The following is a 117473-nucleotide window of genomic DNA, read 5'->3' as shown; positions in this document are numbered from 1 at the left end:
GATCAGATATATGAGAAGCCGGAGTGGTTGCTTTTCCATAGTATTTTGTATTTGTTGGCCCCCAATATATCGAAGACGATGTGTTCGGACCCCGATACTGTCCAGGGGTTGGTATTTGCAGGGTGATTTTTGGCTTATCAATCTTTTTAGGGGGTGGAGGTGGCGGATGATTGGGTGGTACATCTAATGTATCCATACTTAAATTATTAGATTCTTTAAACTTCAAAAGGCTGTGAGTTTTAGAGTAAATATTATCACAAACGCGATTTTTTTTTACTTTGGACACACTATATAATTATGTTCTCTTTAGACGTCCGCGAGTGCTCGACGTGGCTGGACACTGTGTATAAATAAACTGGGTTTAGCGAGCTTCCCGTGTCATCTATCTATCGTTTACGCCTAAATCTCAATTATTATATCATTATTATAAGTAATTATAATGAGAGCAGCATTTCCCGGAAAAAAGCTTTCCTCGTAAGCTGTGTGATAAAATTGTTATAGGTTATTTAGAACTGCTGACTCCAATATACTGGGCACTGATTTCAACGTTTAACCGAACTTTTTAATGTATATAACTAAAAACTTAATATTGAATTAATTTATGTAATTTCTATATTACGATTAACTTGTAAATACTGTGTGATATTGTAATAAAATGAAAATTTTCTTTATATATTTAACAATTCAAACATAAATAAGAAAATTTAACCAAATATGTAATTTAACCGTAAGTCAAAGGAATAAACCAATAAGCTTAATTTGACATTAACTTGATAAATTTGAAATTATTAAATTCAGAAAATGCATTGTTTTTTGATAAAATTATGAGAAACCAAAATTTTGTTGGACTTTTAAATATATTTTTTAGGCAAAAAAGTTACTTAAAATACTAAGCGGGACCACTGTTTCTTAATCACTAAAATAACAGAAATCTATAAAAACAAACTAACCGAATACCCTTTTATTATACCTTATTTTAGCTTACTGTACTGTATAAATAATTATATATTTGTACGGTTGTAGGTTCCATCTCAATACGCAATATCTCAAAAATTGAGCGAAAAATGGAGAACGGAGTGTTTTAACACTAGGTTCCGTACCTACCCTGCTATTTGAGGGACATATAAAGTGTAAAAAAAAATAAAAACCGTACAAAAAGCTCCACACAACCTTTTTACTCTCAAATAAAAGCTTATTGTCATAAATACGGTCATAATTCTGATTTTCTTGACGTTTCTTATAATATATATTTTTACGTCGAGTTCATCATCCCGCCGTAGCACTGCGAAGTCATCTACGTCATATACTTCGTGACTCACAACTCGTGTTAAATTATATGTGACAATATTTTATTCTTGCAATAAAATTAGGTAAATCGTATGTCTGTCTGTTGAAAATGTTTCATGTTTTTTTGCGCATTTTTACGAGTAACATTTTACTGGGTAGGTCTTAAGTGACTCAGTTCTTCATACTCGCTTATTTTTTTTTGGAGATTTTTGGGAGGCTTAGCTTATCGTTTGTCTGTCAAATTAAGAAAAAATCGTATATTAATATATTTTTTTCCATATTAACACTTGAAAAGCTAGATCGCTTTTCATTACATTTTCAGATGTGTCTTAGTATATACTGATAACTATTGTGTTTTTCTATTATAAGTAGATCATTACCATTTATATAGCGGTAAAAAAAATTATAACTTTTGTAAATTCTATAAAAATTAAACCGGTTAGGTGCAACTCGCACTTCCTCAAATATGGAGAGAACTAAAAACTAAGGAGTACTATATATAGTGAAATTCACGTGATATGTTATGAAAATATTCATCGTTTTCAAAGTATTGAAGTATTTTGTCAAATATATTAAATTATCATATTTCATCACGATTTTCTTTTAAATGTTTAAAATAATCTTAAGCATTATTGGCACATCTCTTGGAAATATCGCGGCGTCACGATGTCAACGCGGCGCCTGCCTGAGTCAGGATCGTAATATAGAGACGTTATATATTAATCTATTAGTGTTAAAGTGGTATAACTCATATTTTTAAGATATTTCAGATATTCAAACGTAGCAATAAATTAAAATTAAATCTTAGAATTATACAATTTGCATTTATCCAATTGAATATTAAAGGTACAGTATGTATGGTCTACGAGCCGTGGGCGCGCTGAAATTAGACTTCTATGACTTTTGTGCATGGTTCAGGAAGAAAATAATCAAATTAAATTTATTTTTTTAAATTTTGACTATTATTTTTATTTGATTTTGGAAAATTACATCAGCCTAGCTATCTATGGCGAACTAATTGCCTTCGTTTATTCAGTTCTTTAGTAATAGCTTTCTGAATAAGGACTTAATCCCTTTTTTTCTTCATTTTTAAAACATTATTCTATCCTAAGGAAAGAAAAACACTTACAACCTTTCTGTAATTTTTTTCTCATTTTCAAAAATATATATATTTAAGTCGCTCAGCGAGCGAAGGAGAGAGCTATGCTTGGGGTCTCTCTACGAGACAGAATTCGAAATGATGAAATCCATAGACGAACACAGGTTACCGACATAGCTCTCAAAATCTGCAAGCTAAAGTGGCAATGGGCAGGCCATATTGTCAGGAGGACCGACAACCAATGGGGAAGAAAGGTCCTCGAATGGCGACCACGTCTCGGCAAAAGAAGTACAGGCCGCCTTCCAACCAGGTGGACCGACGACCTCAAGAAGACAGCGGGAACCCGCTGGATTCAAAGGGCGCAGGACCGGACGAAGTGACGAGCATTGGAGGAGGCCCATGTCCAGCAGAGGACCTTAAAAGGCTGATGGATGGATGGATATTTAGGGTTAGGCCAGTTTTGTTTATGATTTGAAATGCGATATAATATTATATAATAAATAATATATACAAATTCCTAATCGCTATTTCAAGTTTATGTTAACATGTGAATCATGTATGTACCTACCATATATATTTTTTAATATTTATATGTAAAAAAAATTTACTCCTTTTTTTTCACAGTTGGAATATACTAATGAAAAAAAAATTGTGAAATTCGGAACCGCAGTGGTTCCGAATTTCACAAAATTTTTTTTTTCACCGTTTTCCACTTATATTACTTTTTTACGTTTAGAAGGACTCTCAATTCTAATATCTCAAATCTAAAAAAAAATGTTTCCACGTGCAAACTTTTCATCTGGAACAAACGCCGTGTGCTAAAAATAAATCATTTGAGAGCTTACTTACATACTTTAAAAGATTTTTTTTCTACGTAGATTATGATTAGTTGCTAAGTTCCTATACACAGTACTCTAACTATGGTTAGACAGTTTGTTTTTTCTATTATTGATTAATTTCTTGGTACCTATATGGCGTTTCGAGCGGTATTTATTGGTTTAAGATTTAATATAAAAGTAGTTTTTTCTCGTTTCCCTAAAAATTACTAAAAATCCTCACTCAGTTCTGCAGTCAAAACAACCTACATACCAAATTTCTAGTAGTTTCACCTGTCACTAAAAAAAATAGGTATTATTTTCATCTCCCCATAAAATAGTTGCTTATATTCTTCGTTTATGTCGTGGTGACAAGTTGATAGTCATAAATGAAATATGACAAAAAGTAGAAAGAGAAAAATATCTACTAAATAAATTATATTATATTTGGTGACAAGCATTTTATGTTTCTAATGGCTAGGTAAAAGCTGAACTTCTGAGGCATGGCATGTTTTGGATTATTTCTCCCAGTAATAGTTCAGAGAGAGACTATGATAGACATTATCTGTTAGACGTTGGAAATCGAACAGAATATACATAAGAATAGTATTTCAATTCAAAATTTAATTTTTCGCTCTGGTAGACAATGCGCGGCGTTAAGTTACGCATTGTCTGGAAAAGAGGTCACTTTTGGGTAAGCAGAGTGTCTTAATTCTAGATTGAAAGTTCTCTATGCCAACCCTGAAATGCGAGAGAAGACGTGAAGCTGCTATAATATTCTACTGGTAGACACGTCTCAACGGTGCCTGATTTCGATTATTTAATAAATCAACAGAAGCCTTAAAGAAAATAAATATTGAAACGAATCAAATTAAATTATACTAAATTAAAATCGTAGTTTAGTACTTATTTACTGTAATCATGAACTCAATTTAATTTTAAGGTAAAAACTTTTTGTGTACTTTCGTAATTAACACCAGTCTAACGTTAGATAAGCCAAAATTTTAGAGAAAAAATTTAAAGTAGCTAATCTTTATATTTCAGCTAATAATAGGAAACTCAGCTAATTTTAAGTTATTAATACAATACAAAATTATATATTTAGTAAGTATAATTATAACAACGACAGAAACAAAAGTAATATAATTATATTTTAAATATAAAATGGAAACCAAAAAGATAAAGCAAATAGTTTAAAATATATAAGAATATGAGAATCGAATAGATTATGATAATAGAAATGAGAACGTGTGAGAAACGTGTCTTAACGTTTCCACGGCTGTAGTTTGAAATATGAAACAATACAAGGGAATATTTATTTAAATTAGAATAGAAACGCTATCGTCATAGTCAAAAGAATTTGATTAAATATACTTTATGGTCAAGAGTTCAATTTACACTTGGAAAACACGGTGTTTTTATTTCATAATTTTTAATTTTCGCCTTATGATGAAAACTACGGTGCTAGGTTCCGCCATGGACTTTGATTCATAGAATAGACAGAAAATGGCGAAAACAACGACATATAGGTATATTTTAATCTTTTTTTATATTCTAAAGTACGAAAATAGTGTGAAAATAAAAAAAATCACGTTAAAGTTATTTCAGATGCAGATCGCCACTGCCGACAGATACCTTAACAATCTTTCAACAGCACTTTAAATACACTACAAAGATTACGCAACGAACTCATTTTGCATAGTTTATTTTAAATTGAAATTGTTTACGATCTATGAGAAAATATTTAAAATGGAAAACTATTTTTACTTGATTTTAGGTAAGAAACGAAGTATCCTTAAGGAAATAGCATATCTTTATTATAGATACAAAAAAAATTAAACTTAAGAGTTGTTATATTCGTGAGTGCAAAGTACCTAGTTAAAAATGCGTGAATCTTTCTTCTTGTCTAGATTTGGGGCCGTCGTGGCGCAGCGGCACAAGGCTGTGGCTGTAACGCGACGGTTGTGGCTTCGATCCCCACTCGAGGAAGTGAAATATTTATTTACATTTCCATTTCTTCGCTGGTGTCGAGGCAAGCGCGGCGTTGAGTTCTACCACTCGACACGAAAGAAATAAAGTGGGGAACGGAGTGTATTATCACTAGGTTTCCTCTGCCTACCCTGCCGTGAGCGGGATACAGCGTGAAGCTGATATGATTAAGTCGATAGGCAAAAATCAGACATACAAATACACATATACATATATCGAACGTAGGTACATATATTTTTTTTCGTGGAAAGCAATATCAATTTTCATCATATATAAACTGTCACATATATTTTAGTTCAAAACAAAATGGAGTCGTACATTCGTGAAACGAAATTTAATAAAAACAATGTTCGAGATTTTTTGACTTAGCGAGGCTATCGGAGTGTAATGAGCGCGACGGTTGTGAATTCATTTCCCGCTCAGTTATATTGGTAAAGGAAACGAATACTACAACATCTATCATGTCTGCACTTTGGGTAGAACGTAGAGAACAGTGTCCTAACACTAGGCTGGCCTTGTTTAATCAGCTATGCATGAAAAGTCCAAAATATTTTCTTTTTTCCGTATTATTTTACGTTTATCATGTGTTAATTTTAAATTACTTTAAACTTGTCTAACCAATTTAATTTAAGATATTACGAATTCGACACTTGTAGTGTGACCGAGGACGAAAGTAGACCTTAGCAAATGCCTTCAGACAGTAGGTAAGTGAATTTAGCTTAACTCTGTTAGATCTGCCCAATTTGAACTTAAGGCACTAGTTTAATAACTAAAAAATCTAATATCAGCTTTACGCTATATCCCGCATACAGCAGGGTAGGCAGAGAGAAGATAGTGTTAAGACACTCTGTTTTCCACTTTCCACCAACCAATTTTTTTTCGATGCATTGCCTATTAAGTGGCGGCACTCAAGGCTGTGCTCTCTCCTTCGTGCCAGAGCGAAGAAATGACAAATTTAAGAAATAATAACCCACATTCGTCGCGTTACCGTCATACTCCTGCGTCACGACGGTCTCTAGTTTAGTTTATAACTTTAAAAGTTAAATTTGCAAAATTTCCTATACTTCCTCAGACACTTACAAATGATCTTTGTATGAAGAAAGACAAAGTAAATTTAACTTCGTCACTTTAGCTCTTGTATGTACCTACTCGTAAGTTTGAGTATGCATTCTAGAAGTACGGGAGAAACAGAGGAGCGCGTCTTTGTGAATGGCACTATATATGAAGTGAAAACTATTTTAAGAAACGTTTATATAAAAATATTTATGATTTAGGTATATTAAACCTTTTTGTCGTGCATCGATAAAAATATGTAGGTTATACGAATACGGGTACAAACGTTATCACCAAATTCATTTATTTTCAATTGAATTTCAAAAGCTTTTATTTCATATTTAACCCAAATTAAAGAAACTGCCCAAAGTAAAAAAATATATAAATTGAAAAGAATTTTTAATACACTTATTTTTCATAATTTTTACAAGCTATCCAGAATTTATTACATAATAAATTAACACATGAACACCGACACTGTATAGGAGTATAGTGTAGAAGTAGATCATTTAAATTATGTGATCGACGTAAACTAAAGTTTACAGCAACATCAGAGAGGACAGATTTAACGACGGCCATCTGTCGTGTATTGAAATGCATGTACGAGTAGATAACCTCTTTACGAGCCAATAATATGACTGTTCGATTACTAGGTAGTCGATTTCTGTAATTTACTGGGAAATTTGTCTCGTTAACATGAAAATGGCTTGTATAGCTTATTTTTAAATGTTTATAATTCTTTGAGTTTTTTTCCCCTAAAAGATCCAGATTTCGTAGATTTGTGAAGAATTACAACTATAAGAAGTAGTAATTATAGTATTAATTACTGTAAAACTTTTTCCCTCCCTCCGAGTGGAAATCGGACCCACATCTGTCGCGGTTATAGTCAGATGCTGTACGAATGTGCTACTTATATTTTTTATTTATTTCGATGGCCTCTATAATTTTTGGTTTAAAGTTGAAAAGAAATATAATTTAAAATCATAAATTTTCTTTTTTTTTTACAATTGTGCAATGTACTAAGTACTTTATATTATAAAATTTGGGAAATATTTTTTGATATAGAATAAAAGTTACATAATCAGATATACGTAATAGACATAATACCAATAATAATTGACATTTACACAGATAACATATTCCCTAATTAATGAGGTGTTATATAAATTAGGATTATGGTACAATTGTGACAAACACAATCAATTGGTGATAATACCTCAAAGAGCTACGTTTTCCTGTGATCCCTTTGATTACAAATAAAGCCCACGATTCTGTTTATAATATAGTCTATAGATTACAAGTACTTGCCTATTGTTTAAAAAATATTAAAATCATTTAATTTTAGAATTAATATTTAGATTTTATTGGAGACTTTGTTACTAGATTTTTTTAAGTTAAATTCAAGTAAAATACTGCATTTAAGTATTTTGTCAGCTTCATGTCGTATCCAGCACACAGCTAGATAGGCAAAGGAGACCTAGTGTTAAGACACTTCGTTGCCCACATTCCGCCGAATTCAAAGCGCGCACTCCAGAGCAAAAATGAAAATATAAATTTCAATGAATATTTCATTTCCTCGAGTGGGACCGAATCCACAACCAGTCGTGTTTACAGTCACACTTTGTGTCACTGCGCCACAACTGGCCTCATGAAGTATTGTTGTTGAATATTACGGTATCACTTTGAACAATTCACTGCAATGAAATAACATTTTATTTAAAAAACATGCAGTCAAAAATAAATAGTACTTGAGACATTGGGTCTCAAGTATTTTTTGTTTTCTTTCAAAGAAATAAAAAAATATGTTCTTTAAAAGAAATCAATAGAATATAAAAAGATTTCTGAACGTTACCAGACTGACAATCTTAAAAAGATGTTGCCAGCTTACAAGTATTATCCAACAATGTATACAATTATCTTTTCCTTTCTCATTTTGAGTATTACTGACAATTTATGATACTCTTCAATTCTTCCCCCTTTGAAGTTATATGGTATAAATTGCGATAATTTTGTGAATCATTTTAAATATTCAACGAGAAAATACATTGATGGTGTATTCTAGTCGGCAGTGAAGAACCGAGTCACTTGACACAAGGTTTTATGTCATGGGTTGAATACCAATATTATTATTTATCAGCTTCACGCAGTATCCTGCACACAATATACCATCAAATTTTGGAGGAATTGTGTGTTGAGTGGCAGAACGCCGCCTTTTACCGCGATACCAGAGCGCAGAAATGAAAATATAAATTTAAATAAATATTTTATTTCCTCAAGTGGGGATCGAACCCACTAGCAGTCGCGTTTTACAGTTACTCTTAGAGTCTCTGCGTTACTGCTGGTCTCGAATAAATATATATATGTACATGATAAGGATTATATAAGTATTTCTTTAGTAAATAACGGGTTATTCCTAACTGCAATAGTGAAACACTGATTTTTGCCTCCCTGACAATTGACAACTGTCACTTATTTATGACATTGACTTAAACACTAGCATGTAGAAAATGCGACATTGACAAAAATTTTTGCGTCTACTAATGCAAAATCTAGCCATTCAGGAAAAGAATTATAAGCACTTACTTATATAAAGGTCATTAAATATAATAATGAAACGAGTCTTTATATATAGAAATAATTCAGATAATGATGGTAAACTTATGGCCGTGGAAGACACGATTAAAGACTTTAAAAGTGCGATTGCTTCCCAATTTCAAATAGAAGTAGAGAACTTGAAATTATATTCAGTGAATGGGTGTGAAATAAATGACGTGAGAGTAATAAGAGACGACGAAAAAATATACTTATCTTCTGAATGTGATAAATCTAGTAATACCTGTGATATGTTAACAAATTCGGTGAAGAACTTGCATGTTTCTAATGACAAAGACAGGACAGTTTCTGACTGGATAAGACTTAATGTAGGAGGAAAACATTTTGTAACCTCTCGTTCTACCCTTCTCGCAAAGGAACCATTGTCTATGCTTGCAAGAATGTTTGCTGATGATAATAATATGTACTTAATGAATCCTAGTGCTACTGATGAGACTGGAGCTTATTTAATAGACCGTAGCCCTGAATATTTTGAACCAATTTTAAACTATTTAAGACATGGAAATGTAATTTTAGATAAGAATATTAATCCTAAAGGTGTTTTAGAAGAAGCTATATTCTATGGTAAGAGAGCAGAGAGGATTTATTTATTCATTTGGGTAATATACACTAAACTAATATTATGCTGGTGTTTAGTACTTGTGACTCACACATGCAGCCCAACTGAGTGTGATGATACAAGGCAGTGCATGTAAGGAAATTAATTATTTAATTGAATACTTTTGATAATTTCCTTGCTCTTGTAACACAATACAAATCATAGTGTTGAGTTCCACCACTCCACATGCAATGTCTTGAAAATTCAGCTAAAAGGGGAAGATGCAGTGTCTTGACACTATGTTCCTCTTGCTGACCTTAATTTAAAAATATCAAAAATTGTTTAGTGCACACATACAATTGAGTATATTCAATGTACTTTGTTGATGTTACAGGCTTAGATTCAATGATACCACAGTTGAATCAACTTATTGAGGAATCCTTAAGCCTGAGTGGCAGTAATAAATCGCTTACCAGAATGGATGTTATCAAATTAATTATAATGACACCAACTCAATCTGAACTACGGTTTCAGGGTGTAAACTTGGCTGGGGCAGATTTAAATAGATTAGATTTGAGGTATATTAACTTTAAGGTAAAAATTGTATTTGTTTTATAATATTGTTGCTGTTCAATTAAAGAAAGAATTGAGGTCATTATAGTGGAGTAGCATTGTATGATTGTAAACACAATACTTGTGGGTTCAATTTATGTTTATAGAGTGGTCTAGAAAATATAATATTTTTATTTCTTTGTTTTGGTAATAAGACATGGTGTAAGTTTGCTAGTTTGCTTTGTAATATAACCTATACTTATATACACTCAGGTTACAGCATTAAGCTAAAAAAAAATTAATTATATTACATGATAGTTTCACATTTTTATCTCACATCTATGCTATATGGTAGGTAGTAAGAATTTAGTTTTAAGATTAGAACTACAATATACTTAGGAGTAGTAGAATTACTTCACTGTGTCTTAACATTTTTCCAGTGAAAGTGAAAATAATTATTTATTTATATAACCATTGTGTACAATGGCCTCAAATGACAATATTTATTTATATTTTTAGTCAGCAAATTTAATATAGTATAATCTAGCAATCCAAATGTGGATTAATTGTACAATTTTTTTAAGTATATTAAGTAGGATAAATATGTTTCAATTTTGAAATAATAAATATACTTGAATTTTGTATAAGATTGCATATGTGGAGACTTTAATAAAGGGACTGTTGCATTTTTCTTAGGTTATTAATATTTTTTGTTCATGTAAGATAACTATTATTTTCTTTTACATATAATATTTACAGTATGCCTGCTTATCGAAGTGTAATCTTAGTTGGGCTAATCTATCACATTGTTGTTTGGAGAGGGCAGATCTTTCTCATGCTAATTTAGAAGGAGCTCAGTTACTAGGTGTTAAAGCATCCTGTGCTAATATGGAAGGTAGGTTTAATATTATATTTACGTATTTTTTTTAACTTCATGTTGTATCCCACACTTAGCAGGGAAAGCAGAGGGAACCTGGGAATCTAGTGTTAAGGAACTCTGTTCCCATTAAGACACTGTATCGGAACTTAACGCAGCGCTTTGCCTCATTACCAGAGTGAGGAAATGATAATATTTAATATTTTATGTGCTCAAATGGGAATCAAACCCACAACCTTTTGCCTGCGACAACTAGCTTATTTATATGTATGTCATATACTATAATATATTAAAAAAATAGATACTCTCTATTTCTTACCCGCGTCTTCCCACCATTGTTAAATAGACATAATATAAACATAACAAAAAACTAATAATTCATCAGAAGTATTTTTGATTTGCCGATTAAATTAATTATTTGCGTGTTCTTACAGAAAGCTACAATCAGTTATAACATTAATTCTGTAGTTTACAATATAAATGATAGTAATAGATAATGATAAGTATAGAAAACTAAAAAAATAATTTTGTTTCCAGGTGCTGTTTTAAGGGGATGTAATATGGAAGATCCAGCAGGATCTAAGGCTGTGATGGAAGGTGTCAATTTAAAAGGTATACGTAATATAATAAGTTAATAATATAAAATTAAATTTAAATTCTGTTGACATAAATTAAATATGCTTAAACTAGCAAAAAAATATTTTACTTTTATTTATGTAAGCAATCTTTTTACTTATTTCATATTACAGGAGCAAATTTAGAAGGTAGTGACATGGGAGGGGTAAATTTACGTGTCGCAACATTAAAGAATGCCAACCTTCAAAATTGTGATCTCAGAGCTGCAGTATTGGCTGGCGCTGACTTAGAGGTTTCCTATTTTATTATTATGACTGTTGGGATAATACATTAAAAATTGACCATTGAGATGCAGTCGCTGCAAATGTGACGGTTCAGGGTTCGATTCCTACTGTTCAATATTTTCAATTCCTCGATCATGTAGAAAGACAGAGCACATGCATAGAGTTTTGTGATTCAACATGCAATGCCTCCAGAAATCGGCGGAAAATGGGAACAGAATGTTTTAAGACTAGTTTCCCTTTGCCTACCCTACCGTGTGTGGGATAAAAACTTTTTTTATTTATACTGTAATATAATTTAAATTACACTAAAATATTATTTTAGATGACATAAAAATTTTAACATAGCAGCATAAATTTCTGTATATTGTCTAAGAACTATTTACTACTTTAGAAATTTTATGTAAAAATAAATAATAACATATTTTTATCAACTTTACAGTGTTGCGATTTGTCTGGAAGTGATCTACAAGAGGCAAATTTAAGAGGAGCAAATTTAAAAGATGCTGCGTTCGAACTCATGTTGACTCCGCTACACATGTCTCAGACTGTTCGATAAATTATTTTATTATTTAAAAATGTATATTGAAGTTATTTATAATAATTATGTTTATACTAATAAATATTTTTTTGTTTATATTTATTTTTCCATTTGAATTATTTTACCTGTACTTAAGTTAAAGTAGCTATATTAAAATTGATATTAAAAGTTGTAACATTGTGGGAAGACGTCTAGAACTGTGCGCCGTTGAATTTCGCCACTCAACACGCAATGTCTTGATAATTGGAAGAAACGTGTTCCTAAAGAATCTTAGCACTAGGTTGCCTCTGTCTATCCTGTTATGCGGATGTTATGTCCTGCTAAGCTGCTATACAAAAAATCAGCCTTGCTTCTATGACAGCTTAAAAAGTTATTCGATTTCGATTCTCGATAAAAATATCCATTGCATTAATGCAGCTAGCAGTCAGTATTGTTTTTCGTACTGCTCTAATATATTTATACAACAAGAATTTGTCGAGAAAACATACGATGTATTGGACAAAAATAGGTAGTTAAGTAGGTACCTACTGTAAAATTGTAAATCTAATCTCAAAAGATTACCGTGCATAACATTGTAAATAAATGTGTAAAAATACTCTTGGAATAAATTATTTATCATTCTTATTTATAAAAGTTATTATATAGTAAAAGTTATTATATTAATTATATAGTGCCCAATGACCTAAACAATAAATTTATGTGATTAAGATATAAATATTTCACTTTGTAGTGTAGGTATACGCATTTGTGTAAATTATAAAGAAATAGAGGATTTGGTAAAAAAATATCTTCTAAAATATATTCGACGATTTAATTAAAGTTAACATTTTTTACAGACATGCTATGCAATCGTTAGGTGATTTTTATTTTAAAAAAAATCTCAATGACGTTCCGTGTAAAGGAACGTATAATATTATTAGGTTTGCATCACTGCTCATTGCGTTCCGCGCTGCGAAGTTGGTTGCATTTGTTTTTTATTCGCGTTCTATTTTTGTGTGTGACGGTCCTGTCATCCAAAAATCATAATTTACAAAAATTAATGATATTCGGGTAGATTATCATTTATTCGACTATTTCCTCCCGATTGCGATACTACAATAATGCAGAACGGAGAAGAAACGCCGGCGGCAGTGGAATCTGGTGAGTTTATTATTTGTTGTCGTAGTCTAACAACAATGGTTTGTATTGTTTTCATTTTCCATTTTCCGATTAATAAAGATAAAATACTGCTTATTAACGCCTCGAAATGCTATAAAAATTGTAAAAAAGAACATTATTTTAGTAATACCCTCATTTAGAATTATAAATATCGGTTTCCATGTGCCGCTATAAATTGTAAGTATCGCATTGTAATTACGCGGTTATATTATATTTTCACTTGTCTACGTTTCGTGTGTATTTACCACTATTTGGGTGTTTCTTCGCTTGTAATTATTTCTACTGCTGGTAGCTTAATTGGAGTGTGAAACATTACTCACATTCCTTCGCTGCCCACTTATTGTAAAAATGTATCTGATTTATTAACCTGTTGCATTATGACCGACAGTTACGTTATCGTTGCGAATCTTCTAAATCATATCGGGAAAAGTTCTGATCGATTTACGCTGGGTTAATTAGTTAATACAATTTTAATATTATAATAAATTTACGGGAGGTAGTTGAACATTTTTCTCTAGTATTAGAAACATTTATTTCTACAATTAAAATTGTTTAAAGCAGTCATTTTTTTAACCCATCTTACTGTTGAGGCCATCTAGCGCAGGGGCATAAGCGTGCGAATATAAACGCGACGGTTGTCGGTTGAATTCCCACTTGGGGGGAGGAACGAAATATTTAAGATGTTCATATCCTTGCTCTCTCTCGAGAATTCGGCGGAAAGTAGGGAAGGTCGGGGAAGTATAGTATAAGTAAATGTGAATCTTACATGTGAGATACAATGTGAAGCAAAAAATGTTACTGCTATTTAGGGTAGTCAAAGAAAAAAAAATTTAATATATTTTTTTATATTTCTTTTATTTTATATGAAATAATTATAATAATCATATAAACCATAAAATAAATTAAAAATTACGATAATAATTTATTAGATATTTTTGTCAATCCATTGTGAAATTATCAAACTACAAAAGTGCATTAACACAAGATATAATCAACATGCATTGTTGTTTTTCTGTTTAATTCTATCTATGATAAAAATGAATTTGCAGTCATATCACTTTGGTATTAAAATGTTTTTTTTTATATTATTCTAGAGATATATTTTATAAATTTAATTTTTAACTGTTATAATTTATTTTTTAACATTTGTCACTCACTGATAGTACAATGCTCATAAGTATGAATATTATCAGAAAAAAAAGGTGGCTGGGAGGTAGTTTGAGAAATTAATAGTAAAATGGTAGCAAATATACAAAGTAATGTTATGAAGGTAGGTCATACATTAAACGTTTTATTTAACTGATGTCTTTAGATTTTTGCGATATTTCAATTATTTATTTTGTATATTATAATATTTCTGCTTATCATTTTACTTCAATGCTCTTAAAGTACATTGTTATATTAAATTGTAGCAAGTATTTTAGTTATGACATATTACATAGCTGGGACATATTCTCATATCCGTGTATATACAAATTTTAAAATTTTACTGTTAATAATTACTTCATTGTACTAATTACAAACTTTATGTGTTATATAGTTGTGTTTTTTATTGTATTGTAACTTGTCTTCTGTTTAGGTTTTTATTTGCTGTTGTATAATTTTTGGATTTCCTTTTATATATTTTATAATTAGATTATTTTCTCCATTTTTTGTACGATGATTCATTTCTTCTCTTAAATTTAACATGATCTGCCTTTGCTTTGGAGTCCGGTCCGAATAAGTTTTGATGTTTGAACCTTTCAGTTTTGATTTATTTTTAAGTATAAATTTTGATGTTTTCGAGGATGAGAAGCATACTTTAAGCGGAAGTGTCTTATTTCCATCGTATTTCCCTAGACGTAATATTTTTAAAGGTTCTTGACAATTAGGATTAATGATAAGTGATTGTTTCTTGACTTCTGATCTATCCAATTCTCTTCTCTTCTCTTTCTTCTGTTCTGTATTTTAAAGAAATTTTATCACAATTCCTGGATTATAAATTTAATTATTCATGTGCTCAAACCACATGGTGAGAGATTTGAAAGATATATTTAAAGAGTGAGCGGTAACAGTAGTAGGGGGAGATCTCAATTGACCTTTGAAAATACAATGTTGATACTAAAGGAAGGACACTTAATAGAACAAAAGATATTTTATGAAAATGAAAATTATAATTTACATTTTAATATTAATTTCTTATAGCATTTCATATGTTTATTCAAGTGTTTAATGTTGACATAGCCTAAGCTTCAGTGGTTATTGATAGTTCAAATGTAAACAAAATTATGTTAAAAATATGAAATTTAGGTGTTGACAATATTTTAAAATATGATCATTATCATGGCGGTGTAGCCAAAAGCGTGCTACTTTAAATGCAACGGTTGTAGGTTCAATTCCCCCAATGGGCTGGAAAATTAATAAATATATTAATAAATAATTAGCATAAATAGGGTCTTAATACTTTACAATATTAAAAAAAAATAGCAATTTTTTTTTAGAATAATTTAAATTTTTTGATCCACCTTATAATTGGGTTTTAAATTACAATGATAAACGAAAATAGTATTAGTAATTAATTGTCTATTATACAATAAGTTGGTAAATATGGTTTTTATCATGATTGTGATTTAAATATTAATATTTCCTAGGCATATCCCCAGAACATAATAATATCGGATCGGTATTTGATGTTTTGCCTATAGACTGGGATCCGGCCGTTGAATCCTGCATAAACGAGTTTTCTTAATTAAACCTATATTAATGAATAATACATGATTAGTAGAACAGATTACACCTGGGTTGCCTGGAAGAATCCTGCCGCAATCACCTTTAATTACATTTTTTCGTGACTCGTTTTTGGAGAAAATTGCACCCATACGTTTTTTATATGAATCGCACATCATTTGAAAGATAATCGCATAAGGAATTGGAAAATTAAGGGTTGCCAGCTCTCAGTCTGCCGCAAGTCTAGGGTTGCCTGGTTTAAACATGTCACTAAATGTTAATAATTTGCACTCATGTGTTTTTTTAATGAATTATATATCAAATTAAAGCTTATTTTTTTCTGAACACTATAAAACAGGGTTGCCTGGAAAATTCCTGCCGCAAACAGGGGTTGCCAGCGTTTGAAATATTTTATTCCGGTTCCGTTTGACTATGAGAATAGACGATGAAATGCGCGGTCTGCCTTATGTTTTAAAGTAAAATATTATATAATAGAAGGTCAATCTTAAAATCAATGTTTATTCTAATTGTTTACCTGTTAAATGATGATTTTAATCATATTAAGTACACGCAGAAAACTATTTAAAGATCATAGGGCAGAAGAAATCATCCTTATTTTTCAAGTAAAATAATGAATCTATAATATTGAGTCTTTGCAAAATCTATTTTCTAAATACTAATATTTATTTATTAATTTAAATTACCATTTTGAAACAATTAAATTATCTAATTAAATAAATGTTTACAAATATCGATCTTCTATAAACTATTAATATACATACATATACATCATGTTCCCTTAATATAAAGAAGGGTGACCATTATTGCGGATATTTTTTTTATTAATTATATTGAAAAATACATTTCAATGAACTCTCTCTCTCTCTCTCTCGTCCTCTACTTGTTTGATTTGATTTGATTTGATTTTTTCTCACGCAATTTTTAATAATTTGCATAGGAAAGAAATATATATAATAGAATTATAATAAACAAAACTAAGTTAGCAAAATAAATTCGAAGAAAATCCGACAGTAATGCCGACTAATAAACGCTATTTACGGTTTATGACCAAGAGTCGGCAAATATCAATTAGTTGGCTATTTTTTACTATAGATAAACATTTTGCGGCGTGATACAAAGCAAACCAAATGCAATAAAATTATTTTCGAAGATGTATTGTTTCTAAATGCAATAAAAGTGCAGATGGCCAAATGAGTTGTTTTTGAGCATATTACTTAGTTACTTACCTTTCGTTTTGGAGTAAAGACGTTTTTACTTGACAAAAATGAAGATGTGAAAATGTGATAGAATTTAACAAGGAATCTTTCCAAAAGTGTAAAATTATGTTATTGTTTCGCCAAAAAATGAATTTTAAATACAGTGACATTTTTTTAAATAGTGACACAATGCACGGTTATCATTTACAGTGTTACAAAAAGTTCATTGTTTTAAAACAAAAATATAAAGAAGTATTTTTTAATTATTTTCTAATGCAAAACGAAAGTATACTATAATCTTTAATATTATATAGTTTAATAAAATGTGACAATTGTGGTCGTAGGAATTGCCTCAGTTTTGATTACACTAAGTTAGGGACGTGAGTGAGTGATTACGCTTTATTATAATTATAAGAACAATTCTTTCAGACCTAAATGCCTTAAAAACTATCAGCATAGACGGACAAGTTCTTGCTAGCGACATTTTTTTATCTATATTTTTTAATAGTTTTTATTAGTTGAATAGTTTTCATTTACTTTGCAAAAACGTAAATATTCGTACCAAAAAGATGGGCGCCATAGTTCTTTCTACGGATACGGACGGCTTTGTCAAATCAAACAAGCAGAGGGCGAAGAGAGAGAGAGATTGTTTATTGAAATGTAATTTTCCATATTTTCTTAATTAATAAAAAAATATCCGCAATAATTGTCACCTCTCATTATATTAAGGAAACATGTTGTAATTAATACCTTATAGTAGATCGATATTTGTAAACATTTACTTAATTAGATAATTTAGTTGTTTTGAAAGGGTTATTTAAATTAATAAATAAATATTAGTATTAGAAAATAGATTTTGCAAAGACTCAATATTATAGATTCATTATTTTACTTGAAAAATAAGGATGATTTCTTCTGCCCTATGATCTTTAAATAGTTTTCTGCGTGTACTTAATATGATTAAAATAATCATTTAACAGGTAAACAATTAGAATAAACATTGATTTTAAGATTGACCTTCTATTATATAATATTTTACTTTAAAACATAAGGCAGACCGCGCATTTCATCGTCTATTCTCATAGTCAAACGGAACCGGAATAAAATATTTCAAACGCTGGCAACCCCTGTTTGCGGCAGGAATTTTCCAGGCAACCCTGTTTTATAGTGTTCAGAAAAAAATAAGCTTTAATTTGATATATAATTCATTAAAAAAACACATGAGTGCAAATTATTAACATTTAGTGACATGTTTAAACCAGGCAACCCTAGACTTGCGGCAGACTGAGAGCTGGCAACCCTTAATTTTCCAATTCCTTATGCGATTATCTTTCAAATGATGTGCGATTCATATAAAAAACGTATGGGTGCAATTTTCTCCAAAAACGAGTTACGAAAAAATGTAATTAAAGGTGATTGCGGCAGGATTCTTCCAGGCAACCCAGGTGTAATCTGTTCTACTAATCATGTATTATTCATTAATATAGGTTTAATTAAGAAAACTCGTTTATGCAGGATTCAACGGCCGGATCCCAGGGTACTACTAGATATCGGATAGATTTTTTTAAGATTTTTTTTTTTCAGTTCCAAAATTGCCAGAAGAGATAACAAAACAGTCGTTTCGCCTAAAAATATGGCGTCATCTAGAATCCAATGGCATAGCAATGTTTCCTCGTCCAGTATACAATCGTATACCTAACTTCAAAGGCGCGGCCGAGGCTGCAGCCAAACTCGCTGAACTTGACGTCTTCAAGAATGCCAACACTGTCAAGGTCAACCCTGATAAGCCTCAAGAACCAGTGAGGTGAGTGAACTTTCTTTTTTTTATTATATTAAAAAGTTTTGTAAACGTGACAGGTCCTGGGTTTGATTTCCACTCAAAGAAATGAAATATTGATATTTTAATTTCTTCGCTCTTGACTTAGCCCACTCCAATTCCAAAATTCGGTGGGAAGTCAGTCGGGAACGAAAGAGTCTTAATAGTAACGGAGTATCTTAACACTACGTTCTCAGGTTCCCGCTATTCTACATTCATATTATAAACACCATGGGCCTGTCTAGAGAGATTTTAAATATTTTTGGAATCTACGCATTAGGTTCATGAAAAAATTTTTTTTTTTAAATTTTTCAGTCTTAAAATCATGTTGTTAATTAGATTAACATATTTATTATTATATCCATGTTAGATTAGTCCTGGCTTTTTCAAAAATCCTTAAAAACATCTGTAAGGGAATTTAATAATTGCTCATGACGAGTATGGCACCTATACGGAAAATGATAATTTCTTTCTTTCTATTCTTTCTTTTATATTAAACGATGAAAACAGTTGTTAAAATAATTCGCAGATTTCCTCGAGTTCGATGAACTTGTTGATCATAGTGCGTAGAAATTATAGATACAGGGTGAGTCATATTGAACTTTCCGATTTCAGTAAGGTGTGTATTAAAAACAAAGCGACATGCAGTAAAAATTATTTTATTGTTTGAAAGCACATAACATGCAGTTTTAATTTAGTTGGTTTTAAAAATGATATCCTGTAAATGTCTACCTCCATTGACCACACACTGCTGAAGCCTTTCCCGGAAGTTGTCCATTACTCGTCGAGTCATATTCAGCGGAATAGCATTGATTTCTTCCGTGATTGCAGCCTTCAGTTCATCGATGGTTCGGGGACGATGCGTGTACACCTTTTCCTTCAGGTAACCCCAGAGAAAGAAATCGCAGGGGGTTAAATCAGGTGATCTCGGCGGCCACCCAACGTCACCTCGCAAAGAAATGAGATGACCGGGAAACATTTGTCGCAGGATTTCCATTGAACGCCTGGATGTATGGGCTGTAGCACCATCTTGTTGGAACCAGATGTTATCGTTGTCATGATTCTGCGTTAATTCCTCCAATTTCGGTTTCAGAAAAGTTTCAAGCATGTCGCAATACCGAGCAGAGGTAACTGTGACGACTTGACCATCTTCTTCAAAAAAATAGGGACCCCACACACCAAACTCTGCAATAGCGCACCACACTGTCACTCGAGGGCTGTGAAGTGGTCGTTCGTGTAGGTTTCGTGGGTTATTCTCAGCCCAGTATCGAAAATTCTGTTTGTTGACAGTTCCGGCGAGGTGAAAATGTGCCTCATCACTGAAGATCAAAACAGCAGTGCGGGGGATCTGCTGAATGTCGCGGCATAAATTTGTTCGTGTGTCTAAGTCTCTAACTGTTAATTCTTGCACTACCTGAATCTTGTATGGGTGAAATTTAAGGTCTCTATGCAGTATTCTGCGGACACTACTGAAAGATAATCCTAGTGAAGCGGCATGTTTCCGAACAGAACGCCGAGGTGATTGTTGAATTGAAGCCCGCACTCTATCCACGTTTTCCGCTGACGTTGACGTCCTAATTCGGCCTTGTGGTCTTGTTTTTAATGCTGATGATGTTGCTCTAAAATTTGATACCCAATTTCTGATTGTTGGTCCAGTGGGAATGGGATCACGTCGACCAATAGCAAAATGTAAACGGAACGCACGCTGTGTTGTGATCACGGAGCCGCCATTTTTAATAAACTCTTCAACTACGAACGCACGATGTTGTCCCGACCAAGCCATTGCTCACACTAAAACTGCATGTCATGGCGCGTCTAATGACACCATCCCCACCCTTCTACTCCTTCCCTTCTTCGTGCAACGTCCTTCCAAAACCGGAAAGTTCAATATGACTCACCCTGTACTTTAGTCTTTCTTTTACTTCATTCATACGTAAATCAAACAATTACTGTAGTATTAATTTCTGTTATCCTATTATTTCTGCCACTTTTTAAATTATTTATAGTGAGGCTACAGCGGCGTAGTGTGACAGCGTGACTTTAAATGAAATAGTTGTGGGTTCGATCCCCATTCAGGGGAATAAATAGATTTTCATTTTCCTCTTATAAGCTGGATAAAGCGTAAACCTGGAAAAAAATATAATACCTACATAAATTTTAAACGATATCCTAATATATTATACAAATTGTTAAAAACAAATATTGAACAAATTTAATGGATTTTTAATATTATCTTTTTAGTTTTCTTAGAAAAATGTTCTATTTTAAGCATCTTATGTGATTGTGACTTCACATGGCGCGTTACTCATCTGCTTGTAAATATCTAATGTGAGCCTCAAGTATACAAGTGTTTTTGCTTACTAATGCATCGTTTTTATTATTTATGAATATTTCTCATATATTTTTTTAATTGTAAACTTATGAATACATACATGCCTTTGTGGCGGAGGGACACAAGTTTGTGACTGTAACGCGACGGTTGTGAGTTCTATTCTTACTCGGAGGAATCTCTGGTACCAAGGCAAAAACGCGGCGTTGAGTTTCGCTCCTAAAATTCGGCGGAAAGTGGGCAAGGGAATGTCTTAACACTTGGTTCCTTCTGCCTACCCTGCTACATGAGGAATACGGCGTGAAGCTGGCAAAAAAAATATATATAGTCGTATTTTTCAGTTTCATTTGTTTTAATATCGTTTGACATGTAGCTTATACGAAGTCTATTTATTGAGAATTAAACCTGTGATCTTATTAGATGATCCATAAAATGTGTGCAAACATTAACTAAATTATTCTATTTAACAAATCTCATGCATTTTACTAACTGGGATGTCTTTGATGTCTTCATAAAAAGTCCATCGACCCTAATGCTATTTCGGTTTCGATAGAGTTAATCGTATTTTGGCAAAGAACACAGCGTAGGCATCAACGGCCATAGTATTGTATAAATAGTTTTACGCGTCTATCGCATAGAACATGGCAAGGAGGGAGAACTTAGTGTCAATACGGAGTGTATTAACACTGGTCTCCGCTTTCTGCCCAATTTTTTGATTAATTTAATAATAATTTAATTATCTCTCTAAAAATAATCAATTCTTCTCTCTGTATTTTTTTTTTAATTTGAGGAAATATATTTCTATTTTTTTGAATATTGCTTAAAATGCCCATACAACAAAAGAAAGCTAGTTACTATTAACAGTAATAAGTAACTTGTTATATTCAATGTAACGCTTTATGATGACTACTACGATGGTTGCGTAATACAGATATACTCGACCGATTACTTGTAATGCATTTCACATCCTGCACCTTACAACGCGCTGGTTTATTTAATATTTTCATATAACATAAAGTATTATGGGTAGTAACCCGAATTCAGTGTAAGAGGTTCCCTCTTCATTCAGGTTCCCCCTGCTTACCCTGCTATGTTCGTGATACAACGGGAAAAATCCGATTTAATAATTTTGTAGCAATGATCAAAATTTCAAGTCAAAATTGCACATTTTTTTTGGTTATTTTGTTTTCCATTTTTTTTTTTATCTTTTATGACATGTCCAAGTGAATGTTAAGCATTTTTATGGAATAAAGATATTTTGACTTTGACTTTGACTTTGATGTCAAACAAAATACTTTATATTGATATAATTGATAACTTTCTGTTTATCAAGCGATTGAAATAAAAAAAACTTTAAATATCAAGGAAAGTTTCCCAGAATCCAATAGTGAAAAGTGCATTTAAATCGTTGTTGTTATCGTTTCTGAGATAAGTGTGCATAAAAAGACAGGTGTGCAGACAAACCGATAAACAGACAAAATAATTGAAAATAATTATTTTGGGTTATAATAGAGTTTCTTACATATACTTATTCCATGTTCCTACCTTTCATTTTGCTTGTTTAATTTTGTGAATTAACTTTTATTACTTTAAAAGCAATACAAAAATTGGGAAGAAATATAAAATTATAACATATATATTGACACGTGGTTACGTTAATATTTAATTTGCATCTTAATAACTAATTTGTAACTTGCATGGTATAAGTGATCGTTAGATAACCTGCGACCTGTTCTGCGAAATAAACATGATAATCAATGTTTTTTCTTCGATATTTATAGAAAAAATATAAATATATTGATATTTTTAGTGTACAATTAACCCTTAAATAAACATTACGGTTACGCGAGTATGTTTTAGATTGTATAAGTGATGTTGTATGTGGCCGTGTTGGCGTAGTGGAACAAAGTCTAACAAAGTGGAAACGCGACGGTTACGGGTTGGATTCTCTTCACTGATCCACTCGGAAGTAGTTATTTTGTTTATTTCCTGGCCCTGGCCTTTGAGTTCCTCCACTCAACACGCAAGGTCTCCAAAATTAGGCGGTGTGTGTAAAATGGATTATCATATTTTTTACAGAATTATTTGAATTATTCACTTCATTTAAATTTCAATTAAGCGTGAATCTAAAATAATAAGTCTAAAATAATAATATTTACATGTATTTCTTGTATTATCATGTATACTTCGGATCTAAGTTTGAGTTGTATTACCGATATTATCCTGTCATTTGCATATACTCGTATGTATTACCTAGGTCCGAGATGTAGATACATATATTCTAAATTCAAATTCAAATTACATCATCTTAATGCTGTTTCACCTGCACACAAAAGAAATCTACAAAAAAAGTAGAGAAATCTACTTTTATGACACTCCGTGTCTCATTTTCCGGCTTTTTGGGAGGCGGAGTTCAACGCCGGGCCATATTGCCATCGAGGAAAGAGCAGGGCGTGTAAATGAAAATATTAATAACTACCCACAATCTATAAAATTCTAATATTCTATGTGCCGTGTGTTTATATAATTGAATAATTAATTTATTTGATTGCATCACATAATCATAAACAATATATTTGTTTGAATGTTTACTTTCAAATATCTATATCCGAAAAGGTAAAAATACAAGGTCTCCTAACATTTATCTATAATTAATGCAACTTTCTCGCTCGGCCTTTTAGCTTTATTTAGCGTTGACTCATTTCCACCCACCCTCTGCTAACGTGAGGACAGTGATCGTGTACAACTTATTTTGTTTGATGTTTCATATGATTTTTTTTGTATGATATCGATATAAAAAGTAAAAAGTAGAAAGAAGAAAGAATTAAAGATTTTTTTTCTTCTTTATGTAGAAGAAAGATAAAACCGTCATGGCGGCACCGTCACATCGTATGATTGTAAACACGAATATTGTGGCAACGATTCCCACTCGATTGGATATTATTTTCATTTCCTCGCTCTGGTAATAAGTCATAGTGCGGCGTTGAACTCCACCACATACCTACACGAGATGTCTCAAAAAGTGAAGAAGAAAAATGTTTGAACACTAGGTTCTCTGCCTACCCCTCTGTTATATGCGGGATACAGCGTGCATATATTGATAATGAAAAGATAACTTCTGTCTACGTATATACATAGTAAGTAATAAGATATCGAAAACTGTACGATTGACGTTTTATCAGTTTCACCCTGTATAAACTTTACAATATTATTGCAGGAAATATATTATGAAACATATATCTGGTTTGCATTATCACTAAACATATCATCAACATATATCTTTATGAATAAACACACAGCGTTGATTGAGGAAGATGTCTTAATTAGATTTTTTTTTATTATTATTGATTGATTATTAGTGTAACAACAGCATAATATGCAATTATATTATTATTATGATAGTTTACTTTGGACAAAAAAAAATGTTTAAGACACATCTTATCCTATCATACTTAAGTCTTAATATCATAAATGTGAAAGTTTGTGAGGATCGGTGTTTGTTACACTTTCACGTAAAAACTACTGAACTGATTTAGACGAAACTTATAGTAAAATTGTTTATACATCATAATACCACAAAGTCTACATTTTATGTAAAGGATTTTTATAATTAACGATCATATAAAAATAACAATGGTCTTGAGCAGGGTAGGAACCAAGGAAGACACTCCGCTCTCCACTTTTTTCAAAAACTTTTTATAATATTAATACTCTAATTAAAGGTTTTGCAAAATCTAACGCTGGACTTGCTATACTAATTATAATATTTTATTCGAAACCATTCAATACTGTTATAATAAAGATATACACCCTCTTAATAACGAAACGGAAAATTGAAATAAGCCACTGAAATGGGCTCATATGTGACCTACATATTTAATTACAATTCACCATATTATTTAAGACCGTCGTGGCGGAGTAGCGATGCCGTGCGATTGTAAATACGACGGTTGTTGATTCGATTCCCAATCGGGGTAATGATATATTTAATATATTCATTTTCTCGGTAACAAGGCAGTGTGCAGAGTGCATTCAACACGCAATTCTTAAAGAATTTGGCGGAGACTGCGGAACCAAATTGTCTCAAAACTGCCAGAACCGAATGTCTAAATTATTTATGCACACCTTGTAAAGTGCGGTAAATGAAACAGTTTTATTATCCCGTGGGATTTCTAATGTAGGTTAATATTTTTTATATATTTTTAGAAGTGATTGTCTTTTATATTAGGAATGTTCAAACAATAAATATTTTAAATTGCTCTGTTTTTGTTGTAAAATTAAAATAATCTTTAAAATTAAAATAACGATAATATTGAAACTCCTATACATAATGTCGTAGGTTGAAAACGTGAAGCTGAAAAGAAGAGAGAAGACCATTACTAGCAAAACATAATTTTCCTCCATTTCAGGGTTATCTGCCTAGAAAATCACAAGACCTTGTATGTGCCGGTGCCGCGCTTGCAAAGCGGCTTCTTGAACCGCGTGGTGCTACCAGAGGGCGAGAGCAGGCCGAGCGCTATAAGGAAAGCCGTTTCACGCAATGGCATGGAAACATATGGGCAACCTTTAAGTGAGTATTGTTGTTTTACATGAGGTGCCTACAATGAGTGTGATAGTCGTAGATTCAAATACTATTTTTGGGAATTATTGTATTCATAATATGTATGTTTGCTTTTTTATTTTGTTTTTCAAAGAGCATTGTTTTGTTTCATTCTCTAAGTTTAACGTCAAGTAAGTTTATAATGTGATTTATAAATGGTAAATGAAAACTATAATTTAAAAAAAAATCAGCTTCACGCTGTATCCCGCACACAGCAGGGTAGGCAGAAGGAACCTCGTGATAAGACACTCCGTTCCCCTCTTTCTGCCGAATTCTGGAGGCATTGCGTGTTGAGTGGCAGAACTCAACGTCGCGCTTTGCTTCGTCACCAGAGCGAAGAAATGGAATGAATTTAAATGTAGATAAATATTTCACTTCCTCGAGTGGGGATCGAACCCACAACCGTCGCGTTACAGTCACACCCTTGTGCCGGCTGCGCCACGACGGCTATACGGCTATAATTAAAATTTCAATAATTATTTATATGGCAAACATGTTTGCACACTTGCATATTTTTATCATATCTATAAATTAATTAATTTAAACAACTTACATAAAACGAGTCACATTTCCTTGCATTTTTAGATTTTTTCTTATAATGTTTATGTTAGTACCTATATCGAATTCGTGACTTGAGTCGAGCCACTTGATTACTGTATTACTTTTGTCCTTGACAAAAGCTAACAATATTATATTTATATATTTATATTTAAATATGACATAATTTTTCTGCTTCATTTAACGTCGTTGTAGTACAATTATTGTGACTAATCGTTTTACGCGAAGGTTGTAGGTTCAAAGTTATGAAATTGATAATAGAATTTGGAATGTAGACACTCTGACTTCTGTATTTTTGAAACAATCATACATTTATTTCTCTGTGTTGGCACTAACATAGTATAGTAGAATTATTACAAAAACTCAATAGTTTTAGATATAAATTGTGATATATTTAGTTAGACAAAGTGCCTTTCGCAACCCAGCATTTTTCTAGTTAGACCGAAAAGTGAAAATTTTAAATGGAAATAGTACATTTTTCTTTAAAATATTTTATATCTGCAGTTTTAATTGTACTACAATGCTAGTGCTTGTATTTGAAAAAATGCTATATAAAAATACATTAAAAACTTTTTGTTTTAACAACAGGTATTGAAGATTCTGTTTCTCTAGACCTGGTTGTGATGGGTTCTGTGGCCGTGTCTAAGGAGGGATATCGCATAGGCAAAGGCAAAGGTAAGTTGAATATAGATAAGGTGAAAAATAGCGAATATTTAAATGTTTTATGTAAATTGTTTTTATAGAAGTATGAATGTAATTTATTGAAAAAATAAGAAAATTAAATTTTCAGTGTTTTTCATTGGAATTGGTCTTATATTTTTTTACTTTTAAGATAATATAATAAATTTACATAATATTTAATTTGTTCCAGGTTATGGTGATTTGGAGTTTGGCTTGATGATGCACATGAAGGCCATCCAGCCCAATACCCTAGTGGTGACGACAGTTCATGATTGTCAGGTATGGATATGGTTATTTTTAGGAATATTACAAGAGAATGACTATAAACGCGACGGTTGTGGGTTTTGATTCTCACTCGGAGGAATGAAATATTACTGAACACGCAATGTTGCGCTTCTGTCTACTCTGCAATATAAAATAAATTGAAGTTATTATAAAAACCCTACATAAAAATGTCTAAAAAAATAGGAATTATGGAATTGAACAGACAATTTATTATTGTTTTTAAATTACAGGTGTTCGACACTTTGCCTTCGGAGCTGTTTGGTCCACACGATGTGCCCATTGATATTATTGTCACACCAACACAGGTTACTTATGTTTTTATTATTCATTTAGATAAGTTTAAAAATATCTGCTAATATTATTAAAATACAGTTATTAACACAGTTTTATTAATAAGACCAGATCTGCTATGATTAAAAAGAACAACAGGTTTGTATAATATATTAGATATGAGACATTGTGATTGTCTTTTATGATAATAATAAGTGCATTACTATTGTTATTTCTTTCTAATATTCTACATTTGATAGAGACAGTATAAGCCAAACCCCTTGTTAAAAGTCAAACGATAATACTAATGCTATCTCTTTCCAACATTGCACAGGTGATAGAAACACAGCGTATGAACCAACGCCCTGTCGGTATTCTGTGGCATTTGCTGTCCAACCGTCGAGTACAACTGATGCCTGTACTGGGACAGCTCAGGGATATTGAAATGCTGTATGTTATTGTCTCTTATATGTCTCTTATCTTCTTTTTACTATTGATAAAGTGTGAACCTACGAAAAATTAAATCTATGTACCTACATCTTAAAACGAACATCGAAATATTTATTATCTGTATTGGGGTCGGCGTAGCTGATTGCAGGTTCGATTCCTTCTTAGAAAATAGAATATTTTTATTTCTTTACTCTTTATAACAACACAAAATGCGGCGTTGTATTCCGTTACTCAACAGGTAAAGTCTTGAAAAGTAGATGATCGGCGATTCGTGGCCACCCTGAAAGTTGTAAGCAATCATCTAATAACGTCCTGTCTGGACGACCTATTTCCTTACGGCTTATTTGCATTTTGCAGTGCCGGTCGCGCCTGCCCCCTCAAAGAAGTAGACACCGACGTGGAAGAGCGTGGAGGAGCGCGCGCAAGGAGACAGCGACGTCGTACACGCTCGCATAAGAGCCACAGTGAGGGCGAGGTTGGTTTTTTTTTTAAATTAAATTAACTAGACTTATTGCTATATTATAGCTAATTATTATATAAATTGTTGGCCGTATTCTTGTGTACTATATCATTGTAGTTTTATTCAAATCGCTAAGGCAAAGCAAAGTTCGTTTCTTAATAAGTATATTTTAAGTATGCCTACGTCTTATAACTACATAATATTAATAATTTCAAATCGACATTAACAGGGTAACACAACAGAAGGTGAAGAAGGAAAGTCCAAACCGCGTCGCACGCCGCGCCGCCGCAACAGCAACAAATCAGTGAGCAAAGACAAGGAAGGCAAGGAAGATAAGCCGCGACGACCGAGACGTCCCAAACCAGTTATTGATTTTTCTGTTAAGGTATGTAGTGTTTGTATATATTTGTTTTTTCTTTGGTTTCGTAGGAAGAGCTTAGTGCTTAATTAAACTTTAGTATTACTCTTGGTCTTTCAGAATAGTGTGTTGGGTGAAGAGACTTAACGTCTGTAACAAACGATGACAGACCTCTTCATTCAGCACACCATTCCGGATTAGAGACTATAGTGCTGCAATACAGAAACTATATCAGTGCAGTAGGCTGCACCACTATAGTGTCTATGCATTACACTGTTAATTAAACTACGATTAGGTTACTAAAATTATAAAATATCAATTTCCTAATATTTTATACAAGATGTTACTTGTTTATAGATATCAAACATCAGTCCCAGTACTCGAGTGAGGGACTTGAAGCAGGCGTTAAGCGAACGCGGCGTTAAACCGCAGATTATGGTGTGGAAGGTAAATGTTCATTATCTTATATATATAAAATCGAAAGGTCACTCACTCACCACGAAATCTCAGAAACTACACAAGTGCTAGGAATCTCAAATTTTGCATAGGAGTTACTTATAGGACGTAGGTGCTCGCTAAGACGGGAATTTGCAATATTCGACTTTTAAGAGGTTGTTTTTGGGGTCGAAAGTTTGTATGAAACTTCGTTACTACAAATGCTAGGAGTCTCAAATTTTGCATAGACGTCACTAGGACGTAGTCATGGAGACAGAAATTAATAATAACTAAGTTCACGCGGGTGTAACCGCGAGCGGGCTGCTAGTATTTTCTATAAATTAATAGATGAATATATTTTTTATATATTTTTAAATTTTTTGTAAGTACCTAATTTACATTTTAATTGTGTTAATAAAAACAAATTTTAATAGTTACTTTTTACTTTCTGCTTATATAAAAAACTTTATACGATGGTAAAATTTAATTTGGCCTTATTTACTACCTTATACATATTAGAAAATTACTCTCCTGTATCCAAAAATGTTTTGTAATATATATATTGTATTTTTGCTTAACTTAAATATATTGTTAATTTACATATGTTATGAATATTTTAAATATTTTTAACCTCGTTTTTAGGGCTTCCGCGGATTTTGTTATCTGCACTTCTTCAAAGCTGGACCACAAAAGGTAAATGCGGTATAATGTTTTTTATTATGATTACAATACTTATAGACCGTCTACGAGTCGTACATGTCATGTACTTAAGCTTTCTAAACTTGTGCATATTGCTTATTCGGAAAAAAGTAATCAGTAGTAAAAAAAAGTAATCATAGTTCTAAAATTAAAGTTACATGTTATTAATGCAGATTCACGTTTTATTCCTCATTGCAGAATAGCCAGAGAGGTTAAGTTCCATAGCATTATGCAGAGTTGCAGAACTCAACACTGCATTTTGTCTTGTTACCAGAACGAAGTAATGACAATTATATAATTAACCTTAAGCAAATTTTCATACATTATTCCATCTAAAGGGCGAAGGCGACATTCCTGCTGCCAATATGGAATCCGTAATATCGGCGCTCTCCGAGATGTCACTGGGCGGCTCTGGTGGTCCTAGGGGTGCGGACGGTGGTGCGGGGGATGACGTGCGTGACGACAAGCCCCGCCTCCTGCTAGTGGAGCCCGCGCCGCCGCGCAGCACGGCCGTGCCGGACGTTGCGAGTGAGGTGAGTGAACGCTTACCCTTTGTAATTTAGTTTCTTATATTAAGACACTCTTTTTTATCTTTCTCTCTCCCCCCAATTTTAGAGACATTGCGTGTCGGGTGGCGAAACTCAATACCGTGTTTTATCTTATTACCAGAACCAAGAAATAATTAATTCCATACCTATTGGCAAATCCAATTCCAAAAATTCCATCTCTGTTGGATTTGCCAATAGGGATGAATTCAATTATTTCTGGGTTCAAAAACCCACAAACTATAACTATTAAATCTTTCCAGGTAAACTAAACCGAGCAAAGTTCGAGTTCCATACAACCATTTAACACGGGACCGGACGCATTCCGATACTAATTTAGTTTTAAGATTTTTTTTCTTTATATTGTTAATTACACGCCTATAGTGGACTATCGCTGTGGGTTTGGTTGCTGTTGTTTTAAAATGTACGTTTTTTATAGGAAACGAGGAATGATATATTGTTATATTTGATAGAATCGACTGTCAGCTTGTGTCAGTCAGTCAGTAAATTATATGATTTGGTTAAATATTTTACTTATATTACTCGAGCGAAACTGTGTCGAAGTTGTTAACGGATGATTATCTATTAGCCATTTGCTATTAACTGTGTAAACTTAGAGAAAATATAAAAACATTAGGTTGGAATACCATTTTTATGTTAATTTCGAAACTACATTTTGATATAACAGTGACGTTATTTTTGTTTACTAGATAATTATGTTGTATAATGTTGTTCATGCCACTACTACGATATGTTTTATAGAATTGGATCTATGTCATACTAAAAGTTGAAGTTTTTTTTATATAAAGTTTAATTTTTTAACCAAGGTTTTTAACCAACCTGCATTCAATTTGCGTTTTCTTGCTATGTATATGTACATTTACATATTGATAAAAATTGTAATTTGTATCAATGTTTCGTTAATTATTATAAAATGTTAGATTTTAAATGAAATCTCTTATATCTTATCAAATAATAATAACACAAAACAATTTGTATATTGAGAATAAATATTCACTCCATTTTTGAAATTTTGTAAGGTCTCTAAGGATCTCTAACATCTGAAGATTTTATTTGTAATATGAATCTTGTAGTAATTATAATTTTTATATCTAAATATTTAGATTCAGTATAATGTTCACTTTTCCATTTTTTTAACAATTTTAGCATGACAAAGCTCAAAGCACAAATATTTTCTTTGTTCCCACAGCGATAGTCGCCATTTGTTGCAGCTAGTTTTTGTTTTATATGCAGATAATATATCTTTACGAACATTTATGTTCTTTCTAGTCTTAATATTAGTATATAATGACTACCTTTGTTATAAAACTGCGGGTTGTCAATTCGATTCCCAGCTTGGTTATATTTGGTAATACTAAAACGTTACTAAATAGATATTTTATTAATTGTAGGTACTTGTAACAATGATACTGTGGAGGTGCTTCTCTAAACGGGACTCCGAATTATAATTGTTTTCTCATTTTGGAAGGATTTGATTAGTTTTAAGGGAATATTTATTGTTTCTTATACACCAATAATTTGGGGCCCCGTTTCTGTCTATTTGTGCCAACTTCTGATTGATATTTTTAATATTGTAATATTATTATTATTCTTCGTAATGTAGAAGTTACATATCTTAGAAGGTTGGTGTGAATATGTTTTTTGTACTTTTGTTTTCAGTATTATGTAAAATGTAACTTGTAAGACTTATAGGATTGCGATGACAGTACTACGAAATTTAAATTTTATACTATTACATGGTAAACGAGAGTATTCGGATAATAATATATATGTGGGGGAAAAATAAAGGATAGCAAAACGTAACAAACTTGAAGATTTTAATTTAAAAGATATATTAGAATTAATGCATTATTAAATATTTGAAATTGTTATTTTGTTGATACTTAGTAGTACTGTTGTTGATATTCTGGTTAATATATTAACGTCATAATAATTATATTTAAATTGTAACTTATGTAGTTGGCGAGTGTTTCGCATGTCCTAAGTCTCTAGTGTGATGAAAATGATGTATTTTATATATGTATAGGAAAGAGATACCTATTAATATATTTTTCGAAATTTTTCGTTACAATTTTCAAAGTCTATTATAGCTTGTAAAGGATGTTCTTCGTATATGCATTTTATTAGTTTTGTCTACTATATGGTTTTATTGTGCGTTTTTGATGAGTTCTTTTTTATAGGGTGTAATGAAATATTACTGTTTTTTGTTTTAATTTTAAAGAAATGAAGCTATGCTGTATGTGGTTGTTGTTTGTTTATTGAATGTTGGTACACTGGTGTGTCATATTCATTCTTGTACTAGTTACTTACTCGGTTACTTTCTTATATAAGAAGTACTGTTACTGTTTTTGTCAAAATTAGAAAGTTGATAAAATGGACGTACTTTCATAACTACATCTGTTAACACAATATTTTTTTTTTTTAAATAGAAAATGTCAAAATATTGATGTTCAAGATAGTGCACAACAATATTTTCACTAAATTGTTTTTCACAAAAACGCACAACGTTAAAAATGGATTTATTTTTTCATATTTAGTTAAGATTTTGAAGCACATATACATATGTATATAACTTAACACGGCTGTATACTTTTTTTTAACAATTAGTAGTGAGCATGGATGATTTTTTTTTGTTTTGTATTTTTTTTAATAAATTTATTTAACACTTTGTTTTTTTTTTTCATTTTTAATTTACCTAATCTTCGTTTTTTTTTACAAACATGGTGATTTATCTCGTTACCTGAAACTGAATGTTGTGATGGTTAGAAAGTCAAATTATATTCTATTTTTCTAGCGGAACCTTGTTTTATTGTTGAAACCTATTATTATTATTTATTATTAATTAAGTTGGTGTCTTAATTACAACCACTTGCTTTCACATCCACATATTAAGTTTTTTTTATATGCCTACCAAAGCTGGGAAGTGAAAATGATTAATTCTTCTGAACGAGTATTGAAGCCACAATCATGGCGTTTACAGTTTAACGTTATAACTATCCTATACAATGTTGGGATATCGCAAGCCTTAATTTAAAAAAAAAGTATCAATAAATACTTTTTTTGACAGCTTTACGTTTTATTCTGCATAGGACGGTAAGCAAGAAAAATAAAATGTGTTAAAATGTAGTGTCCATTTTCTACTTTTCATCCGAATTCGTGACGCTGTGTTTAGTGTTGTCAGTACGGGGAAATGAAAAAAATTTTACGCTACGAACGGAAATCGAACTCATGACCATCACGTTTAATACGCTATTGCCACACAGACCTCAAAATAAAAGGATCTATTGTGTAGGTTGTTTTTATCGCGTGACAAACTTCAATATATCACAAACCAATTAATATATAATTATTTCGCTAAAGTATATTGTTATAAATATGTTGAATTGTACCTAACATTATATTTATTTGATGTAAGTATCTATATCTGATCAAGCACGCCATTGATGTTATAAATTTAATGTTTTCAACTTATTAGATACTTATTTAACCGAATAATGTTATTTGTTGCCGCATTTTTGTTGCAGTTTTGTATCGCCCTCGGCGATGGGCCCAGGGTATGTATTTTTTTGTAAGTTTTCATTACATTTTTTAAATTAGTAAATGTAAAAAGCTAGTAACGTTACCTACTAAGAATTTGGTTGATGAAAATCTTATTAAATCTTCAACCAGACTTGCAGTTGACTGGTTTTTTGTTATACTTCAAGGTAGAAGACGATGAATATATTTTAAACTTTGATTCACCTGTCTATGTGTGTGCTGATGAGGAGAGCGAAGCCTTCGTAGAGACATCCCAGATTGAAGTGAAGAGATATAACGAGACTATATCGTATATGACTGGGATTTTTAGCTTTTTGAAGAGCATGCCACCTACGACTACGGTAAATCTTACTTTAAAAAACATCAGCTTTACGCTGTATCCCGAATACAGGGCAGGCAGAGGGAACCTAGCGTTAAGACAATCCGTTTCCCACTTTCCGCCGAATTTTTCGGGAGTTACAATCACTTTATGGTGCGCCTGCGCCACGACGGCTCCAAATCGTACTTTAATGTTCATACATCTATACATATAAATAAAATTGAAATGTCTGTCTGTGATTTTAATTTATTTACAAGGTCCTTAAGCACAAACAAATAATTTCGAAATTGTTGTCTGTTTTTCTGTTCAAATTTTCCGATTTTTATATGACTTTCACTAAAATATAGAAGAGGTTGTGGAGCAAAATATAGGCAACTTTTACCCCGGATATCCGGAGATTGGGATTTACGTGTTAGTAGCTTCTGCCCAGATACATAAATATTAGTTATCAACATTTTACTGAACCTTAAGAAAAATAAAATAAAAATGAAAGTTTAAATTTTCTTATTTTAGTTAAATTGTGCAATCTATTAAATAATATAATAATATAAAAAATTTTTAGGTAGAGTTAGTCATAGACAAAGAAATCAGTGGCTCCTTCGAAAGGTTTGTGTCTCACGAAATTTGTGATCTATGCAAAGAATTGGAAGACCCTGAAAGCAATTATAGAGATTATTTTAAACAACTGGGTTTTCCTAAAAAATGTCCTTTTGAAGCAGTAAGTAAAAATATAGTTTTTATTAAATTATTTATAATATTTTTTTTATTTAACCGCTTTCATTAAATCAATCAGAAAAAATAAAAAGACATGAATAATATGTATGGTGTGCACTAATGCATGTGAAATCTTGCAAGCTCAGATTGTGGGATTACCACTCGATAAAATAAAATGTTTAATATTTTCATTTTTATATTCGCTCAACTCACAGTGCCTCCATAATTCAGCGAAAAGTGGGGGACGGAAGTGTCTTAACACTAGGTCTCCGTCCTGTTTCTGTCTACCATGCTAAGTGCTGGAGATATACAGAGAGAAGCTAAAAAAATAATAGAAGTTCTTTTACACACGTTACAAATTAAATAAAAGTATTTTCATTTCAGAATGACTACCACTTAAAAGAATTCGTGGCCATCACAAAAGATATGCCAATAAACAGCGCTACGGTCGGACGGTATCAAGTGACGATGACCATCAACGAGAGCGGCAGCAGCGACTGCCTCTCTCAGAAAACCTTCCTAGCTTGCCTTAAATTTGACTGTATAATTGAGCCTTTGTAGATATTTAGATGGTCTTTATTCATTTTATTATTTAAGTTAATAATAAAATGTTTATACTTTTTACAACTTTTTACTAACAAAAAAGCTAGCAAGCTAGCAATTCTTTTTTAAATTTTCATAATATCTCTAAAACATTTTTGATAAAATATTTAATGTAGAGTCGATATTTTTTACTATCTTATAATTATTAACGTGGTAGGTTATGTCAACATTCATATTTTCGTTATTTTTTTCGGCTTCGCCCACCAGAACTACATAATTAACTATGTATTTACCGATTATTGAAATTACTTTCGAGTTCTAATAAAATAATCATTTTAAAGATATTACACCTATATTGAAAATTAAAGTTTAAGCCAATTCAATAAAATATCATATATACATTTCATAACATTTTTATTACTGTCACTGAAATCTATTCATCATCTGGTTCATTGACGTTTTCATCACGACTGGACTCATAGAAGGTCTCGCCGTGACCTCTCAGTACCCGAGTTTTGGACCCTCCCTTTTTTTCTTTGTTATCTTTTACATGTCTTTTAGTTTTAGTACCTTCAGGCTTAACTTTGGTCTTTTGTTTAGGTGATTTCTTTTGTTTTCCTGCTTCATCACTGTCACTATCCGAACTAGTGCCAGATCCTTTGGCCTCTTTCTTCCTGTTAATATTTTTTTAGGATTTATTTAGGCAAGCATTTATTTAGGATTTTTTGATAGGCAACCATTATAAAAGGAAAAATAACTTACAAATTTAAATAGAAAATTGTGCAAATTAGCTTTACAAGCTCAACAAATATACTTACTTCTCTCTCAATATGTCTACATGCTCGTCATCGCTGAAATATATGTATTAATTTCATTTATTAAATAACATTCTATCGATATTAAAATTTAAATATACACTAATATCGATACAGAATTACCTGTCATTCTGCTTGTCTCTTTTTTTGCTGAACAAATAAAAATGTTTGAAATATTAAAGGTTAATATGAAAGGTATAAAAGTTTTATATATTATTTAGAACATTTAGAACATTTAGAGCTTAGATTTTTATTTTACAAAAACAATTAGAACAAATTTTATTTTATTTATTTATTGTATTTATTAATTTAATAAATATTTACCTGTCAACCTTATCATTGTCGTCATCACTGTAAAGTTAACCCTTAATATTCATATTACAATTATAATAATGAAATTATTGAATTAAAAATATTTTAAAAAGGTAATTCATTATAAAAATATATCGTTTCAACTGGCTACTTAATTAAATTTGAGTTAAATAAGGAAACATAAAATTGTAACATTACTCGTCGTCTTCTTTATTCCATTTAATGGTCCATTCTTCGTGAGTGATTCCAGATCGAAACACTCTTCTACAATTTTCTCTATATAAAAAAGTAAAAAAAAGACATGTATAGTTCCTATATAATGAAAAAAATCTGACTGAAAATGCAGCTTCAAAAGCTGCTTTTACATTTTTTAATTTTCTTTTCTAAAATTATACAGAAAACTAATTTATTTGACTAAAAGTGACTTACTTAATTAGAATTAAATAATAAATGAATACTAAACATATATTATAAAATAGTTATAACACTTACTCAACGTCCTTAGTGATAGCACAAGACAGGAACTGCCTGTTCTTGAAGACACTCGTGTACAGGAACGGTCCATGGCAGCCGTGGCCCTTTGGATCTATTTTACACGCAGATATTACCCCGATAACGCGATCTTTTCCTTGATATTTAACTAGCAATGGTCCACCGTGGTCATTCTAAATGTCAAATAAAATATTTTAAATATATATTAACTATGTTTTGGTGGAGTTGAGTGGGTACAACTAAGAATAAGTTTCTGAAAATAGGAACAGAGTGACCTTTTGTTAGATTTTCACTGTTTGCTTTAACTTGGAAAATTAAGTTAAAAATTGTAAAATAATAATAAGCTAAATTTTACATTGAGATATAGTTTCTAGACTTTCTAGATATATTCTAGAAATATTTTCTTTACTTTTGTAAAATGATGCAGGATATGATTACCGATTGGAAATATTAGGATTACGAAGATTCCTTACCTCGCAAAAGCCGCCCTGCTTCGTAATACGTCTTGCTGAAAGGTCCTCCGGATCCCGCAAGTGTCTGCCGAGATCGAGACGGAAGTGGGCATCATCATCCAGCTCCAGCCGTCGGCTCTCCACGTCTGTGCAGTTGGCATACTTTTTCTACAAATTAAACATTTGTTGACTATTGATGGTAATTGATATACTATACTTATTGGTGACGTTTCTAAATTGATATTTTTTTCATTATGATGAAAAAATATTTAAGCATTTAGTTTTATGCTTTCACGTAACACACCTCAGACAATGAAATATATCCATGGAAAAAAATTAAGCTAAAAGTGGAGACCAGAGTCTCTAAGCAATTGGTCTCTGCTTATACTATACTATATGGTAAAAAACCTGGAGCTAAAAAACTTACATCACAAATTTCACTCAATCTCTTCATGACATCCTTAGTACAGATCATGTATTGAGTGATGATACTTCTAAACCGTTGTGCCCACTTCTTGGCGCACTGCTCGTTGTCCATTATACAAACTTTCGCCTCTTGCAGACATTTAGCATTCTCCGGAACATGAGTGCTTTGGCGACGATACACGCCCTTAGGATTTAATAATATTATAAATGTCTGATCTTATTTTAAATAGGGTCATACTATTTCTATTTCTCCCGAATGTTACAGCAAGAAGCCTTTCTATATAAAAATGTATACAATTAAATATAACAATAAATAATAAACCTACCTCTCTGAAGTTACTGCCGCTGCCCCATCCAGCAATATAACCTTTCGTCCCGGCTTTTTCCAAATCCCTACTAATATTGTTGTAGCGTATGCATTCGGTTGCAAACTCACATCCCTTCTCTAGTACGCCAATTTTGAATGGCTTGTCCACTTTCACAATGGCTATGTCGTTGGAAGACCATTTTATACTATCTTGGAAATCGAATTTGTAATCTAAAAATAAAGGAACATATTATATCTATTTAATTTGTCAAAGAATGGATGAATGACGATTGATTGAAGCTTCGCGCTGTGGCCCTCACACAGCAAGGTAGGCAGAGAGAACCTTGTGTTAAGATACTCTATTCCCCATTTTTCGCCAAATTCTGGAGGCATTGTTGAGTGGCGAATCTCAACGACGCGCTTCTTCGAGACACCAGAGCGAAGAAATGAAAATATTAATTATTTCTTTTCCTCGAGTAGACAAAATCGACACTGTCGCTCTTGTGCCCTACGCCGCGACTGGCACCAAATTAGGAATTTTACGGTTTCCAAGGAAACCAAACATTAAAATGCATTGGGGAGGTCAGGTATTTATCTGTTTACAATTTAATTTATCTTTTAATTTAAATTCTAATTTCACTTATTCAAACATTTTAATATAGAAATACTTACTCTTAGGTATACATTTCCAGACAACCTTCCTACGGTGGTGGCACACGCAGTCATCGCTCTTATAATCGAGGCTATCCACAAATCTGGTTGTACCAGATACTACATAGAACTTGTCAGCGTCTTCCACGCAAGCAGCTGATGTTAGTACGTAGTTGTTGTCGACTATCACACCTCCGCACAGCCAGCCGCGGTATTTGTGAGCTTTTGCCGAATCTTTAGTTAGTTGGAGATATACCTATTGTTTTTAATGAAAACATTTTTATTATCCAACTCGAGGAAATGAAATATTTACTTAAATGTATATTTCTTTGCTCTGGTGACAAGGCAAAGCCCGGCGTTGACTTCCTCCACTCAACACGCAATGCCTCCAGACTTCACCGGAAAGTGGGGAACGGAGTGACTTAGCACGAAGTTCCCTTTGCCTATCCTGTTGTGTGCAGGATACTGCGTGAAGCTGATATTATTTGATTTTTAATTTTGATATTTACTGTTATGTACCTAAATTCTTATGTTTAGTGAGCTAGTTTATTGTTTATGATTACGTAAAAAATATTTTGCTTTTATAAAATTTCATAAAATCGATCATTTTATTGCAAAACATGAAACTTTTAAAGTCATACCATATAAGGTCTCTTGCCAGGTTGAACACGTTTACTATACAATATCCTCCTAGTATCTACTGTTGATGTGTTTTCATATTCCCATCCTTCATCTGGAATTTCCTGTACTTCAGTGTTGTTAACATTGCTCACATTTGCTGTCGCTTTTGGGGCTTCATTTGTAGGACTTGTTAGAACTACACCTATATTAATATATTTATTATTATTTTATACACCTATATTATATTAATATGTATTTTTATACCTATATTTAATTATAATAAAAAATCTAATCAATTAAAGTTCACGCTGTGTTCTGAATACAAAGCAGAGTAAGCAGAGAAAACTAGTGTTACGACACTCCGTTTTCCAATGTCCGCCGAATTCCGGAGTATATTCATATTCATTTTTGTAATTGCTTTAAGTCAAGATTTTTATAATAATTTGAATAATAAAATATATCTTAATTCTTACCTAAACTTAATATAAAACAGAACAGGAAGAGGCCAAAATTGGACATTTTCATTACCAAAATCAATAACAAAAAGAAAATTGCTTTCCTATCAACATTCTATCAAATTACAATTTCTTGGTCAATTTGTAAAGTTATGGATAAAGATTTAAAGTTAAATTATTTCATATCCGTTTTGTAAATTAAAATCGTAACTTTTATTGTTTTAATTTAGTCTTAGGAATCGTATTTAGTTACATAATTTTAGTTTTTTCATTTTAAAACAGCTTCACCCTGTATCCCGCATATAGCAAGGTAGATAGAGGGAACCTATTGCAAGGACACTCCGTTCCCCACTTTATTTAAACTTCAATGTATGCGGTAATTCACACTGTATGTGCACACACAACAGAGCAGGTTAAACAATAAGAAGCGTAAAAAACGAAGCGTTTTGACACTATCAAAACGCTTCGTTTTTCATACATATCATAGCACTTATGTATATTTTTAAATTAAATTTTAGTTCAAAATTAATTACCTCAATTGAACCTACAACTTTACGCTTACACTCAGACGCTGTTTCATAAAGCCACGACGCCCTCAGAAATGGAATTATAATAGTGCTTAGCAACTGAAGTCACTTCTACATTATAATGATTAAGACTAGACTAAACGAACGTGTTAATTATACCCTTTTGTTTGTTAGATAATTACATATAGAGATTTATGTATATTTATTTTTGTAATTTACATAAATAAAAAGCTGAATTATTATTATCTCTTTATTAGAAATAAAATACAATTAAGGTGATTTGCTAGTGTTAGCTTTAATAATAAATCCGCTGTCTGGGAACACCTTGTCACCAGATACCACCTGGTCTTCGCTTGCCCTTTGGACAATGTCTGGAACTGTTGACTTAGTATCCAATTCATTTTTGGCTGGACTGTAAAAAAATAAATACATACAATAGAGAGAGATTTGAATGAGAACGTTTTGGTTGTGGATTTAATTCCCAAAGAGGGTACAGTCTTCCTTTTATCGTTCTACAGACAATATTATATGTTGATTTCCACAACTTAACACGCAACATCCCGAAATTTAGATTGAAATCGGGAACGAAGTCTTAAAAGTGCCCGTCTCGTCATTTCTTGCTATATAGAAAAAATCGTTACTTTTTTTTGGCTGTAGCTTTTTTTTTATTTTTATGAAAACTATAACCGATACCAAACTACTAGGTACTAGTTCCCCTCGGGGAAATTAAGTTTTTAATATTTTCCTTTCTTCGCTTTAGTGTGCAGCAAAACATGGGATTGAGTTCCGCTTCTTAAAAGGCAATGCCTTCAGAATTCAAATGAAAATAGGAAACGGAATTTCTTAAGACTAAAAAAACGATTATCTACAGAAAAATGAATACCCATCCGGATGATTTTTCCACGAAAGCACTTTTTCTTCGTGAGTCACGCCTGATCTGAACTGTCGCCTGCATTTGGGCCTGTAATTACAGAACAGGTTATACTAACAAATTATAAAAATAGAGAATTAAAAATAAAAGAATATGGCCATAACTGTCATCGTTGTAGGCAGTATACTTATAAGTAAATAACATTTGGCGTAACCATAACTATAAACCATTTTTGAAATAATATTTTATATGTCTGAGGCCGTCGAATCCACTAACTGAAAAATTCGACGGAAGGTGGGGAACGGGGTGTCCTAACACTAACTTTCTTCTGCCTACCAATTTATACCAACAGATATTTTGGCAAGAAGTAAATTTAAAATCAAAATATTTTATTATAACAAGAAGAAGCTCTTACTCCAAATCCTTATAAATAGCGCAAGATATAAACTGTCGGTTCTTATAAACGCTGGTGTAAAGGAAGGGTCCGTAACACTTGTTGGTGCGTTCCTTCACCAGACACGCAGAGATGACGCCGATCACTACCGAGTTTACCCCAGTACCGTACACCAGTGGGCCACCATGGTCGTTCTGGTAAAAACAATGTATTTTTGTATTAATTTGTTCTTTTAATCATAGATAAGTAGTTCAGATATTTTCTGTTTTTATTAAAATAAAATACCTCACAAAATCCACCATCTGCTTGTGATGCGTATCGCCTGCTGTCATTGTAAGCTGAATGTAAAGTTAAATTTGTGGGAACTTTCTCAATTATTTTCAAATCTCTTCTTGCGTCTTCATCATCAGAGTAACTTATGTCTTGACAATCTACATATTTTTCCTGTTAATTGAAAATCAAAAGATCAATCAAATCAAATCAAGAATCAAAATCAGAGAGCCCAGTGGTCTGACTTTAATTTATCTGTGCGTCTTTTTTTAGGATGAGTACAAATGAAAAACAAATCTGAGGATGAAAATATTTTATATGTATTAATATTTTTTACTGTCTATCATTGTATATTTTTTAATATATACTTAGAGTGGGTTTTTTTAAAAAAAATAAATAGAATAAAAAAATATAATTTACAACCAATTTGTTTATTCCGCTACTTTTTTCTATTAAATGCAGAGCTATAGCACCCAAGTAATCAAAAACAAACTATACCAAACATAAAATAATTTAAAGCATACATTACAAATCTCTGACATAGTTTGTCCGATATCCTTAGTGCAAACCATGTAGTTGTCAATAATGTTGTGATATCTGGACCCCCAGCGACGCTTGCATCGGTTCTTAGGAATGATTTCTACGTGAGCCTCCAGAAGATTCTGCTGATTTTCTTTCCTTCTGTTTATCCACTGAATAAGATAAAGATGATTAAGATAGTTCACTAAAATTATACGTAAAATTAATCTACCTCCTCTAAATAAGGAAAGGTATTTTTCATGTATCAGTGACTTATTTTTTTAACCTTCTGTACTTACTGGGAACTATTGTAATATATACGCAAATATAATGATTGGAAAGAATAAATCATAAATAGAAATTAAGTGGGTCGTGGCACTACCCAAAAGACCTAGGAAAAGACAAATAAAAAGAAAAATAAAATCATACATTGCATCCATCAATATATATTTACACATCCGAGGAAGTAATTACAGATCTATGAATGTGATTAAACTTTTATGAAGTTATAAAATTTTAAAAAAAGTAACAGGAACAATATTTAAATTCAACTTACGTCATTATATCTAGAAGTAGTTCCCCACCCAGATATAGTGACCACGGTCCCAGGATTCTCTAAAGTTTGACTTTGATTGTTATAACAAATTGGCTTAGGAACGAACTCGCATCCTCTGATACGCCGGTTGAAGTCAAAGCCATCTTCTATTTTAACAACTGCTATGTCGTTGTTCATCCATCTTATGTTGTCATTTTCGTGTCCGTCGAAAATGTAATCTGAGAACGAAAAACGAAAGGGTAGACAGAGGAAATCTAGAACACTCTCCCAAGTTTTGAGACAGTAGGTGGAGCTCAGCGCCGCGTCTGATCTTGAGCCAGAGCTAAAAAATGGAAATATTTATTCCTCCGAGTGCCAAATTGCAACCACGAGTGACGGGCTTACAATTACACCCTATACCCAGTGAAGAAGTCTTTCAAAGTTTTAAGAAAATGTACGAAATATTATCACGTAACAAAAACTTACTTTTCGGAATACACTTCCAAATAGCTTTCTTTGCACCATTTTTGATACAAGGGTTATTATAACGATCGTCCTCATCAGCATATCTAAAAGTAATATTTCAATAAGTACGTGTATAATAATAAAGTCAATTGTTAGCTTTAAAACAATACAAAGATAAAAAATAGAAAAAAGTGTGTCTGTATATTATGTAACATTAAATATTTCATTTCCTCGACTGGGGCTCGAACCCACAACCTGTCGAGTTTACACACGTTTATGCCCCTACGCCAGGACGGGCCTCAATCCATTTTTTTCTTAATATTTCAAAATTCACATGACTTACTTATAAGTGCCAGACACTACGTAGAAATGTTCCGCGTCTTCGATACAAGCTGCTGACGTCAGTATGTACTCCTCGTGGATTATAACTCCGCCGCAAAGCCACGTGCGATAGTTTTGAACTTTTTTGTTGGTCCGAGGTAGTTTGAGATACACCTGTAGGTACATTGTGAAATATTTTAGAAATAATTCATTCCCCCGAGTGGGAATCGAAATCACAACTACCGTACTTGCAATCAAACACTGCTCCATTACGGCCTTAGAATATTTATAATTATACATACTCTTACTAATTAATACTATGGGACGTTATTTTCCAATATTTAATTGAAAAACGGAGAGATTTTCTTTCTCTGTGTCTTTTACATAAAATGTGCTATGCAGGACATTAAGCTAAATTGGTAGTGATACATTGCATAATTTATACACACCATGTAAGGCCTGCCATCTGTGACGTCATTTCCGTGAATGATTCTTCGTGAATCATTCAGTATTTTTGCAACATTTTCGGGTATATGAGTGGCGACTTCAAGAGAATGTACACCTGGAAGTATATTAAATTATTATTTTTTTGTATTTTCAACGGCATTGTAAATAAAGCTGATTATTATATAATGATTTTTCTCATTTTATTTACGACAATCTCATATTTCCTAAAGTTTTGGCCTCAAAATTATTTGTGGGAATCAAACACGTAATATATGTACGTAATTAAGTCGTATTATAATAAATTAAATATTATAAGAACATAAATCGAAGGTGTTTCATGAGCCTTTAAGAACTTTTAGGATTTTTTTATGTTTTAATTATTTAGATACTTACTCAAAAAGAATAAAAAACATAAACAAAAAAGGTAAACAACTGTCATTTTCACTAACAACAACGTAAAAGGAAATTAAATTACTTCATATATTTAATTACACGCTTTGTAACTCTAAAATAGTTAAGATTATCAGGAAACTTAAAATTTAAAATTGTACATTTCATTTCAATGGAATTTTGATCACATCCTGTTAAGATGAAACGAATAAAAATTTGAACATAAAAACTTGACTTTTAATTAATTTAAATATTACATACGAACAATGTATATACTATATATGTATATAAATGGAAACCATTATTTATTGCCATTAGATATACCAACTATATTTTATTTTATTCTAAATAAGAATTCTAAAATATTAAAAGTCCGTCTCAGGTGATTGTGGGTTCTTTTGATTGGCGGATCTAAACGCTGAACTTTGAACAGAAGATACTTATACGAGAAATAAATATCCTTTGAGAGGATATCGAACCCAAAGCCATCTTGTCAAATGTTGTTCCTTTGACATTGAAATTGACTTCTCTACTTTTGGTTCATTTCAAAAAATTTTCTGCATGGTGGTGGAATTTACCACAGAATTATTTAATCAGATAAAGAAATAATTTAATATTATAATATTTTTTTTATTTTCGACAACTTAATTCATCAATAGTCTCTCGTACTTTTATTTTATGTGAAAGTATATTTCTCATATTAATAAAATAATATGAGCCTACAACGGATTCAGTATAAAATAAAACTCGTACATAAGTCAAGGAATAATATATATTTATTAAGATAATTTATTTGAAACGTTGGTTGTACTTGTATTAGATTTAATCAAAGGACCTTGAAATGATCTCAATATGACTCCTTCATGTTTAACGATCGTGTCAAATGATGTAGATTTTTTAAAATTCGAATGTAATTTCTCGTCTGTTTTATTTCCCACTCTTCTTTTGTCTTCTTTACGCACTCCCTTTGTTGATCTTGAAATATTATAATTACTCTTACATATATATTTAGCTTAAGGTTATATCATATATTCCGCACACAGGGCTGGTAGAGGGAATCTGGTGTTGAGACATTCCGTTCCTTTCCTTTCCGCCTTATCTTCTACGCATTGTACGATAGGTCGCGGAAGTCGATGAAGTGTTTATCTTATTACCAGAGCACAGAAATGGAAATATTTATTTTCCCTGAATGATTTTCAATTTAGTAAGTAAGATATAGTTATGAAAAATAGCAAGTAAATAAGGAAGTTAGTTGACGAAGACTCTCATACCCTTCGTTAAAGTCCGCCCAGTTGAGGTCTTCTTCTATGTACGACAAACCGGATCTAAACATTTTGCTGCAGTCACGGCTGTAACAAAAGAATCCTTACCATGCTGCTGTTAACGAATATTATTTATAAAAATTAACGATATATGAATGTCTGCTTTATGTAAGAAAATGTTTTTTTTTCCAGTTTCACGCTATTTCCCGCATTTGTCAATATAGACAGGGAGAACCTAATGTCCAGACACTCCGTTCAACTTTATTCTTTAAAGTCCATCTAAAGTTACAGTTGCACTTTATCTTACTGCGACACAGGAATAAAAATAGTTCATTTTACTACGTGGAAATCAAACTCACGACCACCGGGTTTTACAATAAAAAAAAAGCAAAATCATACGCAAGATCCTTATAAATAGCGCAATCTATAAGCACTCGGTTCCTATAGACGCTCGTGTAGAGGAATGGTCCGTAACATCTGTTGGTCCTCTCTTTGACGAGGCACGCTGATATGATGCCGATCACCACCGCGTCTGGACCGTCGCCGTGTATTAGTGGACCACCGTGGTCGTTCTGTGGAAGTTAATTTAAGTATTAAAATTTAAGTTGCCATCAATATAGAAAATTAGAATATTTGGTTTGGATTTAATGATTATTTTATTAGAAAGATGCTAAGTGTACAAATAATCCATGTTTACTATTTCTTTATATCTTTACATAATTATTAATTTTCCTAATATATAAAATCGAAAGGTCACTCACGCATCACAAAATCTCAGAAACTACATGCTAGGAATCTTAAATTTTGCATAGGAGTTACTTATAGGACGTAGGTGCTCGCTAAGACGGGAATTTGCAATATTCGATTTCTAAGAAGTTGTTTTTGGGGTCGAAAGTTTGTATGAAACTTCGTTACTACAAATGTTAGGAGTCTCAAATTTTGCATAAACGTCACTGGGACGTAGTCATGAAGACAGAAATTAATAATAACATAGTTCACGCGGGGGAAACCGCGAGCGGGCCGCTAGTTTACGTACCTATACATACGGGTTTTCATGCTTAACTATGACAATTTAAAATCCCTTTAAAGTAAAAAGTTAACCTCACAAAATCCACCACTGGAAGCTTGTTGTCTTCTTCCAGACTCGTTGTGATAAGCCGAATGCAGAGACAGCTCTTTAGGACTAATCACGCGCCGAGTCTCTTCGTCGGAATACATTATGTCTGTACATTCTACGTATTTATCCTAAATTTAGAATGAAAAGATTATATATTTAGAATTTTACATTAAAAAATGAAATATTAAGAAATTCCATTATTGCTTCGTTGGATTTCATTAAATTATGCAATGGGTACAGGTTTGAATTGAATCGGAGACTGTTTAAGCTATTTTTTAAGCTCTCTCATATAGATTATGGCTTCCATAACTAAACATGTACTTTAAAAACGCGGAAAAATCAAATAAAAAAAAAAATCTAAATAATTATATAAAATACTTTACGTATTTAATATATCTATGAAAAGGAGCACCGCGATCGACACAGTAACTAACTTAGTTTAGTTGTCAAACGATAATTTAAAATATAGATATTAATATTTTCATTTATTTATATAGATGTAGCATTCGGCAGAAAGTGGGGAACGGAGTGTCTTAACACTAGGTTCCCTCTGCCTACCTTGCTGTGTGCGGGATACAGCGTGAAGCTGAAAAAAAATGTAGATATATTATCCTAAAAGCTACGTACGCGACAAGCTTCACTCAATTCAGCAATAGTGTCTCTCGTACAAATCATATAATTATCTATAACGTTGTGGTAGCGCGGCCCCCAGCGCTGTTTGCAGGTCTCTTTGGATATGATCTCCACTGACGTCTCTAGTAACTCCTGAGCTGAACGGCTTCTTTGGTTTACCCACTGAATTATATTTAAAAGAAATTATATTTTATAGGAATCGGTGGTGTGTATGCCTTAAATATATTTTATATATGACTGGACCTATTTAAATATAAAATGGTGTTAATATTTAAATGGTTCTTCAATGCTTTCATTTTTCTTTCAATGCCGGTCCGCTAGTAGCTTCATATATATGAATTTAAATTTTGAATTTGAATCAAAATAATGGCGATTGGCACGAATCGCGGGCTGTATTACAAATTTGTATTACGAGTAGTGTTTAGTAGTTTATATCAATAGCAAAGATATAAAGCAAAAGAGATACTAGTAGAGTATCAAATTGCAAACTCTTCTAAGCTCTACTCTGCTGCTTCTTCTATTCGAAGTAAAATATTTTCCACTTAAACACCTTAATTAAGACTAATTTAATTTTGACAGCCGTCTTATAAGTTTCTCACAAAGATTCCTTTATTATATATTTTAATATTATTAAAATATTATACCTACATCATTATATCTATCTGTGCTACCCCAACCAGCTATAATACCAGAACTTCCAGGACTTTCATATCGAGCCGTTTGATTATTGTAACAGATTGGTTTCGGGACGAAGTCACAGCCTCGTATGCGTCTCGTAAAGTCAAAGTCGTCCTCAACTTTCACAATAGCGATGTCATTGTTCATCCATCTTATGTTGTCGTTTTCATGACCATCGAATATATAGTCTGTAGGTAAATTTGTAATATAAATAAAAAAAATAACACGTAAGTAATCTTGTCTTCATATAAATAGGTATCCCTCGAGTTTCCATAAAATGAAAAAAATGTCAATAAAATGAGCTTATATTGTATGTTAGAATCAACCTCACAGTCTAGCTTGGTAAATGAGACCTTCTTGGCGCAGTGTGTAAGGGGTAGGGTGGTAGGGGAAACTAAAAAAAAAACTGATAATAAACTTACTCCTGGGAATGCACTTCCACACAGCTTTCTTAGCTCCATTTTTGATACAAGCGTTATTATAACGGTCGTCTTCTTCATTATGGCTAAAAGTTGAAGTACAAAACTATTATTATTGTTAGAATATGTATAAATGGTAAACTATGTAGGATTTTAGCATTTTTGAACGGAGAACGGAGAATATTGAATGGAGAAAGGAGTGTTATTCTAGATTCACTGTGCCTACCCTTCTATATAAGAAGGTGTAAATCAACAAAAATAGTTTTAACAATTACCTGTGAGTACCAGAGACAACATAGAAATGTTTCGCGTCTTCTATACAAGCAGCGGAAGTTAGTATGTATTGCTCGTGCACTATAACTCCACCGCATAGCCAACGACGGTAGTTTGAAAATTTTGGATCATTTGTGGGTAGTTTTAAATATACCTAGAAAATAATATTTACAAATTAATCAATATTCGGAACGCTATATTAATAAAGAATAGAACAGAAATAAAACAATACTTGATCAATATTTTTTATGGTTATATACAAAATATACCATATAAACAATCTCAAAAAAAAAAAAAATTGGAACCTCCACAGAATCATATTGTTGTCCGTCTGTCAGTATGTCGGTATATCTGTCGGTCCCTCTGCCAATATAATTTATCCTGAGATCACGTAGAGGAGTCAAGCTAAAATTAATATTAATTATCCAGGTCCTATGGAGCACCTGACTGTCTTCATACCATGTAAGGTCTGTTATTGCCAGATTGTTCTCCATTAATAATCCTCCTAGTATTGTTTAAAATTCCTTCGATTTGAGTAACATTAGTGTTCAAAAGTATATTTTTTGCATCCAACGGCAAACTTTTTGCATTTAGCAGCTCTACATCTGCAATGGAGAGAAATAAACTTATACAAATGTTACAAATAAATTTTAAAATCAAAATACGCCTACCATGTGGTAGGGTAAGCAGAGGGCGCCGAATGTATTCTTTGCCCAATTTCTGAGACATTATGTGTTCCGGGGCGGAACTCAGCACCGCTATCACCACCAATTTCTAAATCTATGAAAATAATGCATCCCTACTAGTTGCAATCGACTACACAATTCACGTTCACAATCAGTCGCCGTCTCACTGCACTACGACGGCCTTAATAAAATAAATTATATAAGAAATAAAAATAATATTAAATTCATACCAATTAAAATGAAAAGTATTGATATTACGATATTTTCTATGCATTTTCTACTTTTTATTTTACATATACATAGCTTCATAGTTGTACAAAAATATGGTTTCGTATAAGTTTAACTTCATATGGACATGGTTACTTAATATGTTGATTAATTTCTACAAACTAACTTCTAGTATGATCGATTTTATACATTAAGATATTTTATGCGTTTTTCTTTTTTTTACTGGCTTTGGTTTTTGTATTATATTTGTGTTTTATTTTTTTTACAATGTTGCATTCTACAAGTTGAGCACTTTCATTTGGTTCCCTATAATGGGTTGGTTGTGCAAAAAAAAAAATCTTATTTGCTCTTTTGTGTTTTCTTAATATATTTATTATATGTTACAGTTAAGCCCTTTCATCTGATGCCAATACTGGATGGGTTGTTTTGAAATATGTTCTCCACCATCTTGTAACAGCGACCATATTAGATTGACAACAAAACTAAAATTATATGATTGCATTATCATTGGCAAATAAACACACTGAGAAGTGGGTGAAATTTAAGTTACAAGACCACCTTCACATACAAACATACATACAAGTAAAGTTAAATAAAAGCTTATAAAAAAATTCATTTTTTTGAAGCCGGATGGATATAAAAAAAACAATTTGATATTAAAAATATGTTTTATTTTTCTTAATTCTTGGTGAATACTTACAACCTATGATATCATAGCGTCATTGCATTTCTTGCATCTATCTATCGACTTCTAAGTTTCTGGAATCTTCTCTTTTGTATCTAAAAATGATATGTATATAAAAGTACAAGTATATAAAATGATATATAAATAATATTTTTTTTTTAGTTTTATTAACATAATAAGGATTATTAAATTTTTATAGCTAACGCTAGCTCACATATGTATGGCAGGGTAGTCATTAGGACTCTAGTGCTATGATACTCTAAAAATTTTCATTTTGGTCAAATTTTCAAGGCATTGTGTGCTGAATCGTGGAAATCAACGTTGAGCTTTGCCTTACTATTTAGGTAGTTATTTTATTCCCCAGAGTGGGAATCGAACCCACGACTGTCGCGATCACAGTCACACCATTGTGCCACCGGGCTACAACAGTGTCAAGTTGTAAATATTAATATGAAATAATCTATAGTCATTATTACTCAACGTTTGTCCAATTGTAATGCGTTTCAACAATCTTCTTCTTTCCTGATTGCCATAATCTTCTGCATGTTACCCTGTAAATTAATTTCTAGTATAAATATATAATTATTTGAAGTAGTATACTTTAATAATGTATGGAAGGTGCTTAATGAGTGTATGGAACCTTAAAGATGGTTAATTATCAATATCCTACATAAACAAATACTAAAAACATACTCCTTATCCTTATTAATGGCACAATTGATAACATTCCGGTACTTCCAAACGCTAGTATAGAGAAAGGGCCCGTAACACTTGCGGTTCACTTCTGTGGTCATACACGCCGATATGATACCTATTACTATTGAGTTTTTACCGTGACCAGCTATTAGAGGGCCGCCGTGGTCGTTCTGGAAGGAAATTGTTATATTAAATAATTGTTTATAGTGTATCGCTGCATCCCAGATATAGCAGGGTAGGTGGAGGGAACCTAGCGTTAGGTCCGTTCCCCACTTACCGCCAAATTTTTGTGGCATTGCGTGTTGAGTGGCGGAACTCAACACCGGGCTTTATGCTTATCAGAGCGAAGAAAGGAAAAAAATAGTAATTTAATCTCCCAAGCGGTAATCGAACCCACAACCGTCGCATTTACAATCATACGTCACGACGTCTCTATTTGAAATTCTAAATTATAGAAAAGAAAGTTATTAGTTATAATTAAACTCTTATGTCTTAATTTACAACTAACCTCACAAAAACCACCAGATAATTGCTTAGATCTACGCGCGTCACTAAAATGTCTCGCTGAATGTATCTCCATAGGCAGTTCTTTAAAGAATCTACGTGCTCTTGGTTGCTCTTGTTCATCTGAATAAACCAGCTCCTTACAGTTTATTTCTTCTTCCTTTTTCATTTATGGAAAGAAATATAAAATTATTATTCTTTCATTATAGAATGGAAATAAAGAGTTTTATGGATCTTTTGACACTATAGTAGCGGAGATCGCAAACGTCTGAATAAATAATGGTCTGCTCCACTACCATCATAAATTCTTCTACGCTTGTTATAGCTTATTTATGTTGTTAACGTTTGTATAATGAATTCTAATTTTCACTCATTTTTTATTGTTTAGATTACATTCAATGTTCTTTATATTCAAAGTACATTAAATTCATCATAGAAAGTTAGGCAAAATTTAACTTAAACTATTTAGTCTAGACATCAACTTAAAATAAAAAAATACCTAAAACTTAAAACCATATTTACCATACATAAAGCTCCATCACTGCTAACATCATCCTTAGCGCATATCATGTTCTGGTCAATGATGTAGTGGTAGCGGTCGGGCCAACGCTTCTTGCAATTGCTCTTAGATATTAGCACTACGTCAGTCTCCAGGAGTAAAGGAGAATTTGCTGATCTTTCATATGTCTAGAATTTTATTATTTATGTGTTAAAATTCCAGTTCAGTCTGAAGTTTAGGCCAGTCGTCGCGCAGGAGCACAAAGTGTGCCAGTAAACGCAATTTGGTTATGGGTTCAATCTCCACTAGAGAAATTTAAATATTTATTAAGTTTATATTTTCATTTCTTCGCTCTGGTGTTGAGGCTCTTCACTCAACACGCAATGCGTTCAAAATTTGGCGATAAGTGGAAAACGGAGTATCTAAGCACTTCTCTCTATCTACCGTGCTATATGCGGAATACAGCATGAAGCTGATTTCATTGGATTTCATTAATACATTAATTTTAATTATTACAATAACATTGAAATCTTACCGAATCAAATTTATCAATGGACCCCCACCCAGCTATAGATCCTATAGTTCCAGAAGCTTCCAAATCCTCAGATCGATCGTTAAAAGCGATCATACTGGGTTTGAAGTCACAACCACGGATACGACGGTTGAAATTGAAGTCACTGTCTACTTTGACAACTGCTATATCGTTTTCCATCCAACGTATATTATCAAAGGCTTTTCCATCAAATACGTAATCTTGAAAAATAAATATTAGACATATATGAGTATATTATATACTCTCTAAGATTTTTGATTTTACAAAATAAGGTACTTTTTTAATTTAAATAAAAAAGAGATTTAATTTAACTCCTATCGTTTTGTGCTTGAGTCCCTTTAACATCTAATTCAAAGCGACAGTATAAACTGAGCATGTATTAATTATAAAAAATGCTAAATTTCAGACATTATAACGAATAGTCTTACCTTTTGGTACACATTTCCAAACTGCTTTTTTTGCACCATTTCTGATGCAATCATTTTCTCTGTCTTTAGGTAACCACCTGTTGTATATTTGATACTTAAATATTTAAATTAATAAATAGATACTTATCATTTAAATTGAAAGCTTTAAAAAAGTGAATTATATGATAAATCCTTGTATATAATGAACATTTAATGTACAGGCGATACAGTTTTGGAAATAGCGTTTTATTCCGCCATTACAATTTCGCCACTCAACAAGCAAAGCCTCCATAGAATTCGGTGGAAAGTAGTGGGAAAGGGAAGTCTTTTAATGGGAACCGATTATCTTTACATTAGGTTCCCAGGTTCCCTTCTGTCTGTGCTATGTGCAAAATAAGCGTGAAACTAATAAAGAAAAATAAGTTTCAGAATTTGTAAATATAAATTATAAAACAATACAGGAAAACACTAGTTACTTATGAGTTCCTGAGATGACATAGAATTGTTGTACGTCTTCTATACAAGCTGCAGATGTGAGTATATACTGCGGATGTATTATGACCCCTCCACAGAGCCAGTTAGGTTCCTTTAAGACTGCGTTTGGTGCTGGGCGCAGATATACCTTGTAAGTGTTAAATTTTATTATTTCACTTTACAATACAAATAAATACTAATATTGTATTTATGTATTCATATTTTCTTTTAGCTTGAATCAATCAACTTGCACTTCATCAAGCACAGATTTGAATTAGGCCACTTAACACGTAAGTGAGGAACGGAAGTGCTTTAATGAGAACGGAGTGCCTTAACACTTTAACATTCAATGTCAACCCTGCTAACGGGATACAGTACGAAGCTCCTAAAAAATACTATTGCTTATTGTATATAGGTATGTATGTACTTCTTACCATATACGGCCTTGTTTCACCGACCTCAATACCCTTTAATATTCTTCTCGTTTGATTTAATAATACAGTATTTTCTTTTAGAGCTATGTTTTGAATGCATTCTAAAAAATACAAAAAATAATAGAAACACTATTTACTGTAAAAATAAACTATTTTCTTTTTTTAGAAGCAATCAAAAAAAAAACTGACGTAGAAAACTAAAGCTTAATTTGTTGATAGTTTTCCGAAATTCCTATGGGAAAACGCGAAAATCTAATTGTTGACGTTCATAGAATACTTCGAAATATAAAAATTGAAGATTTCATTATTTTTAATTTTATTTTTTTAATGTTTGAATAGATGTGTAGGTTAGCTTAAGTGTTATATAACATTTAAATATAAAACATATTTAAAATACTTACCTTTCCCACTTATGAAAAAGGAAATAATTAAAACTAAAATTTTATTTTTTATCATCTCTCATAAAAAAATTATATACGTTCTATACGTTGAGCCTCAAGCAAATTCATTTCACGCTTGAGATAAGCTTATTAGTAGATACGCGTCTAACAAAAGTTATGTATTCTTTATTTTAAAATTGATATATTCTGAATTAAGTTTTAATAACTAGTGTGTTGGTATAAATTTAAATTTTTAAAGTATTTTTTCTTTCATCGTTATAATATGAACACATAGCACGGTAGACAGAGAAAATCTGGGAACCTAGCATTAAGCTTAAGACACACCGTTCCCATTGAGTCACTTCCTTTTCCATTTTGAACTTTTTTCCGTGAACATGACATTTAATTTACTGTTTATAATTATAAAATAGAATTTACTCTATTATATTACTTGCATTAAAAAAAACAAAAGTATTTAAATACTTAAATATTTATTTAAACTTAGAAAAGGAATTAAACATGCTTAAAACGTGCTAATTTAGGGAAAGCACCAACAGATGGCAAAGTTGATAATTTTCACTACTCACCGCTAGATGTCGCATAGCGCGTTTAAACCTTTAGTTCACGCATATGGAATAGATTATATAAAGTAAAATATATGAAATAGTAGTAGTAGCTGGTAATAAGTATCATTAACCAACAATAGCAAGCATCACACAGCTTCTGTAAACGTGACCGCAGTGGGTTGCGGTCTAGCAAGACAACAAAGCGTGGCGTTGAGTCCCAACACTCAACACCAAATGTCTCAAACGAAGTGTCTTAACACTAAGTTTCCTCTGCCTACTTTGCTATATGAATATAAAATAATAGATACGTATAACAATCTGGAATAATAATTATTAATAATTCCCTTCATGGAAAATATCCCTTGAAAATTTTAAATTTTAAAAACACGTATGGTCTAAGCTGAAGTTTTGATTGATTTGTTTATGTGTTTCTTCTAATTTTTTAGGGAAAATTTTTGTGTTAATAAAATTTAAAGGGTGGACAACTATGGACTGGTGGACTATTCTAGTGTGGGCACGGACCATCCGGTCTACCATTGCCATTCCTGCGTCCGTGTATAATCAGCGTATACGTGTATGTATAGTTCTATATTATATTTATTTATAAATACTTTTAAACAATATTTTTATGTTTTATGTACATTATACATAGTTTTTTTACATTAAATTTCTAATAGTATTTACCATCCTAATGACATGCGCACCCCCTAATAACTTTTTAAACACATTTCCCTCTACTCCCTACTGCTCCCAATTTTAATAAATATAGGTACCAGTATAGCAAAATAATATGTAATTTAAACCCGTGTGTGTAAAGTAAGCAGATGATAATACTAACTCGTAGTTTGTGATCATAAATTATATTGCAATACATAGGTATAGGGGTTGTGGGTTCTATTCCACCTTAGTAGAGTTTAATTGTTATTTTAATATAGTTCTATTTTTTGGGTTCAACCCAAAGGTGAAACGGGACCATATTATTAAGACTATACTGTTTGTCTGTCTGTCCGTCTGTCATCAGGCTGGATCTATCTCATGTATCTACCGTGATGGTTAGAAAGTTGAAAATGTAATATTGTTGCCGTTATAACAATACAAAATAAAATAAATATTTATTTTGCTTATAATTATTTATTTGCATGTTTCATTTTTTTTTTTAATTTTATTTCACTTTCAAGATGAAAATAACATCTTTAGGAAACATAATAATTTGAACTCCTGCCTCAAATCCCTGGTTCAAATACTGCTACGCAAAATGTTATACGTTTTCTAAAAAAGCATAAATAATGCTACCTGCATTATCGTAGAGCGGTGGCGGTGAGCGTGATCAGTGATCACATTGGCTGTTGTTTCAAATGTCACTTGAAAGAATCGTCTTATTGAAGATATAGACATCCCTTCTCTCACTTCGGTTTCTTAAGATAAAATGTTCTTTTAGTCAGCATAACAGCTGTAGCAGTAGTATTTGAATAGTAAAGTAATGTATTAGTATTGCCAGAGGCAATCCTGGTGCAGGGCCACAAGCGACTGTAAATACGATAGCAAAAATGAAGAAGTGTCTTAATAGAATTGCATAGAAGGGTATGCTGAGGGAACCTAGAAAGTTAGTGTTAAATAGCTTCCAAGATTCCCTCGGCCTACATTTCTATGTGCAGGATAGGCACTGCTATGCTGCTATATGTATGCAAGACATGGCTTTAAGTGCAAGAGATGAGATGAAAAGGATAAATAATAATTAAGAAATTATGTTATGTTTTCACTTGTAACGAGTATGTACTAAACCTACATATCAATCACTATATCTAAACAATACCTTTACCAATTAAAACAAACACCACCAGTTCTAAGTGAATTAAACTAAAATCTACATCATTTTATGAATAATTCATTTGAAATTCGAACACACGTAACAATTATTGTAAAAGCAATATCATTGTTGTTTATCATCAACCAGCACCCTTTACCACTCCGCTGTCCGAACCAATACCATAAACAAGCTATCTTCAACCATGCATTATACTTATCTATGACCGGGTATTTTATTATAAAGTGCATTGTCTATGGAGCTCGGTCGACCCAACGTAAATAATTTAACTGTCTTAAAAGATTCAAAAATAGTTCCTAACATTGCCCCCCCTTTATATGTTCACCATTTGTCAGGCCATAACTGAATTTAAACGTTACAATATTGTGTGTAACGCCCCTTCACGAAACTATAGATGTCTCTTTCTAATGTATATAGAAACTTTTGTTCAGAATATGTACGTCTCGCTCTAGTGATAGATCCTTTATGTGTTTACGTCGTTTCGAATTTGGGTACTGAACTGTTACTACCAGGTATTTAATATATGAATTTGTACTTTATTTTGTTACACATAAGGTTGAGATTACTATGTGAATTGGTGTTATGGGGGAAGCGTTAAAGAGGGACGACGTTAGAAAGAGAGGGAACACGTATTCTGTTAAAGTTAGTGAGTCCAAACGAGTTTTTATGTTTGGAAATCGTATTAAGCTTTTGTCGGAAAGTGTTCCACTCAACATAGTTGAGGCGTTTGTGCGGTCACTATCACGTCGGGGGCTGATTGGCTCGTCTTCTATACTATCTGTTCGTTTGTCGCGTGCGGACTTAACGCCGGAACTTTGTTAACAAATTATATTAATAAGTGCTTCTTTATTTTTAAATATGCCCATTTTCCAGTGCTAGAGTGTTAGTGTTTCGGACAAAATGTCGTCAGTACATTCTGATGACGATCAAGAGGAGATTAATGTGGACTCCGACAGTAGGTTATCAGGTCAATATGATAGGAGTATCGCTTCCGAAGACCGCGATTCTGAACATAGTTTTAACGATAGATATAGGGATTCCCCAAATGACCATATGACTGATACGCAACAGCGGGTGAACCTACCGTTCAGTATATCCAGGTTGTTAGGGAAACAGTTCGAGGACATTGACAAACGTAGGAATTCAGGTGAGAGTGACGACCGGAGCGATCAGGACACGGAGTCAGAGAGTGCTAAGGACGAAGCTAAAGACACAGGATTACCAATAAACTTTACACATAACCCTGGACTATATCCTAACTCTAGTTTGTTGTTAAGACCTGGACTCAGTCTGGGCGGTGGTTACGGGTTCCCCGGTAATCCAGGTGTCGTTAGAGTGCCGGCTCATCGGGCGTTAGGCGCTTTGGGGGCATGGGGTGTCGCCTTAGATCCCATGAGGCAAGCCGCAGCCGCGGCTTTCGCACATCAAGTTGTAAAAGACAGACTAAATGGTAAGTCTAGACTAATATATATTTATACATACATACATGAAAATATAATTTTATTTTTTAATTAAAGCAACATAAAATTTAAATGTACATAATAAAAACTTTTTAAGAAATTTACATCTTAATTCAGCCAATTAAGTCTAACTACAATCAACGCCGAAATACAAACATGGATTTTACAACTATAAAAAAGTACAAACGAGGTGACTAACATTTTATGTTAACGTCTCAAATACCTGACGTCTCCAAATATTATCTCTTACCCATAAATCTTTTTAAGTAGTATGTAAATCGTATCTTTACTTAGCAGATAAAAGGGAACCAGATTTTTGGACAAAAAATAAATCGCTTTCAAATGTTCTTTTTTTACTAAAATTAATTGTATAGGTATGTTATTAGCATAAATGCAATATTTAATTTTGTATGTTGTCATGCTTTTTTAAATATAGCTGGACTCATAATTGTCAATTTAGAAAATTGAAGAAAATTATCTATTTAGAATATGGACATTCGCTCTGGTATTAATTTAAAATAGCCTAAAACTCTAAAAAAGGCAATGTTTCTGGTACAAAACCAGAAAAAACTAAATAGTGAAGTATCGGCAAACACTCGATTGTCTATAAAGTAGCGTTGTCAAGCAATTATAGTGACACGTCAGGGGTAACTTTTTTGGTTTCTTTCCGGTCACGGCGCCTACGCCATAGTAATTTGTCGCGGCGATCCGGGATTGAAAAAAAAACCTTTTCGGATCGGGGAAGCCTCTAGCAAATATAGGTCTATTATCTTTTTTATCTGTTTTTTTTTTAATTGTAGCAGTAAATATTAAGGTAAACTTTGTTTTATTATTTATACTTAATTTTCTTTTATTTAAGTTTGATTTAGTTTGATTTAGTTTTATTTTTATTCATTATATTGGTGATGTACACAAACAAATTTACATACAATAATCAAAATTATTAATTAAAGTCACAAATTAGTTAAATAAAAAATGATTTAAAACTCTGATATTAATAATACTAAGATTTTCGTTTGATTAACTAAACATTGTTAAGCATATAATCACAATAGTAATTCTGATATTTTAGACTTTTTTATAATAGGTTCATATAAATAAGCCTAATAATATTGCCAGTTCTTTAACTTACTAAATAATAACCTAAATTTTTGTTATTTTAACGCCCGTGAAATAAATTATATGGAAAGATATTAATTCATGAAGAGTATAGAAATAAATATAAGTTGTTTATATGATACAATGTATCAAATTATTTAACAAAATAGAAAATACACTCAAAGTTAGCTAACAAATAAAAGAGTCACGTACCATTTCTGCTAAAAAATATCAGCCAAAAAACCAATTCTATCAAATCTGCCTTTGGACGCGTGTGGAAATGAATTAGGTCTTTTTTGCGACCACCCCGGCTCTGAGGAAGTGCGGACGTGCACTCTGTAATTGAGAGAATAGGTAGCGTGCGTCGGGAACCTTACACGAAAAAACACCTTTGTCATTTTAGCGCCAATTTATGTGTCAATAATTTGACAGTTTCTTTTTTTTTATTAGTTCCGTCGTCGTCGCACAAAGGATTTGGGTTTTGGTGAATTGTGTAGATTTTTTTGTTGTTTTAATCGGTGTTTGTTATAGTTATAGATTTTTCCTATTCATATTAAAATATTCTTACAAATAATATTATATATTCTTAATCAATATATTTTTTTTTAATATTTAGTAAATATTTGCTAAATATTATATGCGTTTCAAAATTTAAAACCATTGTGCGATCTGCTTTGAAATGCTATGTTTATCAAAAAAGTATAATTGTATTTTTTAAAAAATACTTATAATATTTTCTTGTTTTTTTTTGATTATGTAGATACAAGCACTCTGCCCAAAAATTTTCCTTTTTATATTGATAAAATAATGTATAGCCATTTTTAATTACCTGATATTTTGTTTTTGACATACTTACTGACTTAAAATAATATATTATTATGTCAGAGTAACGATTGAGAAATGTAAATATATGAATTCAAACATTTCTCAATAAATATATAATTATCTGTATTATAACAATACAATCCCTACGCCCTACTTCTCCTACGTGCGTCGGACATACTGACATGATGACGAAATGCTCTTGGTAAACTTACTTAGTCATTATGATGACTTCTTAAACCATTTATTTTGAACAGCGTATCTGTCATTATTTAATTAAATAACCGTTGAATATAAAATATATTTTTTATATTTGTTAATTAGATTATATATTATATTTATCTATAAGCATGAATATATTTATTTAAAACGAGTTTAATTAAAGTGCTTTAAATATTTAAAATTAATGAAATGGAAATATTTAAAATATTTTGAATATTAATTGGACGTTGCTAAAACAAGTGAAGTCGGTCATTTTTTTGTTGAATCGATAATTTCGAAAGTACAAAAGAAAATGTAATGAAAATGTATATATTTTGTTAATAGAAGCTAAAAAATCTTAGAGATACACGTCTCTATCACCCATCATCTAAAATCCGCCAATGTGCTTAAAACGCTACAAACAAATTGAAGTTACCTAATACAAATATTTTTTTTCGCTTCTCTCTTTTCACTGTTTCTTATAAAGTTACGTTTAGTTCCGTCTCGCTTTTTATGTTTTTTCGTGCATTTCGCTCCCAATTACGATGTTTTATTTGCCAGACGCCAGAAATATAGCCATTAAGTACAAAATACGTCTATTGTATAGCTGCTTTTGTTTTTATAATAAAATATATAATCTTTAGTATTATAGTGTCTGCTAAATTGTATGTAGATATAAAGGTGTTCGTACCGCAGTGGTAAAGTGTCTTACTGTAACTGGATGGTTATAGTTTTGATTTCCAACTTTTCTATTTCGATTTCCTCTTTTTTTTCACGTATATCATTTTGGTTAAACAGATTTTGTAAAAATAAAAAAATTGTTTCATAGTGTAATGCATATAGAGCCTAGTGTTAAGATATTCCGTTCTCCTTATTTCTGTTAAGTTTTAAAAATATTAGGTACGTGCTGTGTGACGAACTTCGACGCCGTGAAAAACCTCCCCGGGTAAAAGCACCCTGAGAGGTTGTCAAACTTATGACCATCTTATATACTTAGATATTTACCAAAAAACCCATTAATTAATAAGAAAAAAATATATAATAAATAAAATTTTATTGGGCATTATAACTAGAAAGCTGGGCAAGCATCAGGTCATCTGGAGCGTATCTGAGTGGGATGGTTAAATTTGCGGTGTACGCTGTCACTTGTTTAGTTTTAAACAAATAGTTGTCCAATAGATAATAGGGGAAAAAATACATAGCTACTGAGTTTTATTAACAACTTATATTTAACGGGTTTACTTGATTCTTAAAATTTTGAAGATGATTAAACAACCTAATGCAATAACAAATAATAAATTAGGTTTGCATTTTTAATGTAATGATTTGAGATCCTTTGATTAGAGATAATTAGTTTGTTAATATAATAGATTTGTAGATAAATACACTATACTAGGCATATAAGTAACTATTGTACGTCTTCTCAGATACTTTGTCGTTTTAATATTTAAATCTTTTATTACTAAATTGTAATAATAAAAATGAAACCCACTTTTTAATAGATATTGCAAAAAAAAAACAAAATTAAATCAGCTTCAAGCTGTATCCCGCACAGAGCAGGGAGGCAGAGGGAACCTTGTGTTAAGACAATCTATTCCCCACTTTCCGCCCAATTCTGGAAGCATTATGTGTTGATCGCAGAACTCAACACCGCGCTTTGCCTCGACACCAGAGCGAAAAGATTAAAAAATAAATTTAGATAAACAATTCATTTCCTCAAGTGGAAACAACCAGTCGCGTTTACAGTCACACTTTGTGGCCCTTCGTGTGGTTTGTGGTGGCTACTGGCCTCACCTATAAGTACCTAAAGATAATTATTAGATATATGTAAATATAACAAACAAACAAATAAATTATATATTTATAGTACTAAACACAAAGATATAATCTCATTTCCTGTCACCTCAGCTTTCTCAAGTCGGTCACAATCGTTTGCGATCAATAGACAGTGTAATTGGCCATGTTCTCGTAATGGCCGCTACTTCCGCACAGGACCGCAGTCTTATTTATTTACTTTACTAGACTGGGGTTGGAACGTTAAATAGGAGGTTAAATAATGTATTTTATAACTTCGGAAAATAATGGAGATATTAGTCACTATACTATTTTTATATATTTAATAGAATGAAAGAAGGTTAAAGAGTGTAAGGCTATGAAAATATGCCACAAAGGTTTACTGTAAAGCGTGTTTTGGCACATTTGTCCTCAAGTTAATATTTCTTCAATATTATGTTATGATAGAATGGTAGGCAGAGGGAATCTATTGTTAAGACACTCTACTTTCCGTCCGACTTTGGGGATGCGTCGAGTGGTGGAATTTACTCATGCTTTGTCTGCCAGAGCGAGGAAATAAAAATAAATTTAATGATTTCAACAGAGATTGAACCTACAACCTTTGCGTCCCATTTACAGGTTGCTCCATGACGACCTCTATTTTTCTTGTAATTATTTTAAAACATTATTTCTATGAACAAATCCTTTGATATAATTTAGTTGTACAACGCATATATATGTCTATTTATTAATCTTTTAAAACTAAACCTTTGGCCTTATCTGAGTAAGCCATAAAACAACATACCGTGGCAACCCAGTACAACATAAATATGTAACATACATGTTTCTTTCATGTAAACTCATAGCTTATCATCGATGTCTAATTTCCATTTTATCGACAATCGATCTTTAATTACTTTTAGATTCGAGGCTTGTTCGTTCATCTGTATGTAGAGATATCCCATACTAGCATCCTTACACCGGGATTTCTATATTTTGATAAGATTTTTCGTGGTTCTTACGATAAAGTCCACGTTTACTTTAGTAAGGTATCTCTTTAGGCTGATAAAGCTTTTAAGTTGTACATTATAGAAGTAAAAGAAGCTTTAACTTTAATTGATTAAAGTTTTATAAGATTTTAATCAATTAAAGTTAACTAAGTATTTACTACTTACTTAATTATGATTAACATTTTTGTTATAACGTGAAGAAAAATGGTATTGCTAATATAATATCCTTTTGAAGCTTTAATTCTTAAATATGCATTAATTTTGAATTACCTACCGGATAAGGTTACCTTGGTTTAATAAAATAATTCACAATGTTTCCTTCCGTCAAAACGGAGTGTCTTGACACTAGGGTATCTCTACAGGTCATACTATAAGCGCGATAAAGCGTAAACCTGAAAAATAACTATACCTATTTTGTATTTTGTCATTAGATTCTAAAGATATTATACAAATCTTCAAATATTTAGTAGGTAATTCCCTCCAATCTAACAACGCACGATTTGCATCATTCCATTATTTTTCTTAATAAACGTAGGTCTATAATTTAGGTCAAAACCTTACCTGAGCGCGCACGAGCAGACGGATAAAACAATTTAGTTCTGTAATTGTTTTATTTGTACCAATGTCTTCCATTTTATTTATTTTTTTGTTTATTTTTGTTTATTGAGTTATATTATATGTGTTGACGAAAATGAATCACGACTTGAGGCTGTTCATTGAAATATGAGCGTCAATTATAATAAATATATTTTCTCATAAGTTCATTGTTTATCGTCTGTCGATAAAATAACTGAATAATAATCATTTCTGATATAATTTCAGTAGTTTTTCTTCGTTAAATTTCATGACATTGTGGGTAGTTGACTAAATTAAATTTAACAATGGTAATCCATTGACAAGAATTGACTATAATTATGTGTTACCTATACATTTATTGAAATGTGGTATTCGAAGAACATTCGTGTGCCTCAGACTTACAACAAAATCAAAGTTTTCAATATTTTTGAACTTAAATTACCTATTTTAATTTCAAAATACTTTCTAATCTTCATTTTTCTTCAAATATTTAAGCCTAGAAACAAAAAAGTAAAAAATAGATAATGGAAAACTTTCATACTTGTTTTTTCTTTACCTTTTTTTTTATGGGATTTATACCAACAAGCTAACCTTACAAGTGACAGGTGCTTCACAGAACCATCCAAACATTATTTGCATGAATTTTAACGTATTTATTTCAAATAACAATATCAAGAATACGCCATTCTCCTATATAAATAACCATAAGAGCCTTTGAAGTGGCCGACGAGATCGTATACCCATGATTAATAGTGTATACACTTAATTGACGTTTCAAGTCGTTTATTACTTACCGCCATTTACACCAATAAATGTGCCATTTTAATAAACGCTAAATATTGAACGAAATTGCTTGTAATAGTCTGTATTGTAAAAGAGAGTGAAGTGTTTCTTGTATGGTGGAACCTTAGAATAAAGTTGAAATGGATAAGGTAATATTTTTTATCTATATGAAGTTACTTTGGAAAATCTTTGAATTTACTGTTTTAGTTATCAGAATAATATAATTTAATTAAAAATATTATAGAGAATAGTTGATAGAAACTACTTGACATATTATATGAAGTAAGAAGTCGTATGGGTACCCCAATTGGAATTACAGGTCGAAAAAAATGTTTACAAATATAAAAAATACATGTGTTTTAATTTAATTTCAGCATTATAATTTTTTAAACTGTATCCAGCAAAAGGCTCGCTCTAGTAACGTTGGGTTAAGTTCTGTCACATAACACGTAATTCCACTAGAATCCGGCGGAAAGTGGGAAACGAAAGTGCCTTAATGGGGAATGGACTAACACTAGGTCAGCAGGTTCTCTCTGCCTAAAAAAATAATAATTAGTTAGATCACATATTACTTACTAAGTTCAATCAATAGAGCTTTTAGATATAGTCAGTTATTGTTTAACAAAATGATAGTTACAAAGCTATTTCACTATACAGATTCCATTAAACGTGCAGACAACACGTCAAAATACCAGAATTCCAAACTATGTAATCTCTCAACATCTAATTTGGAATCCGCAATATCATCGATACTAAAATAATAATATCGAGTATTCCCCGACGCGGCGGGTTGAAAGTTTGACGGCATACACGGTGATGCCGTGAATGTATCTATAGGGTTTTGTAGGGTAGGTTTATTATTTATGTAAATATGCAAAAAAAATTACGTTCTATTTTCACTTTTGTAACATATTCAAATAAATTAAAATAATATATCCTAATAATATATTTCATTTAGGATCCTTGGCACCCTCGCAATCCCTCAAACCCTCCTTCCAGCTTCCTCGCAAAATGAGCCATAATGAATCGAGAGAATATACATACATTACATATAATATACAATACTATCACGCCTTTAACAGAGTAGGCAGAGAAAACCTATTTAAATAATGTTAGAACACTCGGTTTTCCACGTTTCCGCCAAATTTAATAGACCTTTGTGTTGAGAGTCAGAACTCAAGGCCGCTCTGGTTCTCGCTGATATCTAGATATAGATCGAGATACCAGAACGAAGAAATGAGAAAGTTTCTTCCCCCGAGTGAGGATCGGACCCACGACCGTTTCGTTTACAGTCAACACGCTGTGCTGGTGCACCACGACATCGTTCAAAAAAGAAGAATAGATAATACGCAAATCTTTTTCTATTGAAACTTTTCGTTTCAGCATAGTCCCAACAAATCATCAGGATAATAAAACATTGATACCGCCCTCGCTCCCATACAGCGTTAAGTGCGTTCCTCCAAAGTGAAATGTGATGATGTCTGATACTTTACAGTCAAAATTCATAAGCAAAACTGTTTCATGAATATATGATATTTCTTTATTTTGGAAATATGAAAAATGACTTAGGTCTGTATTTATAAGCCGCTCTCAAGTCTAAGGTCAATCTTGAGATGCCGTTTTCATTCATTAATTATATATCTCAGACTTGAGAGCGATTTATAAATACGTGACTTAGTGTGATACTCATTGATTTCAGTTTCCATAAATAAGAATTGGTTCTAAAATTTTAATCTTGTTGTAGAGTATATAAAATGATAATAAATAATTAATGCAAGGAATTACTTACAAATAGGTTTATTTTTTTTTAAGTAGTTTATGCGTTTGAGACGTACAGTTTGTACATACTAACTACATAGTAGCTGCTTGTAATTCAGGATTTATTTTAAGCTCTTTTCAATATATAGGTATGTAACAGAAATATGTGATTGAGGCATTAAGTTTCAGTTAAAATTCGTTAATTCCATTAGATTTTTTTTTTATATCTTTATCACTAGATTCTCAAATTATACCTCATAAATACGAAAGCTATGCGACATTAAAAAAATAATACACTAAAACCCATCTACCTACGTATTAAAAATGTATTCATATTTCATAAGCTAGCTAGGTATACCGAATACCCCAAAATCATCGATACACTAAAACATCGATAACGCGTCCGCCATATTTCCCCCGAGACGCTATGAAAATTTGACGCGCCTCCGCGATGATATAGGCGTGGTATGGAATCCCCTGAAACCACACTTTTACTATTAAATATTCTTTGTGTGAAAGCTTTGAGCTTTTATATTGAAACTTTAATTTTACAATATTTATAGAATTTTTAAAAATTGGAATATTTCTTGATATTTTTTTTGCTTCACGCTTTATGCCGCATATTGCAGGGTAGGCAGAGGGAACCTGGGAACTTATTGTTAAGACATTCCGTTCCCATTAAGATACTTCCACTCCTCACTTTCCATCAAAATCTGGAGGCATTGCGGGTTTCGTAGCTTAAATCAATGTCACGCTTTACTTCATTACCAGAGTGAGGAAATGAATATACTAGGTATTTTATTTCCTCAAATGAGAATTGAACCCATAACTTGCCTCGTTTTCAGTCGCACTTCAAGTATACGCCACGAATGGCCTGTAAATTTTTTTCGATTGCTAGATAAGATTTAAATATTTTATTAAATTTTATAAATATCTATCTTACAATAAGAATAAAATAAATGTGTAATATTAGATAGTAATATTAAATTCCGCTTTAAATTGTTAATAACTAGTTTAAGTATTTTATGTGGCTTTCAAACAAAACGATCTCGAAACATAATACATATTATGAGTTTTCGTATACCTGGTAAAAACCTAGGTCATTTACACTCCGACGATGTGCCGCCGCCCTACGACGACCTTCTTTCATATAGATAAAGATTAGAAAAAAGACTGAAAGTGTAAAAAGATATATTTTATCTCTAGATTTTCAGTGTTTCAGTTTAATATAAATAAAACTAAAACAAAATATATGAATATAAAATGAGTTGTTTGCGTTAGCATTACGGCATTCTCTTTACAGCGTGTAAGTGTTTTACCTGTATATAATATGAACTTATATTAAAACAGAAATTTAAAATAATAGCCTGTACTAAGTAGTAAAGTTCAAATAGATCAAGGTTGATATGTTTTATCGCCAATCCATATTATGGGAGATCATAAAAACGGCTATATTTCAAAAGTGTTAATATATGAGAAAGCTGCCGTCGGTAGACGGAGAAACTCGTACATAAAATATTATATTGCTTATATTTTATTGAGATTAGATCATCCTGGAAGTGTCCCATGGTAAAAAATGTCTATATGCTTTACTTTTTTATTATTATACATCTTCAATTCAGCGGGATAGACGAAAATGACTTAGTGTCTTAGTTCTTTTATTTAAAATACGTAGTGACATAACAATAAAAAAGAGACAGAGACATGACACCACTTAACCTTTAGTTTACTCAAAATTATACATTAAATGTTGATTTACACACGAATTCGCTAATAAAAATAAAATTCCCAATAAAAACCTTTTTTACAACTCGAAAATAACATTATATGGAAGGTTTTAAACAAAGCCTTATTATACGTGTTTAGGACTAATTACGTGAAAGACAAACCGGCTAAATTATGTTCAATTAGGTTTTGTGACGGCCAGAACATGATGATGACAACGTATGGACATCATTTTAATGATAGTAAGCGTGTAGATAATGATTCTTCATGTGAACATCTCATGGTTGTCATTAACTGGTGGTTACGTTGGAATCTCTTATAAGCATATTTTTTAATTAAAAAGAAAATACAGAAGTTTCAAAAGAAACAAGACTCAGGTATTATAATATTTTATGGTAATTTTCTGTTATGTACGTAGTTTTAAAATGCGCATAATACGCAAATATCACCAGTATCACTTGAATGCCTAATTCTAATTAGAAAAAGGCATTCGAGGCAAACACAGGACGTCAAGTTAAGCAATTTTTATGCTATCCAAAAACAATTTTCTTATTCCATGCCATTTTTCCCTTGGCTCACAGTAAATCGATACATTTTTAAATTTTTGGATAATGTAAGTTAAACTCTGGTAACGTATAAAGAAGATAAAAAAGGCACGTTAAAAATGGTTCCTATATTAAAATTTACCGTTGCAAATAATATCCGAATTTGCAGTCACGCTAAGCACCGCCTTGCACCATCAACCTACATAAACCATAGATTCCATCATTATGTAGTGAATTATGGAAGAAATATAGAAGGTAACGACCTAACAATGCATAGAAGCAATAACATTAAATCTAAACTCCACACACATGAAACGAAAAAGAACATTTTAGAGTAAAAAGTACTAAAAGCTCAACATCATAAACCTCCCTTTGTCCCAACGACTGCAATGTTTCACTGCAACTACGTATCCCGATTGCATCCCGCTTTCATCTCTTGAATATTCCATGAGCTCCTGTGCTGTACTATACACAGTACTCCCTGCACAGGCTCGTTTGATAACCTAACTAGCAGATTGGTATCGGTTGTTTCCTACAATATGTATGAGATTTTGTCCATTTTTTTCCATTCCGGACCACTGTCCGCTCGTAATTGGAAAATGTAGCGTCGCACTACCGTTTTTCTGATTCCGCACCGCCCGGATTCAGTATTTACGAGCAATAAACGCAATTTTAATAAGACTTGATGGGAGGAAAAAAATGTTTATCGACTACAAATTTGTTGGTGCTAAATATTTTATAATACACCATTATATTGATTGATTGATTGTATCGTAATTAACGTCCCAAATTATATGTAGTCGTAAAACGTTAAAAGGCAAACGTATCGCTGTTTATTTCTCCAAGTTAGTGGGTAGGTGTTAAATCATACACGGGGCTGGAGAGCAGGCGTGGACAAATACGACTGTTGGAGTGATGGAGCGTCTGCCTCCAATCCCTAGCGACGTTGAGTCCAATTAGACGTCAAGCATCCGTCTTGCAACCTCCCCGTGGGGTGGCGAGTAAATATGACTGAGAATTTCCCGCTTTTTAACCTGAAATATGGAACGTTAGTGGCGCGAAATTTGAGCCGACGCGTCTCGATGAATAATTTTTTAAAGCACCTCTGAAATGAGTTGTTGAAATATTAAGTAGATGCATTGAAGTATACCTTAATGTTCAATTTTTTATCTTTAATGTTTCTTTTTTATTTTTAATGTACTTAGATTCTTGTAGTCTTTATATAGTTATCTTAAATATTCTTTATCAATACATTAATTTCATACAAAATAACAGATTCTTACATATGTTTGTATATTTTTGAAGTAAAGTTAATATTAAAACAATATTTCAAATTCGTTTACAGTGAATCCGGCGGACGGGTACGAGGGAACCCGCCCAAAGGGATAATATCATAAAGGGTAACCCGAGATGGTTAAACCCTTCAATGTTAATTTATTTGCTAATTTTTCTTCGCGTTTAACTTAGTGTTATTACATTTTACCTACTTTAGCTTATTTAATATTCATTTCATTTGACGGGGGATTGTGTAGATTTTAATTTCATTTCAACATTCTTTTTAAGATCTCGTAAATTGTAAACGTGTTTCCTGATTGGTTCTTTTTAATTTTTTTAAGAAAAAATATAACTTTTAAGAAGATATTGAAAGTAATTTGATGTGTCCTGCAAATTATTTGAAGCAATAATAATGTCTTTCAATAAATTGAGTTTTTAATTTTAATAAGACTTCATTACAAATAATTGAAGAAAATGTAGGTAACTATATATTAACATATAGATTATTTAAAAAATAATTGCTGTATTATTCTATATATATCATAGTCTATTCAAAATGATTTAAATTGAAATAATAATGATATTACGAAGCCAACTTTATTATATCAAAAATTTACAAAATATAATAAAAAGAACACATCCGCCTAGAACTTTGGTAACTTTTAAATACCATTAAAGAGAATAACATGAATAATAAATACAAATTTAATATAGAATTATTCCTTATAGCATTATTTGGCAAAGCCTCGTGAGGCTGTAGTATGTGGGTAGCGGGTACGCATGAATCATACCCTAACAGGATTAGGGCGACCAAATCTTGTTATACAACCCTCCTCTGACGCGTGACGTAGGTATAGCACAGTACATATATGAATATATGTACATATATTTATTTTAGATGGAAACAATTGTTTTATTTTGTATACAAATAATTTTCTTTCTTTAATAATAACTTTCAATAATGAAAAAAAATATTAAAGTGCTTCTTTAGCTTACAAAAACATATCTTTAAAAATGTTACTTTCTGATTTATTTAATATTTACAATAATATAAATTTTTCAACGTTATAAGAATTAAATATCAAATTTGAAATATATAGAAATTAATAATTACCTTTTTTTATATATATATATTTGTTTAACATGAAAAAAAAAACTTATTTCATTTATTAAAACACGTCGCAAGAGATTTACCTCTAATAGGTATGTTATCCATAGAATATATATACAAATAGTACTTATTGGAATAAATTCTTATATTGATTATAAATAATAAGAAATATAATTATTTTACTATCAATCCATGATTACTGATAGAATTGCGGTGTTATCATCACGACATCTTCAAATTAACTTTTGCAATTTATTTATTATATTAAAATTCTATATATTTTATTACATTATAATTGTAATATAAGCCAAGAGAAGAAAGAAAATAGGTGGCTTATATTAATTTGTTATACTTACTAATATTTAAGGATATTTTGGACGTAAAAAGAATAAAAATTAGCACGGTTTTATTGTGAAATTATGGCCAAAATATAAAAATATTTAAATAGACATATCCAACTCTCCCTATTATTTGATGATACTTAACGGTAAGTATGAAATCAATTTAAGAGGATATTTATACTAAAAATTATTATCAGGCAACACCGAGTCATAGCTATAGTTGATGATTTGACTGACCCAACGTGCAATAACGTGAAAATTGATAGGAAAGTGGAAAATAGAGAGAGTATCTTAGCAGTACATATACACATAGAGATTAACTAAGTCACCCTGCTATATCGCAAAAAGGAAATAGCGTTACATATATAAATTACATATACTCGTATACCTATATTAAAGTTAGGTAATTTATAGTACACGATATATATAGGTATTAAAAGTAAAGATAACACAAAATTAATTCCACACATTCGAACACACCTAATAAATCGAGATACATTATGTTTATACGTTTCTGAACTAAAAGCTTTGTAAGCTTTTTTAATTATATGCTAGTATAGGAAACTTCAATATTACTCATTAAATACATAAATAACTACACATGTTGACCTGTTATGTTAATTTAGATAATTCTACTTTATACTTACATTTTAACGTCGTAAGCTTGTCGCACTTTCTTTTATAGAACTTAAATAACATTAAGTTACTTCAATACTGATATCGATATAAAATTGAATATAATTTTTTAATAGTGAAATTAAATAATTGTCGCCAATTTTATAAATGAATAAGCTATTAATAATAATATCAGGTTATTTTAACAATAAAAAAAAATATAAATGTATAATTTATATTTAAAAATTTAAAATTGTTTAACTAACTAATTAGAAAAAAAATGTTAATAATAACATATTAATCAACGTAAAATCAGTATAAAAAAGCTCTACTGTTACTAATTAGCCTAGCTAGACAAAGTAAATGAGCAACGTAGAACGTTGAAATAACGCATGTATGCCTTATGCAAAGTAAGAGGGGATTTCTCGAAACTCCTGCTGGAACGAGAATACCTGAGATTTTCTAGTTTATGTCATAAGTCCACGCAAATATAGTTACGGGCGACGACTAGTTAAATTAGTTATAAATTTCATTTACAAATCCTGGATTTGATGCCAGTCGTGGTTCGATTCTCACTTGAGAAAATAAAATATTTAATATTTGTATTTCCTCTCTCTGGTAACAAGGCAAAGCGGAACGTTGACTTCCGCCACTGAACGAGCAATGCCTTCATAATTCGGCGGAAGGTGGAGAACGGAAGTGTTTTAATGGGAACAGAGTGTCTTAACAATAGTTTCCCAGGTTCCCGCTGCCTATCCCACTATGTGTGGGATACAGAGTGAAAATATGTAAGTACTTATGTTTAAATCTACCTACGTAATTTGCGGTTTTACGAAGCTGCTATTACGCTTCAACCAATGAGAGCGCGTCGTTTAATTCAGTTTTACGTTTTAAAAATAAAATACACGTCTACTTGTACGGCTGTAGTCACGAAATGAAAATTATATGTAAATTGATACATTACTTGATTAGGAATAACATGATTTTATACGAATATCATTATTTTATACGAATAAAGAGAAAAATAAATAGAAAAATAAAACATAGTAATATAACAAAGATACTGAAGGAAGGTCACGTAAAAAGCATGAGGACCCGCCGGAGGGCATGTATGAAGAGGTTGATGACAGTGGACGAGGCGAAAGAGGTATGTAGAGACCGTAGCGTTTGGCGCGCCGTTCTCTCTGACTACCCCGCTAAGGATAAAGCGTAAAGCTATGTATGTATGTATGCATAAGAAAAATCACGAAATGGAAACGGTAACAATCAAAATTAAATTAAGTAATATATGCGCAGGATTCAGTCAATTGATGTATTTTTTTTGTACTTTTGTACTTTTGTAGGGAACATAGACATAATTATTTGATATAGATTTCAGCTTGACACCTCCACGCGTTCTTGAGATAAAAGCTCTTGACAGGCGGATAGACAGAAAATAAATAAGATCATCTATTAAGATTACGTTTTCACCTTTTGAGGTGCGGAACCTTAATTTATTAAACAAAATACCTAAGACTTGAATTACAAATATATAGGTAAGTATATTATATTATATAAGTACTAGCGGCCCGCTCGCGGTTTCACCCGCGTGAACTATGTTATTATTAATTTCTGTCTCTATGGCTACGTCCTAGTGACGTCTATGCAAAATTTGAGACTCCTAGCATTTGTAGTAACGAAGTTTCATACAAACTTTCGACCCCAATAACAACCCCTTAGAAGTCGAATATTGCAAATTCCCGTCTTAGCGAGCACCGACGTCCTATAAATAAGTGTGATGCAAAATTTGAGATTCCTAGCACATGTAGTTTCTGAGATTTCGTGATGAGTGAGTGACCTTTCGATTTTATATATATAGATGTAATGTATTACGCATCACGAACACAAAGCCTTTGTGGCCAACTAATAACAAAACAAAAATTAAATGAACACTGACGACCGAATGTTATTTGGAATTACACTCAGTTCTAGTTAAAGCAGACATGATCTCATCTTACGGCCCATTTAATGCAAATCGATCCGCCACAGAGCGACCAATCGCGTCGAATCAAAAGGTAATTTATTGAATTTCAGGTTTTTAAGTAATTTTCGTAACCACTACACTAGAGATGATTGAGGATTATTTTAATTTCGTAATTATTTTATAAATTGTTTTTTTTTTATTTGCATTTTTAAGTCGTAGGATGCTTATTGTATATAATATTCATTTAATATATTTTTTCATTTAAAAATGTGGTCAGCTATTTTTAAGTTTTCCCGGTTTATCAACTAAAATAAATATTGCTTGTTTAATTAACGAAAAAGACTACAAAAGACCATTCACTACTCACTTTCAACCCAAACACGTTGCGAAACCTAACGCCGCGTTCTGTCTAACCAAAGCATTGTAACCACAATCTTTAACACCAAATATACGTAAAGAATCGACTTCATAATCATCAGTGTAATATCAAATATATTTCAACTGGTACAACGGTGGCGTCCTTTTAAAGTGGCTTTTAGCGGCCATTATGGTTGCGGTTACCTCAGCAACCAAGCCTGTGTTTAACGCTAATATGGATAAAGTATTTTTGATTACTATACAAGTACCCACCAATCGTATATAAGATTTTGATGAGGTTTTTTTTATTTATGTATTCATAACATTCTGTAATGACTGAACGCCATTCGACTCGATTAACTCGTGATTTCAATTACGAAGATAAAATTTAAATGAACGGCAAGTCTAAGCAATTTGTGTAATAGCTCTGATGCTATTTTCTGATAAGTAGTTGGATTGTTTATATTATTATATTTTTTTTTGTTATGTAATTATTTTCTTTTTATGTGAAATCTGTAATTTACATAAATGTTCTATTACTTTTAATGTTTCAGTTATTATGTATCTTATTGTATATACTCGACTTTTATTTTTTTCATTACTATTTACTTATTTTTTTTATTGTTCTACCTTCATCTAAGATATTTTATTTTTTTAATTCTGAATCTGATTCTAATCTATGAATACATCGTCTAAATAAACAAAAATATTTAAATAAGCTAAATATATTTATTCAAAGAAATAGCATTCCTAGTGAATTTTTAAAAAGCGTTTGAAAAATGTTTATGTAAATTCAAATATGTGTTATATTAAAAAATACATATAATACATACTTTTTTAAATTGAACTTTACGGACACTTATAAAAGAATTGGAAATTCTATAGATACTTTCAGTTGAAAATTTATCTTTAAAATACGATGATTTTATAATTATGTTTACATGCTAATTGAATAATATATTAATCGATTATTTCTTCATTCTCTTTAAAAACTCTATATTTTTTTCTATTTATTCCAAATAAAACATTTTCTAAATTAGTGAAAGTGACTAAACAAATATTTTTACTCCACAGCCTCATTCCCCATAACGAGGCGGATCGGACATCCCTACCAAAACAGAACACCCCCCAAACGCAAGAAACCCCGGACGTCCTTTACGAGAATGCAAATTGCTGAGTTAGAAAAGAGGTTCCACAAGCAAAAGTATTTAGCATCAGCTGAAAGAGCTTCCTTGGCGAAAACATTGAAAATGACCGACGCCCAAGTGAAAACTTGGTTTCAGAATCGTAGAACGAAATGGAGGTATGTATTTTTTTATATTATTTATGAATAACCTAGGAAAAATGTTCAGAAAACCAAGACTCGAACCCACGCCTCCGGGAAACCGTCGTTTCATAAATATTATGCTTTCTTGGAGAGAATGTAGTGTTAAAACGCTCTTACACTATTCATTGCCCAAAAAAAAATTCGAGTATGAATAGAATTTATTCGAATATATATATTTTTTTAAATAAAAAAAAATGCTCTCTCGAAATAGATTTGAACTTACAACCATCAGTGCACATCTCAATCATCAATAGATTTCTTCTTTTCGTTATAATAAATTAATTCATACATTAAAAGCCTCCAAACCTCAATAATTAATACATTACAAAGATGTACCAGTGACATGTAAATTACCATGTTATGTTTACATACTCTGTGTTTCCTCTTAACAAGTGAGAGGAAACACTGGATATGTAAACTTTTATCTTTACAACAATCAAAGCGTGAGAAAAAAATGCTAATTGAATTTAAATATAAAGTTTATTTCACTTTAAAATTAACTAAGCTATTGAACTCAAGCGTTAAAATGAGTAAACGATACCCATAAATCTAAATCTAAACATTTGTTTACTTATGCTAATATCTAAAATATTTTTTCTGTTAGTTCACTAACATAACTTTAACTAACACTAGCTAACTTCATTAAAATCCTATGAGTAGGTTCAAAGATTTGTAGGAAGCGATTGTTTTAAGTATAATTGTTTTATATATTATTTAAAGAAGAGGATGTATGAAATAAGGTTTTAATTGAATATATAAATAAAATTTTATTATAATGTATCTAATAATAAAATACTTAAGAGAGGTGTCGGTAGCTTAAGATAAAATGGATTTATGATACATTTTAGTACCACTCTAAAGATATTTTTTGCTTATTAACATTATTGCATGATAATCCATATAAAACTCCTGCGTTACTGAGTTACTGACAGATATACACAGAGAAACCTATAGACTTAGCAAGTGAAATTTAGAATGGTAGGTAGGTTAGGGAGTGTGGGGGAGTTAGCAGAGGAATTCTTAAATTCCTACGGCAACGGGAAAATACGCAACGGAAAAAAATGCAGTCAAGTTAGCTATGAGTAAAATTTTTACAATCTTTTTATTACGATCATGTTTAATTAAAAAGAAGTGCAGAGACACATGCGTACGACTCTAAGCGCGATAGTAGTGGATTCGATACCCACTCATGGAAATAAATTATTTAATATTTTCTTTTCTTCGTTCTGACAAAGCGCGGTATTAAGTACCGCCAGAGTTAGTATGTCCATATGTACATATATGCAATTAAGATACGACAAGTTTCGAATAAAGGATTTTGTTATAAAGCTTTAATTTTATATCATTTGATATCTTTCTCATTCCGAAGTAAACGAAGACTAATTAAATATAATGTTTATAGTTTAAAGTTCTTAACGGTTTTAAGTGTAACGACTGTTTAACGAGGTCGATCGGTTTGTGCTTTCGTTAAAATGGAGTAATTATAAAATTTTTATTTCACGAGAAACCTTATTTTAAATGCCATCCCTTTATAGTAAACTAGCGGACGCGCGCAGCTTCGCTTGCTTATTTAAGGGTGAATTCTTATAAACCACGAAACATGTGGTCAATGAAATATTTTTAAGAGTCTAAATTTCAAATTTTATAAAAATCGGTGGCGATTTAAAGATTTTTCCATACAAACTTTCAACCCCTTGTTTGCACCTTTAGGGGGTGAATTTTAGAAAACCATGTAACACATGTTCAATTAAATATTTTTAAGAGTCTAAATTTCAAATTTTATACTAATCGGTGGCGTTTTAAAGATTTTGCCATACAAACTTTCAACCCCTTATTTACACCCTAAGGGGAAGAATTCTAGAAAACCATGAAACATGTGTTCAATTAAATACTTTTAAGAGTCTGAATTTCAAATTTTATAAAAATTGGTGCCGATTTAAAAAAAAGTCTATACAAAGTTTCAACCCCTTATTTGCACCCTTAGGGGGAGAATTCTAGGAAACGTTGAAATACGTGTTCAATTAAATACTTTTAAAAAGCTAAATTTCAAATTTTATAAAAATTGGTGCTGATTTAATTTTTTTTCCATACAAACTTTCTACCCCTTTTTCACCCCTTTAGGGTTAAAATTTTTCAAAATACCTTCTTAGTGGATGTCCAGATTACGAAAGTAAACATCTGTCTAAATTTTACGTTCCTACCACCAGTAGTTACGGCTGTGCGTGCGTCTTACCTCAGTCAGTGAGGACAAGTCCTTTTTTATATATATAGACTAGCGGACGCGCGCAGCTTCGCTTGCGTATTTAAGGGTGAATTCTAATAACCCATGAAACATGTGTTCAATGAAATATTTTTAAGAGTCTAAATATCAAATTTTATAAAAATCGGTGGCGATTTAAGAATTTTCCCATACAAACTTTCAATCCCTTATTTGCACCCTTAGAGGGTGAATTCTAGAAAACCATGAAACATGTGTTTAATTATATACGTTTAAGAGTCTGAATTTCAAATTTTATAAATATTAGAGACGATTTAAAAAAAACCTATACAAACTTTCAACCCCTTATTTGCAGCCTTAGGGGGAGAATTCTAAAAAACGATGAAACACGTATTCAATTTAATACTTTTAAAAATCTAAATTTCAAATTTTATAAAAATCGGTGCCGATTTAAATTTTTTTCCATACAAACTTTGAACCCCTATTTCACCCCTTGAGGGTTAAAATTTTTCAAAATCCCTTCTTAGTGGATGTCCAGATTACGAAAGTAAACTTTTGTCCAAATTTAACGTTTCTACCTTCAACGGTTACGGCTGTGCGCGCGTCTTACCTCAGTCAGTGAGGACAAGTCCTTTTATATATATAGAAGATAGATGAGTGGATGAAGATTTGTGACTGTAATCTTTATCGAATTTGTTTACTAATTTGAATAATTAACGTTACCATAGGCAAAACTCATTAGAATAGTTAATTATTAGCCAATTCTGTATAAGATAAAAAAACAATATCTATATCTGGTTAAAATAAAACAGTGCTACATTTAGGATATGAATTTGGTATATTTAAACGCCATATCAATTATAAAATTGAATTGATTTGCTTAATCTTCACGCTATCTCCCGCATATAACTGGGTAGGTAGGACTAGGAACCTAGGACTTAGTGTTAAGACACTCTGTCTCCATTAAAACATTTCTATCACCCAGTGACAAAACTCAAGGCCTCGCATTACCTCGTTACTAGAGCGAGTAAATGCTACATTTTAAATACTTCACTTCCTTGATTGGGAATTGAATCCATGATATGTCACGTTTACCTACAGTGCCACGACTGGCCTCCATAATACACAATAACCAAAATTTTTTATTCTCATCTAATAGATCAGGCCTTAAAATAAATAACTCATACAAACGACCCCATAAACACCAATTTATACTAGCTTATACCATAATTATCATTGAATAAATTTCTTTAAAATTCAATAACTATATTAAAAGTGTTCGAAGTTCTATTATTTTAAAGCTAATAGTCGACATTGACTTAATAAACGCTTTAAGAGTCTTATCTTCTACATACATCTAATTAAAATTCCTATCACAGTGATCGTCGAGATTACGATAAGGCTTTATTTTATTGAATAAATTATTATGGTTAATCGATTAATTACTGCCATTTCTACACTCGGACGTAATGTTAAATGTTCAAATCATTATATTGAAGTCAATCCTTATATTGGAATGAAATATTTATTCTGTTTGGGAGATAAATGAAAATAACAGGAAAAATGTCAATCCAAGGATTGTTTTGTGGGTCGATTATTAAGAAAAAAATATAATTACTTAATTAAACAATTGTTGCTCCTAAACCAGAGCGAAGAAATGAAAATATTAAATATTTAATTTGCTCGAATGGGAATCGAACCCACAAGCTGTCACGTTTGCAGTAAACATCTGGCCTCATAATACAAAAAAATAAAACAACAAATACGAAAAAAACAATACAAAATAGGAAAACCAAAACCCCTTGCTCCTGTGAGACAATGGCATCGTGGTGGCGATTACACTCTAATGGACAAGCGATGTTTGTGTAGAACTCTGATAACAGCCTGATAGCACGGCGCCACCGCACCGATACCGGTACTGGCGCGGGTTCTTATCCTTTGTTTGGGTATAGAGGAATTGGCAAGTGATTTATTTATTTGTGTTATTTTAAAATATGTATAATAACACAAAAAAATAATATTGAAATGCATTTTTGTGAATTATCTCTTCATAGGAAAAGGAAACTCTTTAATATTGGTGTCGATAAGATGATGTAACCAAACGGCCAACTTTGACTAGCTTTTTGAAAAAATAGACCCCCCCCCCCCCTTACCCCACCATAACCACAAAAACTGACAAATTATTGACTACCATACGTTTCCAAAGAAAAGGCTTCGAACCAGCAACTAAATAATAAACGATAAACTGTCATTAACACTATAGATCCCTAATGCGTACCGACGGCTGATAGTGTGATAGAACCTTTATATTTTTATAGCTAACGCGCCCCGACACTGGTTTTAGTCCTTATCTACTGATAGTTTCAACTTATGTTTGGAGATTTTAAATACATTTAATTTTGTGTATTCGTTGATTTCGTATAATTTCCATTATGCTATGCGTGGTGATTTTGGATTTTAGGTTGTATCTCTTTTATAATAAGGTAGTGTCTAACTTAATGTTAAGACGTCTCATTCCTCACTTTTCGCTGAGTTTTCGAGAAATAGCGTCTTGAGTGGCGGAACTTAACGCCGCGTTTTGTTTTAATACCACATCGTAGAAATTACACGTTTATTTCATGACGGTCGGATTTGATAGAAAGTAAGCACATATTAGAAATAAATATAAGTTCTTCTCCTGTTTAATAAGAATTAATTTTATTTTTACCTTCGAAAAGATAAATGTCTGAGTAGTAAGTACTTTGTGCCTTTTAATTTCATTAAAAAAGAAACGAAATATTTTTCTATTTATTACTTATGCTTATTTTTTCCATGACTTTTTCTCTTAGCAGAGTATATAAAAAGAACTTGTTTTCAAGAAAATTGGAAAGGAATTTTCACCAGAATTTGAGACCAGAGCGGAGAAATAAGAATAATTCCTTTACAATAAGGATCAAATTTACAACCACAGCGTTTACAGTCATACCCAATCTCAATGCCCCGCGATGGCTTATCCAAATGAAATATCATAGATAAAAAACTATTAATATTAAAAACAATAGATTAATTATTATCAAATTATGAAATACAAGTGAACCAAAGGGAAGTTATAATCTATTTTAATAACGATATGAGGGCTACCTGTTTTTAAGCCACCGGAGCTTAAGTAATTCAATCATTGTGATATTTAGATGTTATTTATTCCAAATGTCACTGTATATAGATAAGGCCGCAAATGAAATATTTAATCTATGACAAACGGGTTTCTTTATCTGTACTTAATGAGACTTAATATTTGAGTAGGATTTGGATTTTTATATCGGTATAGTGATTTTTTTGGCTATAAGTGTATGTGTCAGTCATATTTGGTTATTTTTTTAGTATTTTGTAGTTTATTTATTAATAACTAGCTTTTATTTAGAGTTCTGTCTGTTCATAATATTAGTAATCAAGAATTGTGTACGACATATGCCACGTTCTAAGGATCCGACGTAACGCGGACCGTAGGTTAGTACGTATATATAAACCTCATGGTTTATAATATAAAAAAAAAGACGTAATAAGATATAGTCAAAACTTTTCTCGATAACTGTACTATCCAACACAATTTTTTTTTTCAATTCGAACTCTTACTTCCAGAGGTTAGAACGTTCAACAAAACAAACCTTTTAACTTATGCAAGATATTAGTATAGTGCAGACGTAGGATTTAGTATTTCTTAGCACTTAGTACTAAAAATATAAGAGTCATGAGATAAAAATAGCCAATCATCTCTTAAAACATACAGATTTCGTAATATCAACAAGTTATTTAATTATTTGACCTTCAAAGGTGTAAAATAGGATTATAAAATTAATAATTAAGTTTTAATTTAAGATTAAATAATATGTAAATAATTATAAAATTTATGAATATTCATATAATAAATTAACTATCAACTAAACTTACTAATTAATAAAAAACCTAACCTAGTGTTAAGACACTCCGTTTTCCATTTTCCGCTGAATTTTGGAGGCATTGCATGTTAAGTGGCGGAAAATAACGCCGCAATCTGCCTGTACACCAAAGCGAAGAAATATAGATTTAAATATATTTTCTAATATTTCATTTCCTCGAGTGGATATCGAACTCACAACCTATTGCGTTTACACGCGCACTCGTGCGCCTGCGCCACGAGTGGCCTCCCAAATAAAATTATAGCACAAAAAATTTTATATTACCAACATTGTTTTTTCAGTAATAAATGACATACGATAAAGAATCGTTCAAACACGAATATCATTTCAACATTAAAAGAGATTTACGACTACTCTAATACCGAGATAAGGGAATGCTTTAAAATTGTTCGAAATCATAACTTTACTGCGGATGCCATTGATTTATATTGGTGATAGGAGCGTAGGCCGTGTGACATAGCTTGTATTACTTGTATGTAAATGGTCGCTTGTTCGATTTTTTTATTTTATTTACATTTCTTTTTTTTATTAGGCGAATATAAGTTTGAGTTTGAGAAATGTTTACAGTTATTATATAGATAGATAGATAGAATAGTGGGGAACGTAAGTGTTTAATGGAAAATGGAGTGCCTTAACACTTGATTTTTCTCCGTCTGCCCTGCTATGTGAGGAGTACAGGATGAAACTTTTTTTTTGTTAATAATAAAATTAAACTTACAAAATTGGTGTTTTTACTGTTTACTTAAATATCACAAAAAAACCTATTCAGCAAAGTTTAAAAATTTTCGGTTTACGGTTTGCTCAGTCAGTCAGTCAGTCAATCACCTTACAATTTTAATTATATAGATAAATATTATAATGAAAAACATAAGATTTAATCTTGTATTAAAAGCGTCAGAGCATTTGTGTATAAACAAAATATGTAAAATAAAAAAAAATCTTAATTAATTAATTCAATTAGGCATCGCTAAGCAATTAACATTTTAATTTGGCTAACATTATGCAAATCGGCGTACACTTCAAAGATCCTTAAAGAAGAAAATTGTAAACAACATCTTGTTATATGTCACATAAATCAGGCGGTAACAAGTAGAACTGACGAGCTGGTTTGCTTCAAATTCAAATTAAAACACTATTAAGAAACAAAATCCATATAAAAATACGAACTAACTTAATGTTAAGTGTTCTGCATTTTCGTACACTAATAACTTTGGAAGAAAATTAACTAAAGTAAAAAAAAATCCTGAAAAATACAGCAGTACTTTAGACTTTAGATCACTGTAAATTTTGCCATTAAAGATGATTGAGGAGCAACATCTCATATGAGGATTTAACTGAAAAGAATTGAAGAATAGAAAGCGATCAGAACTTTTATTACTATCATGTGTCAATCAGTGCGCCATATGTAAAGTAGAGTTTTCTTCATGACAGCTCTCCACTCTACCACAGGGACGAAAACGTAGGTAAAAGCTTAGTGCCAAACACCAAAAGCTCCTTAAATAAGAAAATCCTTGTAACCAATATCTAGTTATACGTATCACATGAACCAGGCGGTAACAGTATGGGGTTTGAATATTATATGAGGAACACAACTCGGCAGTTAGATGATCAATTATTTAAGGGTAAAAGAATGTACGCTCTTTTACATTGTACCCACTTTTATTGCTTCCACTCTTGAGGTTATTTTATGCGACTACGTGAGTTTAGTTGTTGGTTTTAGCTTGTGTTTTGGTGAGTGTTAAAGTGTTTGTTTTTTTGATTATTTACTTATTTTTATATAGTTTTTTTTCTTTTTTGTTATTATAATTATAATAAGTTCTGACTTAACTAAAAATTATCCATATAAAATTTATTCGATTATTCCGTAGTAATGTATGTGTGAGATATAATAAGCTTAGGCTCTTATTTATAAACCGCTCTCAACTCTCAGATTGATCTTGAGAGCGCTCTTGAGACGGCACTTATAAGGTAGGCTAGGCCAGGACTAAGGTTTTGATGTGATGCGTAATACATTACATATTTTTTTTATTTAGACTAAAAAAAACGTATATACCACAAACAACAGCTAAACCTTCTCATAAACAACTATTTTACGACCGAACCTTATTCAGGTTTTCCTTATCAATTTACACATTCTAAAAGCCAATCTATATAACAGGAACAAATCGAATTGCGTACACCTAACACGTAATGTAGGGGGCGTTTATTTATTTACCATCCCTGCTTCATTTCTTCTGGTAATTCTTTGCTTTGCAAGTGAATATTAAACTCGAATTAGGGGACGCTCTCGTTTTAGCAAAATCAACCTAAATCCAAGTCAATATGATTGAAATTGAAATGAATCAACAGTTTCACTTATTTCATCAAGATGTTTGGTAAATCTCGGAATTATCTACTGTCTATCCTCAATAATAAGAGCGAAAATCGTATTTATATAAAAAGAAATATACGTCATTCTGTTCATACGCCGTTCCAGATGTCTTTTGGATAATTGCTACTTGTAGGTTGTCTCCTGAATTACAAAACAAATCCTTTAGTGATTGACGTCGATGTCGGGAGGTAGAAGGTACGCTCGTTAATTTTTATAGCACGTCGTTTGTATCGCTCGTGCTCGTGAAGGTGAAGGAAGAAAGAGGGAAACCGACTAATCTCATTGTCTTCCCTCTGAGGGTAGTTTTGTATTTTTGATAGTATGTAATATACATATATGCTATTATATAAACAGTGGCTGTAAATAAACAATGTTGTTATAAGGGTTCTTTAAATGTAATATTTTATTATATACATTTAATCATGGTAGGAAAGGGAGGAGAAATACATTTTTTTTTTATAAAAGCTATATATATTTGTAAAAAACTTAGACAAATTATATAAAATATTAAAAAATCACTATTAATTGCTTAAAAATGTTATCAACAGTTTGAAACAAGAAAAACGACATAAAAGTAAACTGTCTATGTACATATATTAGTTACATTGAAAATGACTTTAAACTCTCTTAGAGATTCTTGAGAGTAATAATAAATTCATATACATCTATTATGCACGGTGTTTTTACGATAGTCCCCCGGCCAAGTTTAAAACGTTTCCCGGATTCATTTTATGCTTTTTGACTTTTGATAGCTGTGTTGCTATGTTTATTAATAATAATTACTTTTTTCTATTTTTAATGGGGTAAAGATATAAAAACTTGTAAAACTGAAGAGGTTAAAGTATTTCTAATAGACTTTATTATTAGCATTGATAAAGAGGACCCGGTGACAGAATCCAACGTCAAAAGAAAAATACGGTTTTGAGTTCCGTCACTCAACAGAAACTCTAAATTTTCTAAGGGCTCTCCATCTTTTCTGGTATATAGCGAATTAGCGTGAAACTGATATCTCTCCCCAATACTGTCTAAAATACTGGAGTATTTACCGTACTACCGACGGCATAATGTCAAAATGTGATAAGTAATTAATTTAAATCCTCGTTTTGAGTCACAATTAAGTAAAAATGAAAGAAAGTGTTGAGAAAAAGCGTAGAAATTAATAAAGCAGGTCTTAATTTGTTACGTAAATTTGTTTGAATTAACCGTTACGCTCCCACAGGGATGAAATGTTCAAGATGTATATTGTAATATTTATTACTAGAAGGGATGAAAACCTCTAAAACATTATATTAATGATAATTCCTATAGTAATAGTAACAAGTAATTATTTATTATAGAATTTTGTTTTTAACATTTGTAGCCCGTAACTCTCTTTTGCATAGACTATAAAAATATAAAAAATAGCCACGGCGTTTAATTTCGCCACTCAACACTCAATGTCTCTATAATTGGATGGTGAGTGGAGACCAAAATTTCCTAAGACTAGATTCTCCTGCTTGTCCACGTCCAAGCGGGAGAGCCAGAAGAAAAACAGTAAAGTGTGAACAGATTGTAGTGTTTTTCTTTTTTTTTTTCAACTGTTCCAGAAATAAAAAATCATCTTTGTCGAGTTATAAAATAATCAGACAGAAATTAGTAATTGCCAGCAGGCGCTTTTGGCTTGTTTTAAGCGAAGTTTCATTGTGCCTTATCTAATTAGAGGGATGCGGAAATTCCGCGTTTGAAATATCGATAAACTTTTCGTATGCTCTAAATTTTGTTGAGCTTTGAGCTTTTGAAACCCTCAGGTTACATATTTGCTTATAATTATATTTTATAATATAATTTGTTTTACGGTTTCAAGGCAATTAATATGATGTTCCTAGACAATAGAATCGAGTTCTTATACTAAATACGATTTGAGTATACGAGTATCCTCATCTTTGATATCTCGAGTGATCGATTTGTAACTTATAAACTTTGAAAATCGTAAGTTTTCCAATTTAAGTATGCAATAGATGTTGAAATTTATTATTTTAAATTCAACTTTGGCAATTTCCGTTTTAGTTTTCAAGATATTTTATAAAGAATCAGTTTATTGGTTTAATGTTTTAAAAGCACCGAGTGAAATTTATTTAATTCACAATTGAGACGTTCTTATTGACAATTAATTTTTACATATTATAACTACATATATGTACCTACATATAACAATCATTTGTATTTTTTTTGTAATAAATAATATTTTTATAGTACCTAACATTGGTTTATTTCACGCAGGTACAGATATTCAAAAAAGAAACGAAAATATACTTAATTAAAAATCAGTATTTCAGAGTTCTTTATCGAAAAATTGAAAAACACGCCTCAATTAGCTTAGTGACTAAAATAGAGTGACACGTCACACTAGCTCCATCTCTTCTCACTTATCGATACAACACCTTCCCTATTCCTCCATTAACCACCGTAATAAAGTTCCTTCGATAATCCACTTAGCTCTCAGCTCAATAATTCATTACAAACGCCGCCCATTTTAATTAACCACGTTTCTACTTGTTATATCACCCCTTTTGACGACCTAATATATAGGCAATTTACATTTAGTGCTCTATAGAATATATATGTATCAAAGTTTAATTATTATATGTTTTTGTTGTTTCAATAGGATGTACCCATTTCTTACAAAAATGGAATCGAAAAATTTATGAATATTTATTGCTGTTATGAAATAATTATATATAGTAATTTATTAGATATTGAAATGTATTAAGATTTAGTTTACTAATTCTCATATATCATATATAAATTCAATGTTAATCTTAGAATAATCACTAGTGATAATAACTTTAACTATGCTTCAGTTCTCCAAGAAATAACGTAACGAATAAAGTACTATCAGTAAACCGCATTCCAAGCAACTGATTTCAATTAGAAATTGTAGATATTTGTTTGTATAATATATTTTTGACGCTGTCGTTGCACAGCAGCACAGGGTCTGACCGAAATGAAAAGGTTATGGGTTCGATTGTCACTCGACTGAATTAATCATTTACAGTTCTTCGCTCTGCTCCTTATCATAGAGTGTACTTAACATTTGGGAACGGAGTTTCTTAACATTAGGTTCCCTCTACCTACCCTATTATATGCAAGATGCAGAGATAAATTGAACAAAATATATATTTGTATTTTGTATATAAATTTATAACTATTTATATTAGTTAGCTAGATATTTAATTAAAGTAAAAATTGAACACCTTAATCTTGCCTTAGAAGAGACAGAGGCTTTATAATACCGATTACGATAAAAGGTACCGATTTAATTGAGTCTCTTTAGGTCACAAAGCAACGTGCGATATCTTTGCAAGCCTAAAAGCTTTATTTATAATACATAATTCCACCAAAAACTCAGTTAACAAGCTTATTTCCAAATATTAAATCTCAAATTACTCTAGCAAAATATATTAATAGTAAAACTATTGCATTTTATCGTTGCATTTTGAACCTTTTTCCTATTGGAATAAGAACAAAGTATGTATATGCTAATGAATTGCGGAGACCACTCAGTAAGACGTACTATCTTAATTAGTGGAGATACATGGTATTATATGTACAGACCTTTTGAAATTACTAATGTAGGCGCTTAACTACGATAAGGATATCGGGGATATGAGTTTAGGAGTTATTATGTCTAATAGACGCAAGTAAGGCTTTGGCTCTAACATTTACATATGCCTACATAAATTTCTTATTTTACACGTATGCTTAATTTCTTAAAGACTATCGTTGGGTAGTAAAATAATTTGTGATTGTAAGTGCGATTGTCATGGGTTCGATATCCTCTACGACAAAATAAACTATTTCCGGCGTTAAGTTACGGCGCTTAACATGAAATGTCACGAATTCAAGTAGTTTTTTTTTTAAAGATAAAAAAAGAAAAACTGGAGACATTCTGATAGATTTATATAATGCTGGTCGTATGTCATAGTAGTTCAATTAGGATATGCCTTATGCCCGGACTTAGTGGATGTAGGTTCGATGCCAAAACGTGGAACCATTTATATTAATAACTAGCTGCACTCGTAAGATGACTCAAAAAAATGCCGAAACGATTACTGTGATGTCATATACCTATGGCAATGCAAATTACTATAGGAAGACAGGAAGGCATTCCTCCACAACAGACAGATATTAAATTGACTATGCAAAATAAAAAGAAGAACTAATCCAAATCAGAAGTTCTCTAGTTTAGCGCTTACAACCAAACAAAAGCTTTAAAAAACAGCTTTTAAACCTTCTTGCCCTTATACACATTCATCCATTTGGAGTAAAAGAGAAATTAATTACTCATTTCGTAAAATCGAAATAAAGTTCACGACACAATTTTAGCTTTAATATTAAACGAGACTTAAGTGTATTCACCCCTTTTAAGAGAAGGCAACGTGTTAAGCGTTGGTAAGTTACGGCTAAAAATATCGAACTTGTCATTTATGAAGGAGGTACTCGTATTGTACCTATGGTACTGTAAATTAGCTGTCGATTATTAATTATATTTATTCAAAGTATATAATAAATAATTATATACATAATATATCTATACTAATATAATAAAGCGGAAGAGTTTGTTTGTTTGTTTGTTTGTTTGAACGCTAAGATCTCTGGATCTACTGGATCGATTTACTTTGTTTTTGTTTTGTATGAAAACTGCATTCTTCAGAAGTGCTATAGGCTATATAATATTACATTACACATATATACTAATAAATTAAAATACTTTCTAATTTGACATGCAATTTATTCTGCCATGTTAATAACAACCGTCGTCGCTACGCGACCGCGTTCGTTACCGCGTCATTTTGATATTCATCCTTATGAAAATAAATATAATAGTCACTTTTAGCATTTAATCTAGATTGAAATTATATTTCTATAGAAATTATATTCTTATATTTCAAGCAGGCGTAGCCGCATCCGGGTCCGCTAGTTTATTGATATAATAGCGAGTCTAAATGTCACGAAGCTTAGTTTTTTTAGGCCAGTCGTTGCGCAGGTTGTGGGTTCGATTCCCACTCGAGGACATGAAATATTTAATATTTTCATTTCTTCGCTCTAGTGTCGAGTCAAAGTTTTTAGTGCAGCGTTGAGTTCGTTCACTCTACATGCAATGCCTTCAGAATTTGACGGAAAATGATGAGCGGAGTGTCGTAACACTAGACTTCTTCTACTTACCCTACTACATGCAAGATATAGCTTGAAGCTGAAAAGCCGAAAGAAAGCCGAATGCCGTAGTATCAAAATTCCATCTAATCAATATGAGATGTTGTATTAAAAGAATGAAATATATATTTTTCAACAAATATTTGTTAAGGTACCAATTTAATAGCAGTTTAGCACTAATAGACATTTCTGAGTGCGCCTCTTAGTAGTATCTAATTACAGTAAAATGATTTATTGCCTAACCGATTTGAGTCACTGTAATTTGTCTTGTGGTGCTACAGCTATTATCAGACAAGGTCGTGTGAACGTCTCTGTAGCTCATTAAAGTAAACCCTTACTAGGATAATTGTAGATTTTAGTTGTTTTATATAAAGTAATTTGTATATTAATATATTATATATATCACAATTAGTAAGTATAATACTAATTGTGAATTCGGATTCCTTTGTTTTCTAAAAGCAAACTTCATAATTTAGATTGTCAATTAAAAATATGTGAGTAGAACTTGGCGCTCGCTCAATTCTCTCTAGCTGTTCTACTAAGGATAAAGCAGGAAACTAAAAAGATCTTATTTTTTATATGTGTGATTTCTGTAAATAGTGTAATTATAACAGAATTCAATTAAATCTGACTTCAATTGTGTTATGTAATATTATATTTTTACTCAAAAGTGTCACACACTAAGAGAAAGAATATTATTCCTTTAAAAAACGTATTAACTTGAAACTAAAATTTGGACTCTCGTCTCTTAAAATACGTCTAAGTGTTCAGAATACTTGGACGATTTCCAAGAGACGAGACGTCTTCATATTTTGCAGTATAAAAAAATATCAGTAAATCTAAAATTGCTGGAATCTCGAAAAGAAATAATAAAAGAGTGATTATCACTGGATTCTTTTTACATACTTTCCAATATTAGAATGATTCGAACGATATTTTCCAATATTTTCTATAAGTAGGTATTATGAATTAGTTTTAGTAAATATCTACTTAAAATCTTACTATACTTAGCTAAAATATTCAAAGACCAAAATATATACTGTATTCTTGTTAAGGAAATACTCTTTATAACTCATAAATAATTCAAGGAACATTCTGCTAAAAGCGACCTCAGCTTTACAGTTTATAGCACAGATGCGCTTGACTCGGGATCAAGCTGTACCATAAATGTATATAAAGTGCTTGCGATAAATATGAAACTTAATTTTTACTTAGCATATTAAGTTGCTAAGTTAAACTTGGTTGAAATCAATAGGATAGCGTATGGTTGTGAGTTCGATTCCCATTCGGGGGAATGAATTATTGACGTTTCATCCCTTTGGTGGAACAAGTGAGGTGTTCAGTTGCATCATTCAACATACATTCTCTCAAATTCGGGTTCTTTTTACCTATTCTGCTATATTCGTCATAAAGCTAGAAGTAAAGAACTTGGTTCCAATTTTTATTGCAAAGTTGATTTGAGTTCGATCGAAGTGATAATTTACAATATAAATAAAGAAACTCTACTTTTAATACTTTAGCCAAAGGCACAATGGTGTGACTGTAACGCGACGGTTATCGCTTCGATCCCCACTCGAGGGAATGATTATAATTAATATTTTTATTTTTTCGCTCTGCCGTCCATACAAAAGCCCGGCGTTGAATTCCACCTCTTTCACGTTCCAATACATCCAATACAATGCCTCGTACTTTCAACACTAGGTTCCCTCTGCCTATCCTTCTGTATGCGGGATACAGCGTGAAGCTGATTTCTTCATTTTGATTTACATACTTTACTGTAATTTTCCCTACTATAATAGAAGAGTTAATTATATCGATTAACCACTAACTATATTATAACCAGTAACAATTTAATTGACAAATGAAACACTATCACTACCTCGTCTGTCCTTACCTACTAATTGACGTAAATCAGGTCGAAAAGCGCTTCTAAGCCTCATGTTTTATGTAAGCAGTTTAAGGGCGTTCAAAGTTTAATTGCCTGGTTAATATGTCTGCTTTTAGTCTTAGCTAAGTGATGTTTTGAAATGGAGAAAATAGAATTAGTTTTAGTTTTGATTGTAGAATGTTTTTTTTTAACTCTGCATCCCCCACTCCCCGCCAAATTTTGGCTGCTGTGGCTAAACTTAATGCCACAGTATGGCCTTGTCACAAGAGCGAGCAAATGAAAAAAAAATGGTAATTTATGACTCCAAGTGGCATTTGAAACTATAATAAAGGTTGCTTATAGTCACACGCTGAGCCACTGCGCCACGACGGTGTCAGAATGTTGGGATCCTCTATCCAACGCCGCGTTTTTTCTACCAAAGCGAGGAAATGAAAATAAATTTAATCGTTCTCCCGAACGGGAATCGAACCTACAAACATCGCGTTTTCAGTCAGATTTATTTTCACTATACCAAAATTTTCTAAGCTACAGTATACAAAAAAATATTGTAAATATACAATACAATACAATATCCTTTATTGCACAAAAACAACAAAATTTTACACAATTTATTTTATTAATTTATTAATAAAGGACCAAATATTTATTAATAAAGGACCAAATAATGTTTGGTCAAAAACAATGTAATATATTAAATGAAGTGCAATTACAGTTCTGTTTTCGCTTCGCTCATTAGTGGGCATCGGTTTGTACTAATGGTGGGATATATTATTCACGTTGATAGTTCCGAATGAATTATTCAAGTAATTATAGACTGGACAAAATGTATGTCAGTTTGGTTCAATTGTTTTTGATATTGATATTATAGGTACGTAATAAGCACACAGATATTATGTCATTTTTTATGTTGTTCCCAAGAAAATAGCTAATAAAAAGTTTAGCTTTAAATTTTAACAAAAAAAAATACTATTTTATTAACTATTAACTACAAAAGTGACCATTTTCTTAAACTTAATTTTTCCTGATCATATTTACTAGTGTTGGGTGAATGCGCAGAGATTTTTTTACATTTTTATAAATCAACAAAGGTCTGGCACCCACAGGCTCTTGGGATAGTAAATAAATAAAATAAAATTTCTAGGACATTTATAACATAAACAATAAACAACAATATCTATTTTATATTTATTTGTATATTAAAATAACATTTTTACTCTTGTTACAGACGACAAACAGCAGAAGAGAGAGAAGCAGAGCGTCAAGCCGCCAACCGTCTAATGCTATCTCTTCAAGCGGAAGCTCTCAGCAAAGGCTACATGCCAGATGCACCCACTGCACAACTATCAGCATTGCACTACCAACCACCGAATGCACCACAACCACAAGGCAACACAGCTTTAAGTGCATTACAGAATCTACAGCCTTGGGCTGGTAACCAAGGTTCCTTTATGAATGTTCCCCCCGGTTCAGCCCCACCACCACATCCGCCCCCTGTCGCGTCACCTATATGTTAAATTAAGTATTTTTTTGTGTAAAACTAAAATTGTAGGTAAAAGTAAATAAAAGCATAGATGATAAATATAAATGTACGTAAAACTTGATTTTTTTCCTCAAGTTTATAATAATATAATTAATTTGTTTTTCATTTTGTTGTGTTAATTAGGTCTTTACCCAATATTGTAATGAATGTATATCTTTTTCACATTTCTTAACCACATCCTGTTACACCATACGCTTTTTAATTGAGAAGTCCTATCTCTTACACCTGTGTCTTAGTTAATTAAGATATATCATTTAAGTTAGTTTTTTCTTATTAAAACTTTCATGTCTAGGAAATCACAGTTTGATTAAATAATTCTTCAAAACTATTAAAAATCATATTTTATAAATATTTATTACTAAATTATATGTGTTTATGGCACTCAATGATATCGCAATAATAATGTAAGGAGCATTTGTAATAATAAAATTAGAATTAATTAGACAATGAAACTGACACAAAAATCATAATGTCTAGTCTCACAAAATATTTTAAACAAATATTAATATCTCTATATCGAAATCTTGGATATTAACCAATAAAGAAATTGTAGAAGTAATTGTTGAAGTTTTTTATATTTAAACACACCCCACTGTACCGCTGCGTTACGAAGGCCTTTTAGAAGATGTACATTATTGGGAGCAAGTATAGAACCAATGAAGACAGCGGGAATCCGCTGGATTCAAAGGGCGCAGGACCGGACGGAGTGGCGAGAATTAGGGGAGGCCTATGTCCAGCAGTCGACGTTGAAAAGCTGATGGATGGATGGGCGGATAGAACCAATGACTTTTTTTTTCTGTGTGTCTGTGGTTTGTACACGCTTATCTCCGGAACGGCTCACCTGATTTTATTTTGATTGTGATCCTGATTGTATTTTTTCAAACTTCCTGAACATTTAGTGTTTGGTTAATTTAAAACGGTTCTTAAGTAAAAAGTTATATGAATATAAAGTATTTTGTTCGATAACATTGTTAAAATAACTATTTTCTTGAATTGACTGAAACATTAGTTTCCAATGTGTGGATGTTGTCTTTAAATTAATGATGTTATTAGTACACTAAAGTACTTCAGATTATTAGTAAACAAATAATTATTATGTTCAAGCGGGCGAAGCCGCAAGCAGATCGCTAGTTTATATAATAAAACACTTATTTAAGTATGTAAGTATATGTATTGATGTTTATGTACTATATAAAATCTAGTAGTAACTCTCGTAGCTGCATATGGGCAAAGTGGTACTTTCTTAAATTTTGTATATTAAAAAAAAGAAAAGCTCTGCGTCAACTGTAAAATTGAAAATATTGTTGAAACTTAGCTTATACCACTTTACTCTAATAGAAAAAAAATCATAAAAGTAACGTACTAAATTTAATTTATGTTTTTAGTTTTCGAAATACTCTTTCTAATTGTAAATAATTCAATCAGTATTAAATAGTAGTATATTATTTGTCATTTGTAACTTAAGTTTTTAGAAATAATAGTAACTTTTGTATATCTCCTGTAAATCTACTAACACTTAACGAAATATCTTAATGTACATACAAAGCAAGTCGTATATATTAAAATCTAAATAATAATTATAGATAATTTCATTTTAGTGATAAGTTACACTGTTGTTAAATTAATCGAAGTATCTATGGCACTAACAATAAAGAAAATTTTGTCGATCATTTCATATTGGTCGATCATTTATTTGTACTCATGCTTCGTTTAGCCAGATTTATCCCTACAGCTTCTTGATTACAGATTATATTTAATTATTTATAGAAAATGTTCATGTCGTTGTTCTGCTTGAGGAAACCCGGCGTTAAGACCCGGCGTTCTTTAGGATCCGCCCGATTTCCGGAAAAAGTGGACGAACTAAGAGTTGATGATATAAAATGATTCTACTGTAACAAAAAAAATGTAAATTAAAGATTATAAATGGTATAAGCACACAATTCACAATTTTCTGTTATATTTCTATTAATTACTTAATATCATTACTATATAAAATCAAAATCTTCCCCCTAAAATACAGGTTTGTTCCTAGCCTAGGGGGTATGGTACCACTTTATACTGTGTAACTTGTACAAGCCTCTCTCATGTAACGCTTTGTTGTTTATGTAGTTACTTTCTTTTGTGGAAATAAAGATTTTTATTATTATTATTATTTATTTTATTAAAATATTATATATATTTTGATTTTATATAGTAATTTTGTCATATATAGTAACTTAGATATCATAATTATGTCACAAACAATGTAAAATAATATCTACTAGATAATATGGCCGTAACTCTAAGTTAGTTTAAGTGATTTCTCCTCGCTTCTTTTTAATATAAAACATAGTATGTATGTATGTACTTGTAAATAATAAATTATAACGAAATTTGTATGTAGTGAAGGAAACTTGTTAAAAACTGTAAATACATTGTATCAGCGAGTTTTCATTAACCTGTACTGGCTCGACGCTAGACATTTTAATAAAATATGTATAATACAAAAATTGGTTTTTATTCTAATCTATATACATATACTATAGAAAGAGAATTTGTGCCACAAAGTTCATCCCGATAATCAGAATCCCAGTAGGTTGTGAGTACGGCGGACCTAAACGCCGTTTTTAGTCTGACATAGCTAGGAAAATTATAAAATAATAAAATAATTACTTTCAATTCATTAAACGATCATGTACTGTCAGTCACATGATATTATATAGAAACCTTATCCTGATACCTTTTCCTAATATAAAAATTGCTTGAAATATTTATAAATTAGGTAGTATTTTATGAAAAGGTGAATAATATTTATGTAAATAAATATAAACATATATTCCTTTTTTATTATTTATCGATATGGTAGAGCAAAGTATTTATGATGCTGGAGAAAGGTCACATAAAAAGCAGGAGGACCCTAGGGGACATGTATGAAGAGGTTCATCATAGTGGACGAGCCGAAAGAGATATAACGATAGCGTAGCGTTTAGCACTTTAACAAAAAATAACATAATTATATAATCTGTTTAACTTTAAAAAAAGATATAAACGTTTAAAAATAAATAATATCGTTTGGTTGAGACCCTCAACATGCAATATTCGTATTTGGGCAGTAGGTATACAATATAATTAGATTTGGTCTCCTTATCTCATACAGCAGACTAGCTTTAACCTACTTACTCAAATGGAAATAATCAAGAATTATGTTCAACACATGACACATGCCCAGGGGTACAAGCATGACTGTAGACTGGTAGGCTGTGGGTTCGATTTCCATTCGAGGAAATGAAATATTTAATATTTTCATTTTCATCGCTCTGATTACGAGGTCAAGCGCGGCGTTGACAAAAACATATATTATCAAAACTAAAATACTATAGATTGGTCATAAGAAAGAAACAACACATTGATCTTAATATTTATTTGAAATAGTACAAAGGCGAACTTATTGCTAAAAGCAATCTCTTCCAGGCAATCTTAGGCAAAGAAGATAATAATTAAAATGGGAAGGATATACAGCGTATATCCGGAAGCTGCTGGTTGCGGGGGGTGCAGGACCGGTCGTCATGGAAATCAACGAGGATGGCCTGATGATGATGACTAGGTACAAAGTAAATGGTTATAAGTACCTACTTCAATATCCTGGGAACATTGACACAGGTACCTGCATCTAAACGCGTATGTAGCCACAAGGAAGATATGAAATGAAATATCCACAGAAGAAATTGTATAGGTATTTAAATTGACCTACAGAAATAAAATACCCAAAATTGTATTTTTATAAAAAATCTACATAAGTATGACTTCCATATACACCATGTTATATTCCAATTATCGAATAAATTAATAGCAATTGTAAGTATTGAGTCACAATTCTAGTTTTATATATTATGCTATACAATATAGATATAACAATAAAAATACTTAAAGTAATTTCGACTTCCTATCCAACCACAAATTACACAAAAAATGAAATCAAGGAAAACAATTGTCAAACATTAACGAAATCGATTTGAGGTAAAAAAAAAACCTATTTCCGTCCGAAAACGGTCGATTTAGCGACAATTTAGTATCAATTACGGTTAAGACGTAATACAGTTTTAATATTTTTGGATATAGTCTGTAATGGCATAGATTATAAAATACGTGACTGTGGCGCTGTCATTAGGACGTTTTGGCTTTTTTTTTTTCTTTTTACTTTAGATTATAAAGGGATGGAAAGTTAAAGGATGATCGTTTTAGGATCGGTAAAAAAAATGTTTAAAAAAAAACGTTTGTATTTCATAATGTTTTCGTCATTTAGTAAAATGGGAAGTCACGTTTTTCTTATTTTCGTAGAAATTTTAGAGAAATCCTTTCTTAGTACAATATACCCTAAGTGTAGGTTGGCTACATGCCAAATTCTAACTTTCGAAGTTCAATAGTTTCATCTGTGCGTTTTCTGTCAGTCACTCATTAAGGAGAGACATATGTAGATTTTTTTAAGCTTTACGCTGAATCTCTTACATAGCAAAGTAGGCTGAGAGAACCTGGGAACCTACTGTTAAGGCACTCCGTTCTCATTAAGACACTTCCATTCCTCATTTTCCTCCGATTCCGCCGCGCCAAGCCCCGTTACCAGAGCAAGGAAATTAATTTATCAAATATTTTATTCCCTCAAATGATAATAGAACCCACAGCCATATTTAGAGTCATACGCTTGTGCCCCAGTGCCACTGAAAAAAATAAAATCAAGTTACGATATTTCAAATATTATTATTATATAGTTGTTATAAAAACAGATTCAATTTCAATAATTCTATCCAAGAAACAATTTATACTCGAAAAACAATATAATAAAATTAAGCAAAAGAATTTCTTAATAGATAAAATGATATATTTCAAATTTTTGTGTGTCACGCTGTGATCGCGTGACATTTGTCTAAATTAGTTCTCAAATAAGTCGAAGGGACACGGAATTGAACCTGAGACTGACGTTCGGTAATAACCGACTTGGCGTGAGGATAATCTTAGAGTATACTGCCGACTGATTAAATTGGTATCTTAATTTATATGGATCTTTCTCTGGTTGTTTCGTCGATTTATATGTTGTTACGTTTTGGATGTATGTTAGCAATGTAATATTTTATTTTGATAATTATTGGCGTTGATTACCGCCACTCAACAGATATTGTAAAAATATTTTGGACGGATAGAGAATAACGGAGAGTTTATCTCCGTATACCTTTCTAAATAGAAAGGTACAAATGTATCAAATCGAATATTTTTATTGTTAAATACCCAAAACTGAACAACTCTCCTATACTCTACTACAGTACAAGCGCACGAAACAAACAAGTTGACAGTAGGATTTTCGATAGCAATTTATTCGTCACGACACGACACGCCAATCATAGCTAGTTACTAAATCGAAGCAAATTAATGTCCCGTCTCACGATATAAATGTTTTCTTCAAATTATTGACATTTGATATTTGAACGTATATTATTGGAATATTATAATTGAAATTAAAGGGATAGCTCAAAAAACTAAAAAACAACTTTTTCTACACCAAATGCTAGTAAAGTTATAGAAGGAATTCTAAGCTATGAATTATATGAACCTAAAGTCGAGTGGTTACTCTACTATTCAGGTCCTGGTTTTATCATCAGACCAGCTCGATGTTGTTATATTATTGAATTGCCACTTAAGCTATGTAAAATTGGAAAGATTCATTGTCATATAATTATTAACAGTAAGACGAATTCAGTTTTTTAGATTTTAACAATTTCACACATAGCAGGGTAGGCAGAGGTAACATAGTGTTAAGACAATCTTTTCCTCACTTTTCCCAGTTACCAGAGCAAAGAAATGAAAATATTTAATATTTCAATTCCTCGATTTTCCTTCCATTGGGAGTCGAGGCTATCTATCACCCATGTGCTCCAGCGCCACGGCTGGCCAGAAACACATAGGTAGTTCTAACAGTCCCAGCAATTCACAAAGGAATTCAAAACATTAATATTATATCATATTGTACCTACATATATAATATACATAAGCTAAAAACAATTTGGCTCAGTAACTCAGTGGATACGAGTACTAGTATTATTTATTAGGAACGGTGAAAGCAATTAGCGCGTAAGTGAGACTGATTAGCGCCGCATCAAATATAATCCCGGCTGGCGAGCAATTTGAGGTTCGTGTAGAGCTAAGAGTGATTCAAATGGACCTCACCCTCTGCCTACCCTGGTGGGTGCGGGATACAGCGTGAAGCTGATTTATGTATTTGATTTTTGGTTTTTGTGCAGAATAATTATTATTATTATTAAGTAATATTGTAAATCAGTAATAAGCCAGTCGTGGCGCAGGGACCTAAGCGTGTGTATGTAAACGTGACAGGTTATAGGTTCAATTCCCACTCGAGGAAATGAATAATTATATTTTATATTTCTGGTGTCAAAGCAAAGCACGGCGTTGGCTTCCGCCACTCCACACGCAATGCCTTCAGAATTTAATATTAAAATTGGGAGCGCAGTGTTTTAACACTAGGTTCTCTCTGCCTATTCTTCTTTTTACAGGATACATCGTGAAGGTCACCGCCATATACTCTTAAGTACTCACGGCGTTACTCTAATATGTACTAGGATAAAGAAACTTCTACGTTCTCGGTACTTCCCCGAAAACACGTGAAAATATTTAGTAATATACCATTCTATCACATTTATAAGTCTATAGCAACTGAAACGAGGATCGTCGTTCAGTCGACTCATTACGGGACCGCAGTCGTATCAACTACGAAGCGTATAACACCTAACACTCAGCTTTATATGCTATGTATATGTTATAGTATATTCTATATGAGATTGTTTTATTATATATAGTTAATAAATTATTATTATTAGTATGTAATAATGTATTTAGTTATTATATTAATTTTAAAATATATGAAAAAGTAAAAATATGCCACTTTTATAAGGAAAAATGTAAATGAATACTTTTTAAAATTTTATTTATTGATATTACACATTTTTCTAAATACATGTTAGAATTATAATAGAGAAGCCTTATAAGCCTTAAAAAATGGGGAACACAGTGTTTTAACATTCCTTCTGTCAATGTGCGGGAAAAAGCGTGAACCTTTTTTTTTCACTAACATGTTAAAAACATTACAAAACTTAACAAATCCACACATACCTAACCCTAAAATAACTCAGACCAAATACTTAACGAACCTAAATTCCTACGGAAAAACGAAATGCTGCCGCGTTAATATTTAACAAGTTAAGTTTGAATGCTAAATCCACCCCCTATTATTTTCATCGCCCCTACTCGATAACGCTTTTATGTGTTCACTTGAATGAAAAAAAAAAATAAAAAAAATAAAGAGTAAATTTTAACTTTAAATTGACTTTGACGAATGACATGAGACTGTAGAGTGTAGAGTGTAGAGTAGACGCTGACCCTTGACCGTCTTGTACTCAAATATTCAGTACGTCAACACCTACGGGGGTTAACCTATATGGTGAGGTTTATTTACTTCGCTGGTTTATTTTCTGACTTTGCTTGTATTTTTTTAACAGCAAATAGAGATTTATGGTTTTTTTAAGACGGTATTTTAGCAAATAGACGTTTGTTATAAAATAAGCTTTTGATGATATTATTATAAGCATTAATTATATGGATTGTCTCAATAATTTGGCCATCGTGAGCAGAGGAGTAGCGCGTGACGTAAATGTGATGATTGTGGATTTGATTTTCACTAGAAGGGATGAAATATTTTTAAATCCTTGCTCTGGTAGAGAACTTGCGGTGTTAAGTTCCGCCACTCCACACAAATCAAAGAATGTTCTCTGTATTAGTGACGGAACTCAACACTGCAATATATTATATGATACAAAGTATTTCCTCTCATAGTAAATATTTAAACATAAATTTGGGCTTTTACAATACTCAGATAATATACGGAGATTACTTATTCATTCAATTTGACCCTTCACTCTGTAATTCACATAGAAATACAATATTTCTGTAATTCTCTCACTTGACCCCATAATAATCTTTGTATCTCGACATCTAATATTCGTGCGAATATGCAGTCATATAACCAGTATAAAATGACCTTCTGAGTTCATATAAATTTGTCAAATTTCTTGATAACAAAGGGGTCAAGTAAACTGGACGTTATTATAGTAACTTTATTCTCTAGAGAGAAATTACAAGTTTTTGGATATCGTCAAACTAAACTATGAGAAATACTCCCACGATACTTCAAAACTATTAGATATATGACTATAATGTACTTAAGCCTGTTTATAGCATAGATATGAAGTTTAAATTGAGTAAATGTATACAGAAAAGAGCCTATAATTTAAAAAAAAATATCAACTTCACGCTATATCAAATTGACAGCAGGGTTAAGATATTCCGTTCCCCACTTTCCGGCGAATTTTACGAGGCATTGCGTGTTGAGTGGCAGAACTAAACGCCCAGATCTTTTAAACCTAATCACAATTCCTTGCCCATTAAAAATATTATAACATTTTACATAAACATCGTTCCTAACCTAACACATAAATGCTATTAAGCTTAAACAAAAACAATATTAATCCACAGGCAAGCATAAGCTAATCCCATTAATAAAAATATCATTAGATTATCCAATCCCGAGCGTACCACATAACATGGTGGCAATTTTCACGTTTTATTAACTCATAAAGCCCTCCCATACAATACTATATGATACAATACAATATAATATAATACAATAACCGTTTTTGTAATTCCCTCGAAACAAGTGCGCCTTCATAAACTAACCGTCCCCCGCCTGCGCTTGGGGCCGGAGTAACCCCGAGAGATTACGCGCGTTAACTGACACGATATTGATTATATAAAAATTTCTAATATCAACTTTATCTGTTTATAAATACAGTATAATTTTCAGTGAGACAAATTAACATGATAGGCTTTTATAGAAATAAACCTTACTGTGCTTCAGTTTTTGGGCTTGTTAAAGAAATTTCAACTTAATGCTTATGAAATAGAATAGCAATTTAAGTAAAATTTTCTTGGATTTATAAGTCGTTTCGTAATTACAACCAAGGCGTGATTCCCATAATCTGCAAAGCGTTGCAGAAGTGAATTCTGCACTTGACTCAATGGATAACATCTTGTTCAGAAGAGATATAAATTAGAAGGGGTGATAGATCCCAACGCGACATTAACTTTATTGTTGTTTTCTCACGCTTGGTTAGAGGGCGGTGTGTTGGAAAATTATTTAATCATTTTTGCATTTATTGTAAATTGTTCATAAATATATTAAATTTTAAATGGTAATTGTTTATTATTTTTCACTGTGATTTCCATGTATATTGGGAAATCTTATCATTTTTAAAAACACACGCACATCTTATTAAAAACTGGTTGGAGTTTTACTTTTTTTGCTGTCTAGGTATATATATTTGACTTTGACTTCCATAACTGATATAGAACCGTTCACGCTTTGTCTTGTTACTAGAGCGAGGAAAGGAAAGAAGTTAATTCCCCCGAATGTAAATCGAACCCAGAATCGTTCCGTTCACAGTCAAATGCTATACCGCTGCGCCAAGATGCTGTATCATTTTTTATTTTCTTATATCTTTTCGCATTACATACCTACTTTAATTGTATGTACATTAAGAAATCTCACGCAATGAACACAACTTAGATCTTAGAACTACTAAGTAATACTTGAATGTATAAACTAAATAAACATTTTTTATTTCAAAATTGTTCGTGTTAAATATGGATATTACTTATTTCATAAAAATCGCGATAGCATGTTTTGTGGCTACGAGGGGATGATTTACGCGAGGCTCTCACCCTCAGGCTACCAGGTGCCACTCCTTATATTAAATTGACATGTTCAATAATCATAAAATATGATCAAGATTTATATAAATACTTAGGTATTTTAAATATTTAAAAAAAATGCAGTAGTAGGTTGTTATTGGAATATTTAAAAAAATATTTAGTATGTAAGCCCTTCGATATATAATAGATATAGGTAAGTGGAATCAATTAATTACAGTTGTCAATATATTATCTGCGTCTATGTTTTTTTTTTCATTTTATTTTACTGTTACTTCATATTAAATTCTTTTTATAAGCAACCTCTGCATTGATGTGATATATAAATTTTCTTTTGATTATAAATTCATGTATTTTAAAGTATATTTGCGAGGGTCCTTCATGGTTAGAAGACAAATAGATAAATAATTGAATTCGCGCCCCGCGCCCGGTACTTCAATGTGCCATACGACGATTATATCAGATGTGCATTTATGGGATAATTCGACCCCTCGTTTTTATTGTTATTCGCTGTATCTGATCTGTATGGTTATTGTAGGGTTGTCAGTTGGTAGTTTTAGAATATGTTGTTTTTTATATTGTAATTTTTGTTTATAAAATTATTGTCTATATTAATTCGCATTTATAAAATATATCATAGTAATAACTAGTTAATTTTATTTTTATAGGATTTCGTACATCTAAAGTAAAAAAATAGTCTTATTGAATCACTTTGTTACCCACGTGTCTGTCCGTTTGTGAAACCTAATATAAAATATCTAGATTTTCACTCCCTTGAAACTCAGAAAAAAATATACTTCTATGTCAAAAGATATGCTTCGTTTTTGACGCAAGTCAAAATTAATAGAGTAATCTTCCCGTTGATCAATTTTTTCTTCATATAGATTTATTCAAACGTGTCAACCCTACGCTCGCATGTTTTTTAATTCGTTGTCACGGAGCGTGACAGACAGGCCAAGTGTTTTGTTTGTTTGGACAGCAGATTGTGTACGAAATTGTAATGTTGTTTATGTGTTTTTATTATTACTGTTATAATTGAGATATTCTCTATTAAAAAAGCTTTATTTTTAGTGTTATCTTTTTACAGTGTCTTGACACCAGGTTTTTCCTGCACATCCGGCTAATCGGGAAAAAGCAGCTTAATTTTTCTATTTATTATTCCTAGCAAATTTCATATCTGTATGACTCTTATAAAAGCAAAGTCATGTCTGTTTGTGATACGAAAAAGAAATTACTTATCTTAAAAGTTTCTCGAAAATTATTGTTCTCTTGCTAATAAGACAAAATATTTAGTATAATGAAAATGTTCAAAATAATATGATTGTTCTTAGCACATTTGTCGTTTTATTTTTATTTTTCATCAATAAATATTAGTATAATGACAAAGCTTTAAGATGTCAGACCACCATCCAAGCGACGAAGTGTTCTCTTGGGTAGTAAAGCCAAATATTTCGTTTCACCATCTCAGATATGAGCTCACTCATATAATAATATTGGTATTTATATAGATTAACCTTTGATAGAAGTTGATAGGTTGACGATCAACCTACAGTTTCTTTTATACTGATACCGTGGTTTAAACGATTTTAACGATAATGCAAGAACTATACATAAGAGTTCTTATCCCAACTTGCACCTAACTAATTTAAGGTGGCTGAGTGTAGGATATGCACTATAACAAATTGTTAGACATTTAAAAGCCGTATAATAAATATACGAAGCTATAAAAGGAAAATATCAACATAAACAAAATTCTACCAACCGAAGTACAAATATTAATTAACTATATAGACTTATAAAGATTCCTATCACGAGGCTGGATCGATTATAATTCGATCAGTAACAAATAAATTTCTGAAATAACCATTATAAGGTGACCCTCGATCCTATTGTACTATCAAAGAATATAGAAGTATGGATAGATCAGACAACGGTGGACCCATTTCTTAACCCACAAAAGCGCGTTAAAACTCAATAGAGCGAGGACCAATTGCTGTTATAATGTTTGAATAGTAGTGCAGATGTGGCAAAGGTTTAGATGTATTCTGCCTTTAAGATTGCTTGTCATGTATGTATCAAATAAATATAATTATTTTTTTAATTGTATTTGTTTTTTTAGCTATAGCAGGCAGGAGAAATAAAATTTATTATTTTTTTAACGCGCAACGACGCAATCTATCTTACCAGAAACTAGAAATAAAAATTGGCCCGAATCAAATCAAATCCAAAATAAGCGTTAACCTTAACTAAGAAGCTACAGAGTCCCACTTCGTCACGTTATAGTGTTTGTAAGGATAAATGCCTGTTCCATTCATTTTCATAAAAACCACTGAACGGATTTGAATAAAATTTTACAGAAATATTGCTTATATAGCAGAAAAACACATATGCTACAATTATATGAAGACTGTAAAATTTGTCTTTAATATAACAAGCGGGTAAAGCCACGTTTGATCCTATAAAATACATCAAATTAATTAATCGTTATAAAACACTTAGCTCAAAAGAACTACACATTACTTGTCCACATCTATATAATCTCTCATCTTTGTATAACCCCTCGATCGCAATAAGTTAATTGTTTGCAGAAGAGCCATTACGACCGTACTACCGCTATAGCGCTATAGAGTGGCTTGTTTTAGTGTCGCTTATTATGATTGTGACCATAGTCTCTGTCCCTAATTTGATATAAATCGTAGATACGAGTATATATAGTCACTATGTAATTTTTAAATAAAAATATTTTCTGTAATAATTATATTTTTATAATTACATTTCTTATCTTGTGGCCTTTTCACATTTAAAAAAAATGGTTTTTTTTATTTTGGTTCTAAAATAAAACTAAAAAAACACTGTAATATGTGATTTCTCAATAATAATTTTATAGCAAGATATTATATAGGGATAGAAAGCGCGGCGTTGAGTTCCGTTACGCAATACGTTGTCTCGGTAATTGTGTGTTGCGTGAGAAACGAAGTGTCTTGTCACTGGGTTCTCTCTGCCTACCCTGCTATATGCGTGAGACGGCGTAAAACTTTAATGAATTACCAAATGACATAGAGCTATCAATTCCACACAGAAACAATATTTAATTATAATAAACATTAAACATTCGAATCGTCAACAAAAATCAACTTCATGCAATTCACAAAGAGCTGAAGAATTGGGTCATAATTAAGTTAATAGGGGGAGCACTTGATCACGATGATTGACTTCGCTTGACAAATTAAAAAGGGGGTCGTGGTTACACCGTGCACTGTGTACTGTAGATATACTTATATACGTGGAGTTAACTCGAATATAATAATGTTATAAATATTATAATAATATAAATATTTAATCGCTCTGTTAACGAGACAAAGCGCTGCGTTAAGTTCCGCCGCTCAACACGCAATTCCTCGAAACTGAAAATATAGGACATTTTAAAATGTTGTTTTTTTTATAAATAGCATTTTTTTTCCAATAATAATTCTAAACAATAATCTTTGGGTATCGAAAAATTGTAAAAATCTCCCCACAGAGATGATAATAACACAGTAAGTTATAAAAAGTGTATAATAAATCGACGTAGCCTGATGAGATCCTATAGCTTGGTGGTCAGAACACTTGCACGGTTTCAGCAAGAACAGGAGGAGCAGGGTTGGCAGACGGAACCTGTGAACATAATGAATGATGGTAATTTTTTTATTCGAGCTACTTTGAGCCACAAACTTTTGTTTCTATAATGTTCTGCACTCCTTCGCGTCAATATTCGTGGTGTAGTTAGTTGGTTTGTAAACCTAATGTTAAGACACTTCCGTTCTCCACTTTTCGCCAATTTCTGTAGCCATATAGAACTGAAAATATTATATAAATATAATAGAATTTAATTTTAATCTACATCCGTTGCATTTCAACTTAAATACTTCTCACCTACAAAATACCATACATATAGGGTATAATAATTTTATTTTCTTTAAAATCTTTTTCCGTTCTTTCGTAAACTAGTAGTTTATGCCAGTTGTTTTAAATATCAGAGATTCGATCTCATTTGTAACGGCCAGTACCGGTACCGGTACCTACCATACCACCTTACTATAGTTTATTTTAATTGTTAACGGAAATACTTAAACTACTTTTTAATGAAAACGCAACATGTTGATAGTTTTAAATGAGAATTCAATATAAAATGTATATCGTTCGTCGGTTGAGTTACATTCATCTCATTATAGAGTTAATGATGTTAATGACGTGTGATGAGTGCAAATGAAATTAATTAATTTACGAATAATTAAATACAACACCGAATGTCGTTAGTGGAATGTAGTTTGAATTAAAAATATTATTATTGTTTTTGGTTTATTTATACTATTTATATTTATAAATATTTATTAGTGATATAATATGTAGTATGTATTAAATATTATTAGAGGCCCGATGTGAAGCAAGGACAGGCTATGAATTTGATTCCAACTCGAAGAAATTAAATTGTTAAGTTGAATTTCGCCACGCAATACGCAATATCTCAAAAATTGGGCGAAAAGTGGAGAACGGAGTGTCATGTCATATCACTAAGTTGCTTCTGTCTGTGTAACATTTAGGTAGCTGTGTAGCTACAAAAAATACATGCTCAGACCTCAAATTATAGACAATTTCGTTAAACAATTTAAAAAAGCTTTGACAGCAGGCAGTATCCAACCAGTTTTTGACTAAATTTATCAAAAATATATATATTTAGATAATGGTACCCAACTAAAACGCAGGAGATGAGTAAAGATGATTATAAAACTTGTCACATCTAATAAGTTTTTAACAAATCTACTGTTAAAATAATTAAATTAGCGAGCCAATTTTGCGGCACGCGACTGTGTTACAACGTAATTAGGTTTGGCCGTTTCATTGCTGACGAGAGGGGAGCTCAGCTAGATCGCTGGTGGTTCATTCATTATGTTCAAAGAGTATATAGATGGATACTTATAAAATTATATTTTAAGTAGTTACATATATATAGCATGCTTGTATATGTAGCAACCTTGTATTTCAGTTTCTTCTCGAGGGAGAATGATTACACTCAAATTATTATGGTTTTTATTTGGTTATACTGTTCTTTCCATGTCTGGAAGAAGACTGGACTGGAAGACAGATTGGAGAAATTAAAGTCATTCACAATATACTTATATCGACGGGAAGGAATTTTAGTTATTCTATTTTCATATTTTAATTATTCGGGGGAACTTTTTGACCTGTTACCCCTCGCCGAATTTTCACACAAACTCTAATATCATCCACACCAATTGGATACGTCGCACTCTACGAGTGTGTCCATACGGTTTTGTAGGAACTGCCTTCCACGTGCCACACAACTGTCGATACGACTTCGGTACCTTGAAAAAGTGCGTCGAACTTCACCTTAAAGCCTGCAACGTACCTGTAGCTCCTTTAACATTACACGGGGTCGTGGGCGGCGGTGATCACTTACCATGAGGTGACCGGTACGTTAAAAAAATACATTGGCAAGTAGAATTCCTGCAACTAACACGTGATCTTAATGACTGTATGAGTAGAAAAGTGACTGATATGTAGTAACATATGTAGTAATTTCATCTAACACAGTCTTTTATTTGCTTAAAAATAGATCTTTACCATATTGTTTTGTTGTAAATAAAATATTTTATTTTTTTGTATTATTTTGCAAGGCTTAGCGAAGGAAACGAAAAAAAGAAGAGAATTTTATCAATATCTGTTCCTGTTATACCAACCACATCATACCCAATAACCGTAACTCCGCTGGTACGTCATATAAAAATCACAATATCAATAAATGCACGGCCACGTACGGCGCCGATACGAATCCTGCATTGATTCCCATCAATGTTTCATACAACCCGCACCCGGTGCCGATCCTATCTAATATTCACTATTGCCATTGCTATGTATGTATGAGAGGTACGTTACAATTTAGTATAATGTTTGTCAAAATCTCATGACATTTATTGTTATTTGGTTTACTTTTGTTTGGTTATTTTCTTTGTAACTAATATAATATACTAACTCTAATATACTAACAATAAACATTTGGATTTAGAGGCATCTATATAGTTTTGGTTAAAGTTAACATGATTGAAGCAAAGGGAATCCAGGAACCTAGTCCTTAAGGCACTTATTTTCCATTAAGACACTTCCGTTCACCTCTTACATGTTGAGGGCGGAACTCGGAGATGCTTTACCTCGTTAGCTGAGTGAGGAAATTAAAATATTAATTATTTTGCATCCCCGAGTGGAAATCAAAGCCACAACCATCGCCATGCCCGCCCATGATTTTGTTTTTATTTCTTGTATTGATAAGAACCAAAATATTATTATAAATATACAGTGCTGCATGAAGAATATTCGTTTTATTAATAACTTCTCTCAAAGATGTCAATACAAAGAAACATATTACTATATTAGTTTTACTTACTGTAATGCGGAGTAAGCGTACCCGTTCTCGTAAGCAATGGCCGCCTAGCATCGTAAACGTCCCAACAATGGCTGTTTGCAAACCGAGCACGTTCTTCAATGTGGGATAGCTACATGTACAATAAGTGGATGGCTATGAACTTTTTGCGTAAATAAACGCTGAAAATATGGTTCCTTTTTCAGCTCCGTATTCTATCCCACAATGTAGCGAGATTTGAGTTAAAAGTGAAGAAATTAGTGTAAATTCATCTATTCTCTGCTTTTCACCTGAATTCGTGATATTTTTTTGAATCCTTTAAACAAGTGATACACTGTTTCATTTCGCTTTAATGGCCTATCCAAATAATAGAAGAAAATTATGATGTCCTAGAAAATGTTTTTATTTTTTCTAATAATTTTCGAGTTTTTGAATACATTTACCTCAAATTTGCACTTTGCTTCATCACCAAAGAGAGAAAATAAAAATATTTCTTTTCCTCCAGTAGGAATTCAACTTTTGCACGTTGCACTTACAGTTGCACGCTTGTGCCCCTGCACCACGACTGGTCTCTAATTTATCTTTTAATATAAATTTTATATTCAAAAAATATTACATCCAAATTCACATACTAAAAACCAATCTTACTGTTGTCAACAAAACAGGTATGTACAAACCGTTATCACCAAAAACCACAAATTCCAATATAAACACCACTTCATATATATATATATTCGTATATCATTCAACAGTCGTATTATAGTATCATATAAAATGCTAAAAGGCATATTTTAATAGGTCCTATTAATTACGGCTTTATATATATCGCCGTTTATCTGAGATGGGACAAACTTAAAAGGTTTTAAAGCATTCAATACTTGAGTCGAATGTACACAAATCACTAATGACGTTGGTGATTAGCCGCGAACATGTTTATTTGGAAGGAGGTTCTGTATATTATTAGATATTATTATAAAAAAGCAGCTGAAGCAGCATATAAGGCACTCCAGCGCTACTAGTGTATGTTAGTAACATTCATTCATATGTGCTTATCTATTTGATGAAATTAAGAACATCTTGGAACGTTGTATTTTATCCACTTCTTGTACGATTTGCTGAAAAAATTTGATCCAGAAGACATAAGCGTATTAGGAAATTGTTACTGTAGTTTTAAATCTCGATATTAGTTCATCTCTTCAAATATGTACCTACTTAAAATTATACTAAAAATCTAACGATGAGATTTAATGCAATGTATGACTTCATGAATTAAATACATAAATAAATGAAGGAGATTTAACGTAAAAACAATAAAAATATTTTTTAAAAAGGCTAAAAAAGCTCTGAAAAGTATTTGAAATCAAAAGATTAATTTAAAAAATAGGAAACCAAAATAAATGTATAAAAATTTAGTGTTTGTTATTCAACTCCACTTAACTAACCTATTAGTCAGGTAGAACTACTATAGTCTTTTTTTTTTCACGTGTAACTTTTTTTATGTAAAAACATAATAAAAATAATTGTATAATATATATTAATTTAAACGTAATACAACATGTTAAACACTATGTTACCAATCCATTACCGAAGGAACTCAAAAATCAGAACAACATAAAGCGAGAGCGCGATAAAGAGGCAAAAAGGTAAACATTGGACACGTATTGGTCTAAATATAAATGTCTCTCGGAGACATTAAGATAACGGCAGGAATGTTAAAAGCTATTTAATATTATGTTCTGTTCAAACTTTATTATGGATTAAGTGCAGTTAGAGGAAAGTTTTGAAGATTTTTTTGTTTTTTTTTTTTCTTTTAATTTTTTTGTCAAGCTAATGAATATTTATTATAATTATTCTAATTGAATTAGAGGTGGCAAAGGGAGTTAACGTACATACTCTTATTTGAAAAAATCCAGTGAAAATAAGGCTGAAAAAACATATTACCATATAAACCTTTATTAAATAAAAATAAAGTCTTAACTTGTGGATTTATGAATATAGTGCTCTTGGTACCTACTTATGGGAAGGTTAAAAATCACTATATCTGATAATTGTATTACATAAACTATTTCTATAAGCCAGAATAACTATAAGGAAGGAAGGAAGAGAAATTTAAAAACTACATTTATTCCAAAACTTCCTAAAACCTCCACTCCGATACAAGACTCAGGTATTTAAATGAAAACGATAACACCGATGGCTCAGGTATTAATGAACGTGTCCGCTGACGACAACACCGCTTTTATGTGCTTTGAGTGTTCGACATTATTTCTAGTAAACGTTATTTGTTTAAACAATTACGTTGTAATATACTATCGACCTACGCGCGTCTTCGCCCGCTTAGAGTTTCTGTTATATTATACCCAAATTATACAAAATCTTTACATAAATTATTGTCGCGTATGTTTCATTCTGATGTACCTACCCATAAGCAATATTACTTTTGAGTTTCATCTAAATTCGTTGACTAGTTTTTTATACCTTTACGGTGCATCTCGTACTCAGCAGGGTAGACAGACGGAACCTGGGAACCTAATGTTAAAACATTCCGTTTCCATTAAGACATTTGCGTTCCCCACTTTCCACCGAATTCTGGAGGCAATACTGATCGAGTGGCGAAACTCAACGTTGCTCTTTACCTAAAATAAAATTGTGTAAAATGCAATAAATATGCTCAAATAAAATTGTGTGCCCAAGGCAACCAAATTTTCTGAAGCTGAAATGATAAATATCAAGCTTTGGAATAGGTACAATATAGAATAGTGACAAATGAAAATAACAGAGATCCTAGTTCGAAAATTGGCCACTCCAATATCCACTTTGGCAAAGCGGAGACATTGGTTGTTGAATGGTAATGGAAGCCACAAACATAATATTAAGAGTTAAACGCTATTCCACTGCGCTACGATAGCCAAGGCAAGCCAATAGTCGATTACCATATAGTATTTAACCCTGTGATTAGGTAAATCGCTTATCACTAACAATAAGAAACTTTTATAGTAAACAATACTAAAGAAAACATCTCAATCTTTTGCACCAACAATGCAAAGATTCTATTTTAAAGTGACTTGTAAAGGTACTCGTTGTATGTAAGCTATTGGAGCATTGATATCGGCAATACTCGTATAAATAAAAGTACGATTTTAAATAAAGTCGTCAACATGTCGCGGCGTCGCCCACGAAGAGCACCATATCGCGAGCACCTACCTTACGGAGAGTATGCATTATACGAAATTCTATACAATATTATAACTAGAAACTTTTTAATCTTTGTACTTTTTAAGGTTCCGTAGCTCAAAAGGTAAAACGGAGATCCTATAGGATCGCTGTGTTGTCCGTCTATCAACACTATTTATCTCGATATTGTGTGGAGGTATCAAGATAAAATTAACATCAAATATTCAAGGCCATGGTTTTTTGAAGCACAGAAAAAATCAAGCTTTTAAGTCGGCGCAATCAAAAGATACGAATATTTATGCATAGTTAGCCGGTTTCTTTTAAGAGGGTAGCTAGAGAGAACACGCTACGGTCAATGCATGTCTCTTTCGTTTCATCCATGTCCATGTCATCAACCTCTTCATAAATTCCTCAATTTAGGCTTTTTACGTGACCCTCTTCCATTACCATCTGTATCCCGCGTGTAGAGCCTGTAGCCAGAGCCTAGTGTTAATACAATCCACTCCCCATTTTGCGCCGAATTCTGGAGGCATTGTTATATCATATGTTATCTTTATCTGAAACAATTTATTAAAAAAATATTTCTTTAGTTTGTTAATGTACCATAACCCTTATATTTTAGCATTGTAAGTCAAATTATCAGTGAATTAGACGCGAGTTAACGTAGATTATTTTGTCAACGCTACGTAGAGCCGAGACGTGTTGTTATGCGAATGTTATCTTCATTTGCAGCAAGAAACGTATTTATTGCCTATAGGAACATTTTTAATGTAATCGTGGTGAAGTTGGGTCTATTTGGCTGTTGGTAATGGTTACTAGTTCGATTCTCGTTTGAAGTATATAATACTTAGGTATAGGTAAATAGAGGAAGCTTGAGAACCTAGAGCTAAGACACTTCCATTCCGCAATGTTAGCTGAACAACTTATTAATGCAAAATTTTATATGCAAAATTTCATACAAATATATATTACATCAAATACAGGTAAAAACAAAACGTAAAAAAGCTCTTCCAAATATTACAAAAATATCATAGAACCGTATATAAAGTACAGAAAGCTTTAGCTATAGGCAGACACAAATATCAGGATTGAATCAAGCTATCAGTGCAGCGCCAGTGAAGTAGACTCGCGTCACTATCATACATCCACTATCAGAGGTATAAACAATTGGGACACTATCGCATAGATAGGTAGTTCTTGCAAAGCTCGCAATTCACAACCAAACCTATGTATGGCGTAGCGGCATACTTTATGTGAATTTACTTGTCTATGAGGTATAGTGCTGCTGTAGAAGTGTAATCTGGGTATATTTTTTTTTATTTTGGGTAGGCGGAGAAAACATTGTATTCTGTCACTCTTTTCAATTTTCTTGTAGGAAAATATATGCATATGTTTGTATGATCTATAAATGTTTCATACATATAGGTAGGTACATGTATACAGACGTACACACATAGGCTGACACATTAGTATACCTATAAGTAGGTTCATATATTCATAAACTGATAAACACAATACCCTCCTTTACATTGCGCAATAGAGTAAAATAGGCATAGATATACTCTGCCATAAGTACCACAGTAATGTGAAACGATTATAAGTAATTATTAAAGGTAGTTTGTGAGTTCGATCTACTTTAGGAAATTAAATAATATTTTTTTAATTAATAAAAAAAATATTATTTTAATTTTTTTTTTAATATTTTAATTTAATTTAATATTTAATTTAATATTTTTTTTAATTAATAAAAAAAATATTATTTTATATTACGAAGGCTCTGGTGTCGAGGCAAAGCGTGGCGTTGAGTTCCACTATTCATCACGTCCCACCAGAGTTCGGCGGAAAGTAGAGAGCGGAAAGTCTTAACACTATGCTCCCTCTGCCTACCCAGCTACATGCGGGTTACAGCGTGAAACTTAGATTTATTTAAATAAATTAAATTACCTACATCTAGAGCGGGCGCGTCTACAAGTAAACTAAAATGAAAGTTTAAACGGAGCAAAATCAAAAGTCATTAATGTCCAATACGTTAAAAAGTTAAGTGACGTCTATAATAAATCATTTTTTATTTCATCTCGACGCGTATTTTTTGTCGGTCGTTTTTCATTAATTTAACGCGAATTTATAGTGGTGGCGTCGCTGTATGTACCTACCTATATCTAGGTACTTGTTTAAAAGAAATAAGTGTAAGGTATGATTTATGCTAGTGTTATCTTTTTTATATTATATTTTTTTACTTCACATTGACTCCCATAGCTTCACTTCGTTCTCATTAAGATACTTCCGTTCTCCATTTTCCGCCAAATTCCCGAGGCATTGTGTGTTGAATGGCGGAAGTTAACTCCGGTGGTGTGTTCGACTCGTCCTGGTAACTTTGTTACCAGAGCGAGTGGGAATCGAACTCACCACCATCATGTTTATGAGCAAACGCTTCCGCATCAAGAAGGCTGTAAATCTCATTACGGAAAAAATCATATTAATTAACAACAAATTAAACGCTAATAAGATGTAGAAGATGGATTTAAATCTTTAGAAATAGAAAGACTTAGACTGACTTATTGTGTACATCTCACATCATCTCAATCTAAATGAGCATAAATTCGCACAAATAACTCAAAAGCAAGACAAAACATACTTCGGTCTCACTCACGCAAATCTATACAAAAATTACGCTGCAATATCGCTTTCTAAAAAAAATATGGCATTGGAATGTACGCTTTATGTTAAGCGTTTTTTGTAGCTGTTCCTTTTAATAATTTCTACCAATCAGAGACCGCAGTTGGATCGCCCCCGCCCCCCGCTCCGCCCCCCGCGCCTCTCCGCCCCCTGATTGGCTGTCGCGGTTCCTACAGATTGTGATGGCGGGAAACAGATTTGAGTTTAGGGTTTCTTGGAGTTAGGGCCAAGGATCGCTTAGATGTCGATTGTCGATACTTATTAGGAAAAGTTTTTACTCTTTACGAAACTATTTATTACAATTAATGTAAATTACACAGTCGGCTTAATATAATTAATTCTATATATTTTTTTAATAAAATAATTACTTTATTTTGTATATAAAAAAATATTTTACTGTGTATAAAATGCGTAATGGCCTATAAGATTTTTTTACTAAGTCAATTTCAAGTCAATAAAAATATAAAATATATAATAAGTCAATAATATAATAAAAAAGACACATTCTCACTATCGACAACAACCATCTCTAAAGCAATCTAATACAGACCACGAAAGTTCAGAGCGATATCGAGTCTTTACTTAAGACGAGGGCGCCTTCACACCGTCACCTCAAAGTTAATGACGTTTTAATAGTCACGTCTAGTATGACTTAAATATTATAATCTCTTTTGTCTGAGTGGAAATCGAACCGACAACCATCGCACTTGTAACTACGACAGAATAGTGAAGTCAGAGTATTTTATCGTATTTCAAAGAGTCGCTGCCTCTGTATCTATACTTACTTAATTACGTGGATATCTACGTTATATATTTTTTTGGCTTTACGCTCTATCCCGTACATAGCCAGGGTAGGCAGAGGCAATGATAATAATTATTTCAAATAGTTATTACTTTCCTATAAATCTGTGCTTACATTTCTGTAAAAACCTTTCTGTTAAAAATATAATAAAAAAATACGTTATAATAAACTACTTATTAATGAATTGCCCGTAAAATACAATTGGATAGAGTTATTATTTTAAATATATATTTTTTTAAAGTACTAATATTTATGTACCTAGTAGGTAAAAGGCTATTAAATTCAACGATGAGGATCTATAACAGAATTTACGAATGAAACGAAAATCTAATTTAATTAGCTCTGCATTTATTTTAATACGTTTTTTTAGCTTCTTCTTGTTCTATCCTGCGAGGGGTAGGGTACGCAGAGCGAGTGTTAAGACACTGCGCTCTCCGGTTTCCGAAGAATTCTGGGCATTGTGTGTTGCAACGCCGCTCTTTACCTCGATACCAGAGCCGAGAAATTAATTGAAAATATTAAATATTTCGTTTCCTCGAGTGGGAATCGAATCCACAACTTGTCACCTTTACGGTCGCACGCTTATGCCCTTGCGCCATGAATGGCTTCAACATATGTTTTATTAATCCTATCATTCTAAAGCTTTTATTCGCGAAAATTAGAGAACGGACAGATATAACAATAAGCTTTTTCCAACCATTTTAATAAGCATATATATGCGAGTATATGAAATGCGTAAATATCGAAAATAATATTCAGACAACGCACTTAGTTACTTCACTCTATATATTTTACTGCATCATAACTCATATCCTACCATATAATTTGTTCTCCCATACTGTCTTACATACAAAAAGAAACCAAAATATATAATAAATAAAGTTGAAAATTGCAAAAAAAAGACACAGGTACTTAAAAAAAAAACAATGAATTATTGTAATTTATATCATATTCCATTGTAATAAGGGTTATGGTGAACATGTGCTTAAAGTAATTTCCTTCATCTATCATTAAATAACGAGAGTCATTATTGGTGGTTATACGTTGTAGCTTTCGAAAGTTATTAAGCTTTAATGTTTTCAGTACATTTGATATTAAACTTAATTTTTTTTATGAGTTGAAGTCCATAAATGTTGTCTGATATTTCACATTCTCTTTAATAAGGATAAATTTAATAGTGAATTAATATGGTATTGACGGTTG

At 31.8% G+C, this 117473-nt stretch overlaps 8 protein-coding genes across 8 annotated transcripts; 4 read left to right on the top strand and 4 right to left on the bottom strand.

Annotated features, from left to right (window-relative positions):
* Positions 1 to 8728: 8728 nt before the first annotated feature.
* On the top strand, positions 8729 to 12317 carry LOC146528346 (BTB/POZ domain-containing protein KCTD9). The gene is made up of 6 exons (XM_085203365.1): positions 8729 to 9420; positions 9789 to 9988; positions 10706 to 10841; positions 11361 to 11435; positions 11573 to 11691; positions 12123 to 12317. The coding sequence occupies exons 1-6, from the start codon at positions 8853 to 8855 to the stop codon at positions 12237 to 12239; spliced, it is 1215 nt and encodes a 404-aa protein (XP_085059491.1). The 5' UTR covers positions 8729 to 8852; the 3' UTR covers positions 12240 to 12317.
* Positions 12318 to 13177: 860 nt separating this feature from the next.
* On the top strand, positions 13178 to 33477 carry lost (methenyltetrahydrofolate synthase domain-containing protein lost). Its single transcript, XM_085202711.1, has 13 exons — positions 13178 to 13361; positions 18887 to 19106; positions 25857 to 26017; positions 27194 to 27280; positions 27477 to 27565; positions 27802 to 27876; positions 28176 to 28291; positions 28649 to 28766; positions 28981 to 29136; positions 29467 to 29556; positions 30187 to 30237; positions 30582 to 30776; positions 31052 to 33477. The coding sequence occupies exons 1-13, from the start codon at positions 13322 to 13324 to the stop codon at positions 31058 to 31060; spliced, it is 1407 nt and encodes a 468-aa protein (XP_085058837.1). The 5' UTR covers positions 13178 to 13321; the 3' UTR covers positions 31061 to 33477.
* A 731-nt stretch (positions 33478 to 34208) lies between these two features.
* LOC146528344 (uncharacterized) lies at positions 34209 to 36381 on the top strand. Its single transcript, XM_085203537.1, has 4 exons — positions 34209 to 34363; positions 34514 to 34687; positions 35228 to 35383; positions 35764 to 36381. The coding sequence occupies exons 1-4, from the start codon at positions 34304 to 34306 to the stop codon at positions 35938 to 35940; spliced, it is 567 nt and encodes a 188-aa protein (XP_085059663.1). The 5' UTR covers positions 34209 to 34303; the 3' UTR covers positions 35941 to 36381.
* LOC146528343 (uncharacterized) lies at positions 36356 to 40523 on the bottom strand. Its single transcript, XM_085203536.1, has 12 exons — positions 40472 to 40523; positions 40019 to 40200; positions 39399 to 39633; positions 38746 to 38957; positions 38421 to 38603; positions 38015 to 38161; positions 37542 to 37714; positions 37248 to 37325; positions 37062 to 37088; positions 36861 to 36887; positions 36741 to 36773; positions 36356 to 36596 (listed from the first exon to the last, which is right to left on the bottom strand). Exons 1-12 carry the CDS (start codon positions 40521 to 40523, stop codon positions 36356 to 36358), a joined length of 1590 nt encoding a protein of 529 aa, XP_085059662.1.
* A 727-nt stretch (positions 40524 to 41250) lies between these two features.
* Positions 41251 to 45247, bottom strand: LOC146528342 (uncharacterized). Its single transcript, XM_085203122.1, has 10 exons — positions 45196 to 45247; positions 44805 to 44917; positions 44378 to 44529; positions 44056 to 44138; positions 43591 to 43808; positions 43040 to 43207; positions 42531 to 42689; positions 42267 to 42439; positions 41864 to 41941; positions 41251 to 41392 (listed from the first exon to the last, which is right to left on the bottom strand). The coding sequence occupies exons 1-10, from the start codon at positions 45239 to 45241 to the stop codon at positions 41251 to 41253; spliced, it is 1332 nt and encodes a 443-aa protein (XP_085059248.1). The 5' UTR covers positions 45242 to 45247.
* Positions 45248 to 45971: 724 nt separating this feature from the next.
* On the bottom strand, positions 45972 to 50569 carry LOC146528341 (uncharacterized). The gene is made up of 10 exons (XM_085202815.1): positions 50560 to 50569; positions 50034 to 50179; positions 49577 to 49728; positions 49305 to 49387; positions 48853 to 49070; positions 48199 to 48366; positions 47556 to 47699; positions 46854 to 47026; positions 46464 to 46541; positions 45972 to 46167 (listed from the first exon to the last, which is right to left on the bottom strand). Exons 1-10 carry the CDS (start codon positions 50567 to 50569, stop codon positions 45972 to 45974), a joined length of 1368 nt encoding a protein of 455 aa, XP_085058941.1.
* Positions 50570 to 51225: 656 nt separating this feature from the next.
* Positions 51226 to 55494, bottom strand: LOC146528340 (uncharacterized). The gene is made up of 10 exons (XM_085202813.1): positions 55466 to 55494; positions 55142 to 55149; positions 54741 to 54841; positions 54309 to 54454; positions 53854 to 53930; positions 53408 to 53625; positions 52896 to 53060; positions 52378 to 52533; positions 51867 to 52039; positions 51226 to 51268 (listed from the first exon to the last, which is right to left on the bottom strand). Exons 1-10 carry the CDS (start codon positions 55492 to 55494, stop codon positions 51226 to 51228), a joined length of 1116 nt encoding a protein of 371 aa, XP_085058939.1.
* A 2715-nt stretch (positions 55495 to 58209) lies between these two features.
* Positions 58210 to 94201, top strand: C15 (homeobox protein C15). The gene is made up of 3 exons (XM_085203351.1): positions 58210 to 58961; positions 75999 to 76227; positions 93082 to 94201. The coding sequence occupies exons 1-3, from the start codon at positions 58412 to 58414 to the stop codon at positions 93368 to 93370; spliced, it is 1068 nt and encodes a 355-aa protein (XP_085059477.1). The 5' UTR covers positions 58210 to 58411; the 3' UTR covers positions 93371 to 94201.
* Positions 94202 to 117473: the final 23272 nt, after the last annotated feature.

Source organism: Heliconius melpomene, chromosome 19 (assembly GCF_056956725.1).
Source record: "Heliconius melpomene rosina isolate 202511_hmr_F chromosome 19, ASM5695672v1, whole genome shotgun sequence".
Taxonomy (NCBI): domain Eukaryota; kingdom Metazoa; phylum Arthropoda; class Insecta; order Lepidoptera; family Nymphalidae; genus Heliconius; species Heliconius melpomene.
The sequence above is the reverse complement of the archived record's forward strand: the minus strand, read 5'-3'. Positions and strand labels throughout refer to the sequence as shown.

Excerpts from the sequence above, each read along its gene's own strand:
- LOC146528346 (XM_085203365.1), top strand. The coding sequence starts at position 8,853 with ATGAAACGAGTCTTTATATATAGAAATAATTCAGATAATGATGGTAAA. Across the intron at positions 10,842-11,360 it reads ATCCTGTGCTAATATGGAAG|GTGCTGTTTTAAGGGGATGT; the intron begins GTAGGTTTAATA and ends TTTTGTTTCCAG. Across the intron at positions 11,436-11,572 it reads GGAAGGTGTCAATTTAAAAG|GAGCAAATTTAGAAGGTAGT; the intron begins GTATACGTAATA and ends TTCATATTACAG.
- lost (XM_085202711.1), top strand. The coding sequence starts at position 13,322 with ATGCAGAACGGAGAAGAAACGCCGGCGGCAGTGGAATCTG. Across the intron at positions 27,566-27,801 it reads CGACAGTTCATGATTGTCAG|GTGTTCGACACTTTGCCTTC; the intron begins GTATGGATATGG and ends TTTAAATTACAG. Across the intron at positions 28,292-28,648 it reads CTCAGGGATATTGAAATGCT|TGCCGGTCGCGCCTGCCCCC; the intron begins GTATGTTATTGT and ends TGCATTTTGCAG.
- LOC146528344 (XM_085203537.1), top strand. The coding sequence starts at position 34,304 with ATGTTATTTGTTGCCGCATTTTTGTTGCAGTTTTGTATCGCCCTCGGC. Across the intron at positions 34,364-34,513 it reads CCCTCGGCGATGGGCCCAGG|GTAGAAGACGATGAATATAT; the intron begins GTATGTATTTTT and ends TTATACTTCAAG. Across the intron at positions 35,384-35,763 it reads AAAAATGTCCTTTTGAAGCA|AATGACTACCACTTAAAAGA; the intron begins GTAAGTAAAAAT and ends TTTTCATTTCAG.
- LOC146528343 (XM_085203536.1), bottom strand. The coding sequence starts at position 40,523 with ATGAAAATGTCCAATTTTGGCCTCTTCCTGTTCTGTTTTATATTAAGT. Across the intron at positions 38,162-38,420 it reads GATTGAGTGAAATTTGTGAT|AAAAAGTATGCCAACTGCAC; the intron begins GTAAGTTTTTTA and ends TTTAATTTGTAG. Across the intron at positions 37,326-37,541 it reads GCTATCACTAAGGACGTTGA|AGAAAATTGTAGAAGAGTGT; the intron begins GTAAGTGTTATA and ends TTTTTTATATAG.
- LOC146528342 (XM_085203122.1), bottom strand. The coding sequence starts at position 45,241 with ATGACAGTTGTTTACCTTTTTTGTTTATGTTTTTTATTCTTTTTGA. Across the intron at positions 44,918-45,195 it reads ATGTTTTTTATTCTTTTTGA|GTGTACATTCTCTTGAAGTC; the intron begins GTAAGTATCTAA and ends ATATACTTCCAG. Across the intron at positions 43,809-44,055 it reads TTGGAAGTGTATTCCGAAAA|ATTACATTTTCGACGGACAC; the intron begins GTAAGTTTTTGT and ends TTTCGTTCTCAG.
- LOC146528341 (XM_085202815.1), bottom strand. Across the intron at positions 49,071-49,304 it reads GTGGAAGTGCATTCCCAGGA|ACTATATATTCGATGGTCAT; the intron begins GTAAGTTTATTA and ends ATTTACCTACAG. Across the intron at positions 46,542-46,853 it reads GCTATTTATAAGGATCTTGC|CCGTGACTGCAGCAAAATGT; the intron begins GTATGATTTTGC and ends CTTTTGTTACAG.
- LOC146528340 (XM_085202813.1), bottom strand. The coding sequence starts at position 55,494 with ATGGAAAAGGAAGTGACTCAATGGGAACG. Across the intron at positions 53,061-53,407 it reads CCATTGATAAATTTGATTCG|ACATATGAAAGATCAGCAAA; the intron begins GTAAGATTTCAA and ends ATAAAATTCTAG. Across the intron at positions 52,040-52,377 it reads TATCTGGTGGTTTTTGTGAG|AACGACCACGGCGGCCCTCT; the intron begins GTTAGTTGTAAA and ends ATTTCCTTCCAG.
- C15 (XM_085203351.1), top strand. The coding sequence starts at position 58,412 with ATGTCGTCAGTACATTCTGATGACGATCAAGAGGAGATTAATGTGGAC. Across the intron at positions 58,962-75,998 it reads TGTAAAAGACAGACTAAATG|CCTCATTCCCCATAACGAGG; the intron begins GTAAGTCTAGAC and ends TTTACTCCACAG. Across the intron at positions 76,228-93,081 it reads AATCGTAGAACGAAATGGAG|ACGACAAACAGCAGAAGAGA; the intron begins GTATGTATTTTT and ends CTCTTGTTACAG.